This window comes from Lampris incognitus, chromosome 16 (genome assembly GCF_029633865.1).
Source record: "Lampris incognitus isolate fLamInc1 chromosome 16, fLamInc1.hap2, whole genome shotgun sequence".
Classification (NCBI taxonomy): Eukaryota; Metazoa; Chordata; class Actinopteri; order Lampriformes; family Lampridae; genus Lampris; species Lampris incognitus.
In genome coordinates, this window is record NC_079226.1 from 23,914,376 (window position 1) to 24,047,139 (window position 132,764).

At 43.2% G+C, this 132,764-nt stretch overlaps 5 protein-coding genes across 5 annotated transcripts; 3 read left to right on the forward strand and 2 right to left on the reverse strand.

Moving 5' to 3' along the window:
• The first annotated feature begins 19,608 nt into the window (after positions 1-19,608).
• Positions 19,609-20,873, forward strand: cga (glycoprotein hormones, alpha polypeptide). Its single transcript, XM_056295392.1, has 3 exons — positions 19,609-19,708; positions 20,071-20,255; positions 20,799-20,873. The coding sequence occupies exons 1-3, from the start codon at positions 19,618-19,620 to the stop codon at positions 20,871-20,873; spliced, it is 351 nt and encodes a 116-aa protein (XP_056151367.1). The 5' UTR covers positions 19,609-19,617.
• Positions 20,874-21,568: 695 nt separating this feature from the next.
• znf292a (zinc finger protein 292a) lies at positions 21,569-50,581 on the forward strand. The gene is made up of 8 exons (XM_056296068.1): positions 21,569-21,718; positions 24,015-24,169; positions 38,296-38,374; positions 38,822-38,957; positions 39,092-39,294; positions 40,227-40,363; positions 40,596-40,737; positions 43,881-50,581. Exons 1-8 carry the CDS (start codon positions 21,569-21,571, stop codon positions 50,073-50,075), a joined length of 7,197 nt encoding a protein of 2,398 aa, XP_056152043.1. The 3' UTR covers positions 50,076-50,581.
• A 1,232-nt stretch (positions 50,582-51,813) lies between these two features.
• Positions 51,814-77,245, forward strand: orc3 (origin recognition complex, subunit 3). The gene is made up of 20 exons (XM_056296139.1): positions 51,814-51,974; positions 52,136-52,190; positions 52,302-52,399; positions 52,655-52,799; positions 53,210-53,314; positions 61,676-61,836; positions 62,023-62,162; positions 62,284-62,443; positions 64,166-64,279; positions 64,436-64,569; positions 64,831-64,894; positions 65,020-65,136; positions 65,310-65,389; positions 65,626-65,759; positions 67,186-67,274; positions 67,390-67,487; positions 67,606-67,747; positions 67,957-68,073; positions 70,583-70,662; positions 76,999-77,245. Exons 1-20 carry the CDS (start codon positions 51,951-51,953, stop codon positions 77,102-77,104), a joined length of 2,163 nt encoding a protein of 720 aa, XP_056152114.1. The 5' UTR covers positions 51,814-51,950; the 3' UTR covers positions 77,105-77,245.
• Positions 77,246-84,336: 7,091 nt separating this feature from the next.
• On the reverse strand, positions 84,337-86,809 carry LOC130126334 (akirin-2-like). Its single transcript, XM_056295804.1, has 6 exons — positions 86,660-86,809; positions 86,111-86,316; positions 85,776-85,919; positions 85,531-85,680; positions 85,049-85,120; positions 84,337-84,901 (listed from the first exon to the last, which is right to left on the reverse strand). The coding sequence occupies exons 2-6, from the start codon at positions 86,292-86,294 to the stop codon at positions 84,891-84,893; spliced, it is 561 nt and encodes a 186-aa protein (XP_056151779.1). The 5' UTR covers positions 86,295-86,316; positions 86,660-86,809; the 3' UTR covers positions 84,337-84,890.
• Positions 86,810-89,969: 3,160 nt separating this feature from the next.
• On the reverse strand, positions 89,970-91,406 carry LOC130126801 (cannabinoid receptor type 1B-like). The gene has a single exon (XM_056296432.1). It carries the CDS (start codon positions 91,404-91,406, stop codon positions 89,970-89,972), a length of 1,437 nt encoding a protein of 478 aa, XP_056152407.1.
• Between the last annotated feature and the right edge of the window lie 41,358 nt (positions 91,407-132,764).

Below are 132,764 nucleotides of genomic sequence, written 5' to 3' on the forward strand. Positions count from 1 at the left end.
AGCATTACAGTCTGGTTGACTTCTAGGATTTTATTTGTTCTTTCTTCCAACCAGTCCAAGCAACCCATCCAGATGTGCCTTTTGAATGATATAGTGACTGGGATCACAGGGAACGGGGATTTGGAATTCAGTCCACACACGAGACATGGCCTACAGTTACCAGGATCTGCTTTTGGGATGGTTATAATATTGTCGGATTTTTTTTTTTATCATCGAGACAATTTGTCACATGCAGATAGGATTGACTTTACTGTGACTTGAGTTTAACAATCCTAACTCGCTCTCTCAGTGCAACCTACACTGAAATATTAAGAAATAGATAATTGAATATTGATTTTTCCTAATCAAATAAAAATATGAAGAAAGCAGTTATAGTATGAATCTATATGAAATCTATAATCTAGGTTGATCGATAATTATATTATTACATGGATTTGTTATGAATACAATACGGATGAATGCTAAACATGAACTAATTTGAAGAACAAGGAGACTGTTCAAGATTGTAATCCTAATCTGTCCTTTACTTCTATGTAACATTTTAATCCTAATCTATCCTATAGTTATCTCAATTGGTTTCAAGATATAGGGGAGAGGGGGGGGATAAAGTGTTCATTACCCGTTTTGTTTTTTGTTGGCCCCATCCATCCATCCATTATCGGAACTGCTTATCCTGCTCTCAGGGTTGCGGGGATGCTGGAGCCTATCCCAGCAGTCATTGGGCGGCAGGCGGGGAGACACCCGGGACAGGCCGCTAGGCCATCACACAGGGCCGACATACACACACACACCCACCTAGGGACAATTTAGTACAGCCGATTCATCTGACCTACATGTCTTTGGACTGTTGGAGGAAACCGGAACCCCCGGAGGAAACCCACGCAGACATGGGAGAACATGCAAACTCCAAACAGAGGGTGACCCGGGATGACTCCCAAGTTGGACCACCCCAGGGTTCGAACCCAGGACCTTCTTGCTATGAGGCGACCGCGCTAATCACTGCGCCACCCTTGTTGGCCCCATGTGTTAATATAATATTTTGTTTGTGGGTGCTTTTCAGAGCACTCAAGGACACCTTACAGAGCACAGTAAAAAACAAGCAGCACTGTATCAGACAGCATAAAATCAAAACAGCAGGGTAGACAATAAAAAGTTAATACAACAGATAAGTATAAAATCATCATCTGCACAAAACTTAATGAAGTATCAGACTGAATATGCCAGTTTGAAAAGGCCAAGTATGATGAAATTGACTGGGTGACACTTGGCGCCCCATATATTTACAGAGGCTGAAAATATTTTTTCTGGGGTTGCAAAAATAGCTCATCCCCCCTCTCTGCCTCTCCCGTCTAAAGTATCCCCCCTATAGCCCCATCCCATGCTACCTTAACAAAAGTTATGGGTCAAACACACATCGTTAGAGGATAGACGCCAATGGAAAATATGATTGTGGAGCACAGCCAGTCTTAATTAACAACATGCAGCATAGCTATGGGTGTAGTGGATGATTGGGTAGACAGAATATTTTACAGGTAGGGGGTTATAAGAGAGCATAAGAAGGTGAACACCACACAACTAGTGATGCACTAATAGGCCTTTACACCCAGTGTTGTACTAAAATCAGCTGTCCACTCTAAACAAAACAGTTTGCGGTTGCCATTATTTCAGTGAGAATTGGTTTATAATGAATGCTGCAGCTTATTTAGGGCTGTCGCACAATAGCTAGGTGGTGATTTTGACTTCCGCTCTAGCTGCTATTTCTTTGCTCGACCTCACCAGTGGGGATCAGTTTTAGTTTAGTGTGTGGTTACATTTTTTTCTTGCATATTTCACGTTTGAGTTATATCACTGTTTAAAGTAAGAAAAAGTTTAAAAAATATTTTCAAATTCCTTGTCTCTATGCCCAAATTAAAAAAAAAACAGTATTATCTCATTTGAGCATTGGAGAGGAGAGAAAATTGGGGATTTACTGGTATGATGGGAGTTTTTTTTCCTTTCTCTCCATGTTGTTTCTGTAGCTTCAGTATTAGCAGACCAGTTCTGTACCAAATCATACCCAACAACAAAAATATTTTCAAATGGTGACTCCTCGGGCAAAATATCATCATATGAGGAATTGTACACCAATTTGTGTTTATGTAGGAGGCTTTAAAATGAGAACATTTGGTACCCCTGTCAATGTTTGCAAGTATTCAGGTAGGTCCCTCTTTCCACCACACAGTGTCACCCTCCTCATGGACTTGAGGCCACTCTGTTGCAGGAACAGGAGGAGGTTGTGCAGGCGTTAACAGGTGGCACTTGGGAATAGCAAGCGTTTCTCACTTTCATCATCTTTGTACTGCAAATGTCGTTTTATCTTAAATCTCTGCACTGAATCGTGCTTTGATTGCCATCTAATAAATTATTTTGCCTAGATATAGATCTTTGCATAAATTACACTGCCTTTAATAAAAAGGGCTATGTTCCTTTTCCTCTCCGTGGGGTCTTTCAGTCCAAAAGTGAACACATGGGCTTGCATCGTATGACCAACTTTTTTCTTATTTACTTTTTTTTTTAACCATGGTACACTGGTTGTAAAATTGAGGAATGGCTGCAGGGGTGGGCAATCTTATCCAGAAAGGGCCAGTGTGGGTGAAGGTTTTTGTTCCAGCTAATCAGTTACACACCTGGTCCCACTAATCAACCAGTAGAATCTTTGCTGAGGAACTTGATTAGGAGACACAGGTGTGTAGTTGCTTGGTTGGAACAAAACCCTTCACCCACCCTGGCCCTTTCTGGATAAGATTGCCCACCCCTGGTGTCTGTGAATGTTCTCATTCATCCAGGTCATGATTATCCAAAGGAGTTGAATCAAGTGCAACTGGACTTGGTATATATCCGTGAAGACGTTTCGCATCTCATCCAAGAGGCTTCCTCAGTTCGTGCCTTTCTGACTAGACCAAGCTAGTCTGACTGGCTGGTGATGGGACTCAGAATTTATCCTCTAGGAGTCGTTGTCAGAGCTGTTGATATGCGTGGCTCTTTGTGATCCGATGTTTACCAACGCCCATCGCTAACAGAGCCATAGATATGAGTGGCTCTTTTGTGTACCAATGTTTGGCCGCGCCGTCGTTATCAGAGCTATTGATATGCGTGGCTCTCCTGTGCTCCGATGTTCAGCCGCGCCCGTCGCCATCGGGGCTATTAATTTGCATTTGTTTAGCAGCGACGGTCGGTGCGGGTGTTAGTTTCGACTTGATTATTCAGTGGCCATGAGGGTCGTTGGAGCCGTTAGTGACCGACTGTTGTTCTTGGAGACTAGGCTTCTGGAGTCTCCTTGGTGGAGATGAAAGGACGGCATTGTAAGTGGGAGATAGGTGGTGTCGCAGACCTCCTCCTCTGTTGAGGGGTGTTTTTTCCAGTTTCGCATAGATGGCTTCCTTCACCCCTCTTTCAAACCATCTATCTTCTCTTTCCAAAATGTGTACGTTGCTGTCCTCGAAGGAGTGTGGAGGATTACATTGACCTATACATAGGAGAAACCAAACAACCACTACACAAACGGATGGCCCAACACAGAAGCAGTGGCGCCCCCAAGGGGTGGCCACGGCCACCCTGATACTATCCCTGGCCCCCCTGCTGTCCCCCCAGCCACGAGTCACATATGCAGAATATGCTTCTGATTATGCATAATATGCTTCTATCTGATATTTTACATTAGGTGCTGGTCATTTAAATAATGTTTATTTTTCTTAACTCTCATATTGACAGTTTTCAACTAGCCTATACAGTGTACTACAACAGCATCATAGAACTCCCGAAATTCAGTCATGGCTTTTGGTTTTGGAGTGCCACCCCAAGATTTTCAGTGGCCCCATTTGGCCACCCCTATGAAAAATTTCTGGGGGCGCCACTGAACAGAAGGCCAAACTCCTCAGGACAAGACTCAGCAGTCTATCTACACCTAAAGGAGAAGACACACTCAAATTAATAGCTCTGATAACGACGGGCGCGGCCAAACATCGGTACACAAGAGCCACTCATATCTATGGCTCTGTTAGCGACGGGCGTTGGTTAACATCGGATCACAAAGAGCCACGCATATCAACAGCTCTGACAACGACTCCTAGAGGATAAATATCTGAGTTCCATCACCAGCCAGTCAGACTAGCTTGGTCTAGTCAGAAAGGCACGAACTGAGGAAGCCTCTTGGATGAGATGCGAAACGTCTTCACGGATATAAACCAAGTCCAGTTGCACTTGATTCAGCTCCTTTGGATACCCACCCCTGGCCTAATTTTTTTTTCAATTTTCCCCCCTTTTCTCCCCAATTGTGTCTGGCCAATTACCCCGCTCTTTTTGGGCCGTCCCGGTCGCTGCTCCACCCCCTCTCTGCCGATCCGGGGGGCGCCTCAACAAACCAGAGGAGGCGCTAGTGCAGCGACCAGGAGAAATACCCATATCCGACTTCCCACCCGCAGACACGGCCAATTGTGTCTGTAGGGACGCCCGACCAAGCCGGAGGTAACACAGGGATTCCGACCCGGCGATTCCGTGTCGGTAGGCAATGGAATAGGCCGCTATGCTACCCAGACGCCTCCACCCCCTGGTCTAATAGTAGTAATCAGTGACGTGCGATGAGGTCAGTGGCTGGGTAGGTAGTGGGCATTCACAAATCCAAATTACACCCTTTTGTGCTCTCTAATGTTTTATAACAATCAGATCCTTCTTCATTTTTCCAACTGCCACATAATTCTAGAATATTGTGCCCCCTGGCTGAACTACCTTCGGACTCAAAGACTCACTAACCGCTCAAACGGTTAGAGTTTTTTTGTAGGTTACAGTAGTCATCCTCTCCTGGAAGCGCGCCCTCGCGCTTTGTTATTCCCGCGCTCCGAAGAGGCGATGCGGGCATACTACGATGTGCGCCCGAGTCGACCAGCAGCCGCCGGCCGGAGATAGCGTCTGTGATGAAGAACAGCCTGCTGTTCTCGCCAGCGCTCATAGCTGTTACTGAGCGCCGGCTCTGGCGTTTCCCTGGCCGCTGAAGGTACACGGCGGGCGTCACCACTTGGCCTTGGCGTCAAAGCTTTTGTGGAAGTAGCACAGGCCTGTGTCGCATTGTTGGGTCTCGATGTGCCGGAACCACGACCTTGGGCTGTTCTGCCAGAATTCGGGCAAAGTTAGCGCCACAGCGTATATGCTAGCGCCGTGGCCAGCTTTATGCGGGATTTATACTATTACGTCGTGGCAATTTATACCCGAGCGTTCACTCATTACGTCCTTGCGGCCCCCCCTTACGTCCACTTACGTCCACCGCAAGGGCCTGACGTGTGCCTCCCCGAAATCCTAGACCAGCGGTCGGGAACCTATGGCTCGCGAGCCATATATGGCTCTTCCGGTGACGGCATATGGCTCCCAGACAATTTTGAGTTGAAAATTATTTTTTTTCAAAAAAATCAGTTTGGAACTGATTTTAAAATACTTGTGATATTTCTTAATAATACTGTGTCATTTTAAAGTAAACAGAAATTAGTTTTGAAGATAAATTTCACGGGTCACGGGTCACCCGTGGGTCGGGTCGGGAACCAATGGCTCGCGAGCATGTCCGGGTCATTGTAAAGGTGAAGAAATCAATTTTATCAGATAGCCAACTAGTTTATCCGCTTCAACCCTTGTAACGGAAAAGATGGCGAAAAGAAAAAAAGACGATGATTACCGTGCATTCCAGGCTGCGTGGACAGAGGAATTTGCATTTGTGGAGAGAGCAGGATCTGCGGTATGTCTAATATGCAATGATAAAATTGCATCGATGAAACGGTCAAATATAAAGCGGCACTTCGATACGCACCATGCTTCATTTGCATCGAAATATCCAGCGGGGGACAGCAGGAAAAGGGCATGCGAGGAGCTACAGCGGAGAGTGCAGACGAGTCAGCAGCAACTACGTGTGTGGACCAAGCAAGGTGACGGGAATTCCGCTAGCTTTGCGGGGGCTTTGGCAATAGTAAGGAATGGAAAGTCATTCACAGATGGCGAGTATGCCAAAACATTCATGCTTGATGTGGCCAATGAACTGTTTGATGACTTCCCAAATAAAGACAAGATAATCAAACGAATAAAAGACATGCCCCTGTCAGCAAGAACTGTGCACGATCGTAGCATCATGATGGCAAATCAAGTCGAGGAAACACAAATTAAGGACATAAACGCCGGGACATACTTTTCTCTCGCGTTAGATGAGTCAACAGACGTTAGCCATCTATCTCAGTGCAGTATCATTGCCAGGTATGCTGCAGGTGACACACTGCGTGAGGAAAGCTTTGCTGTTTTGCCAATGAAAGGGACAACAAGAGGAGAGGATTTATTCATGTCTTTCATGGAGTTTGCTAAAGAAAAAAAACTACCGATGGATAAACTTATTTCTGTCTGTACTGATGGTGCACCCTGTATGTTGGGGAAGAACAAAGGATTTGTAGCGCTTCTCCGTGAACATGAAAAGAGAGCCATCCTAAGTTTTCATTGCATCCTGCACCAGGAGGCGCTTTGCGCTCAGACGTGTGGCCAGGAGCTTGGCGAGGTGATGTCTCTGGTCATTCGAGTGGTCAACTTTATTGTTGCCCGAGCTTTAAATGATCGCCAGTTTAAAGCTCTGTTAGAAGAAGTTGGGAATCATTATCCCGGTCTGCTTTTACACAGCAACGTGCGTTGGTTGTCAAGGGGGAAGGTGCTCAGCCGTTTTGCAGCTTGCCTGAGTGAAATCCGGACTTTTCTTGAAATGAAAGGCGTCAAGCATCCTGAGCTAGACAACACTGACTGGCTCCTGCAGTTTCACTATCTCGTGGACATAACTGGCCATCTGAACCAGCTCAATGTGAAAATGCAAGATATTGGAAATACAATCTCATCCCTTCAACAAGTAGTGTTTGCATTTGAAAGCAAGCTGGAAGTCTTTCTCAGGGACATTGAAACAGGTCGTCTTCTGCACTTTGAAAGACTGCACCAATTTAGAGATGCATGCTTAGCAAGTGACTCCACTCAACATCTGGATCTCCAGCAGCTAGCTGGCTTTACGTTCAATCTCCTGCAGTCATTCAAAGCACGTTTTGGAGAATTTCGTGCGCGCACTGGTCTTTTCAAGTTCATCACTCATCCACATGAGTGTGCAGTGGACAAAATCGACCTGACATGCATCCCCGGGGTCTCTATCGGAGACTTTGAGCTGGAAGTTGCTGACCTGAAGGCATCAGACATGTGGATGAGTAAGTTCAAGTCACTTAATGGAGAGTTGGAAAGTCTTGCGCGACAGCGAGCAGAGCTGGCGAGGGAACACAAGTGGACAGAAATTAAAAATCTTCAACCTGAAGACCAGCTGATTCTTAAAACTTGGAACGAGCTTCCTGTGACATACCACACAATGCAGCGTGTGAGTATTGCCGTATTGACCATGTTTGGCTCTACATATGCATGTGAACAGTCTTTCTCGCATATGAGGAACATTAAGACCAACCTACGCTCACGTTTAACTGATGGAAGCCTCAACGCCTGCATGAAGCTCAACCTCACCACGTATGAACCAGACTACAAGGCCATCAGCAAAACCATGCAGCACCAGAAGTCGCATTAAAAGTAAGACATATTTAATTTATTATACGTTAAAAATACTATATGGCTCTCAATGAAATATATTTAGAAATATTTGGCTTTTATGGCTCTCCCAGTCAAAAAGGTTCCCGACCCCTGTCCTAGACGCACGTCGAGGCGACGTAGCCCGAGCGCAGCAGCATTGGTTGTGATTGGTCCACTAACCACATCCGCTGGAGGCCGCTTTTCCGGTTTCTGCTCGAGAAACACCGCCATTTTTAAACGTCTTCGAGTCAGCTGGTTGGTTTTGTAGCACATTAGAGTTATCTTCTGCATTTGTAGCTACAAATTCAGCTATCAAGTCGATAGAATCCAGAGTGTAGAATGAACAACTTGGAAGAGCGTCTGGCGGACCATCAGATGTCCACCAACTCGTGGGAGCAGATCTCTCGGAACACCGGGTTGTCGATCGATGAATGCAAGCTGAAGTGGAATTGCATCTCGACACGTAAACCCCACGCAGAACCATCACGGTCTCATGACGGCGTCCAAGCAACGGCGTGGTTCTTACGTGGCCATTACGTGATCACCACGGACGACCATAAAACAAGCTTTAGCCTCTTTGGAAACGGCAGCACTGGTAGCTTCGTCTGCTGACATGTTGGAAATCAGCGTGCAGGGTCACCAATTGTGGCAGGAATGAAGAGACAACGAGACGGTTTCTCTTTTAAGACCCTTTGCCGGGTCGTATTATGCCTATCACAAAAAAAAACAGGACACACAAATGTAGCGTGTTAACCAGCAGTTTTCTCCAAAAAACACACCCCCGTCTAACCTCAACTCTTAAAGGGCCCGCAGAACATTAAGGTGAATGTCTCAAGTTCTTATGCGCAGCCGCCACAAGCAATTTAGCAACTTGATGGCTCTGATTGGCTGTGATGGCCTGGCGGCCTGTCCAGGGTGTCTCTCTGCCTGCCGCCAATGACTGCTGGGATAGGCTCCTGCATCCCTGCGACCCTGAGAGCAGGATAAGCGGTTTGGAAAATGGATCGATGGCTCTGATTGGCTCGCACTCCCGCCATAAGCGGTGCCTTTCCTCGTCCACTGATTTCGCCTTAAGCTAAGCAATACGCATGCGCCAAGTCCGAACCTCACAACTTAAAGGCAATCCTGAAAAAAAGCAGTCTACCCTTCTCATTGAAAAAGTTGGCGAGCTTGTGCCGCTATACGGCGTTTTGCTCTTAGAAGTTTAAGGACTTAAAAAGGACAAGGACATTTTAAAAAAATCATTAAAAATAATGTGGCGAATTCTACTGAAGTGTTCCTGCTCGAAGTCAGGGGGTTCATTTGCATATTACCCACGATGCAACTGAAGAGTGTTAATGTTTTAGTTATGTTGTCGAATATTGAGCATGTTAAAAACGGGCATATCTGATACAGATAGCGGGGATGTGGTGGAAGGTAATGGGGACGTTATGAGAGAAGTTGTATTAGACAGCATGCTATTTCCCACCGTGAGTGTAAAGAGTAGGCAAATAGTTAAGGTCAGTTCTGTGGCCAAGAAAAAAGATAAGCTGAGACCAATACTAACTTGTGTCTGTTATGACTGACTTGTCCTACAGTCATTAAAAGGTTGCTGGTTAACTCTGAAAGGTTGGCTGAGAAGTCCATTATTTGACCATGTCACATTGGTGTCAGAAGTGGCGGCTACTTGGGTGACAGGCCTCTGTACACGTTGGTGGAAGCATCTTTTTGTCTTCTGACACTCCTTTCTTTGACGCCCTGGTTTCCCACAGCCCCAGCACAGAAATGGCTCTGCTCTTCGTGCTGCCAGGACGGATGTGCGTGGCTCCTCCTCACTTTCCTGTAGTGCCCGCACAAATGGTGCAGTGTTGGGGCCGCTCCTTTTTCCGCCATAATGGCCTCCACCTCCATCTGCCCTATGCAGCGCCTCTTCAATGTTGAGTGGTTTGGCAAGCCGCACCTGTTACCTGAGGTGAGGTGGCTGTAGAGCCCGTAGGGAGAAGTCCAGGGCCAGGCATTGGATGGCAGATTGGGGCATATCAGGATACGCACGGCTCACCAGGCGTTGAATGTCAGCCACCAGGGTACCCAACTTCTCCTGGCCGTGTCTCTGTCTTGAATGGAGTTGATCCCGGAGGTTAATCAGTGATTGGGTGTTGCTAAACCGGCGACCCACGGCAGTGGTTAGCGCCCCCAGTCATATCTCTCCAGCCGCCAGGTCTAGGAGTGCCTGCTTTGCTTCTCTCTCCAGGGCTGCTGCTGACTACTTGCAGGTTTTCTGTCCATCTCATCACCCTAGCAATCAGGTTGAACTGAGCAGGGAATCCCTCCCAGCTGGAGCTTCCGTCGTAGCACCCCAGCTTCACCGGTAGAGTCGGTTGAGTTGGTGAGTCTTGTACTGGAACCATATCCAAGGTGTGTTCAACTCTCCAGTAGTGGCAGACGGGGCAGTTAGTAACTTGGGTTGAAGCTCCCTCTCTGTAGATCGTGTCCAGGTTGCTGCTGGTGTTTCCCCCTGGTGGCACACTCTCCAATCGTGCCCAGCTTGCTCCTGATGGCTTCCCCTATGGCTTGAAGGGCTGGCTGTTTTTTGTCGCACGGTCACGGCAGGGGCTCTTCATTGCGCTTGCTCTGAAAGAGAAGAAATTTTCAATTTCCTCTTGACTCCACCCCTCGGACACTACCCAGCACGTCTATTGCACTCAGGGGTGGGCACAGGTCTCCCCCTTCCTGAGGCCGCACTGCACTGCTCCCATCTGGCAGAGAGAGCAGACCTCTAATCTCCTCTTCAAGAGCAACGATTTCCATACGCCTACCGGCCAACTTTCGGTTACGCCCTTCGGCCAACCTTTGCTGTCTAGAGAAGTCCATTCCACTTCTGACACCAATGTAGCGAATTCGGGGGGCAGTCCGGGAGATCGTCGCCACAGCCGGGACGTGAACCCGTGTCTCCCACTCTGCAAGCGACAACGTTAACCAGTCGACCCTTTAGTCGAGCGGTTAGCGATGTCTCCCGTGGTGCGGGCGATACGGATTCGCGTCCCAGCCGCAGCAGTTCCTGTGGTTGCCCCTCGAATTCACTACATTGGTGTCAGAAGTGGGATGGTGAGACCGTAAGGCCATCGGAAGTGCGTGTGCCCAGACGCGTGAGGGAGTTGATATGCTGAAGCGCGGGGACGCGCTTCCCGAAGGAGGGGGGTAGTGTAACGTGCATGGATAAGTAGACACGTTGGTCCTTGACTAACGAGTCGGACCCTTTAGTCGACTGGTTAACGTTGTCGCTTGCGGAGAGGGAGATACGGGTTCCTGTCCCGGCTGTGGCGACGATCTCCTGGACTGCCCCCCGAATTCGCTTCAATACGTTATATAGCTCAGCATACTTTTAACTAGAATGATATTTTTATATGTTTTTATGAATTTGTTGTATGGTTATTTTGATTAAATTATCACATTACCTAATTACAATTAATTACCAAATTACCCTGACCGCACATCATTGGTAATCAATAGCATTCTTTGTATTTGGCTATACCTGACTAAGTCACAAATTCTCAAATAGATCATTATGGACTGTCTTCTTGTCTTTTGATTTCATGGTTGCCATTGATTTCATGATTGCCAATTACAGACATAAATTTGTCATAGCCACTAACCTGGATCATGATGACCAATGTTACTGCTCCCAGGAAGACATATTGTTCTTTTTCCACTATGCTTTGTTGACAAAATGCAACCTACATGGCATTTGAAATTAATCTTTTCTTTACTTTGCCAATTGTCACACAAAAACAAACACATAAAAGGACACACACACCCTGGTTCATGCTCTGATTTGAGGAACCACTGCCATTACTTTGTGTAAAGGCTTTTTCCCCCCAAATTTGCTGAACTTAGGTTGAAAGCCCCCTCTTCAGCGCATTGAATTCTTCACCATCATCAGCGGTCACTCGGGGTCAAGTACGACTGTCCTCCTAGGTCCTTGTGGGTATCCTTGCAGGAGGACGCCGGCGTGTGACAGCTTTTTACGTGGGGTGGCTAATGCGCCTGCAGCCACCACATGGTCCTTGGCAGGGTGGCCCAGAGTCCAATGGCATGGAGAACCAACATGATTGAGGACCACCCTCTGTTGCAGCCTTCATCTGCCTTCACTGGCATTGTCTTCTGCCAGTTCTGCCGTTGAGGTCTTTGTTGGATCATGCTTTGTCTGGAACCTCTCCCTTGACCTATCCGCCTTGGGTGATCCTACCAAGAGCCACGCTCCAAACGGCATAGCTCTTGGGATTATTAGTACATGCAAGCTTCTCAACCACGATATGGTGGCGATCCAGGAGAAAAATTGAAGAATTGAAATCTTCACATGGACAACTATCATTTACTTTTATGATTTGTTGTTAGATCTCAACACAGACATTATTTCATCAAAAGACACAGCTCGTTCTTGCTCACGGGCCTACTAAAACTTGGTGATCCTGTTTTGGTGCAAGTGTTCATGCATTAAAGAAAGAACATTGATGTTCTTTCATTAATGCTCTTTCATTAATGCGCTATCATTAATGCTCAGTGATCGATGGCAACAGGCATGGGCGCAAGTCCATGAATACTGGGATGGCATCCAGCACTTTACCTGTGCCCCCATCCACAGGGTTAGTGGTTGTGTCAGGAAGGGCATCCGATGTAAAATTTTGCCAAATCAGTATGCGAATTGACAAGACCATACCAGATCGGTCAAGGCCTGCATTAACAACAACCAGCATTGGTGCTGTGCCCTCACATGGCCCTGATGGAAACTGTAAAATCTGCTGTGTTGACCCTTGAACAACAGGGGAAAAGTTGAAAGAAGAACAAGAAGAATATAGCAGACAAAGAAATAATAATGAAGGAGCTACTCACTGCAACATCAGACTGGTTGTGAAAACTATATGGTATTGCACAGTTATGCTAGTTATATTATCCTGAATAAACATGCAACATTTTGTCTAATCTTTCAACCATATCATTTGTGATGTCTTAATGTCATTTAATGAAACATTTTTGTCAGCATGCACATCTACACCTGTACTTGCAATTGTTTATGCCCGTTTGTAGTGAGACTGAGAGGTCAGGATGAGAGGTGTCTAACATCAAGAGTCAGAGAGGTCCAGTAGCGTGGGCAGTTTGCAACAGATGGTTTTTTCCATTGACGGGATGATATGTGGTAGTCTTGCCTTCCCGTGAGGTGACTGACCAATACCAGATAGTTATAGAAGAGATGAGGTTAGACTCAATGTCAGCCATATAAAATTGGCAATTACTGTCACATCGTTGTTTGCGGTAGGTTGATTTTCTTTAGCTGCCACAGGAAACACATTTTCTGTGGGGCCTTTTACGGCCACAATTTTCTACCTTCTTAAGATTGTGTTTCCTCAGATTTTGAAAAATATAGTTCAGACTATGAAAGACATCAATTGGGTTGGGGGTCTTCTAAAGTCTGCAACCATCTTTATCCATTTTAGGGCACTGAGATCCAGGATTTGGGGCTGCACTCGGAAGTGAACTGCTTCACCTCTGATTTTCACCTCTGCTCTACCTGCTGATTCATCCTCACTGCATGAGCCCAAACAGCCTTGTGTTCATCAGCAAACTTCAGGGGTGCAAAGGTGGAATTCTTGGAGGGGTAGTTGTTTGTGTTAAGGGAGTAGAGTGCGAAAGAGAGCACGCACCCATATGGAGTGTTCATGTTAAGGGCCAATTTGTTTGATGTATGCTTGCCCAGCTTCACATGCACCTGTCTATCCAAAAGCTTATTTTCCAATGAGAGAAAAGGACTGGAAGGGTAAGATGGGCAAGGTTGGCTTGCAGGAGAACTGAAGTCCATGGACAGCTTCCACACATAAGTTGAAGGCTGTCATGCTGGTCTGGGATAAGGTGTGGCAAATCCTCTATGGACTTGTTGACTGAATGAACTACAGGGGGTCTGGCAATGAGTAGCTTGGTACTATTACACCATTTTTGAGGCAAGCAATAAAGGTAAAGAGGTCCAGTAACTTGTGGAAAGTATCCATAAAAAGTGGAGCCAATTGATCAGCACAGTGCTTCAAGGTGGAGAAACAAAGTCTGAGCCAGGTGCACCCCTAGTTTTTTGTCTGAATTTGTTAAGAAATCAGTAGACTGGGAGAAAAAAAAGGCATACAGTGCGTACTATTGGCCTAGCCAAAATATTTTTCATATTTTCCTGGACCACTCCATTTGTCCTCTGTGGGATGGTAGGATACATTTATGAAACAAATATTATTAAATGGAACATATTTCAGGAATGAATATTGAGGTAGACTGTTGCAGGGAGGCTGTAGTCATATGGGAAACAAAGCAGGGCAGCACATATGTATCTGTGCATTGCAATGCACACTGCACTGATAATTGCAATGGAAGTGAACGTATGACTATTTAAGATTACTGTTGATGAAAATACTACACTGTCTTCAGTATTCAAAAGGGTAAGAGGAAGGTAAAATAAAAGTGAATTAACTCCAATGTGCATTAATTTAGCTAGAGAGGAAGGCAACTCATTCATGGAGGAAAATGCAGAGAAGACACACCTTCATGGCATAATCATTAGCAAATGGTTATGCCATGAAGGTGTATCTTCTCTGCAGCCTTCATATCTCCTAGAAGGAAGCTCTACTAGTTACGGTCCTAATTAGGGAATTTCTTTGTCTTTGACCTGGGGAGTAGATGTGGTTTGCTCCCAGTGAGTCTACTGCTGTTTCTGGTGGGTACAAACCTTAAATGTAGCACACATGCAGCACCTGGACAGATGTTCAGGTGGAAGGAGATGCTGTGGTTTCAAAACTAACAGAGGATAGGCATGATTAATTCTACAACTGCAAGACAACCAATAACAAGAAGAGTAAATGGTGTTCAGAGTTTTCATGTCTTGGTCAGGCTCTACCTGTAACATTTGTGATTAAGTAGCTTTTAGTACAGTGCTCCCATCTTCTTCTTCCTTCGGCTACTCCCGTTAGGAATCGCCACAGCGAATCATCCATATCCATCTCTTCCTGCCCTCTGTATCTTTGTCTGTCACGCCAACCACCTCCATGCCCTCTCTCACTACATACATAAACCTCCTCTTTGGCCTGCCTCTTTTCCTCTCCCCTTGCAGCTCCATCTTCAGCATCCTTCTCCCAATATATTCAGCATCGCTCCTTTGCACATGTCCAAACCATCCCAATCTCGCCTCTCTTGCTTTGTCTCCAAACTGTCCAACCTGAGCTGTCCCTCTAATATACTCATTCCTAATCCTGTCCTTCGTCACTCCCAACGAAAATCTTAGCATCTTGACTCTGCCACCTCCAGCTCTGCGTCCTGTCTTTTCATCAGTGTCACTATGTCCAAACCATACAACATAGCTGGTCTCATTACCATCTTGTAAACCTTCCTTTAACTCTTGTTGGTACCCTTCTGTTGCATATCACTCCTGACACTCTTCTCCTCCCACTCCATCTTCTTCTTCTTCAACTCTCTTCCACACTCCCCTTTACTTTGAACAGTTGACCCCCAGTATTTAATTCGTCCACCTTCATCACCTCTATTCCTTGCATCCTCAGCATTTCACTGTCCTCCCTCTCGTTCACGCATATGTATTTAATCTTTCTCCTACTTTCATTCCTCTTCTGTCCGGTGCATACCTCCACCTCTCCAGGCTGTCCTCAACCTGCTCCCTACTCTTTCTAAAGATCACAATGTCATCTGTGAACATCATAGTCCACGGAGACTCCTGCCTGATCTCGTCCATCAACTTGTCCATCACCATTGCAAACAAGAAAGGGCTCAGAGCCGATCCTTGATGCAATTCCACCTCCACCTTGAACCCATCCATCATTCCTACTGCACACCTCACCACTGAAAATCTCATTCATTGTCCATGGAGTGGCTCAAGCTTTATTTTATGAAAATAGCATTTTTGCATTGATATTATTTTTTTCCTCATAATCCCATGGCCAGAATATATATCAATGTGTATAGGTATTCACCGCATAGTTCCTCAAGCAAACAATACTCTAATATAGCAGCAGTCTTTATTTTGTTTACAAACTCTCATGTACATAAAATCATCCTGAAATTGGTATTTCTGAATGCAGTAAAGTCTTTGCAAAGACATGGAATTTCATTTCTATTCAGAAGTCTCTTTTGAAAGACATTTCTTTACAGCTCAGCTGAGTTAAATATCATGCAAACTGTACAAACTCCTTTCTCTGGTGGAATGCAGATCAAAGACAATGTTGTAAACATCCTCTCATGTTTCATATGGAATCAAAATATCCATAAAGCTCTATATCATATTCCATGTTTGTCTGTAACAGCTCCTCTCCTATGACTCTGGTGACAGGATGCAGTGTTGCAAAACAAACTCTATATCAACTTCTGAGGGTGACTACTAGTAGGTACCAACTCAGTCAGCCTCTGCCATGCCATAAATACATCTACTGAACCCCAGGACTTATCCCTAAATCATAGATCTCTCATGCCACCGTGTGGAGACACTGCTTCCTTGTGCCCATCTATTGCAGGGCAAAAGCTCCAGCACCTGAAAAGCTGTGCATATCTTTTGTCATTCGCTTTCAGCAATCAATTTTATTCATCAAATGTTTTACTCACTGTCTGCTGTCTAAAATAAAAGGGAAAGAAGAATTATTCCTTCAATGATTTACAACTTTCTTAATGTTAAGAAATATATTTCACAGTGATATTGCCATAGATTTATAAGAAATGCCACCAAAATGGCCATATATTTATAATGCCATCTTGGTGGTGTCAGTCAGTGTGATTTACATGCCACAGAGTGGTGGCATCTGTGTCAAATATTTTGAGTATAGACATGAGTCACTTCCTCTGTTTCATTCTGCACATCTGTACCACCAACCTGGTTCAGCACTGGGCCGTCGATGTTGCCTCGATGTAGATGTAGTAAAATAAGTCACAACAGGTGGACAACATGAGCACTGTTACTTTGGATCATCTCAAACCTCATCACTATACCTTCCCTGCTTTTGATGGTGACCATTTATATACTATAGCCACGATAAATGTATCTGGCCAACATTATGTGTGCCCATGTAAGCTACCTAGCCCTCCTTTGGGGCCTTCGACACACCATGACCATAAACAGTTACAGAAGAGACTCTAAGGCACTTTGTAATAACCAAATGCCAGGCGACAGTGTGGAAATTTCATTCCAGGTCAAATTGGAGTTTGAGCTGTGTGCCTCAGCGCTTCAGATTGAATTCGGCAAGCTCTCCTCACCACCGTTTGTGGCTCAGAAGGAGGGTGTAAAACTGGTCAATGAGAGGATCCAGAACTATGCATGCAGAGAGAAAAGCCACATGTGTGCTTCAACCTGTAGGCTTTAACATGCTATGGTCCTATTCCCTGATAGTGGTTCCCTGATACATCCTCATCTAGCTGGGATACACTAACCTTACTTATCAGTTCACTATTTTACACCAGTTTCAGTGAAGATTCAAACAGTCATCTAAAAGATGACCCAGCTGCAGAAGGGACCAGTAGCTAATCATAAGCTGATCTCAGACCCACCCATTAACCTCCTTAGTAAACAAATAAAAGAAAGTTGAATCAATTCGTCTGGATACAATGTTTATTGACACATCATCACTCATCTAAGTGACCCCTTCAGTCAGCAAACAAACAAATAAATAAAATCAAGGAGGTCGGTCAGGGAACGTATAATGTGATCAGATAGAGACACAGCTCCTTAGTGTCTATGACACATTTCAGCAAATCTTGCAAAATCTTTTGATTCTAAATGAATGTTTTATTTCTCAATGAAAATGTCTGCTGAGTCAAAGAAGGTCGAATCAGTTCATCTGGATACAATGTTTATTGATAGATACTTTTCATCGCTCATCTAAGTGACCTCTTCAGTCTAAACTGACTGCAGGTATCCCCACCCTTATAAACAATACAGTGGCATAACGACCGAAACCAATGATCAGTTTCATATGCAAATAGGCGTGACCTTTAACTAGAGTTACAATATCCATGTGTACTATTCACAGAGGATTTGAAAATGTTTGCAATCACAGCATAGTAAGATGGCAACAGATGTACTCTCGGTTCAGGGATGGTAATTTCTTCTTCACATTGATGGCCTCTTTGACTCCCCGTTCTAACCAGCGTTCCTCCCTATCAAGGATGTGCCTATCCTCATCCTTGACAGAGTGGCTACTGGCCTGTAGATGGGTGTAGACTGCGGAGTCCTGGCCTGAAGTGTTAGCTCTCCTGTGTTGTGCCATCCTCTTGGCCAGCGTCTGTTTGGTTTCCCCGATGTACAAGTCATGGCAATCCCCCTGGCTCTTAACAGCATACACTATATTGCTCTGTTTGTGCCATGGGACCCGATCCTTGGGATGTACCAATTTCTGGCACAGCATGTTTTGGGGTTTGAAACCAACTGAGGCACAGTGTTTGGAAAATATGCGTCTCAACTTTTGGGGATACCCGCAATCAGTTTAGACTGAACAGGTCACTTTTTTACCTGGATTGTTGAGCATACATAAAGAAGTCTGCTGAGTCAGTTGTGCTGAACTGACTGTTTTGTGTTTTTAACTTCAGTAGACTAACATTTGCAGTGGGCCCATTAGTGGGTGTCAGTCTCTTCCTGGTTAAAATAACCACTTTTAATTTTGATTTAGGTTGGTATTTCATTTTTTGGATATAGTCAAGTGTGGGAGTGGAATGGTGAAAATGTTATCATATAAGCCAAAAGGACTTGAGATCTCAAGAGTCAGTATTTCAGTCTTATGCTTATTGAGTTACAGTTGTCTTGTGGCAAGGCTTTATTGCCACAACAACCAAGGCCATGAGACATGCATGATTTTGCAATTATGAAACCATGCAGTAGACAGGGATTTCATATTCATCCTTGACATTTAAAATGTTTGTGGTGGACAGATGGATTCACTTGAATAATGAGCGAATATCCATCCAGCTGTGTCAGAGTTTCTAACCATAGATCCATAACTGTTGTCACTTTTAGTTTGGGTTATTTATTTATCTATTTGTTTGTTTGTTTATTTTTTCTTTCTTCCTGAAGCCAATGTGTCATGCAGAGATCCTGGTGCAAGTTTGTGATAAAGCCCAAACCAGCTGGTGATTGAAAGCAACAAGTATTTTGCAAATAAAGCCATTAATGTGATTGCATGGATATATATGCACACTATCTGATCTTGCATTTGTAAATCATTTTCTAACTCCATATTCTTTAAAGAAGTCATTTAATTTTCATACATTATTCATTCTCAGGGGGATTATGGGTTCCCTCGTTCGTTTTAATAAGAAGCAAACATCCGTTTCCTTCAAACACAATACCTCTCACTACTTGAGTGCGTTTTCTCAGTCTGGCCTCATGACATCTTGTCCATCGGAGATGCAGTGAAATCCGAGAGGTGATTTATACTGAAACATAGTACATGTTACTTCATGTGCTTGATGAGATTTGCTGTTCATTTGACTGCATGTACGCAAAATGACCACGAAAATCATAAGCTAATGAGTCACGTTCCCTTGTCATGACATGGTAGTTGATAACTAACCTCAGTTACCTAGTAACAACCAGCCAGGGATTAGAGGCAGCATTCATAGTCAGGATGGAAGGAGGATGGGAGTGTGTATTGACTTTCCACTGTGAGTCCCGGTGCTTTTTTGTGCATTCAAAGGATTATATGAGGCCAATGAGTCAGCGAGATCGCTGATAAGGTTGGAGGGTTTTTTTTATCTAATCCCACCAGAGTATATAAACTGTGTTACGCTGGTATAAAACTGCAAGGATTGAAGCAGTTGGGTCACCATCAAAAAGGCTTCCAAGATCGCACGGAGGCACTGAGGGGTAACTTTGTGTGAAGGTGGCATTATCTTCATCTATGTCTTGTTTCTTTGCACATCTACAGATATTCAATTTTGCTGATAATTTTAGACATTTGTTTTCTTGTCTCTCTCTCTTTCCCTCTCTGTTGTTAGGTAATTGCTCCAAGCATGATGGGATCGGTGAAATCAACTGGACTGCTCGTTCTCTTGTCTTTTTTTTATATCACCAACTCTTACCCAAATAGTGACATGTCTAACAGTAAGATGTCTTTATAGCACTTGCATAATAATTCACCCCTTCAAAACAAAACGTACCGCTTTCTAAGTTAGTTCATGTAATTCTCCCACACTCACTAGTTGTGAAATATAAATGACTCGCAATTATATGTGCTGTAACAACTGTAGGCTATGGCAGGTTATTTATTGGAGCTTTGCACTGACATAGTCCCACTTGACATTTCAACCAACCTGCTCCAAAGTATGCACTGTACTGAGACCGACTGGGCTCCACATTTTTAGTTTAAGGTCTTATGAATAATGTAGTTGGCCACAATGTCACAAAATGCTCCTCGATTGCTATTTCTAAGTTTTGGATCTTTAACCCCTGTTATCATTCCTTAGGGGGCTGCGCTGAATGTACACTGAGAAAGAACAGCCTTTTCTCAATTGATCGGCCAATTTATCAGTGCGTGGGCTGCTGCTTCTCTAGAGCATACCCTACACCTCTAAAATCCAAGAAGGCAATGTCAATCCCAAAGAACATCACTTCAGAGGCATCATGCTGTGTTGCAAAGCACAGCTATGAGGTACAGTCTACAAAACCCAACAGCAGTATTTTTTTTAATCCTGCATTGATAGGGAAAAGGGAGGGTGCAGGGAGAAGGTTTCTAAGTTTGTGCAATACAGTTTAAACAAAAGACTCAAAAATAAAATGCACCAGCTTGCTAGGAGTATGGAGACAAGATGTGCCTACACAGTAGTTTACAGAAATGAAATGTTGCATTAAAATAAAAAATCTGAATGTTGTTAACCTCAGGGGAAAAAAATTGAATAAAGAAAAATGTCTGTCTTTTTCTTTATAATGTCTTGCTATAGTTGCTATTAGTTGGTGCAATATGGAGACAGAGAAGTTAGGACAGCCTCGGGATCCTTGTTTTTATCTAATTATTTTGTTTTATGTATGTATGTATTATGTATGTATGCATAATATATATATGCATATTATGATATATTATATGTATATTGTGTATATTATATGTATGTATGCATATATATATCATACATTTTATGATAGGGGATCTTTTTAACACTCACTGTTGATTCTTCCTCTACATCTATCCATCTTGCAGATGGAGGTTGCAGGCATAAGAGTGAGGAACCATACAGACTGTCACTGCAACACCTGTCACTTTCATTGGCAATAAAAGCTGGAAACTGGAGTTGATCCTGTAGCTCTCATTTGCAATGAATCTTGACAACAATTAGTGTTTGTTTTAATGTGTTAAGCTTGTTTGTCTTTTTGAAATATGTTGTCATTCTTATACACGTATACTCTTATACACATGCCTGAAATGGCTTTTGGTGGGGGTCTTATTTCTGTGTGATCTGTAGCTAACTAAACTTTGTCAATATTATACGCTATATTATAGATCGGAAATCCATTAAAATGTGTTTACAGAGTCTCCTTTTCCATGAAATGTTTTTACATCAAAAGTAAATGTGTCTGTGTGCATCTGGGATAATTGCTTGGATAATTAATTGGAGTAAAACTGGCATGATTTGGGGATCAAAGTTGGTGCTCAAAGCCTTTGTCCTCATTAGTTTGATCTTCAGCCATAATTCTGACACACATCAATCAAGTTACGTCTTTGGCAGGCACTAATTTCTCCATCCATCGTTTTTAAAGAGCTCGGAGTCGACTTCGTCGTGATGAGACCAATGTCCGTTGCCAGTGGAGATTGTGATCTTGTGTCTTAATGTAAGGTCATTGATGCTTTGTTGACATTATGTGAATGTGGAGCACACTCTGTGCTCTCCCCTCCCCCTCCGGCGCGTCCGTGCGTGTGTGCGCGTCTGGCAGCGTAACATCTGTGCGTACGCGGTCGTGATTGTTGTGAAGATGGCGGAGGGGGAGACAGAGAGGGAATATGACATACGAAAAGCTGTGGAGGGGCTCCGAGAACGGTTCCAGGGTTTGACCACCACGCTGAAACAAAGTCCGGAGTCGCCGTCGGAAGCCTCTTTGCATTTCTGCCAGGAGTTTTGCCAGGTGAGCGGGTTTTCCCGGCTGCTCATCCCGCAGCCTGCAAGAGCCCTTCTCGCTTCCTGGCCGATGATGCGCGTGTACGCTCTGCTACAACAATGTAGCTAAACTGCTAGCTAGCTAGCAAGCTGCCTGGCCTTCCGAGATGGAGGCGGTGGGGGTGGAGGGGAGAGGGGGGGAAAAAACAATTCCCCGCGATTTTAGTTATTCTTTTTCATGATCTTTATAAGTGACTCGAGTTTATTAGCAAAGCGCGACAGTTCCCGGAGGACAAGTCATACAAATGTGTGCGCACTGTGTGTGCATTACACGTATTTTCCAGGCCAGATTGCTAAGATTAGATGAATGCTGCTAGCTGGTATGCAGGGTCCCCTGTCCGGTGGTCATGCTGTGCAAAAAAAAAAAGGGATAGCTAGCGAAATTTTAGTGGATGAATGCATTCATATGCATTGCATTATTTGACTTTAGTTTTTTTTAAATGTCGTTCAATCCTCTCAACGAATTGCATATGTGCTCATGTTCAGATTTTAGCTTGCTGGGTAAAATGTGTTACTTTTGTTCAACTGCCTCATTGTACGGAAAGATAAATGCTTTTTTACAAGGTGCTAGCCACCAGGCCTCATGGACCAATTAATCAATGTAAGCATATATTCGGAAATACACTTGTTAGCTAGGTAGCAAGCAAAAAATTGTATATCTCCATAAAATCCCCGATCCCACTGTTTGCAGCTGGCTAAACCAACGATTTGAAAGGGAAAGTGTGTCATTGGTCACTGACTCCATTACACATTCCCTTCATCAATTTGCTTTGACCACGTAGCTATATATCATGCGTTGTCCATATTGCACACATTTGCTACCGTTGTTAATATAAGGCAAGACCCTATTTGAATAACACAAAGTGCTTTATTACTATATTGACTGCAGTATTTGAAAGCCTTAATTGTTCATCCGATTTAATTTTGACAAAGGAGGGCACGGTGATTTTACATTCGCCTGGGTGCCATGGCAAGTTCTGTCCAGTTCTGCTGTGATGTGATGGAGAGTTATGTTATAAGAAGGCAATTCAGTTATTACAAGATCTTTCAGCAAGAATAGATGTTTGTAAAGTGTGTGCGTGTGCGTGCGTGAGAGAGAGAGAGATGGGGTATTGAATGGAGGTGAGATCCAGCATTAAGACATTAGAAAGGGAAGGGTAAAGAGGAAATATGAGCAGGAGGTTTATTTCTCAAAAGACTTCACATGAACTGTAATACATGAACTGCTATACTTTAAACTCAGCAGCAGTTCGAAAATGATGTTTTTGTCTTAACTTTTTTTGTGTAGATTACAGGACAGTTCATCTTGTGAACTGTGAATGTAGAAAGCTTAGTATGTGGTAGTTGTATTTTCTTTAGCACCCATAGATGCTATTTGACCCCCCCCCCCAAAAAAAAGAATAGGACCATGAGCAATTGAATCTCAACAGACTTCCCTCTTAAATTGAGTTTGACATTTCTGTCAGGTTTTGATGCCTTAAAATAATGGTAAATTGAAAAGTGATGTGATACCAGTTGACATTGGAAATTGGGGTTGTTACGTAGTGATACGATTTTACTGTATTTGTTCTCATTAGTTTTGATATTTGCTATCATGGACAAAGGGCTAAGTGTCTGCTGGCCAAGCTTTTGTGAATCAATATTTTTTTAGGGGCGTTACCAACCAAAGTGTTATTATTGTAACCAATGTATTAACATTATTTAACAGTTATGTCACAGTAAGTCATAAAAGAGATCTTAATCTACAGAACTTTTAATTTCAAGTATTATCTATCTATCTATCTATCTATCTATCTATCTATCTATCTATCTATCTATCTATCTATCTATCTATCTATCTATCTATCTATCTATCTATCTATCTATCATTCTTAATCTACAAACCTTTTAATTTCAAATATTATCTATCTATCTATCTGGCTATCAATCATTGCGACATCCTTGCAACAAAAACGTTTGGTGTTGCATGATTTTAACATAGTTTATGTCTTACTGTTTGGAGCTTCTTGTGTCCGTATCATTTCAGCAATCAGTTATATCGATAACTCCCTCTTATAAAACTCGGAAAGATGCGAAATCAGCAAATGGAAAATGCTGTAGATTTAGGCTATTTTTTCTGTTATTGTGCATAAACACTAATTCTGGATTAAAAAAGAACAAACAAAATAAAACAATTGGAGTTAGCTGTCTTTTCGTTGTGACCAATTGAAATAAACAGGCATTGATGGACTAACAGCAGTATTTTAATTTAACATTTTTTTCAGGTCCTTGTGGAACATGTGGGACGTTGGAAAACTGATGAGTACCCACTGCCTTTGCTGGAGGTGTACACTGTGGCCATACTGAGTTTTGCTGAGGCCACCTCCTGTCTCTCCTCCGAATGTGAAAACGTGCCACTCCTACTTGAAAAGTTAGCACTGTGAGTAATGTCTGTTAGATGGTTTGTTTGAGGCTATATTTAAGAAGTTCCCTCAATGTCTGTTGTAGCATGGAATTTGAACATGTACCAGTGCAGGATGGATATGTCCAATGTTCACGGGCAGAATGTTTTTAACTTCATTTGAGCCTCTGTGACATCAATCCCTTTTGTTTCCATATAAGTCAGATAGAGCATTAGCAAGAAATTGTTTTTATGGTGACGAACGCTCACTTGTCTAGTATTAACACCTCATTTATACCTGGTGGAAACATGCATCCAGATAAGTTGTTTGGATAAATGATGAAAAATGCATATTAATGAAGGATGTAAATGAACATAGCACACGTTGCAATCGTAACAGAGTCATATCTGCCAGACCACCTCTGAAGATAGTCTGACTCATATTTTGATCTCAGTAAGAATCAACTAGTTGTAAACATAGTACACAATGCTGGTGATAGTACTGCCCAAGGTGTAGAAATGTCATCTAGGGGGTGCAACGACACAGTCAACTCACGATTTGGTTCAATAGACAATTCAGGGCTGGCGGTTCGATACACTCACAGTATATTCAACAAAGTAAGACTGAAAACAAACGTAAGATCTCACCGTTTTTATTTATCCCTTCTTAAGCATGTAACAGCCAATTTCAGCACCTCGGCAATATTTTGGCAAGTGTGTGATTCCAACTTCGTGCGTGTTTGGAGAACAAAACTCACCATTTCCCACTGGCGGTTGATGATATTGGCTGTGATGGTTATGTAGCTTGGGTAGCACGAAAGGCTTCTTTTACCTTTATCTTCACATCCTCATACATGGCATGAACTACATTTGCTGATATGTATAGGGGAAGGAATGTGATATTTGGGCTCCGGTGTGTTGACAAGTTTTTGAAGTCCTCAACAGCTGAAAAATGTCTTTGGCAATAAAAATGCCGATGCTTTGTGTTATCTCTTTCACCCCCTGACTTGATGCCAGAAGTGGTGCAGCAAATGACTCCTTAAGAGTTGTTTTGCCTTTTGCTAATTTAATCAGCGGCGACTGTAGCTTGTGCTTATGATGCCATTGTAGATGGCGGAGCATGTTAGTCTACGTTGAGACTGCAGGCAAAAGTGACCCAAATCTGATTTTATTTTTTTGCCCACATGTGACACCGATTAGATTTTTCCTAAGCAGTGTGAACACACAATCCTGGCCCAAATCTGATCTTTTTGAATCCGATTTGGTCCACTCTCATATGTGGTCCTAAATCTGATACAGGTCTGATTTCTTTCTCTCTCTTTTTTTTTTTTGCAATACGACCTCACTCTGACCAGCCATATCAGAGTTCGTGTGACTTTTGTGTCACTCTAGATCGACATTCGTCACAATTCCTTGCTGGTGGGAGTCACGTGATTACAAACATGGAAGACAGCTGCAGTTGAGGTAGTCAGTAGAGGGACAGTGAGGTGTTAGACCTCATAAGTATTTGGGAACAATTATTAAGCAAACAATTATGAAAAGAAATGCCAATCAATGACTAATCTTTAAAGAGATATTGCACTGTGATACAACATATAAGTAACTTTGTAGGCCAACCATAGAAAGTTGAATCTGTTCATCTGGACACAACGTTTAATGAGAGAGAAAAGTTTCATCACTCATCTAAGTGACCTCTTCAGTCTCAACTGACTATGGTCTCTTTGACTCCCCGTTCAAACCAGGGCTGCTCCCCATCAAGGATGTGCACATCTTCATCCTTGAAAGAGTGGTCCCTGGCTTGTAGATGGGTGTAGACTGTGGAGTCCTGGCTTGACGTGTCAGCTTTTCTGTGTTGTGCCATCCTCTTGGCCAGTGTCTGTTTGGTTTCCCCAATGTACAAGTCACGGCAATCCTGCCGGCACTTAACAGCGTACACTATAATGCTCTGTTTGTACTGGGGGACCCAATACTTGGGGTGCACCAATTTCTGGTGCAGCGTATTTTGGGGTTTAAAAGCAACTGAGACGCGGTGTTTCGAAAATATGCGTCTCAACTTTTGGGGAAACTCCCGCCACATACGCAATCACCACTGGTTTACGCTTAGGCAGCTGTTGTCTTCCTCCCTTCGATTGGCTGATGCACTGTTTGGGCATCTTACTGACTTTGACAAACGCCCAGTTAGGATAACCACACTTAACCAGGGCCTGTTTAATGTGGGATTTCTCCCCTTTCTCGGCCGCTCTGTCAATGGGGATGTTGTCAGCCTAGTGGTAGAGCGTCCTGATGACTCCTAGTTTGTGCTCCAGCGGATGATGAGAGTCAACCCTTAAGTGCTGATCAGTATGTGTAGGTTTATGATAAATATCAACATTCAAATGTCCCCCTTCACCACAGTACAGATGGCCGTTGTAACTCTAGTTAATCCTCGTGGCAATTTGCATATTAAATCGATCGTTTTTGGTCATTATGCCACTGTATTTTTTTATAAGGGTGGCGATACCTGCTGTCAGTTGAGACTGAAGACGTCACTTAGATGAGTGATGAAACATTTCTCTCAATAAACATTGTGTCCGGATGAACCCATTCAACATTCTGTGGTTTTCTTACAGGATTATTGAGCATGCATCAAGACATCTGTAGGCCAACTTTTCAATTATCAATGAGGAAAGTGTAATAAAGCAAAATTGGCTGCTATTAACAATTCTGATGATCTACATCCTGATGAAACTGATGATCTACAACCTCCTGTAGAAGAACTGAATGCCATCCTCTGCGACTGAAGTAGTCAACGTGATTATCTTCAGAGGCAATGACGGGAATCGCTCTGGTGCACTGTGGGAAACCCCACTTCGTTCGGAAGCCTTGTGGGCACTTCCGGAGGTTATCTCCTTGAGGTAACTTAATGTAGTCAGGCATGAGGACATGGCACACCGCCTTGCAAATCTCGTGGACAATCAAGCAAATGGAGGACTTTGCAATGCCAAAACAGGTTAGACAACGTGCGATAACCCACTCCTGTTGCCAGCCAATACGACCCAACTGCTACATGCTTTCTCAGGGAGATGGGTCGTGAGAGTCTTGTGGAGAGGCGCTGACAGATGTTAAAAGTAGGCCTTGCCATCCTGAAATTTTGGCTGAAATATGTTAACAGTGAAGCTATTTACATCATGATCCTACCACTCCTGGCTCTGACTCCGCATCCACACATACCTCTGTACCGAACTAGCAGCCATTGCTCGGCAAAAAGCCATTAGAAATTTGGCTTTCATCCTCTTCTTCGTTATCATCTGCTTCACAAATTCGCTGGCTTCCACTGTACATCAACTTATAAATGAAACCGTAGACGCTGACTTTGGTGGCCTCCATGTTTACTTGCGTACCACAGCGTGATGCATGTGATGTCTGTTATTGTTCTTTTGCTGAGGGCGATGAACTGAGGGTCACTTCAGGACCATGACCAATTCACACTGGAAACTGATATTGGCCACATTTTAAAAAATAATGTGAACAGCCAAAAAAAAAAAAAAAAAAAAATCAGATCTGAGCAATAAATCTGAATTGAGCACTAAGGCTTGCAGCGTGAACGTAGCCTTAGTGGTGTTAGTCATAGCGCACTGGCAGAGCTTGCAAACAGTCTTTGTTCAGCCCACACTTGTCCACACATTTTCTTGCCTCCGTGCTGGAATACCAAAATTATGCCATACAACTGACTTAAAAGTTTGACGGAGCATCCTCTCTTTCCACCCCCTCCTCAATTTTCTCGCCAACATATGATCACAACAGCCAGTGACCATCACGTTCAAAGACAGGTCAGTCAAGCAAAACTGAGATTATGCCTACTGCACCCTCTTGCATTAACATTGATAAATGATAGACATCCTCTGGGAGTCACAATTTAATTGACTTGATATTGTGATCAATTTTTCAACTTCACAATGTCTATCGTCATTTTTGAATCACGAAATATCATGCCATGGTTCATTGTTACACTCCTAATGTGATCCCTGCAGCCAGTAGTAAAAGGTGCCATTTACTCACACTCGCCAAATTCTGGCACAGCAGTTGTAAATACAATTGTAACAAAAAGACTCCTGTTAGCTCCTCGACATAAAAAAAAAACCCTTCACAAAAAAATTCACTTGTTTTATTTGAATATTGTTTTTGATGGCAATAGACAGACTTAACATCTTTCCAACAATTCACCTTTGTGTGCACGAAAAATAAAATGCAATTGCACAGATACCAAGTGTAAATGTAAAGATCATAATCGGATTGTTCATTTTCCAGATTAGGTATTTAGATACAGATGGCATGTAAGTACCAGGTGGAATTAACATTTGCATTTAGATGGAATCTAATTGGTAGATTAGGCAATCTTCTGGTGCATGAACACTGGAGTTTTCTTTTACAAGCTGTTTGATACAATTTTTTTGCCTTAGATGAACCCTTAAAACTGTAGTCCTGAAGAGCATCACTTTTGTTTAACTTTCTGACACCCATGGTGATAGTTTGAATTATGCTGCACTTCCTGGAGATCCAGACAAAAAGGGTTGCCAATGCTGTGTGTCAACACCTACCCCGCTACTGAAGAAGTAAACTTGGCTGAACCTGAGTTTGAGCTATTTGATGTTGTCGTATCGGTTGGTAATCAGAATCAGAAACACTTGGTCATTCATGCACATGAAATGAAACAAAACATAATTTCCCCCAGCCCACAGCAGTGCAACACAAAGACAAAAACACATATCTAAAAACTGCAAGACCTACACGAACACATATATCCAAACTAACACATACAGTGCATCCGGAAAGTATTCACACCCCTTCACTTTCCCCACATTTTGTTAGGTTACAGCCTTATTCCAAAATGGATTAAATTCCTTTTTTTTCTCATCAATCTACATACAATACCCCATAATGACAAAGCGAAAAAGGTTTTGTAGAAATTTTTGCAAATTTATTAAAAATAAAAAACTGAAATATTGCATGTACATAAGTATTCAGACCCTTTACTCAGTACTTGGTTGAGGCACCCTTGGCAGCGATTACAACCTCAAGTCTTCTTGGGTATGAAGCTACAAGCTTGGCACACCTATATTTGGGGTATTTCTCCCATCCTTCTCTGCAGATCTGCTCGAGCTCTGTAAGGTTAGATGGGGAGCGTCTCTGCACAGCTATTTTCAGGTCTTTCCAGAGATGTTCAATGGGGTTCAAGTCTGGGCTCTGGCTGGGCCACTCAAGGACATTCACAGACTTGTCCCGAAGCCACTCCTTTGTTGTCTTGGCTGTGTGCTTAGGGTCGTTGTCGTGTGGAAAGGTAAACCTTCGCCCCAGTCTGAGGTCCTGAGCGCTCTGGAGCAGGTTTTCATCAAGGATCTCTCTGTACTTTGCTCCATTCATCTTTCCCTCGATCCTGACTAATCTCCCAGTTCCTGCCTCTGAAAAACATCCCCACAGCATGATGCTACCTCCACCATGCGTCACTGTAGGGATGGTATTAGCAAGGTGATGAGAGGTGCCTGGTTTCCTCCAGACGTGATGTTTGGCATTCAGGCCAAAGAGTTCAATCTTGGTTTCATCAGACCAGAGAATCTTGTTTCTCATGGTCTGAGAGTCCTTTAGGTGCTTTCTGGCAAACTCCAAGCGGGCTGTCATGTGCCTTTTACTGAGCAGAGGCTTCTGTCTGGCCACTCTACCATAAAGGCCTGATTGGTGGAGTGCTGCAGAGATGGTTGTCCTTCTGGAAGGTTCTCCCACCTCCACAGAGGAACGCTGGAGCTCTGTCAGAGTGACCATTGGGTTCTTGGTCACCTCCCTGACCAAGGCCCTTCTCCCCCGATTGCTCGGTTTGGCTGGGCGGCCAGCTCTAGGAAGAGTCCTGGTGGATCCAAACTTCTTCCGTTTACGAATGATGGAGACCACTGTGCTCTTCGGGACCTTCAAAGCTGTAAAAAAAATGTTGTACCCTTCCCCAGATCTGTGCCTCGATACAATCCTGTCTCGGAGATCCACAGACAATTCCTTTGACTTCATGGCTTGGTTTCTGCTCTGACATGTACTGTCAACAGTGGGACCTTATATAGACAGGTGTGTGCCTTTCCAAATCATGTCCAATCAATTGAATTTACTAGAGGTGGACTCCAATCAAGATGTAGAAACATCTCAAGGATGATCGGTGGAAACAGGATGAACCTGAGCTCAATTTTGAGTGTCATAGCAAAGGGTGTGAATACTTATGTACATGCAATATTTCAGTTTTTTATTTTTAATAAATTTGCAAAAATTTCTACAAAACCTTTTTCACTTTGTCATTATGAGGTACTGTATGTAGATTGATGAGAAAAAAAAGGAATTTAATCAATTTTGGAATAAGGCTGTAACATAAAATGTGGGGAAAGTGAAGGGGTGTGAATACTTTCCGGATGCACTGTATATCTAAACAAAAACAAAAACAAAAAAATCACTGTCCAGGAGAACAAACACCAGCCAGGATGACTGTCCTGAAAAAGTCCTCTAACAGTCTGCCATATCTGCTTATTGGGCACAAAACCTTCACTTTTTCAAAATCGACACTACGTACCTCACTCATCCTTCCACCTTTGGCTAATGTGGGGAAGATGTAAAAGACTACATCAAACATTTTTTACTGGGAAAGTCCTACCTGATCGTAACTATTAAAATGAATAGCTACAAAAGGGTTTGTGATTTGGTTAATCATAGGTAAGCTAATGGGCTCTATTTTCATGAAACTTGGTGTAGGTGCAAGTGGAAACACAAGTGCACATGGGTGTGGCAAATATAATAGTTTGTTGACCCGAGATGCCACTTGGAAACAGTTGGAAAAGAGGTTGGATTATGATATTACATTATAAGCAGGTGGAGTTGTGGTGGGCTTGACATCATATCAGCTCTTTTCATACCCTGTAAATGTACTGTGGCATAGCTTGTTGTCATTTTCGTAATGGAAGGAGAGAGAAGTTTATTAGATCCGCTCTGCATTACTCCTCGATTAACTTGGATCTATGAAATCCCGGGGCAGTAAATTTTTGCCTTGCACTGCCAACATCTTCCAATTATATGCTCCATTCCCACAGATTGTGACAAGACAAAATATACTTTTGAAGCAGTATGCAAGAAGATCATGATTCAACAGCCTGGCTGACACAACTTACAAATTGACTTCAGTGTTCTCATGTTGTGGACAGGCCTACAGAGATTGGCAGTGAACACACAAGTTTAGTCTAGAGTCTGACACAGGGGTGGATTTTCACATCCTGATCCTGTGACTCAATGAAAAAATTATGTCACTTCATCCCGCTCACTGTATTGATAATAGAATTGACTCCCATCCCACTGAGAATTATGTGCGAGTCCCATGACCCATGGGATTCCAGATGTCAGGCTCTAATATAGACAATTTGTACTAGTGAATACATCTGTCTGAACCATAGAGACATTTCCCTTTGTCAAGTTAGGTTGGATTTTCTGTGTCGTGGTGAGCTCATTCTTTGATTCACATCAAATTTTAACAGCCACATATTGATGTTGGCTCATTGCACCTGCGTTTGTGTTTAAACATGGTCTGAGCCAGCATAGGTACAAATGCAAGCCAGAATGGACACCAAGTTTGTACTGCACCAGCAGATCTGTATTTAAACACTCCCAGCTGTGCCAACACACCCATCTTGGTGCAGATCGGTTCCTTTCAAGCTCCAAAATTACATGAAAATTGTTTACTACAACTACTACCACTATTTTCAGCTACTCCCGTCAGGGGTCACCACAGCAGATCATCTGTTTCCATCTCTTCCTGCCCTCTGCATCTTCCTCTGTCAAGCCAACCACCTGCATGTCCTCCCTCACGACATCCATAAACCTCCTCTTTGGCCGTCCTCTTTTCCTCTTGCCTGGCAGCTCCAACTTAAGCATGCTTCTCCTAATATACCCAGCATCTCTCCTCCACACATGTCCAAACTATCTCAATCTTGCCTCTCTTATTCGTCCCCAAACCGCCCAACCTGAGCTGTCCCTCTAATATACTTGTTCCTAATCCTGTCTTCTTCGTCACTCCCACCTGCATGTCCTCCCTCACGACATCCATAAACCTCCTCTTTGGCCATCCTCTTTTCCTCTTGCCTGGCAGCTCCAACTTAAGCATGCTTCTCCTAATATACCCAGCATCTCTCCTCCACACATGTCCAAACTATCTCAATCTTGCCTCTCTTATTCGTCCCCAAACCGCCCAACCTGAGCTGTCCCTCTAATATACTTGTTCCTAATCCTGTCTTCTTCGTCACTCCCAACGAAAGTCTTAGCATCTTCAACTCTGCCACGTCCAGCTCTGCCTGGTCTCACTACCATCTTGGATACCTTCCCTTTAACTCTTGCCGGTACCCTTCTATTGCAAATCACTCCTGACACTCTTGTCCACCCACTCCACCCTGCCTGCACTCCTCTTCACCTCTCTTCCGCACTCCGTTACTTTGAACAGTTGACCCCAAGTATTTAAATTCATCTACCTTCATCACCTCTATTCCTTGCATCCTCAACTTTCCGCTGTCTTCTGTCTCGTTCATGCATATGTATTCCATCTTGCTCCTACTAACTTTCATTACTCATCTCTCTAGTGCATACCTCCACCTCTCCAGGCTCTCCCCAACCTGCTTCCTACTCTCACTACAGATCACAATGTCATCCGCAAACATCATAGTCCACAGAGACTCCTGCCTGATCTCGTCCGTCAAACTGTCCATCACCATTGCAAACAAGAAAGGGCTCAGAGCCAATTCTTGGTGTAATCCCACCTCTAACTTGGACCCATCCATCATTCCTACCGCACACCTCACCGCTATCACACTGCCCTCATACATATCCTGCACCACTCTTACATACCTCTCTGCCACTCCCGGCTTCCTCATACAATATCACACCTCCTCTCTCGGCACTCTGTCATATGCTTTCATTCAATCCACAGACACAATGTAACCCCTACTGACCTTTACCTAATGACCTGAAAATTGTATATCTAAAGATTTGCATTTCACCGGTAAAGGCTGAACGGTTCTGCACACAGGGGAAGAAAAAAAACAACTTTCCAACAGCATTTCCATTAGTGCACAATTTGGCATGGAATGGTTCCAGATTCTGCTCATTTCTTGATATTTGGCATCATTTGATAACTGCTGAACTCGGCCAGATTGAGCCAGTGGGAGGGCTTAAAGGGAAAATTTTCCTCTCATAATGTGCACTTCCAGGCAGTACTGATGGGTCTATATTGTCTATTACAACTTGAACTGCTGTGGTGTAATTCATGGTTAGAGAAAACGGTCCATGTTCAGAGCACCTGTCCTGATACAACATGTGCCAGCAAGCATTGCACGAGGACACAACACTACACACACCGGCACAGCCATATTGCTTCTAATACGGCCACACTCTTGAAAAACAAAGTAGTGTACAACTTGAAGGGACAAAATATTGCTTACCCACGGCTCACTCCTGTTTGATGCTATGGTTTATTTGTTCCAACAGAGAAACTCAAGAAAGCCCAGGGATACAGTTTCTGTTGGCATTATTGGACAGTTTATATACCGACACCACCAGTCACTGAAGGTTCTCAGCGGCTCCGGCAGCTGACTAACTACTCGCTTAACTCTGGCTCGCTGTAGCTGTCTGTACAGCCACCACATTGGCAGCCCCCACCTCTCTTTGTTGGATTTCCTCCATGCTGTAAATGCTAGATTCTTCCAAAACATCATCAGTGTCATCAAAAAGGGTTTTCAGTAGAGATCATTTTTCTGTCCAAACAATTTTAGGTGCAACAGCTGAGTGTATTGCTGTAAATATGGCTGCTGTGCCTCTTCAGGAGACACTGAGAATCAAAATCAAAACTTAATTCTTCATCCATTTCTAAGCATTAGTTTTTCTGCCACAGTGACATCTGCTAAACATTGTTGGACATCAGAATAAGCAAGCTTTCTACAGCTGGCTATAGAAATAAAGAAACCTTTGGAAAGTCTGGACGTTGCGGGTATGGAAACCCTATGACTAATAAGTACAGATATGGTTGAAAATTGATGTAGGTTTCCTTTTAATGACATCAGTATTCAATGATTTGTTTTATATTTACATCATATCCAGTGATGCCACATCTGATATAGTATTTATATTCTACACTGCCATTGTTACATCTCACACTGATCCTACAGTGTGAAATGATATCACAACAAGAAGGCGTTTGCCTTTTTCAATCAGAAAACCCCCCCCCACTTGAATCCATGTTGTGGACAGTGGAGGAGATGCTGGTGCCAGTGTTGCATGTGCATTGCATAGACGGAGGCTGTTGGGTGGTGTCAATTGTTGTGGTCATTGTAGTTTTCCTGTGGGACTTGCAAGACCTGATTTCAGCTCCATCGCTGATGAAAACAGAAATGAAAATCATGCACATGACTTCTTGCCAGCAGGGCGCATGGTCAGCATGAGAATGGGCGGGGGGGGGGGTATATGTCAGTGATAAATCAAAAAAGATATTTGTTGAAATGTCAGGATTGTGGCTTTGATGAAATAAAGTATTGTGTAGAAGTACTGGTTGTAAACTTTACACCTTAGTTGTAAGATGAAGAGGTATTGTCATGTAGTAAATCAATTGGGATGACTAAAACGAATACTGATAAAAATAATTTTGTCATTTTAATCTTTCTTCTCTGAACTTCATCTGTATTGTGAAGAGAACAAAGGTATTGTAGCGAATTCGAGGGGGCCACGCAACCACAGAGACTGCCGTGGCCGGGAGGCGAACCCGTATCGCCCACACCGCATGAGACATCACTAACCGCTCGACCAAAGGGTCAGACCTGCCAGCCAGCGGCCAGCGCGTCTACTTATCTATGCACGTTACATTAACCTTCTCCTTCGGGACGCGCTTTAAGCATATCAGCTTCTTCACGCCTCTGGGCGCATACGCTTCCCGATGGCCTTTACGGTCTCGCCATCCGACCGCTGCCACCAGTGTAGCGAATTCGAGGGGGCCACGCAACCACAGAAACTGCCGCGGCCGGGAAGCGAACCCGTATCGCCTGCACCGCAGGAGACATCGCTAACCGCTCGACTAAAGGGTCAGGCTCGCCAGCCAGCGGCCAGCGTGTCTACTTATCTATGCACGTTACAGTATTTTTATTTTTGCCAAAGCATCATGCTGTTTTGCTCTCACAAAGGCACCTTCATTAAGTATTTCCCTTCATGTTTTATATGGCAAAAAATGGTTAAAGGTTTTGGATGTATCTCTAACATATAAAAAACCTGAAATAAGGGGCGTCCAGGTGGCGTGGCGGTCTATTCCATTGCCTACAAACACGGGGATTGTCAGTTCGAATCCCTGTGTTACCTCCAGCTTGGTCGGGTGTCCCTACAGACACAATTGGCTGTGTCTGCGGGTGTGAAGCCGGATGTGGGTATGTCTCCTGGTCACTACACTAGTACCTCCTCAGGTCGGTCGGTCGGGGTGCCTGTTCAGGGAGGGGGAACTGGGGTGAATAGCGTGATCCTCTTACGCGCCGCGTCCCCCTGGCAAAACTCCTCACTGTCAGGTGAGAAGAAGCGGCTGGCAACGCCACATGTATTGGAGGAGCCATGTGGTAGTTTGCAGCCCTCCCTGGACCGGCAGAGGGGGTGGAGCAGAGACCGGGACAGTTCGGAGGAGTGGAGTAATTGGCTGGATACAACTGGGGAGAAAAAGGGGGGAAACCCCCCCCCCCAAAAAAAACACCCTGAAATAAAATGTGGATGAATACCATGATTTTTCTTAAATCTTGTGTGCCAATGTGTTTTTTACTATGATCAGATCTCTCTGCACCTTATACTAAGACATCTACTATTCTTTTATAATGCGCACAGAAAAGAATGTATTCACACAATAAAATAGGACAATTACAACATGTGTACAGAATCATAAGCAAATGAAAACCAAAGAAAACTTTGACATACAGAGTTAAAAAGCACCGTGAAGAGTCTACAGTAACTGTGCAGCAGTTCACATTGTGTGCCACTGAAGGCTTTCTGAAGACCTTCAGGCTGTGACAAAATAAAAATTTAGGCTGCCTCTTGGGGGAGCCTAGACATAGTTGGGAATGTTCAGCTACACAGCACACTTTACACAAGGAATTACAGAAGTTGAGCCTAATCAAGTCCATCAAAGCGTTGCACATTTTTATTTCATAATTTCAGGGGAATATTGTATGTGAATTTCCTTAGCATTTCAAAGAGCTGGTGAGGCCATTATGACCCTGTCGTTTATTGCCATTGCCATGTCATTCAGTAATTTTAACCATTTTGAAGTACTCCTATACCTGCACCATATTCTTACAACTTACAGTGGTGCTTGAAACCTTAAGAATTTTCTACATCTCTGCATAAATATGACCTAAACATCATAAGATTTTCACACAAGTCCTAAAAGTAGATAGAGAGAGAACCCAATTGAACAAATGAGACAAAAATATTATACTTGGTTATTTATTTATTGAGGAAAATGATCCAATCTATGATTAGCAGTAAATTTGAAGGTGAAATTAGAGTCAGGTATTTTCAGTCAATGGGATGACAATCAAATGTGAGTGAGTGCCCTGTTTTATTTAAAGAACAGGGATCTATCAAAGTCTGATCTTTACAACACATGTTTGTGGAAGTGTATCATGGCAAGAACAAAGGAGATTTCTGAGGACCTTTGAAAAAGCATTGTTGATGCTAATCAGGCTGCAAAGGGTTACAAAACCATCTCTAAAGAGTTTGGACTCCACCAATCCACAGTCAGACAGATTGTGTACAAATGGAGGAAATGCAAGACCATTGTTACTTTCCCCAGGAGTGGTCGACCATCAAAGATCACTCCCAAGAGCAAGGTGTGTAATAGTTGGCCAGGTCACAAAGGAACCCATGGTAACTTCTAAGCAACTAATGGCCTCTCTCACATTGGCTAATGTTAATGTTCATGAGTCCACCATCAAGAGAATACTGAACAACAATGGTGTCCATGGCAGGGTTGCAAGGACAAAGCCACTGGTCTCCAAAAAGAACATTGCTGCCCGTCTGCAGTTTGCTAAAGATCACGTGGGCAAGCCAGAGGGCTACTGAAAAAATGTTTTGTGGACAGATGAGACCAAAATAGAACTTTTTGGTTTAAATGAGAAGCGTTATGTTTGGAGAAAGGAAAACACTGCATTCCAGCATAAGAACCTTATCCCATCTGTGAAACGTGGTGGTAGTATCATGGTTTGGGCCTGTTTTGCTGCATCTGGGCCAGGACAGCTTGCCATCATTGATGGAACAATGAATTCTGAATTATATCAGCGAATTCTTAAGGAAAATGTCAGGACATCTGTCCGTGAACTGAATCTCAAGAGAACTTGGGTCATGCAGCAAGACAACAACCCTAAGCACACAAGTCGTTCTACCAAAAAATGATTAAAGAAGAATAACGTTAATGTTTTGGAAAGGTCAAGTCAAAGGCCTGACCTTAATCCAATCGAAATGTTGTGGAAGGACCTGAAGCGAGCAGTTCATGTGAGGAAACCCACCAACATCCCAGAGTTGAAGCTGTTTTGTTCGGAGGAATGGGCTAAAATTCCTCCAAGCCGATGTGATGTGCAGGACTGATCAACAGTTACCATAAACGTTTAGTTGCAGTTATTGCTGCACAAGGGGGGGGGGTCACACCAGCTACTGAAAGCAAAGGTTCACATACTTTTGCCACTCACAGATAAATAATATTGGATCATTTCCCTCAATAAATAAATGACTAAGTATAATATTTTTGTCTCATTGTTTAATTGGGTTCTCTTTATCTGCTTTTAGGACTTGTGTGAAAATCTGATCATGTTTTAGGTCATATTTATGCAGAAATGTAGAAAATTCTAAAGGGTTCACAGATTTAAAGCATCACTGTAGTAGTGAAAAGCCTTGAAAGGGGTAAAATATCCTAAATTGTACTGATTTAGGATCTTGCTCTTTATGACTGTTATCGCCATTATATTCTAAAGGGGAAAAAAGACCTTGCATCAGCATACTTTGTAAATTTTAAATTACTACACTCTTGTGTAGTGTATGTGTGCACTGTGCACACATCCTTGACCTAAATCTAGCTTTGACAAGTGATTGTATTTGATTCACAGGAGCTGTGTGGAGCTGTTGCTCTTACTGCCCCAGCATGTCCCTGGTGCCTTATGGGAGGAGTTCCAGTCCTCCATGAAGGTCAGTGTTTTCAGAGCTGTTAGTGCGCTAGATTATTTTGGGTTTCTTTTTGCAATGTTAAAAAGTCTTCATTGAACGGAGTGTTTTTTGTTTAGCATTGCATAGAAAAGCTAAGAAATTCAAAATGTGATTTGCGTTTACATTTGTATGTGATGAAAATGTACGTTGTGTTCTTGATCATTGTCAAGCTTGTTTACTGTAATGTCTCATCACCTTATCTCAAGAGCATAGAGTTCTCTCACTCTACCATCACCTTTTTAAGAATCATTCATTATGCCTTTGAATAAATCTTGAATTGTTCACATTCAAATATCAGCAACAATGCTGTAATAAGTATTTCAGACTTAATGTTGAGCCTAGGATGTATGTGATGTATTTCTAAGTTTTGGCAGATTAAGCATTAAGTTAAGCATTTTCATGACAAATGGTTATTTATCTTCTTTACAGTTGGCACACAGCCTTTTGCAAGAGAGTGGGAACACACAGCTTCGTATGCTCTCAGTTTTGGCGCAACAGGATGGCGCGTGGTCCAACCCCATTCTGAGCAGCATCCTATCCAATGAAATGCCTCAAGCTGAGAGAAGTTTGTGTCTTTTTGCTTTCATGTCTTGCTTTGATCAATCTAATTTATTATTATTGTTCCTTAAATGTATTTTTTTCTGTTATAACATTGATGTATTTTTTTTTCCTTCCCTATACCACTGTTCTGCCTGATAGTTAATGAATTTTTGGAATTGGAAGGTCCCACACTCCTAAACATGCGAGTAAAGCACCTCATTAAAATGGACAGTATCGAAAAAGCCGCTGTCCTTGCCAAGGTGTGCTCAGAGTATCAAGGATATGAAGGAAAAGGGAACTTCAAACAAACCTACTTTGTTTGCATCTGTATGACAAAAACTCAAGAGCAGCTGATGGAAGAGGTGAGTAGTGTCACACAGATGCAGTTTCTTAATACATGTGGCCCATGCAGCAACAGCTTTTTAAATCAAATTGAAATTCAATGGTGCACCGGGGAACGTAGCGGTCTATTCCATTGCCTACCAATACAGGGATCCCAGTTCGAATCCCCGTGTTGCCTCCGTCTTGGTCGGGCGTCCCTACAGACACAATTGGCCGTGTCTGTGGGTGGGAAACCGGATGTGGGTATGTGTCCTGGTCACTGCACTAGCGCCTCCTCTGGTCGGTTGGGGCGCCTGCTCGGGGGGGGACGGGGGAACTGGGGGGAATAGCATGATCCTCCCACGCGCTACGTCATCCTGGCAAAACTCCTCACTGTCAGGTGAGAAGAAACAGCTGGTTACTCCACGTGTATCGGAGGAGACGTGGTAGTCTGCAGCCTTCCCCGGATCGGCAGAGGGGGTGGAGCAGAGACCGGGACAGCTCGGAAGAGTGGGGTGATTACACGGTACAATTGGGGAGAAAAGGGGGGGGGGGTTTCCAAACATTTATGAAGAGCTATGCAATTAAAACCACTAATGATAAACTCCCTCGTTTTAGATTGTGAACCTACACAACAGAAAACTTGCCTGGGGGGCACTTGCCTGGGGGGCACTTGTCAGGTGCATTCGAAATGTATAGTTATTGAGGAAGAAGGATTTTAAATCTGACCAATTAATGTACATTTGAAAATGATGGACATCTGACATCTGTCTTGATAATGTGTGATAACAAAGAGAAAATTACTGCAAAGCTTTTAAAAATGAGGGAAATCAAGTGTATTCTAAAAGCATGTCTCATTAACCCAAACACCAATACCTCATCTCGGAAAGGAAAACCAACCAAGATGTGAAGAAGAGGAAATTTGACTGTCTCTGAACATTTGTCTGAGTATGTCTCTCTTTGTCTGTAATAGATTACATCAGTAGACTGTAAAGATGCCCTCGAGATGATCTGTAACCTGGAATCGGAGGGAGATGAGAAAGGAGCCCTGTGTTTATGCTCTGCTTTCCTCAAACGACAGATTCTCCAAGGAGATGTTTATTGTGCCTGGTGAGGATAGCAGTCCACTACTGTTTTGATGCTACACTAATTAACGATTGTGGATGAACGATTTCAAATTAATGGTTCAGTTCATTCTAACCCAGTCTGAAGCTATTTCTGCAATAATAAAACGGTACCATCCTAGTCATAACTATGCAATAACATTCACTGGTTTTGAATTTTCTGTGAACTTTACTTTTTCAGAAACTTTCAATGGTTCTGTTCATATCTTCTTGTCTAGGGAGCTCACACTGTTTTGGAGTAAGCTGCTGATGCGTCTGGAGTCATCTGCTGATGCATTTCTCAGCCAGAGCAAAAAAATGGCTCTTCTTTGCAGCAGTGTCTGTCACATTCTCTTCCTTATCAAAGTAATCCAAAATGAGGTAAACAACAATAACCTGATTTCCCAACACTCACTTAAATTAGGTTGTCACATCTTTGTTTTAAATAAGGGATGGACTGATCTTTTCAGCCAATGATCGGAATCATGTGATAAAACTGAAGATCTGTACAATCTTCCATTGACCAATTGTTTAAAAATAACTCCAATTACATCCTGTCAATCAAAAGGGAAAAAAGACATAGCTAGTTAGACTCCTAAGTTATGCATCTCATGTAAATATGGAAAAAGAAATAGACTGAGCTGTGAAAAAGGGAGGTACTTTTGTAAAACCTACCTCATATACTAACAAAGTAGGTTATGATCAATGATGAGTTAACTGTGAACCTTATTGTGTACGGAATACAGTAATCAGTTTAAGTGAAAATGTTCATACCAGCTACTTTCTGTTTTAGTCTTTATTTATAACTGAGAACAGTTATTCTAAATTTAAGGGTTAGTAAAGAATATGTACCATATTTCCAGGACTATAAGTCACGCCAGAGTATAAGTCGCACTCAGCAAAAAACACATTGTTGTGAGGAAAAAAGCATATATAAGTCGCATTTATATGGTGGTATAGTATAGAGTCCTGTATGGGACTGTTTTCTTAATCCCGCTCCCACTGGATTTCTGACCGTTACCGCTCACTCCCGCAATGCGCGTGTTCAGTCCCATCTGCACTCGTAAACATTCTGATCATTCACGCCTGCACAATGAAATTCCATAGATTTTGGTTTCTCCCTTCCTGCAGTGAAAACACGTTAGTTTACTGTGTAGTATCGATAAAGTGATTCATACCTGTCAGTAATGCGTTCTAGTGCATAACTGCATTCATACTATTGCAATGATTAGTTATTCTAGTGCAATAAGTACACCTATTCTAGGGCAAAATTACATGGTACTTATTTATTTTACTTATTACTTTAGAACGTGTTGTTGGCTACGGTCGTTTGTTTTGCTGAGGTTGTTTTATTTTGTTTCGTTTCCCTGTCTTTTAATGCGCTGATCAGCGTTGTATTCTGTATGATGACAATAAAGGCTTGTTATTCTATTCTATTCTATGTCAACAAAGCCTTTTCCGGCGATGAAGTCATACAGCTGAATGTCTCTACAGCAAAGCGCAACACATTTCTCGGTAGTATCTTCTTTAATATGTGCAGGAAGAAGTCTTTTATCTTTGAAGGAGAGCTAACTTTGACGGGGGAGAATGGAGCAGGTATGTCACCTCAACCCGGAGGTGCCAGATTTGTGCTCGCTGCAGATCAATACTTCTGCAAATTTGTCGCAATTAATAAAGTCCAGTTCATTTCCATCTTTGTCAGTAATTGAGAAAATTTTCCAAATGTCAGACTTGCCTTGCTTTCCTTTTTTATTTAAATTACCAGCTTTGATCTTCTTTTCAACTTAATTTCTTGACTCCATCCTTCTGGTTAGTGCTAGCTAAGTCGCGGCACCCGCAGTATAATTTTTGACCGCCTGCTCCAACCCACAGCAAAGTTAAAACCATCCGCTTCCGCGAGATTTACCCAATCCAGTCCTTTAGTACAGTATTTTCAATTGAGTCACAAAATTAAAGTGCTACCTTAGTTGAATATTCATCTGACAAAAATTACATTGTTTAGGTCGCTTTGAAATGTAAGTCACAGGACCAGCCAGACAAGTAAAATAATGGCAACGTATAGTCTGAGAAATATGGTAACTGATGATTCTCATTTGAGTCTTGGTTTTTTTCTTTTTTTCTTGTTTTTATTATCCAACAGTTGGTTTTCATGTGCCTGTCAAATACAAAATAACTGCACTTTATTTTCCACATTTCATGAAAACATATTCAGCTGGAGTAATGCACTTCAAACCTGCATTAAGTTGGGCGTCTAGGTAGTGTAGCGGTCTATTCCGTTAACTACCAACGCTGGGCTCGCTGGTTCGAGTCCCCGTGTTACCTCTGGCTTGGTCAGGCGTCCCTGCAGACACAATTGGCTGTGTCTGCGGTTGGGAAGCCAGATGTGGGTATGTGTCCTGGTCGCTGTACTAGTGCCTCCTCTGGTTGGTTGGGGTGCCTGTTCAAGGGGGAGGAGGAAATGGGGGGGAATAGCGTGATCCTCCCACATGCTACGTCCCCCTGGCGAAACTCCTCACTGTCAGGTGGAAAGAAGTAGCTGGTGATTCCACATGTATCGGAGGAAACGTGGTAGTCTGCAGCCCTCCCTGGATCGGCAGAGGGGGTGGAGCAGCTACCGGGTTGGCTCGGAAAATAGGGTAATTGGCCAAGTATAATTGGGGAGAAAAAGAAGGGGAAAAAGCCACCAAAAAAAAAAACCCCCACATTAAGCAATATTTTTGATATTAATGAATCAAATGACTCTGTAATGTGAAAGGATTGCTAGTACTGCTGATCCCACGGAGAATCAACACCACCATCTAGTTTTCCTTTTACTTTCAGCACATTGTTTGGTTTTGGCTTTCTGGCAACGTGCACCTAACTTTTTCTCTGGCCAAGCCCCCTGCCATTACAGTGGATAAGTCCCTCGCAACTGCCAGGTTTAGCGTGCAATCTAGGATGCAACTCACAGAGAAGAGAGGAAGCAAGCGTGATAACAGAAATATGTGTGACGTTAGCAGGTTCTTAGGCTAACATGTTAGCAAACAACAGCATATTTACACATCCTTAAAAAATAGAGCAACTCTGTATTCAGTCCTTGTTATCTAGCTAAAAACATGGTTTGCAAGCACACTTGCACTTCGGCCATAGTAGACAGGAAGGGAGGGGTGGGAAGAGACTTAGCTGAGAGGGTCTTTCGGAATCCCTGTAGCACCACCATCTGACCTCTAGCAGTCATAAATCACTTAATGCAGCGTTAATTTGGATGAATATAAAGAAATGTCTTAAAAATAATGATCATTAATAGAAAAGTGATTTTTTTTTGCAAGATCAGTGTGTGGGTATCTCTTTTTCAAAACTACTAATTTCTGTCTGTTGCACCTGCTCAGGATAGCTTCGGAGGTCCAAAATTATTTTCTCTAAACAGTTGAACATAAAATTTATGGACGCAGAGTCACCAATTGGTATCAGCGTTGGCTGATGTTTTTCTAATCAGTTTTTTTCTTTTAATTTCTATTGTTCTATTTGCTTGTTTCCCCCTGTAGGTTGGAGAGGTGGGGCTTCCAGTTTGTGTTGAGATGTGCATTCAGGCACTGAAAATGACCTCCAATGACCATAAGGACACCAAGTCAACCATCTGCAAAACTATTTACTGCCTCTTACCATCTGATCTTGAGGTTAAGCGTGCATGTCACCTGACTGAATTCCTCCTTCAGCCCACTGTTGACTCTTACTATGCTGTAGAGTCACTTTACAATGAACCCGACCAAAAGCCTGAGGAAGAAGGGAGTCTCCCAGTGCCCAATTCTTTACGGTGCGAGTTACTGCTGGCCTTGAAGACACAGTGGCCTTTTGATCCTGAGTTCTGGGACTGGAGAACGCTGAAGCGCAACTGCTTGGCATTAATGGGCGAGGAGGCAGCCATAGTGTCATCTATTGACACTCTCAATGACACAGATGAACAGGAGGAGGAAAGCTCTGTTGGCAAGGCTCCTGAGTACCGGGACCTCGAGGACTTTCTGTTAAACACAACGAATGAGCTGAATGAAATCACAGATGAAAGGGAGAAAAACAGAGAGGCCAAAAAACTGAGAGAGCAAGGGTTTGTGTCTGCTCGATTCAGAAACTGGCGAGCTTACATGCAGTATTGTGTTTTGTGTGACAAAGAGTTTTTAGGTCACAGAATTGTTCGCCACGCCCAGAAGCATTTTAAAGATGGGATGTATTTATGTCCAATTTGTGCCGATAGTTTTGAAAGTAGGGAAATTTTAGAGCCACATGTAGCATCCCATGTAAAGCAATCGTGCAAAGAGAGACTAGCTGCAATGAAGGCTGCTAGGAAGGTGAGCAAACCACTTCAGTCCCCTAAAAGTCCATCTAAAAATGTAAAGGTTGTTTCCAAGACAAACATCAGTCCAGTAAAAATTGATTCCTCAATTGGCAACCATACCAGTTCTGATACACCAGTAAGTACTAATCCTCTTAAGCAAGCTTCAACTGAGACACAGATAAGCCAAGATTGTTTCTGTCCAGTTCAAAATTGTTCAAAAGCGTTCAAGTTTTTCCGTAATCTCATGGCTCATGTCAGATGCCATAAGGATGATGAAGAGGCAACACGTTTTCTGGAGATACAAAAGCAAAAAGTAGTGTGCCAGTACTGCAGACGGCAGTTTGTGAATGTCAAACATCTGAATGATCATTTGCAAATGCACTGTGGCACCAAACCTTACATCTGCATACAACTAGATTGCAAGGCCAATTTTAACTCAAATTCAGAACTCCTCATGCACCGAAAAACACATTCAGAATTCAAAGCACAGTGCATGTTCCCCAATTGTGGCAAAGTTTTCAGTGAGGCTTACCTGTTATATGATCATGAAGCTCAGCATTATCTCACATACACCTGCCAAATGGATAACTGTGGAAAGATTTTTTACTCACAGTCTGAATATATGTCTCACCAGGAGAATCATGGTGCAAATGACATCGTCAGCAATGTCCCCCCAACAAATGAGAACCCTCTGGATCCCTCAAAATTTGAGTCCTTAACCCAGAGTAGCCCTAAAAAAGAAGATAAATGTTCAGCTTTTGTTCGCCTTGAACGAATTGATACAGAGGCATATATGAAAGATGGCTCGAAGGAAAGCACATCACCATCCATGTCACCATCAGTTACAAAGGATCCTGGTCCTGTAAGAGTGAAACACTCAGTTGAAAGCATGCTGAATTTAGCTGCATATTCTGGAACAAAACCAGATGAATGCTATACTCCACTAACAAATGCACCTCCAGTACCAGAAGTTATGAAACTAGCACTTGATGTCCCACAGCAGCACCACAACATTTCTCCACAAGGTGAGAATCTTCCTATGTACTTGATACCTTGTGCAGAAAGTCCTGTGGCTGATCAGCTGACAGAGGGACCTAATAATGGAGATGCTCAAGTGTCCCAGAAAGCGGTACCAGAAATTATTTCACCAGCTCAGATAAAGACGGAAAACCCTTGTTCATTTCAAGGGTATCCTCAAACCACACCCACTGTAACTGGCAATGAGGAGAACATGCATTGCTGCCCATTCAAGGACTGTTCACGTGCATACAGCACAAACAAAAGTCTCTCCAGGCATGTAAAGAAGCAACATCCAGAAATATTTGAAGACTGGAAACTGGCCAAAAAATTCAACAAAGTGACTAAAATTACAGCAAAGAAAATGTCAACTATGGGGAAAGCTTTGCCTAGTGAGACACAGAACCAAAGGGACAGGCCAACAAATCAGCTCTCACCGCTATGCAACAAAACTGGGATGGAGCAGATGGATTACCCAGTTGGATGCTCAAGCTCACCTGCCCCATGTTATCCTGGCCCTATGGATCCAGTGCCTATCACTCCAATGGTGAATCCCACCCTATATCCATCATGGGGAAGCCCAGCCAATTCTGCCGGACTAATGCAGTCGGATATGTCCCAGTCTTGGTCTTCACCCCCCGCGAATAACTGCTATACAAATGCCTTCAACATAAATGACTACCCATCCAGGAGCTATGCTCCATGGCAGGCAGACCCTTATCAAACCACAACCTCTCTTGGTTCTGAAAAAGACCCTTCACTGGCAGCTATTCATGGTGGCACAATGTCACATGTTACTTCAGATTCAAGTTTGATGTCTCAATATGTATCTAGTTCTCTAATGCTTGACAATGGGGGGCAAATGCACAATGGAGGGCACCAGTATGGGCTTATGCATCCGGAGGTCAGTGGAGACAGTGTTGATGTGAGGAAAAACGATCCCAGTATAACAGACCAGCTGAGTAATAACAACAGTAGCTCAACAGTTGATAGCCTTCCTGGTGGAAGTTACCACACTCCATATGCTCAGAATGCAAATTCTAGTTTTACTCCAAGGTCATCATTGGACATGTTTATGAAGTATCTGAGCCCAGAGGCCCAAGTTGCACTAAAAGCTACAACTGAAATCACTAAAACGGAGAACATGACAACCCCTGGTTATGATCAGATTGACAATTCTGTGGATGGTATGCTTAGTCCACACACAGCCATTCACACTGATTTCCCTTATGAAGAGGACTCTAACAATGTTGAAAATGAAGTTAACCTTTCAGATGAGAAGTTTGGTGAGTTGGAGGTGCCGAAAGGAAAACGAAACAGGCTAAGCAAGAGAACTAAATGGCCAGCTATCATAAAGGATGGCAAAGTCATTTGCAGAAGATGCTTTAGAGAGTTTACAAGCACCAAGTCTCTTGGAGGCCATTTATCAAAACGATCACAATGTAAGCCCTTAGATGAAGTTGACCTGACAGCTGACCTGCCCACGTCATTTCTTGATTTTCTCAATGACCCTCATGTCCCTGATACAAATGGAACAATATACAACATGTCAAATGGAGATTTCTCACAGGAAAGCTGTTGCCTGACCACTCTGACATCCCAAGTGGAAATGAAACAGGAACCCCAAAGTACAATTACATTGGACTCCTATGCATCAAACACTTTTTCCTCTGTTTGCACTGAAAACCAGCCCAGTCAAACAAAATGTGATCAAGCAGAGAAGGGTATAGAATTGGCTAATCAAGCCCTCCCTGCAACTTACCAAGAGGATCACTTAATGGAAATTTCAAAGGCTTTTCAACGGTTGGATTTGATTGAGGCTGCACAAGAGAAAATGCGGGAAAACATTGCCTTACAGCAAAATGTTAGTTATAGTGATCCAATCTCTGATGTTGAAAAAAATAAGGCGTTGAAATCAAAAGAGAAAAAGGATGACAAACAACGTGAAAAGCTTCTCAAGCCCTTCAAGTGTGATCAAGAGGATTGTGAGTATTCCTTCATGACAAAAGAGGCATTATTCAAACACCTGAGTAAGATGCATGATTTTTCCCATGAGATGATAGAGGAACTGAAAAGAACCCCACTCAAACTATCGCCATATCATTGTCAAATCTGCTCCAAAACATTTACCAGAACTACAGGTTTGAGAATCCACTATGAAAAAGTCCATCGCTTATCAAAATCCGAGATGCAGAGGCTAAAGATTAGTGCTCGTAATAGGCGTTCATTCAGACTTTCCAAAAATGAGGCATATAGCACCCGTGTAACCACTGAAGTTAATACTAGTCGAATGACAAAATCTTTATGTTCAGTACCTGCCATAAAACAGGAGCCACTTGACTGTGCAATTGAACCACAAAAAGACAATGAGAACATTTCCAGGCTTTCTGAAACCACCATTGCAGGAGATGCTGCAGAAGAGAGCCTCACACTTGAAGTATCAACTGTTACACAACTGCCATCACCTCAAAATTATTTGAGTGACAGGCCATTGTGTGAGATGACAATACCATCAATGCCTGAGCAAGCCCCAGAGGAGCCTAAAGAATCAGAAGTGAACCAAACACCTGAGTTGAAAGAGAAACTCAAGTGTGAGGTTGGCACAGTATCAACGCAGCAAGGAAAAACGGATACATCATCTTCAAGTAATGTCAAAGAACCAGCCTCCAGACAGCCTGTTTTATCATCCCCAGAGAAACCAAGCAGTTCTAAAAACACACCAACAAAGGATGAGCCTCAGAGGAGGGAGAGACCACAGAAGAAGTTGGGACTCAAAATGTGTGATGCAGACAATACCTTCAGTCCATATAGACCATATCGCTGTGTCCATGAAGGATGCACTGCCGCTTTCACCATTCAGCAAAATCTGATCCTCCATTATAGGGCTATGCATCAGGCTTCCCTGCCTGCAAGCAAACCAGAAATTGATATTGAAAAGGTTGTTATAAGTGAAGAAGAGAGCATAAGCAAAGATAAGGAGGTCAGGTGTCATGTGAAAGATTGTTCAAGAGTGTTCATGGGAGTCACCAGGTTAGTGCAGCATTACCTTTTACTTCACAAATTTACCCGTGATAAAGCCACTGCTATGATGGCCAACATGAACGTAGGGACATTCAATTGTGACCGATCAGAGTGCTCTCTCCCCTTTGACTCTGTGGACAAGTATATAGAGCACATCAAGAATTATCACAAAGAAATTGCCATTTCTGAGAGTGGTACCGTGGATACAACTTTCAAGTGTGAGTATGAGGGATGTGACCGTGTCTACACTACAAAATCAAACCTCCTTCGCCATCTAATAAAAAAACATGATTACGTGTATGATCCTAAAAGCAGTGATGGTAGAAGGTCCAGATCAGTGGGACTGTTCTGTGGGATCAACAATGGGAAAGAGAATGTGGAAAGCAAATTCAAGGTAAAGAAGAAAAATGCCAAGAAAAAAGATGCCAAGTCCATGGAGCATTGGACAAACTTTGGAAAGCCCACACTGAAATCCCATGAAGAGGCATCAGCCATGTGCACCAAGAAATCCTCCTTGCAGTACCCTTGCATGATCATAGGCTGTGATGCAGTGGAACGGGCTGAAAGGAACATATTTAAACATTACGCCACTCATGGCCTCACAGAGAGATACATTGAAGACCAGAGAAGTCAGTTCATATTCTGCAAAAAGTATTCTCGGTCAAGGTTTAAAGATGCAAACAAATCAGAAGGCATGTCATCAAGCTCCTCTGAGGAGACAGAACTGGAAGAGAGTGAAACAGAAAGTGCAATGACCATTGGTCAGAAGACAGAGGAGACAATGGATAGAATCATTCAAGATGACAACAAGTTGTCTAATGATGAAAGTTCAGAATCTCAAGCTTCCACAGGGACAGAGGGGGGAAATAAGAAGGGCCGTCCCAGAAAACCTGCACATCCAACACCAGCTTGTTCGGAAAGGATGCAGACTCTAAGGAATCGTTCGACTGTTAACAGTTCAAGAGAAAACTCAAATCCTGGTACACCTGCAGCTCAAGAACAGTGTGATGAGGGAGTAATGCCAGGGTCATTCAAGCCTTTAGGACTCGAGGATTCATTCCTTAAGTTTTTGGAAACCTCGGAGTCGACTCACTCTTCCAAGCGAAAATTAAGTGATAGATCTAGTCTTGAGTTGCCGTCCAAAAGGCAATATACTCTTAAACAAAAATCTATTAAGAGTAAACTTTGTGACGAATTAAGTGACTGTGAAAATCTCGTAGACTTCAGAAACCCCCTCAATCTCAAGTCAGTGAGCAATGTTAAGATTGTTATGGATAAAACTTTTTCAGATGGTGCTGACCTTTTGCTAAAGCAGCTACAAGATATGAGGCCGATAGTTATAATAAAAAAGTGGCTTTATAGTGGATCATAGCCTGATGTTATATTTTCAACTTATTCTCACTCAGGATTTGAGAAAGTAACATGCTGCAGAATGGTTTGTTGTTAGTGCATCAGATTTCCAGCTATTCACAGTTGTGGTCACGGCTAAAGATGAAATGGCCTATTTTGTACTTATAAAATATACGTCTTGGATGATTTTAAGTATGTATGTTAGTTATAATAACCAGGTAATCTATAGGGCATAGATTTTAGAAACATGTTTGTATTTATGATGCTTAGTATTGAAGATGTTTTTTTTTCTTTTGCTAAATTGAGACTTTTAAAGAAAATCTATGTTTTTATATATCCCTATGGGATTTCAAGTTTTGTTTGTATTTATTTCATCCTTTTTAAACACTAGTAGGCCTATCTGTAATATTTACATGTCTTCCACAAAGTGTTCAATAAAATGTAACTGGTCCTTTTCTAAAATTCAGTCTGCAGATCTTTTGTATTGCATGTATCCTTAGTTATTTATCACCAATCTTTTTTTTTTGTCATTGCATACGTTAACATTTTATAGGTTTTGAAGCCCTATGCATTGTTTCTACTTGGACAGACACGTTCTAGGACTAGTTGGGCTAATTGTGCCAGATACTATTAAATGATGCTTGTAAAAATTGAAGACGAGTCAGTCATATCTATAAAAGAAATATGCAGTATATAATATCTAGCACAGGGTAATAGTTGACTTCAAGGCAATCATACAGTAATTTCATAGGATACTGCTCTCTACAGTGTGCATGTAAATATTTAAAGGATGGCAGATAACCTGTTACAGGAAGATCCGCCGGTTCTAATCCCAGGACTCACAGGGTTACTCAGGTTTGGCCCAGGCCGACAACCAGAGTTGCCTGTATTATATGAGCCCAGATAGCCAGTGTCTTTTGGCCCATTGCAGGGCAGTCCATTCCAACTGACTGCAGCGGTACTGATCTGTGATCCTCTGGGCAACGTAGACATCCAAATGACAAATTTCCATTTGTATGAATAAAATGTAATTTAATACCAGCTGAACACCCGTTGTGTTTTTTGCGTGGGTAAATCTGGAAATACTAAATTCATAGATGAATTTAGTATTTCCAGAATGCTAAAATGTCCCCTCTAACTTGAGACAACGTTAAATGGTGAGTGCCTATTGGCCTTGCTAATGTGGTTACTATAATTGAAATAGCAGTGCTGAGGGGCAAAAATATATCCAAAGACATGGGGAAGAAAATGTTTTTGGGTCGATTTACTTGATTGCTGCCGAAAGGTAACAGTTTGAAACCTGTTACCGCCACAAACAAATGGATACCAATGTTGATTTTTTTTTAAGACGATCGTTGTTCTGGGTAAAAATTTTCAGGATTTATTTATTTATTTATTTTTTAAATGGCGACCCTCCGCTTTCTCTGCCACGGAGCAATGGGCTGGCAGCACGACTTAGGGGCTATTCAAGATCAGCAACGTTCACAAAACAAAACAAAAAAAAACGCCATGCGCTGGAGAGAGAAAGGGCGGACCTTAATTATGTTTGCGTGTTTTTTTTTTTTTAAGAGTTCACATTTTCAAATAACACTCAATAAGGCCAACTAATGACCTACTTATCATGAGCCGCAACTGAGCCTTCTTAACCAGCTGGGTCTTGGTGGCCAGTGAACGCAGCTTCTCCGGTAAACGCAAAACTGGCGCGAAATAAGTCACAGGAAGTTCCTTCTGAGACAGCTGGAGCCCACTCACTCGCGTAACGTTTTGTAATATCCTGCCACATTGGGCGATAACGCAACGATTTAATTGCAACGAGCCGATCAGTGATTTTGTTTTGCACGTAGCATTTTGTAATTAATCTAACAGAGAAAAGAAACCGGTTCCGATTGACGCTGACATGTCGACTTCATCCATGTCGAAGGTAATGTAACATCAGGGTGTTGTGTATCTGCTCCATAAGTAAGATAGGGTATAACCTGACAGCAGTGTTTCCAATCATGACAACGTATAAACACGCATTTAGCTTTTCTTTTTTTTATTGCTTGCTAACATTATTTAACTTCATTGGCTGTTGTCTTTCAGGGCTGCTTTGTATTCAAACCCAGTGCCAAGAAGAAAAAGAGGACTCTGGGTGTTGGTGAATAATTTTTGTGTTGTCTTTGTTAATGTTACGAAATGGTCCCGTTTCAGTTTACGATAATGGAAAAGTAGTTGATCAAGCCTTCATTTTTTCCCCTTGTCTTGACAGAGGATTATTTCATTCGTAGTTGTGAGAACAATGCGATGAGTGATCTACGGTTCAAACTCTGTCAGAGTCTGTGGGATCAAATGAAATCTGACACAGAGGTAAGCACAAATCCTCACAGGTTGTCGCTTCACATACAGACAAGACCAATACCGAAAGATCTGACAGTGTAGTATAGTACCATCTTCCATCGAGAATGATTCTGAATCTGAATCTTGTCTCCAAACTGAATTATATCCTTAACTGCTGTTTTTTATCGCCACTATTCCAACATATATATGTATATGACATGGGCTGGCCTGTCATGGGGCACGTGTGGTATGCATTTTCTGTCTTACACTTTACTTGCCTCCAAGAATTTGCAGGATGAACTCAACAGGAAAATCCTGGACAATCTGTTGGAGTTCATTAGAAAGTGCTCCTCCACGTTCCAGCGCAGCACTGATGACTGGGCATCTCGTATGAGGGCCAGCGAGATTCCCACAGCTGCTCTTGTGCTTGGTATGCTTGAGATGAGGCAATGGCAGTTGACATTTGCATTTGTTCTAGATTTAGAATTATAAAAACAAAACATAAAGATTCAACCCTCTTCTTAATCTCTCTATCTGTGGCGTGCTGTACATTTTAAGTACTATCAAATTGAAATGGCATTCCAATTTTCCTTTTCTCATTTGGCAAATACTTTTATCCAAAGCAACTTACAAGAGAGTCAGTAATTAGCAGATATATACAGGGCACTAAACACTAATCATATAGCCAAGGGTGCATGTCTTACCAAATGCAATTAGTTACAGTGTGTAACGGGTAGATCGCCAATAGGCGATCACAAGCTATGCTTTTAAACATAGAATCTGATTATACAGATTAATTTTTTTCTTTTTTCATCATTTTTTATTTGATATTTTCCGAAGGTGTAAATGTTCCAGATCATGCCATGACCTTCCAGAGCCTATCTGACCAACTTCAGCAGTCTGTGACTCCCTATGTGGCCTCTGTGCAAGCTAAAGAGTGTGGAGGTAAGTGTTAAGACATGGAAAGTTTTTTACATGCACTTTGGTTTTGAAGACTGATAAGTAGTCTCTCTCTCTGTGGCAGAGGGACACGGTTTGCAGGCTCTTTTTTTGTGGCTTTCTTAGCCTATCTTTGCCCCCTTTTTGGGGGGAGGGGGGCTCTTTTGGGTGGTGTTTATTTTAATTTATCGTGGTGGTGGGTGTTAAGTGTTTTTGGTGGTGAAAGTGGCAGAAAGTTTTTGTTTGGCCGAGGAGTGAGCCTGGTAGCCCCGGGGCTATGATGGCCACTGTGGCTGGAGGATTAGGAGTTGGAGGAGCAGAGAAGTTGACACTACACCACAGGATCAGGTGTGTGCTGGGTAACAACGATATGGTGGATGATGTGGCTCTTGCTGTTGGTGAACAGGTAGACTGATAATATTGGCTATGCTTCTCGGATGAACAAAGCAGTGGTGGTGTTCTTGAAGAAGGAGCGTTTGGTGGTAGTTTGATTGGCGAGTGGAATTTATGTCAAAGGGGTATTGATAGCTGTCTCGCAGTTGTCGGCACTGACAACGAGAGTGGTTATTTCAAATGTGCTGCCTTTCACTGTGGATGAGGCTTTGAGTCAGAAATTGTCCAGGTTTGGAAGATTTGTCAGCGGTTTGAAGCTCATCTCTTTTGGACGTAAAAGTCGGGGAGTCAAGCGTGTCAAGTCTTTGCACAGGCAAATGTTTATGTACTTTAAGAATCCCGAACAGAGTTTAAATGTAAACCTTAGTGTTCAAGACGGGGAGGGTTCATACACTGTGTATAGGACGTCGGAAAGCTTGCAGTGTTTTGAGTGATGGTGAGTTGGGACAAAGGTTTGTTGGTGTCTACACAGAGGCAGGGGTGGCTGAAAATGGTGCAGGTGTGGGGAGTTCCGGTGTCATGGCGGAGTAAAGACGCGAACTCAGGTGCTTCTCACGTATTGCTAATTTAATAACTTATCTCGTCAAATTATTTTAACCTAACACTCACGTTTTGTTGATGAATTTGATGCAAAATTTGGCTAACTTACGACCGCACGATGAGTTGTAAGCCCAGTACGAGAGCAACAAACCCGAGAAAACACGCGGCCTCGGCTAACGATAACCATACCACACGGCTAGCCACAGACAAAGCTATAGAAGCTAACGCTAGCTTGAAAGCTACCGAAGCTAATGCTAGCCCCGAAGCCGCAGCGGCTAACCCTCGTTAACTTACCCGTGGCGATTTGAAGGGAATGCTGGACACTATGAGGGATGAAATCATTTCGGAGCTCTGAAGCAGTCGCCACATTGCAATCAACAGTCTCCTGCCGTGTAGTGAAAATCCAAGAGGTGGGACACGGTTTGAACAACGTAGATAGCAGAGTTGCTACACTGGAGCGCTCCTATGTGGACCTGAAGGCTGAACACGAGAAGCTTTACGCTCGTCTGGGTGATCAGGAAAACAGATCACGGAGGCAGAATATTAGAGTTGGTTTCCCATAAAAAAAATTGAAAGCAGCCATCCCCCTTCCTTTATGGAATCCTTCCTGGTCGACTTATTCAGCACGGACAGCTTCCCTCATAAACCGGAAGTTGACCGTGCTCATCGCGCCCTCAGCCCACCGCAGCCAAACGGGCCTCTCGAGTTATTATTGTACGCCTGCATCACTATCGAGCTAAGGAACAAATTCTGCGCCTACTTATCAATCGATCAATCAAGTTGCATTTTATATAACACTTTTCTAGCTGCAACTGCCACTCAAAGCGCTTTACATTTCTGGTCAAATCTGAATTTCAGACACCTGTTACAATAAATAGAACACACGCTGTTTTCTGTATAATCGCTACCTATTTCGTATGCGTAAGGCCACCGAAATGTGATTTACAACGATTAACTTATTCACACATGTATTATTAAAAGATTTGACATGGGCCGTTTGAGACTATTGACATTAAGCAGACCAGTGACAGACCTTAGTTGGTATGCAGATAATGGATTGCGATCTAACATGGGATTTAGGACACAATTAAGTCTCCAACAATAATTTAAAAAATGGTTGTCCACATCAGGTAGAACTGACAAAAAAAGAAAGAATAAAAGCATCGTCGCCCCAGCTAGGTGCATATACACTCACCGGCCACTTTATTAGGCACACCTGTCCAACTGCTCGTTAATGCAAATTTCTAATCGGCAGCAACTCAATGCATTTAGGCATGTAGACATGGTCAAGACGATCTGCTGCAGTTCAGACCGAGCATCAGAATGGGGAAGAAAGATGATTTAAGTGACTTTGAACGTGGCCTGGTTGTTGGTGCCAGACGGGCTGGTCTGAGTATTTCAGAAACTGCTGATCTACTGGAATTTTCATGCACAACCATCTCTAGGGTTTACAGAGAATGGTCCGAAAAAGAGAAAATATCCGGTGAGCGGCAGTTCTGTGGGCGAAAATGCCTTGTTGATGCCAGAGGTCAGAGGAGAATGGCCAGATTGGTTCGAGCTGATAGAAAGGCAACAGTAACTCAAATAACCACTCATTCCAACCGAGGTATGCAGAAGAGCATCTCTGAACACACAACACGTCGAACCTTGAGGCAGATGGGCTACAGCAGCAGAAGACCACACCGGGTGCCACTCCTGTCAGCTAAGAACAGGAAACTGAGGCTACAATTCGCACAGGCTCACCAAAATTGGACAATAGAAGATTGGAAAAACGTTGCCTGGTCTGATGAGTCTCGATTTCTGCTGCAACATTCGGATGGTAGGGTCAGAATTTGGCGTCAACAACATGAAAGCATGGATCCATCCTGCCTTGTATCAGCGGTTCAGGCTGGTGGTGGTGGTGTAATGGTGTGGGGGATATTTTCTTGGCACACTTTGTGCCCCTTAGTACCAATTGAGCATCGTGTCAACGCCACAGCCTACCTGAGTATTGTTGCTGACCATGTCCATCCCTTTATGACCACAGTGTTCCCATCTTCTGATGGCTACTTCCAGCAGGATAACGTGCCATGTCATAAAGCTCGAATCATCTCAGACTGGTTTCTTGAACATGACAATGAGTTCACTGTACTCAAATGGCCTCCACAGTCACCAGATCTCAATCCAATAGAGCACCTTTGGGATGTGGTGGACCGGGAGATTCGTGTCATGGATGTGCAGCCGACAAATCTGCAGCAACTGCGTGATGCTATCATGTCAATATGGACCAAACTCTCTGAGGAATGTTTCCAGTACCTTGTTGAATCTATGCCACGAAGGATTAAGGCAGTTCTGAAGGCAAAAGGGGGTCCAACCCGGTACTAGGAAGGTGTACCTAATAAAGTGGCCAGTGAGTGTATGTTTGCTAGGATTATGGCTTTGTTTAAAAGTTTGCCAGTAACTATCACATATCTACCATTCGGGTCAGCTACAACTTTTTCAGTTTCAAATGAAATATATTTGTGTACAATTGTAGCAATTCCCCTGGCCCTTGAATTAAATTTCGAATGAAAAACCTTCCCTACCCAACTTTTTTTGGATTTTGTTGACATCAGGATTACGAAAGTGTTTCTTGAAGAGATGATTATACTCACGTTTAACAGAGAGGTGAGCTAGTACTCCTGTTTCTTTTCACTTGGTTGTTTAGGCCCTTCACACACAGATTAAGCTTTCTATTCCTAACCTTATTCATTAATGAAAGTAGTGGAATCATATAGATTAGTTAAATCCAGGGAAGGAAAAGCCTTTTGCTCAACAAGAGATTGATGTAGGTGAATATGGTTGAAGTTGTAATGGTGAAGTTAACAAAATATGGAGCAAAAAACTGAAAAGAAAATCAAAATTCAGACAAAAGGATACCCCCCCCCCATAGCACTTACTCAAACTAAGCACTAAACCTCCACATAGTACACAACTGCTAAAGATGCCGTAAACCTAACACTCTTGCATCTTGGCACTCTTCACTAATTACCAGAAATGGAGGTGTAAACTTATATCGTCGAGAGAAGAAAAAGAAAGAAAGAACAAAACACCCAGCCTTAGTGGCAGCCTCCAAACAGCCTTGAAACAAGTGAGAAAAACTTATATCTAAGACTGGATCATGTCATTGGCAACAGTCTGGCATGGATAATAAGCACAAATTACAATTGTGAACTGAAAAAGGCTGTAAAGACTCAAACAAATCTTACAGATCTATTATTGACAACAGTCTGACATAGCGAATAGGCACAATTTACAAATTATTGTCTAGATCAGGGGTGGCCAACCAATCCAGCATAAAGAGCCAAAAAAAAACCAAAACATGTCAATGCAAAGAACCACACAACAAACGAATGCCCACACAAATACAGTAACAGTGACTTATTGGCCTAATGACATAGGCCTAACTGTTATTTCATAACACATAGCCTAACAATTTTCATAGGTCTTTTCTTACCTCGGTTTACTCAGTGGGACACCTGGCAGTCTTTGTGTTCTACAAAATTTCTCAGGTCTGGCTTGTACTCAGTTGTGGCTACTCTGCACAACTCTTTCACATGTGTGTTCATAAGAACAGAGCGATGTTTTGACTTCACTTGCTTTAGAGTAGAAAAAACTGAATCACAGACATAAGTTATCTGTTTCTCGACTTATACCCGTCACTGACCACATTAAGTATACAGTATTGTAATTTCTGATCATGCCCCCCCCTTTCTTTTGAATTTTCTTTCCCTGAACAACCCATGCCATGCAGAGCATAGTGCCTGAACTCTTCTACTTTCAGACTCTAAATTTGTCAGGTACTTGAGCACCCAGATTAAGTTTTTTATTGAAACAAATGCTACACCAGATATCTCCCATGAAACTCTCTGGGAAACTCTGAAAGCCTACCTGCGTGGCCAAATTATTAATTTCACCTCACATAAAAAAAAAAAACCAAACTAGAGGACCTCAGCGATAACCTAGCCCAATTGGAAGCACAATATGCCACTTCACCTACCCCAGAACTTTACCAAAAGAAGAGCCATCTTCAGACAGAATTTGACTTGGCTTCAACAGCTAAGGCTGAACATCTTCTTTCAAGGGCTAAATACACTACCTGTAAGAGCCATTCTGGTGGTTCTGTATGTGGTATCTTAGTTCACCACTAGGTGGTAGTATTGTGTGGGTGTGGCTTCCTGGGGTGATTGCACTCCTCACTACAAAAGCATAGGTGTGTTTGTTACCTGGTGGTTGGGTGACGGGGAGCTGACACGGTTTTTTACCGCTAAGCTGGGACACAGCACTTCTTCACACTTTTTGGTTACAGTCATGGCTTAGTTTTTTGTTCAACAATAACCTGGATTCCTGCATCGCTACAACAAACCCATCATCTTTCAACTTGGAACAATAATCTGGACAACAGCAGCGCGTCATAACCCAAGGTATCTCCCGCACCCACCCGAGCTCCTAATGTTTGTTTGAATTCGGAGCTACACTACCTATGAATTTGGGGACAAAACAGGCAGAGTCTTGGCTCACCCGGCACGTCAGGTGTATGTGTTTTATCAAATTACACAAATACCACTTCAGGTTCCACAGTTACCGACCATAAACAAATTAATGATAAATTTGCTGAGTATTATGGTAACCTATATACATCCGAGTGTAATAACAGTTCTGAAGAGGCGGATTCCTTTTTTTTAGGATTGACTTTACCTACACTTAGAGATGCAGAGAAGTCCGACCTCAATAGCAGTTTGACGGTGGAAGAGGTCCGGGGAGCCATCAAGTGTATGCAGTTGGGGAAAACACCAGGGCCAGACGAGTTCCCAGTGGAATTTTTTAATAAGTTCTCAAATTAACTCTCCCCATTACTCCTGAAAATGTACAATCAATCCCTCTTGGATTGTCAGTTACCACAAACACTGAGGCAAGCCTTAATATGTCTCATCCCCAAAAAGATAAAGATTCTCTGCACTATGATCCCATCGTCCAGTCAGTCTCCTTAATGCACATTTTAAAATTCTTGCGAAATGGTTAGCCAAGCATCTTGAAGGGGGTCTCCCAGCCCTTATTTCACCGGATCAATGAGTATTTATTCAGGGTAGGCACTCCTTCGATAATAGTCCTAGGCTTTGTAATATAATATACCCCTAGTCGAAATCTGCTTCACCTGAAGTTGTCGTTGCCTTGGACGCCTTGGAATGGGGTTTTCGATTCAGCTTTGGACCCATCTTTATTTCTTGGGTTAAATTATTATATAACGACCCCTTAGCATTGGTTCGAACTAACGAGGTACACTCAAGATATTTCCCTCTATATAGGGGAACAGGATAGGGTTGTCCGCTCTCCCCATCGCTTTTTGATTTAGTGATCGAGCCACTTGTGGCTTCCTTACGACAGTGTGGCTCCTTTGAAGGGATAATCCGAGGTGGTAGGGTACACAAGGTGTCATATGATGATGACCTTCTCTTATATGTCATTAACCTTGCACTGTCTCTTCCCTCTATCATATCTAACCCCGAACAATTTGGGAATCTCTCCGGATACAAGTTAGACCTGCAAAAAAGCCAAGTTTTCCCGTTGAGCCCTTGGTATCCCTGCCTCTAACTTCCCCTTCAGGACAGTGACCTCAAATTTCAAATATTTGGGGATTACGGTTCCTCGATCCTTTCAGCTTTTACACAAACTAAACTTCTCCCCTTTAATTGACAAATGCAAGCAAGATATGGAGCGCTGGCGCGCATTACCATTATCAATGGTTGGGCACATTAGCTTGCTTAAAATGAATATTGTCCCTAAGTTCCTGTATTTTTTTCAGAACATTCCTATATTCATTTAAAAAAAAAAACAGTTTAGCTTTCTTTTGTTTTCTTTCTTTTTCTTTGGATCTTTCCCCCTTTTTCTCCCCAAATGTACCCGGCCAATTACCCCACGCTTCCGAGCCGTCCCGGTCGCTGCTCCACTCCCTCTGCCGAGCCGGGGAGGGTTGCAGACTACTACATGCCTCCTCCGATACATATGGAGTCGCCAGCTGCTTCTTTTCACAGGACAGTGAAGAGTTTCGCCAAGGGGGAAATAGCATGTGGGAGGATCATACTGTTCCCCCTTCCCCCCAAACAGGCGCCCTGGCTGACCAGAGGAGGCGCCAATCCAGCGATCAGGACACATACCCACATCCGAATTCCCACCCTCAGACGTGGCCATTTGTGTCTGTAGGGACTCCCAACCAAGCCGGAGGTACACAGGGATTCGAACCGGTGATCCCCATGTTGATAGGCAATGGAACAGACCGCTACGCTACCCGGATCCCCCCCAGTTTAGCTTTCTTGACAGGATGTTCTCTAACTTTATCTGGGATGGCAGACAGCCCGGGATACGTAAAGACTTCCGACAACATCCCAAAGCACTGGGAGGGATGGCTATGCCCAATCTTCTTTACTATTATTGGGCTAGTAATATCCAGAAGGTTGTCATGCATGTTCATTGCAGCTCTCTTGGGCACACACCTGAGTGGGTGAAGATAGAATCACATGACCTTCCTATTCATTCCTTAGTCACTTCCCCACTACCAATAGTAAATGACACACCACACAAAAATGCAGTTACAGCTTATACATTCAGAATATAGACTCAAGCTAGGAAAACATTTGGTCTGCAAAAAGCCTCCTTAATGACACCCATTATATCAAACCACCTTTTTACCCCTGCCAAGTTAGATATGGCTTTTTGAGCATGGCATGGGAATGGAATTCGATTTAATAAGGATTTATACTTTGATGGGATATTTGCTTCATGCAATCAATTGGTAGAAAAATTTAACCTACTCCATTCCCGCTTCTACCGTTATTTACAGATTTCCAACTCAAGGCAGTACAGAGGCTGCTGTATAAGAACGATGTGTGCTGGGGGGCATGCATCAGCTTGTGCAGTGCTTCAGAGGACTGGTGTTTATGGTGTTGACCACCAACTATTCATAATGAATCAAGCTAAGCTGGACACTACAGGGATCTCAAGCTTCTATATGTTAGTACTGAAGGCCTGGAGTGTGCTAGAAATTTCATGAGCTGAGGATATAGAGCCGGGGCCATGGGTGTGGGAGGAGCCTCTCCTCCACAACCCTCTACTCCCATTACACACAGCTGACTACAGGCTTGGCACAACACCTCAAGATGTTTGTAATGGTTGCGATCTATATATATGTAATCATATGTAAAACTGAACAGTGTGGGGATGGTGGCAAGGTTCTGATGGCGCTGGTTGGTATTTGTGTGCATGTGTGTTTGTGTGTGGGTGTGAGTAAGAGTGGGTGTGGCGGTTTGTGAGGTGTAGGTTGTATGTTGGGTTTTTAAGTGTGTAAATAGTTTGTGTTGTTTTATGAGGTCATTCTGTTCATGAAAGAACATCATCTCTCGCTTCCTCTCGCTTAATCAGCACTGAAGCATCTGATGCAGAGTGTTCTGGAGAGGTTGTTGTGCACTGTTGTGTCTGTGGATGATGATGAGGAGGCTGAGCCAGGCAGTACCCATCTTCACCAAAAGACAGTGAACTGCTCCCTCAGTACTCTGTGTCACTGGTACATGACCAAAACAAAGGTAGGAGGACATATCTAGTGCACTTGCTTTTGTGTTTGATATTTTATGGCACCTCTTAACAGAAAGAAAAATCTGTAATAGGAAAGTGAATATATTCCTGTCACATAGGAAAAGAGCTGAAGACACTTAAAACCTGCTCCTTAATCCAAAGGTAGTTTAGATATGTTGTTTGTTTTTTTATTTCAGAAATCCAGCAGAGGTACTCCTGGTAAAAAGCGTAGTTCAGATGTCAGAGATGAGCACCAGCAGCCCCCCATCATCATTATCTTCAAAGACTTAGAGGCATTTAACCCAAGAGTTCTCCAGGATTTTATCCTTGTCTGCAGGTACCCATCAAATCTGCTTTGAGCATAGTTCTTTTTTTTTGTTTTTAATTTTTCCCATCCATTGGTCTCTACATTTGTATTCTCTTTACAATACAATAACTAATTTTCATCCCCCCAACAGTCGATATGTTGAACAGCTTCCCCTGATGTTCATCTTTGGCATTGCTACATCACCCAGCACCATCCAACACATGTTGCCCCATTCCGTGTCGTCCCTGCTTTGCATAGAACTTTTCCAGTCCTTGTCTTGCACCCAACACCTGGCCACAGTTATAGACAAGGTGAGTCACACTCTGATATATGGAAGACATGTGTTTGTATTTCACTGGGGAATTGCGATAAGCGATCACACACACAGTTGGGGAAGTAAAGACCTGAGCTGGGGACACTTATGAGAGAATGCCCTGGTGTCAATAATGTGGGAACTTTATGATGGTCTACCAAGCACAAATTCTGCAGCAGATATTGACTTTACTACAGTGCCCATGTTATATGAAGTTCCTCAATAACTCACTTAGTAGTTGTTATTTTCTCTGTTTATGAATTGGTGTTTTGGTTGTTTGCTTGTTTGTTTTTTTTTTTTAAATTTGATATGCTAGGTGCAAAAGCTACACTGTTGCGGCTACTCTATTATGGGATATTCTATTAATGAATCCAAATTTATCTGCGTCAAGTAGCCACATTTTCAAAAACTAGTAGGAGCATTTTTCAACTGCTCTCTACTTGTTGGCAGTGATTAGTTAATGTTGTGTTCTACTACCTGTGTGAACGAGCAGGTGAGTAGTGCTCAAACAATCGTTTGGCGATTAGTCAATTGACAGAAAGTTAATCGATTACAATTTTGGTAGTCAATTAATCGTTTGACTTATTCATCAAGTAAAAATACCCAAAACGTTTGTTGGTTGCAGTTTCTTAAATGCTAAGAATTGCTTGCATTCCTCTGATTTATATCATTATGACATGAATATTTGAGGGTGTTTTTGGCTGTTGGTCAGATTAAGTAAACAGATGTAAGAATCGCTTTTGAGTCTGGAAACTTAAGATAGGCATTTATCAGTATTTTTTACTTTAAACAGACTAATTTATTAATTAATTGGAAAAATATTCGATAGACTAATCGATTGTGAAAATAATCATTAGTTGCAGCCCTACAGGTGAGTGAATGGGGCCATGAGCAAAACCTGCAACATTAAGACGTAGCAAATATAAATATTGCCTTAAAGTGCTGGGCTGATATACCAGATTCCTATATTTCCTACATAAGGAGTGCGCTGCTCCTCATTTGTTTTATCCTGCGTATTTATCATTCTGTATATTGTATCAGAGGTGGCTAGTGGGGACATCAGTGAAGGTCTTACTTGTCACTCTCCAAGGGTCTCACTGTTTGTCCACCTACTTTTCTTTTGATAAGTAGCGCTGAAATTGCACACCAGGAATTAACTGCATGGGTCGTAGCATGAATCTTATTGATATTAAGCTTAATTTTGTCTAGTTAATAGTAGCAGCACAGTGGCCCAGTGGTTAGCACTGTTTCACAGCAAGAAGGTCCTGGGTTCAAACCCCAGTTGTCCCTGGTCCTTTCTTTGTAGAATTTGCATGCTCTCTCTGTGTCTGCATAGGTTTCCGCTGGGTGCTCAGGTTTCCTCTCACCATCAAAGACCTGTGTGTTAGGGTTAATACTCCTGTCCGCCCCTGACCGAGGCATGGCAAAAAGAATTGGAGTTGGTCCCCGGCTGCTTCTAGCTACACAGCTAGGATGGGTTAAATGCGGAGGATGATTTTCCCGGTGGGGATTAATTATGCATATCTTCTTCTTCATATAGTATGCTGTAGGAGCAGTAGGACCCAAACCATGAGAAAGGTCATATCGGTCACCTCAAAAAGTCATATAGATGCAACAAAGATTTGAATACATTTGTCTAGTCTGAGTTTATTTCATCTGATGTTGTGAAAATGACATCCTAGTAAGTTAAATGTAATTTCTTCCTTTTTTGTGACTCCAGTTTATCTTGACGGATCAATTCCCTTTCAAGCCAAGCAGCAAGGTGTTGCAGGTGCTGGTCAGCATCTTCCTCTACCACGATTTCTCAGTGAGAAACTTCATCAAGGGTCTGCAGGTACGGCGCAAATAGCATTTCCATCTGTTCTTCCTGCCTTGTGTTTGTGTCTGCTCTATGCCCTGTTTCCCTGTCTGCAGATCTTTTGATGAGTGCTTGTGTGTGTGAGAGATCAAATTGTTTACATGGTACATTTTGTGCTCTCTTCGTCCACAGCTGGCACTGCTGGAGCACTTCTACTCTCAGCCTTTGAGTGTAATGTGCTGTATAAAGAAGGAGGCCCTGGTCAATGCAACACAGCTCAGTCACAAGGACTGTGAGAGGGTCAGGAAGCTTCCCTCCTTCAGGAGGTACACACAGCTTTGTTTTGTGGCTTACTTTCACCTATCACAAGTCTTAATGTAATTAGATGCAACTTTGTGTAATATCCAAGTTGGTTTATAATAGAGTAACATGGCTAGGATCATAATATCCTATACTTTCCCCATGATGTTACATGATTTTAGAAATTGTATGGTTTGCGGTTTAATCCTTTATTTTTTACACCCTCTACAATTAAACAGACTTTTTAATTGCAGTCTTCAGTATTTAACCTTTGTATTTATTCCCAGTTACGTAGAGACACAAGAGCCTCAAGAACAGGTGAAACTGTTGACCAGTGACACTCACGTGAAGGTATATCCTTTGTTAAAACACAGCTGCTTATCCCCATACTCAAGGCACAAATGACCAATTGGTGCACACTCTTGAAATGTAAGGTTTATATTCACAAGGCTTATCTGTGTTTTCATACATTTAAGGAGGTGTGTCAGAAGCTGCTGAAGAGCCTTCATAAGTATCACAAGAACTATTACCCAATCCTAAGGTGTCTCCACACTCTCACCTCTTCATTACCCAGGTGCCCCCTTGGGAAGCAGGCAAGGACGCTTTTCTCTGTGTCAACATAGCATGATCTCAAATCAGTTTTAGGGTTTCTGTCTACCCTTTGTCATTCAATTAGCATTTTTGTTTTTTCCCTCAAGTGATGACTTGACCTTATGTTGCGATACAGCCGTCATGAAGTCATATGGGACTTTCTCTTTTTTTATAGATCAGGGAGCTCCACATATTGTGCCTGGAGAGGAACGTATGGGAAGAGGAAGAGTATAAGTCAGCAATGGAGCTCCTTGGGTATGATTGAATAGGTGACATATCTTGACCAGAGGAGCAAAACAAATCCACGATAAACACCAGTTAACCACGAATAAATCCAAATGACTGGAACGTACTGCTCACTTTGATAAGTTGCTAAAGCACAAGTATAGGTTTAATCAGAGGTGCGCGAATTCATTTCCCAAAAGTGTTAAGATGTGTTGGATGTCACGGTTTTGTTTTCTCTCAGATGTGAACTTTGTGTTTCTCTCTAGAATGATGGCTAAAGAGGACCTGGTCAGCTCGCTCCAGAGGTGTGCCGAGATCCTCAAATCAGTCACGTCAAAGAAGATGAGGAGTACACTTGTTGAACTAGAAGATCTACTCAAGGAATTTAAGCTGTTGAACAGTAAGTAACAGGAATGAAAATACAGATGGTAATGATATTTGTTTTAATTTCACGCAGTACTGCTTTGCTCTTCGGGTCCAAAGAACTGTCTTCTACCCTTTGCTATTGTCACACAGGGGCTCATGCAACAATTGTTTGTAAGTACATATCGGTTCGTAAAGTGTGCCTAGCAGTTACTAAAAAATATTGGGGCGTTCGGGTTGCATAGTGGTCTATTCGTTGCCTACCAACATGGGGGTCGCCGGTTCGAATCCCCATGTTACCTCCGGCTTGGTCGGGCGTCCCTACAGTCACAATTGGCCGTGTCTGCGGGTGGGAAGCCGGATGTGGGTATGTGTCCTGATTGCTGCACTAGCGCCTTCTCTGGTTGGTCAGGGCGCCTATTTAGGGGGGAGGGGGAACTGGGGGGGAATAGCGTGATCCTCCCACGTGCTACGTCCCCCTGGCGAAACTCCTCACTGTCAGGTGAAAAGAAGTGGCTGGGGACTCCACATGTATCGGAGGAGGCATTTGGTAGTCAGTAGCCCTCCCCGAATTGGCAGAGACGGGATGGCTCAGAAAATAGGGTAATTGGGGAGAAAAAGAGGGGGAAAAGCCCAAAAAAAAAATTCCTGTGGCAGGGGTGCCGCTGTAGCCAAATGGTTACAGCGCATGCGCATAAATGGTTACAGCGCATACTACATAGTCACACCTGTCACCAGTTCGGTTCCAGCCAGCGAGCTTTGTTACATGCCATACCCCTCTCTTGCTCCCATTTCCTGTCTGTCTTTCACTGTTGCTGTCTAAAAAACAGAACGCGAAAAAAAATCATGTGGCAGTTTTTCATTTTCTCACTATAGTTCACTGGTAGGATCAAGATTTAAGAGCAGTGCAGACCTGCCATACACAAATACGCACAACAGTCTTGTTGCTCAACTGTACCTTTTAGAAAACAAAAGTTTATCAATTATTTTCTTAACATGTGGAGATTAGTTTTTATATTGAAAAACATGAAAAAAATATATTAAGGCCTAGGCATATGAGAGGGAAAGAGGGATTCTCATCAATGTGAAGGTAGCACAAGATGAACTGTTCTGTTTCCACCAAATCATTTTGGGGTTTTTTCGTCAATGACATAAATTCAGCTCTTGACTTTTAGACAGCGCTAATTTAAGGTTCGTCAGTTTATTGAACAGGTGGCGTTCAACATTCGGGCCATGTCTGGAAGAAAAAAATTGGGTAGTTAAGGAAGTTTTGTGACATTTACGTTAACTACTCTTTCGCACTTTTGTTTAGAGCAAAATTTTAACTATAAGAAACTTCTGAGAATGTTGTTGCACGAGGCCCATTGTCTTTCCTTGGACAATGCGTGTAAACATTGGAATTGTAAAACGTATCTCCTTACCAACTTGTGTGTTCCTGTCTCTCAAATACTTTTTAATAAAAGCTGCAAGTGAAATGGCTGCCCATGAAGAGGATATCTCATCTCCTGGGAAAAGTCTCCAGAAGAAAACGGATCTATTCCAACTGCAGAAGGTATCATCATATATCAGCTTGAGTGTATTACCTTTTTGTTGTTTTAGGGTTTGTTTGTTTTTTCAGTCTCAATTTTCTTGTGCAATAACTGATTGAATCTTCCTGTGCCTGCAAGACTCTTCTGGAGATGAGAGAATCTCGGAGAGCCAAGAAACTGAGTCGGTATGAGGTTCTTCGAAACAAGTCCCTAGAGTTTATTGATGGCTTAGTAAGGTGAGAACATTTATATCCTGTGTTTCTCAGCTTGTGACACAGTAATGTGACCAAACAGTTTGATACGGCAAACAAATGGAAATGCTTAGCAAACCAAAAGACATCTATCCTTTTCCAGGACATACCTGTTGCCCCCAGAGACACACCCATTGAATGAGGTGTGCTACTATAGTTCCTCTCCCATTCTGAGGCGCCACCTCAATGCCACACCTCGAACATCCATTCAGACCGCACTCAGCAATCCCTACCACTACCTTCAGGTAATTCCCAGCAACTCTCTGGTGTTATGTAAAAGCAACTGACAAAGCATGAGGAAGGAACAAAAGTTATAAAAATGTGCACATTGTATTGTTCAACTGATGAGGATAATGTCTACAGGATGATTTGGAATGCTCTTGTGGAAATATGAAATGTTGTTTTTATATCAAAATGTCAGCTATACTCCTTATCAGCAATTGTTTTTTAATAGAATAGTAGCCTGAGGACTGAAGATGGGACCGTGTCTAACGCCGCCCCTGATATCTGCATAGTGTATAAGCTCCATCTGGAGTGTGGCAGGCTGATTAACCTCTATGACTGGCTAGAGGTGAGATTCTATTAATTCAATATATTTTAATTACGCGTACCACTTCTGGAAAGGCAATAGTATTCTCTTTTACTCAAACTCACAACTCATAACTGTGGTTGAATCATATAATTCTATTAAGTGTAACTGTGATTTGATTGGGTTGGGTATAAAACTATGGTGTTTGAACATTGGTAGCCTGCCTGTTTCAAATTTGATTTGAAAGTTTTTTTTTTTCTCTCTCCCTTGGTTGGTTTGAAGATATAATTCTGAAGACCGGTAGTTTTAATTTGCTCTGACACCTTTAGTGATACAATATAACTGGATTGGGTCAACCACAGATCCATTGGAGGCTGTGGTGACTGCAGTTCTCTTTTGTCACCACCTTCACCATCACTAAACAAAAAAGCAGAGTGTAACCTGAGTGTTAGTTGTTGATGTTATTGTATCTGTTGGCAAAGGTTTTTTACAAGCTCAGTCTGCCACATCTGGTCGTTAGCCTCGATGACTTTTGCTTCTTTAAACTCACTGCTACCGGCCTTTTCCTTCTCCATTTGGCTGCTATGATAGATAAGTTAAAGGCTATGTGCCAGTTCATTAGGGCTGCCCCCTAATAGTTGACCAAACGTTAGTCAATGAGAAGAGTAACCCTGTATGAAACGCTGAAAATTTTTTATATGAAACATATCCATCCATTTTCCGAACCGCTTATCCTGCTCTCAGGGTCGCGGGGATGCTGGAGCCTATCCCAGCAGTCATTGGGCGGCAGGCAAGGAGACACCCCGGACAGGCCTCCAGACTGTCACACAGGGCCGACATACACACACACACACACATTCATACCTAGGGACAATTTAGTATGGACGATTCACCTGACCTATACATGTCTTTGGACTGTGGGAGGAAACCGGAGCTCCCGGAGGAAACCCACGCAGACACGGGGAGAACATGCAAACTCCACACAGGATGACCCGGAACGACCCCCCAAGGTTGGACTACCCCGGGGCTCGAATCCAGGACCTTCTTACTGTGAGGCGATCGCGCTAACCACTGCGCCACCATGCCGCCCTATGAAACATATGAGGGCTTTTAAATTTTATTTTATTTTTATTTATCCCCCCCCCCTTTTTTTTTCTCCCCAATCGTACTTGGCTAATTACCCCTCTCTTCCGAGTCATTCCGGTCACTGCTCCACCCCCTCTGCTGATCTGGGGAGGGCTGCACACTACCACATGCCTCTTCTGATACATGTGGAGTCATCAGCCGCTTCTTTTCACCTGACAGTGCAGAGTTTCGCTAGGGGGATGTAGCGCGTGGGAGGATCATGCTATTCCCCCCCAGTTCCCCCTCCCCCCAGGCGCCTGACCAGAGGAGGCGCTAGTGCAGCAACCAGGACACATACCCACATCCGGCTTCCCACCTGCAGACACGGCCAATTGTGTCTGTAGGGACGCCCGACCAAGCCGGAGGTAACATGGGGATTCGAACCCGTGATCCCCATGTTGGTAGGCAATGGAATAGACCGCTACGCCACCCGGACACCCCTGAGGGCTTTTAATTTGACTGTATGACTGAGTGTTGCCACTTTATGTATCTGTCGTTTCAGATAGGGACAGACATTCACGTCATGTACATGGCTGGTCCCTGTGGTTAAACTATGTCAGGCAGAAAATGCAAAGTGTGGGATTGTTTTGAGTGGGTAAAGGACAGCCCCCAGAAGGTTATATATCCCTTCAGAATCATTATTCATTACCTCTTTTACAGGTGTCAGTAACAGGCAGCTCACTTAGTGCGTGCACTTGTAAAATTTATATTTTAAAGGCTCATAAGTTATTGTGTTGGTGTTAGAAGTTCATAAGTTGTGTGATGTTATACTATGTTGAAAATTAAAGTTTTCAATTCTGACACTTTCAGAATCATTACTGCTTTTGCTGGTGTCATTAACAGGCAGCTCACTTAGTGTGTCCGCTTGTCATATTTTTATTTTAAAGGCTCATTATTACGGTTTTGTATTTCTCTGTAGTGTTGCACAGTGTTAACGTTACTTACAACATTTTTTCTCAACCCTGGAACTCAAACCATTGATGCCACAAAAAATATATATATTTAAATGATTAAATTAATTAAACATGCAAAGACTAGTTGACAAATGGCCTAAAGAATGACCACAAGTCAACTGGGAAAATCTTTGGTCGGGGGCAGCCCACCCTGCAATTCATTTTACCCTGCAAAGTCCTACCAGACAGTGACTATTAAAATAAGCAAGTGCAGAAGTTTTTACGATATGGATATTCTTAGATTAGCTATGTCTTAGATACACAAGCGAAAGAGTATATCCAAAAAGGCATTTTATTTGCGAGTAAATTTTCAGGATTGTAGCTTTAAGGCATGTAAAATGATAACTTGGTAATCACCTAGATGACAGTGCAACCTTCAGTGTTAAATTTTCAATGTTGAAGGTTGTAAGTTTTCTGGAGAAAAAACATTTCCCAGTATGACTCAAGTAACAAGTGTTTTATGGGTTTTCCAGGCCTTTGCTACCGTAGTCTCTGCTGCTGAAGGTAAGGATCCTAACTCTGAGGATTACGGAAAAGTGGATGAACTCAAACAGTATCCTTCTGCACCTGCTCTGTACACAATTTTATAAATGTAATTTGAACAGATAGGTAAATTAGTATTGCAAACATAATGACAGTGGGATGAATGAGGGCGCTGAGTATCGGGATCATAGCAAAGACCAGACTACAGAAACCATGAGCCTCCAGAACAGCTTCAATTCAGCTTGTCATAGATTCTTCAAGTTTCTGAACTCTACTAGATGGATGGAACATACACCATTCTTCCAAAAGGTATTCCCTCATTTGGTGTTTTGGTGATAGTTGTAGAAAGCGCTGTGTAACACGTCAGTCCAAAATCTCCCATAGGTGTTCAATTGGGTTGTGATCTGGTGACTGCAAAGGCCATAGCATATGATTTACATCATTTTAATTTTCATCAAACGATTCAGTGACCCCTCATGCCTCATGCCACCAACTTACCACACCGCCTCGGTGTGGGAAGGTGGCAGCGTGAATTCACGTTCGCAGCGGCCTCACCCAGTACCAGTGTGGGAAGATGGTGGTGCAAATTCACATTTGCGGTGACCTCACCCAACAGTGTCTTTGTCCACGTCTGCATCTTAAGTTTTTATCTTCGTTTTTTGGCTGGGAGACCTGGTGCTGGATCGGCTGCGAGAGCTTGGTCTGCTGCACTGTGGGCCCAGGGACCGCAGCCTTGCCCGGAGCTGCACCTGAGGAGGTAACACCAAGGGCGGTCTGACAGGACGCAGAAGCGGGGCAGGCTAAGCTAACTGCTAGCCCATGCAGACCGGCAGTTCCGACAGTAATCCTGGCTTGCGTTTGTTCCCTTGGACAGTGATTTTTTTTTATTTATTTTTTTTAGCTTGGATGTTCGTTTATTTTGTGTGTTCTTGTAGTTCTTGAGTGTGTTTTTGTCTGTACGTTGCAAGTGGGCTGGGGGAAATGGCATTTCATTTCATTTCATGTACGCAAGTATATGAAATGAAATGACAAAGTGCTCCTGATTTCTAATGCCCTGTGGATGGTATTGTCATCCTGGAAGAGATCACTCCCATCAGGATAGAAGTGTTCCATCATAGGATAAAGGTGATCACTCAGAATAACTTTGTATTGATTTGCAGTGACCCTTTCCTCTAACGGGACAAGTGGACCCAAACCATGCCAGGAAAATGACCCCCATAGCGTAACAGCCCAAAACCCCCTCACTGTATGGATCAAGCATTCAGGTTTTTCACTTTAGTTTGTCACCCGTGTGTGTGTGCGTGTGTGCATATATATCTATATCTTCTTCTTTTGGTTGCTCCCGTTAGGGGTCGAGGGTCGTTACAGCGGCTCATCAGTTTCTATCTCTTCCTGCCCTCTGCATCTTCCTCTGTCACACCAGCCACCTGCATGTCCTCCCTCACCATATCCAATAAACCTCCTCTTTGAACCTCCTCTTTTCCTCTTGCCTGGCAGCTCCATATTCAGCATCCTTATCCCAATATACCCAGCATCTCTCCTCTGCACATGTCCAAACCATCTCAATCTTGCCTCTCTTGCTTTGTCTCCAAACTTTCTAACCTGAGCTGTCCCTCTAATATACTCATTCCTAATCCTGTCCATCTTCGACACTCCCAACAAGAATCTTTGCATCTTCAACTCTGCCACCTCCAGATCCACCTCCTGTCTGTTCATCAACGCCACCGTCTCCAAACCATACAACATAGCTGGTCTCACTACCATCTTGTAAACCTTCTCTTTCACTCTTGTTGGTACCTTTCTGTCACAAATAACTCCTGACACTCTTCTCCACCCACTCCACCCTGCCTGCACTCTCTTCTTCACCTCTCTTCTGTACTCCCCGTTACTTTGAACAGTTGACCTCAAATATTAAAACTCATCCACCTTCATCACCTCTACTCCTTGCATCCTCACCATTCCGCTGTCTTCCCTCTCATGCATGCCGTATGTATTTCGTCTTGCTCCTACTGAATTACTTTCATTCTTTTCTCCAGTGCATACCTCCACCTCACCAGGTTCTCCTCAACCTGCTCCCTATTCTCACTACAGATCACAATGTCAACCGCGAACATCATAGTCCACAGAGACTCCTGCCTGATCTCGTCCGTCAACCTGTCTGTCACCATTGCAAACAAGAAAGGGCTCAGAGCCAGTCCTTGATGTAATCCCACTTCCACCTTGAACCCACCTGTCACTCATACCACACAACTCACCACTGTCACACTGCCCCCATACATATCCTGCACTACTCCTACATACGCCTCTGCCACTCCCGACTTCCTTATACAATACCATACCTCTCTCGGCACCCTGTCATATGCTTTCTCTACAGCCATAAAGACACAATGTAACTCCTTCTGACCTTCTCTATACTTCCCCATCAACACTTTCAAAGCAAACATTGCATCTGTGGTGCTTTCCTGGCATGAAATCAAACTGCTGCTCGCTAATCATCACCTCTCTTCTTAACCTAGTTTCCACCACTGTTTGCCATATCTTCATGCTGTGACTGATCACCTTTTTTCCTCTTTAGTTACTATAGCTCTGCACATCACCCTTATTCTTGAAAATCGGCACTTTTATACTTCTTCTCCACTCCTCAGGCATCCTCTCACTTTAATACAATGTAGTTAAAATCTCCACTGTCATCTCCTAAACACCTCCATGGCTCCACAGGTATGTCATCTGGGCCAACTGCCTTTCCACCCTTCATCCTCTTCATAGCTGCCCTCACTTCGTCCTTGCTAATACACTACATTTCCTGATTCACTGTCCCTGCATCGTCCAACCTTCTCTCTTTCATTTTCTTCATTCATCAGCCCCTGTAAGTACTCTTTCCACCTTTTCAACACACACTCCTCGATTGTCAGCACCTGTCCATCTCTATTCTTCATCACCCTAACCTGCTGCACATCCTTCCCAGCTCGATCCCTCTGTCTAGCCAATCGGTACAAGTCCTTTTCTCCTTCATTAGTGTCCAACCTCATACAACTCACTATACTCCTTTTCCTTTGCCTTTGCCAACACTCTCTTCACTTTACACCACATATCCTTGTACTCCAGTCTACTTTCTTCATCTCAACGACTATCCCACTTCTTCGCCAACCTCTTCCTCCGTATACTTTCCTGTACTTCCTCATTCCACCACCAGTTCTCCTTGTCCTCCTTCCTCTGTCCTGATGACATACCAAGTACCTTCCTAGCTGTCTCCCTCACCATTGCTGCAGTAGTTGCCCAGTCATCTGGCAATTCTTCACTACCACCCAGTGCTTGTCTTAGCTGCTCGCTCTCTTCTCGCGCGAAACAGGCCTGTACTGCTATGTATTAAAATCTTTTTTCCTGTATCCGTGTTGATATTCCGCTCCTCATTAGTTGAGCACTCACAACACCATAGACAGTTTCGGGAAAAAACGCTATATATGTATATATATATATATATATATATATATATATATATATATATATATATATATATACACACACACACAAACACACAGAGGAGCCAAAACATTATGACCGCCTAATATGCTGTTGGTCCTCCAAGGCATAAGACCCCTGAAGGTGTCCTGTGGTATCCGGCACCAAAACATTAAAAGCAGATCCTTCACGTCCTGTAAGTTGTGAGGTGAAGCCACTGTGGATCAGACTTGTCGGTCCAACACATCCTGTAGATGCTCAATCGGATTAAGTTCTGGAGAATTTGGGGGCCAGGGCAACACCTGGAACACTTAATCATGGTCCTCATACCATTTCCAAACAATGTGTGGCAGGGCGCATCATCCTGTTGAAAGAGGCCACTGCCATCAGGGAATACCATTGCCATGAAGGTTTGTACCTGTACTGCAATGATGTTTAGATAGGTGGCACATGTCAAATTGACATCCACATGAATGGCCAGACCAAGAGTTACCCAGCAGAACATTGTCCAGAGCATCGCGTTCCCTCCACTAGCTTGTCGTCTTCCCACAGTGCATCCTGGTGCCATCACTCCCCAGGTAAACGGCACATATGTACATGGCCATCCACGTTATCTAAAAGACAACGGGACTCATTGGACAAGGTGACCTTCTTCCACTGATCCAAGGTTCAGTTCCGCTGCGCGCGTGCCCATTGTAGGTGCTATCGACGGTGGACAGGGGTCATCGTGGGCACTGTGACCGGTCTGCAGCTATGCAGCAGGGTGCGATGCACTGTTGTGTTATGACACATTCCTCCCATAGCCATCATTAAAATGTTCTGTGACTTGTGCCACAGTAGACCTTCTGTCAGTTCGGACAAGAGGGGATAGCCTTCATTGCCTTCGTGCATCAATGAGCCTTGAGCGCTGTACACCCTGTCACCGATTTTTGGTTTCTCTCTCCTCAGACCACTGTTGGTAGGCACTCGCCACTGCTGACCGGGAGCACCCCACAAGCCTTGCCATTTCCAAGATGCTCTGACCCAATCATTTGGCCATAACAATTTGGCCCTTGTCAAAGTTGCTCAGATCTTTATTCCTGCATCAAACATGTTGACTATGAGAACTGATTGTTCCTTACCATCTGATTTACCCAGAATTTGACATGTGCCCTTGTTTGGAGACGATCAACATTATTCAGCTCACCTGGGAGTGGTCATAATATTTTGGCTTGTGTGTGTGTGTGTGTGTGTGTGTGAATATATAAATAAAAATAAAGATAAATATAAATAAAAAAATTACTATAAAAACTTGACAGCAGTGGCCTCTTTCAGCAGGAAATTGTGCTCTGCCACACTACAAAAAAAAAATTCCAAGATTTTTTTGACATTTTCCGCCTTCATTTTATAGTGATAGTAGAGAGACAGTAAAGGCAGGGGAGAGAGAGGGGATGACATGCAGCAAAGGGCCCAGTCCAGATTCAAACCCAGGCTGCTGCGGTAAGAACTCAGCCTTATGTGGTACATGCTCTACCAGGTGAGCCTGCCCCCTGCAAAAATTGTTCAGGAATGGTTTGGGGAACATGACAAACAGTTCAGGGTGTTGCCCTGCCCTTCAAATTCCCCAGATGTCAGTCCGATCCAGCATCTGTGGGATGTGCTGAAAAACAAGTTTGATCCATGGAGGCCCCACCTTGCAACTTACTGGACTTAAAGGATCTGCTGCTAACGTCTTGGTGCCAGATACCAGCGATCAGCCAAAACATTAAAACCACCTGCCTAATGTGTAGGTCCCCCTTATGCTGCCAAAACAACTCTGACCTGTCGAGGCATGGACTTCACAAGACCTGAAGGTGTCCTGTTGTACCTGGCACCAAGATGTTAGCAGCAGATCCTTTAAGTCCTGTAACTTGCTTGGGTCCTCTGTGGATTGGACTTGTTTTTTCAGCACATCCCATAGATGTTCGATTGGATTGAGATCTGGGGAATTTGGAGGCCAAGGCAACATCTTGAACTCTGTTATGTTCCTCAAACTATTCCTGAACAGTTTTTTACAGTGTGGCAGGGCACATTATCCTGCTGAAAGAGGCCACTGCCATCAGGGAATAACATTTCCATGAAGGGGTGTACTTGGTCTGCAGCAATCCACATGAATGCCAGGATCCAATTTTTCCCAGCAGAAAATTGTCTAGAGCATCACACTGTCTCCCCCAGCTTGCCTTCTTCCTATAGTGCATCCTGGTGCCATCTCTTCCCTTGGTAAACAATGCACACGCACCCGGCCATCCCCATGATGTGAAAGGAAACATGATTCATCAGACCAGGCCACCGTATTCATTGCTCAATGGTCCAGTCCTGATGCTCATGTGCCCATTGTAGGTGCTTTTAGTGGTAGACAGGGGTCATCATGGGCACTCTGACTGGTCTGCGGCTACACAGTCCCATACGCAGCAAGCTGTGAGGCACTATGTCTTCTGACACCTGTCTATCATAGCAAGCATTAACTTTTTCAGCAATTTGAGCAACAGTAGCTTTTCTGAGGGATCAGACCAGACAAGCTAGCCTTCACTCCCCACGAGCATCAGTGAGCCTTGGGTGCCCATGACCCTGTCACTGGTTCACCTGTTGTCCTTCCTTGGACCATTTTTGGTAGGTACTGACCACTTCATACCGGGAACACCCCACAAAACCTGCCGTTTTAGAGATGCTTTGACCCAGTTGTCTAGCCATCACAATTTGGCCCTTTTCAAAGTCGCTCAGATCCTTATGCTTGCCCAATTTTCCTGCTTCCAACACATCTACTTCAAGAACTGACTAGTCACTTGCTGCCTGATATATCCCATCTGTTGCCAGGTGCCATTGTAATGAGATAATCAATGTTATTCACTTAGCTGTTAGTGGTTTTAATATTTTTGGCTGATGGGTGTGTAATGCATGTTTCCCCCTGGTTCCTTAACCATCCTCTCAGTGCTCGTTTCATCCAGGCTGTGACAGAGCTTGAATTTCTGGGATTCATCAAGTCAACCAAGCGGAAGACTGATCATGTGGCTCGACTGACCTGGGGAGGTTGCTGATCAAGTCATCTCCTAATGTGTTAGAAATCTTGAGTGTCATTTGCCATTCTACAGTAATGCAAGTCAAGTGTGTTACTAGTGAAACTTACTGTTTTGAATTGTTTATCTAATAAAAACTTATCTGGTTGCTCTGTTTATATTATGCATAGTAACACACAATATACTCATTTTTGTGTATTCATGATTACTGTCATGTCAAGTATCAGCGGCTGTTTCGACATTGACCACCTCGCTATCTTTGTGGCATTATTTAAACTCAGTACCCTTAACCCCTACCATTACTTGAGCACGCCAGCGTCATTGCCAGAATTAAAATGCATAGGATTGCATGTAAAGATAAGAGAAGAATCCACTATTCATGCTCAGATTTGTGTCTGGGGAGGGGGGAAATGTTAGAGCTAGACTGTCCTTTATAGTTGTGGTATGCCGGGTTTAGTCATTTTGGCTAATTTCCTTTCAGCTAAGTGGGACAATATTTTTTAAAAGGTGTATGTTTTTCCTTGACTTATTAACATTTTTTTAAGTCAACGAGGACTAATAGCCTACTTGGGTAATTGTGCTCACTTGAAAAATGATCTATATGTCTGACTTTCTGTCAGTTGGAGGAATCCGACGATGACTTTATAATTCAGTGCCTTTATTTAAATGGTGACGGTTACAATCATGCAGTAGCTAGCTCCACAGTAGTGACTCGTCTGAGTGCTAAACATAGACTGACGATTATGTGGTTCCCCTGCGTCCTCATGCGTCAGATGGACCAATCAGCTTGCAGCTAACTTAACTGCCAATAGGAGTGCTTGTATCACATCCTTATAGCCAAACGGGCTATTATATTCTAGAGAATATTACATCCCCCTTAAGAAATTGAAATCAAACATTAGACTCCCAACATTAGTAGCACATGTCCTATATCAAACATATGAACAATCCGGATGAAAGAAAACACATTTTATAGTAATCGCTGATAGAGTCAATACTCTTAATAAAACAGGTAATATCATTCATTCAATATTACTGTATGCATATTAAACTACGGTAAGTAATCAAACACTTAAGAGGTAATACAAATCACAAGAACATTTTACAATAATTTTTTTTAGATAAGGGCAGCGATCCGCCTACACCCTTGTACATTACAGGTCCAGAACCTCTCTGGGCTTCACTGCTCGTCCATACCTTGTCTGGTAGGGGACAGTCTCTGAGGCTGTCTCAGCCGCTGCATGTGAGATGTGTTGTGAATTGTGAGTTGACCATATTTCTCGTCAGTGCCTTTGTTGGTGTGAGTGTCAGTGTGTGTTTCTTTTGTGTCCAGGAGGTGACATCTGTTTCGTCTGTACTCCTGTCCTTCAGCTGTGCGGACGTGGTAGGATCTGTTGGTATCTGCTGGCTGGATGACAACTGCTGGTTTCAACAGCCATGCTCCTGGAGTCTGATGTGTTGTCCTTCGTGCAGCTGTGACATCGGCTTCGCTGACCTGTCGTAGTACCTTTTCTGCTGCAGCTGACGTTGGACTCTCCTGGCGTGCGTGTCTGTGACTGACGACCTTGGGCTGAAGCTGCTGGGGTGTGGGGTAGAATTGAGCGTAGACGACGACTCATGAGCAGCTGGGCTGGTGATCTGAAGCTGCCGACAGGTGTGTTCCGATACTCAAACAGACTCAGGTAGGGGTCTCTCTGGTCAGCCTTGGCCTTTTCCATCAGCAACTTGGCGATCTGTACTGCTTTTTCGGCGAGGCCGTTGCTTTGGGGATGATGCGGACTGGTAGTCGTGTGGGTGAACTCCCAAGTCTTCGCGAAGGTCTCAAACTCCATACTTGAGTACTGAAGTCCATTATCCGAAATAACAGTCTCAGGTACGCCGTGTCTGGCGAAGGTTGCCTTCAGCTTGCGTATCACAGCTGAGGATGTTGTGCTGTGTAGCTTGTTGAGTTCAAAGTATCTGCTGTAATAGTCCACTGTGACGATGTAATTGTCATGATTCCAGGTGAACAAGTCAGTAGCGACTACTTGCCATGGCCTGTCCGGGATCTTGTGGCTGATCATGGGCTCTTTAGTGTTTGAAGGTCTGTAGGTGAGACAGGTGGGGCACTGTCCAACCATCTCCGCGATCTGCTTGTTCATACCAGGCCAGAACACTATGTCACGGGCTCTCTGCTTGCATTTCTCCATGCCCGTGTCCTGTGTGTATCCGGGATAACATCTCTGCGCGGAGCGAGGTAGGTATGATGATTTTCTCGCCTTTAAACAAAATGTTATTCATCTCTGACAGTTCATCTCGGTGGTTCCAGTATTCTGCAACTCTCTGAGGGCATCTTCTCCTCTCCTCAGGCCATCTTTCTCTGATTGTCTCTCTCAGCATTGTGAGCTGTGTGTCTGCGGCAGTCGCAGCTCTGATCTCTGTCTGTTTCGTGTCACTGACCGGCAGGCCACTGTACACTGTATGTACCTGCATGTCCATGCCTTCTCTGAGGCTGTCATCTTGGTCTGTGAGCGACCTGCGGGACAGTGCGTCTGCCACGTGGATCTCCTTGCCTGGTCTGTGCACGATGGTGAAATCATACCACTGTAGCTGGAGGATCATCCGCTGTAGTCTCGGAGGCGCTGCTGCGAGTGGTTTTCTCATAATGGACTCAAGCGGTTTGTGGTCACTCTCCACGATGACATGACGACCATAGATGTATTGGTGAAAACGCTTGCATCCGAACAGAATAGCATATAGCTCTTTCTCTATTTGTGCGTAATTGACTTCACTGTCATTTAGCGATTTGGATGCATATCCGATGGGCTTTTCTTCCTGTAGCAGGACTGCACCTAGTCCGTACTTCGATGCGTCGACTTGTAGTCTGAGCTCTTTACCAGGGTCATAGTAGGCTAAGACTGGTCCTGGTTCACGTGTGATCACTTCTTTCATCTTCCTGAAAGCTTCGTCATGCTGCGCATCCCATCTGAATTCACTTGACTCCTTCAGCAGGTGACGCATGGGTGCGTTGATGTCTGAGAGCATCGGGGCAAACTTGGACAGATAGTTAACCATACCGAGGATTGTCTCCAACTCATCCTTGTCCTTGGGTGGCTCCATGTCTCTCACAGCTGCAATCTTGGCTGGGTCAGGCTTGACCCCATCCTTTGTGATGCAATGCCCGAAATAGCGGACCTCGGTGGCACAGATCGTGCTCTTCTCCGGGTTGAGTTTCACTCCTCGCTCTCTGGAGCGCTGCAACATGGCTCGGAGGTTGCTGTCGTGCTCCTCTTTGCTCTTTCCATATACGAGGACATCATCCACTATGGCTGTGACTCCATGTAGACCTTCATAGGTCTGATCAACCTTCCGTTGAAACTCGTCCTGGGCGGAGATCAACCCAAAAGGTAGACGAAGGAAACGGTATCTTCAGAACACCGTGTTGAATGTTGTCAACTTGGACGACTCTTCTGCGAGTTTTATCGCCCAGTACCCTGAGTGAGCATCCATGACACTGAAATAGCAGGCCCCTGCCAGTTTGGAGGTGATGTCGTCGAGGGTAGGTAGAGGATAATGAGGTCGTTTCACAGCCTTGTTCAGGTCCTTCGGGTCGAGGCACACTCTAAGCTTTCCTGTGCGTGGCTTTTCTGCTGCCACCATTGAGTTGACCCATTCAGTCGGTTCGGTGACTTTCACAATAATCTGTTGCTTCTCCATGTTCTGTAGCTCCTCTTTGAGACGGTCGCGTAAGGCTACTGGAACGCGCCTCGGTGGGTGGACCACAGGTGTTACATTTGGGTCAACGTGGATTATGCATTCACCAGGAAACAGTCCTATTCCTTTGAAAACATCTGAGTACTCCTCAATGAGTGATACCTCTGGTGTGTCGGATACAGACAGTATGAGCTTGATCAGTCCAAAGTCTAGGCATGCTTTTAATCCTAGCACTGGTGGTGCCTGTGTGTCAACAACATAGAACTTCAACATTGACTGGGTGCCTTTGTACTGGCATTTCAGGTCACATTTACCTTGAATGACGAGCCGCTCACCACCATAGCCATATAGTGGGCGAGTGGAGGGCTGCAATGCACTCTGTATTCCCAGTCTTCTGAAAGCTTGTGTGGGAATGACATTAGCTGAGGACCCAGTGTCTACTTTAAAACTGAGTGTGTTTTTGTTTGGACCTACTTGCATATCCGCGAAAACTTGATCCATATGTTTATTGTCTTTACCTTGTGTCAATGCGTCGATGAACAGCTCTTCATTGTCTGAGCATCTGTCATACTCATTTTCCTCCACAGTGTGTACGCCTTTTCCTGGTCTGGAGAGACACACTTTAGCGAAATGGTTCCATTTGCTGCAGCTGTTGCATTGCTTGCCTTTTGCTGGGCAGGTTTCGTTTCCACTGTGAGTCTTGTTCCCACAGTATTTGCATCCTTTACTGCGGTTGTTGTCTCTCGCTCTCCATGAGGCATTGTCTGACGCTGCGCGCCATTTTGTGTCGTCCTCGCGCCTTTTCCAATGCTTCTTCTTTGTTGCATTCCGACCGATTGCATGCACAGCCTGTTCGCGCGTGCCCGTGCTGGTGCTAGCAATGATTTTGAGCTGTGCTTGTGATAGTTCATGAGACCTAGCAACGTCTGTTGCTTTTTCCAATGTTAGCTCGGAACCGATGTTCAGTAGTTTTTCGCTCACTCTCAGTGAATGAACTCCGAAAACGATACGGTCTCTGATCTCCTCTTCACTCTCTCTATAATTACAGTCCTTCACAAGCAGTCTCAAATCTGTTCGAAAGGCTCGCTAGGTGCCTGTGCCCTTCCATGGAACTTATAGCGCGCGAAGATCACATTTGCTTTGGGTTTTACATACCGTTCAAAACGACCGTAGTATGTTTCCAACAACTTTCCTTCCGCTTCTGAGAGCGTCCATGTATTGTAAATGTCCCGTCCATTTTCTCCTACCCAAATCAGTAGGTAGCTGCATTTTTCTTCCTCCGATTTCCTCTTTAAAGGTCCAGAAAACATCAACTCGACGTGCAGTTTAAAATTGCGCCATGCTTCGGGCAGATTGCTAGCTTCCCAGTCCATGCGGGGTGCAGGAACTCCAGCGACGTCCATTCTGACTTTTCTGTTTCTTCTTTCTTTCTCCTTTTCACGCTTTTACTCTGACACCGTGTCTGACTTTCTGTCAGTTGGAGGAATCCGACGACGACTTTATAATTCAGTGTCTTTATTTAAATGGTGACGGTTACAATCATGCAGTAGCTAGCTCCACAGTAGTGACTCGTCTGAGTGCTAAACATAGACTGACGATTATGTGACTCCCCTGCGTCCTCATGCGTCAGATGGACCAATCAGCTTGCAGCTAACTTAACAGCCAATAGGAGTGCTCGTATCACATCCTTATAGCCAAACGGGCTATTATATTCTAGAGAATATTACACTATAGAACTAAGTATACGACAAAGCTGAAAAAAATCAAATGGGTCGTAGTGCCGTAGTTACAATGTTACAATTTCATTTAGCTGACGCTTTTATCCAAAGTGACGTACATCTGAGAGTTAACAAGCAAGGATCTAGTCTGTAGGCGACAACGCAAGTAAGTGCCAAAAAACTAGGTTCAAGTCCGATAGGACATCGGCGTTAACAGGCAGTGCACAATGGCAATGCATAGTCCATATGGTGTACAGAAGCCCCCCCCCCATTAGTTGTATGATAAACAGGGTGTATGATATCGCCGTGTTGGTGTTGCGTTAACGACATAATGTCTAGAACCATCCCCCAGGACCATCATTGCAACGGACCAATCCGTTGTGCTGTCGTACCTTTGCGACTCGGAAAAGGACGGTTGTGGGTTAGCTGTCGGTTAGGGTAAGGTAATGTTAGGTTGAGGTTACGTTAGGCTGGCTTCGGTATTTTTCCGGTCTTTTTCCTCGTGTCGCGAAGACACGACATCACAACGACGTGATTGGTCCGTTGCAATGAGTAACATTTGTGATGTCGTGGGAACAATATCAACACAGCGATACCAGATCATGCTGATAAACACCCAAGTGGAAAAGAGGGCTTCTGATGTCCTATACCAGGGACACCACCTAGCCATTGGTTTAGATTTGTGGGCGACACCTGGGTTAAAATTAAATCTCAGGACGTACCACATTTCACCAACCACATTAACTCTGGACAGCTACGTCAAGTTCACCAGGGAGGACGTAAAAAAAGGACAGGTTAGCCTTAGACTGAAATTGCAATTGGTGATGGGGGGACATTTGATTGTTGTTTACTGTAAACCTACACATACTGATCAGTACTTAAGGTTTGACTCTCATCATCCACTGGAGCACAAACTAGGAGTCATCAGGACGCTGTACCACCGGGCTGACAAAGTCCCCACCGACACAGCGGCCGGGGAAGGGGAGAAATCCCACATTAAACAGGCCCTGGCTAAGTGTGGTTATCCTAACTGGGGTCAAAGCCAGGAAGACGCCCAATCAGTGCACCAGCCAATCGAAGAGAGAAGGACAACAGCTGTCTGTCCAAGTGTAAACCAGTGGTGATTCTGTATGGGGGCGGGAGTGTCGGAAAAGTTGAGGCGCTTATTTTCCAAACATCGTCTCAGTTGCTATCAAACCCTCAAACACACTCCGCCAGAAGCTGGTCCACCCCAATGATCGGGTCCCCGACATAAACAGAGCAATATAGTGTACGCTGTTAAGTTCAGGGAGGATTGCTGTGACTTGTACATTGGGGAAACACGCTGGCCAACAGAATGGCACAAAACAGGAGAGGTAACGCGTCAGGCCAAGAGTCCACAGTCTACCCCCATCTGCAGGCCAGTGGCCACTCTTTCAAGGATGAGGATGTGCACACCCTTGATAAGGAGGAACGCTGGTTTGAACGGGGAGTCAGAGGCCATCTATGTGAAGAGCGAACGACCTTCCCTGAACGGGGGGGGGGGGGGGGGTAAGAGTACGTCTGTCACCATCTTACAATGCTGTGATTGCAAACATTCCCAAATCCTGTAAACAGTACACATGGCCATTGTAACTCTTATGGCTATGCCTATATTTGCATATGAAACTGGTCGTTGGTTTCAGTCGTAATGCAACTGTATTGTTTATAAGGGTGGGGGTACCCGCAGTCAATTTAGACTGAAGAGGTCACTTTGATGAGTGATGAAGCATATCTGCCAATAAACGCATCCAGATGAACTGATTCAGCCTTCTTTGAAACCATTACCCAGCATTTAAGAAGACAGGTCGAAGCAACTCTTTTTAAACACTTTATTGTTTTCCACAAAGTACATTGGCTTGAAAGTAATACATGTAAATGTCAAAATAAATAAAACCATGATTAGGAGGAAAAAAAATTTATGCTCTGGTCTAAAACATGACCTGGGGTGGCAAACCGCAAATTGATATACCAATGTGTGTTTTCCACTTGCTCACAGATTGACCAGCAAACCTTACGTACAATTTTACATTGCTTTATCATATATACATGTAACAAAGAAATCAAACAATGAAGTTTGGAATGCTGGGCATTTTTATAAAAGTAATAACTGTAGATACACATACAGCAGGAGAAACAGGCCACTGGTAGATGGGGTCCATAAATTTACATTGGGAAGCACCTAGTTGCTTACAACAGAGTGGTAACCACTGACTGGCTTCATATAAACCTTTGCCCAAAGACAGAAATATGGCACAGTAAGAAAATTTTAATTTTTACAAGCTAAACCGAATCTCTTGCATTGATGGGCTTCTTTCTTTAGACATCACTCAATAGCTTGCAGCAAGAAAATGTCTGGAAGAGATTCTGTGACACACTCAGGAAACATCTGGAAAAGAAATGAAATAAGTACAAATTAACCCAATAAAATTCAATCTCTAATTCACAGATGGAACTAGAAAAGGAATTCCACAAATTTCTTTAATGCACTGAAGTAATGGGAATGTGGAAGTAATTCAACAAAAAAAAAACTCACAGCTTGCAGGTTGTTCTCCAAATCTTCGCATCAATTGGTCATGTGTGAACTTCACAAAGGTGTCATATTGCTCTAAAGAATGAAAGTCATTCAAAATGAAATGACAAACATCTGGAATTTGCTAAATTTTCAAATAGCATTTATACAGATTATTACATTACCATACATATTGATTTCTATTCATTAACTTGAAATATGACTTCAAGAATCAGCCATTTCAGATAAGGAAATCTGACTTCATGAAGCAGAAGATGCAAGCCAATAACATCTGATTACTAAGTATTGTATGGAAGTTATTATATAGGTTACCACATATAGTCTCGTTTATTTACACAATATTAGAATAGCAGTTCTGTGGGGAAAAAAAGCCAAGATCAAATGTGTGAATCAATATCCAGTTGGTATAAACCAGCTTGCTTAAAATGTTTGTTTTGGTTGAAAAGCATGCCAATTACAGTATCCCTAGTTTATATTGTACCCACCAGCCAATTTTGAAGTCATTGTCTCCTCATATTCTTCCCGCACCTTCTCTTCCCTTTCTTTCAGCAGGCGTTCACAGATCATTCCAACTTGTCTGAGAGTGAATAAAGGTTGTTCTTTCCTTGTTGGAGAAACACCCCCAGATGATGTCCCTGTGGACGCATTTAGGTTAAAACCTGTTCTGCAAATACATATTCTTACTCTAAAACTGTGGACCCCTCTCATACATAGCTCATATGTAACAAACCTTGCATGCTGGGACCACTCATAATAGACGACTGACATGGGGAATCAGGTGAATAGCAGCCCTCCGTGTGTTGATAGACTCCGTCTAGATGTCTCCTCTTCTGAATGCGTTTATACTCTTGTTTAATGTTGTTCAGGATTTGTTCTGGAATGGCAGAGGGGAAGACAGGGTGAGTTGGTGGTCAGAGACAACAGATGTCCCGTTCGATGAGGCCTCTAAACTTACTCTGCAGTCGCTGCTTTTAGAAAAACGTAATCCGACGGCAACAATAAATCTGAAACTGCTTGGTTGTTTGACCATTTCAAAATGCAGGCCAACCTGACCGACGTGGATACCTGCGGTTAGTCTTGAAGAGGATTCTCCAAATGGTGAGGGCTCCATGCGGAGGTACTTCCTGGGAGATGAAGATGTGGAGGAGGAGGATGGGGACACGGGGACGCACCTCCGCCTTTTCGGGGACGTCGGACTCATCAGAGGATCGAAATCCATGGTCCTCTTCAGGGTGGCTCCACACGCCATGACTGGTGTCTTAAAGGAGGGTCTGAAATATGAGGACGACGGAATTACTACGCGTTGACGTTAGCTTATTTTAGCCGGCGCTGGCTATTGTTTGTTACCAGTCAATTTCAGACTGTGTTAACCTGTTAAACTCATTTAGCTTTGCTGACAACCAAACGCTAGACAATCCCCATAACTAACATTAGCGTTCCGGCAATAAACACTTACGCTAGCTCGAAAGGTTTGCTAGCGTTGCTTGTGGCTAACGTTACCGTGGCTATCTGGGTTAGTTATCAATCCAAAAGAAAACAAAGCTAACGTTAGCTATCGTTACCATCGATAGGGTGATTTATTGAAGTATTTAGTAGATGAACAATGAATCTTACCTTTTTTGGGAGAAAAAAGTTGCCCTCTCTTATTGCCGTAGGCAACTTGTGCTGCTCAAAAGTTGCTTTTTAGAAGTTGTGAAGATGGGCCAGCTAAGGGTCAACTATCTAACGTCAGTCTGTCTCCTCAGTGGCTAGCGCTATGTTGCTAGCTAACGTAACTTGTTTTTGATCCCAGACGGTTGGCTTCTCCTGTTCGTGGCGTCATTACGCTTATGGTTTTCCTGCGTACATATGCACGATGGGATTTGTAGTAGATCTAGAAATCATGGCCACAAATTTATAGTTAATTAGCCTACAAAAGGCTACAAAACATGCTGGATTTATTTGGGTCAGCATTGTCTTCGCCAGATTCTTGTGTTTTGGATAAATGTAGCCAAAAATGTTAGCTGCCTACTGTGTATGTGAAATAAGTGAATGAGTGAATTTTAATTGCCTATGCATCCATTTCAAAGTCTCTAAGGGGCCTATTTAGGCAGGTGTCCACACGAGGGCAGTATCTTATAGCAATACAAAGAATGGAAGGCATGACAGTGGTGTTCGCGAACCATTTTAGCGAACGTGCACACACACACACACACACACACACACTATATATATATATATATATATATATATATATGTATGTATATGTGTATATATATATGTGTGTGTGTATATATATGTGTATATATGTGTATATATACATACATATACATACATATACGTATATATATATACATACATATATACACACACACACACACACACACACACACATATATATATATATATATATATATATATATATATATATATATATATATATATATATATATATATATATATATGATTGCCTGTGGCATGAAACAGGCTTGTACTGTCTCATAAAGAATTTACTTGTCTCAAAGAATTTACTTGACTCACTGGATTATATAGATATATATAGATATATAGATATATAGTTTTGTTTTTGTTTTTTCGGAAACCGTCAATGGTGTTGATAAAAGTACTCAACAAGTGAGGAGCGGAATATTGAGATAGATGTGGGGGAAAAAAACTTTAATTCATAGCAGTACAAGCCTGTTTCGTGCGTCACGCACCACGACGTGGTTGTATAGCCAACTTGGCAGCTGACGAGTGCGTGACGCACGAAACAGGCTTGTACTGCTATGAATTAAAGTTTTTTTCCTACATCTATCTTAATATATATGCCTAACAAAGTTTTATATATATATATAAAATCAAGTGAGTCAAATAAATTCGTTATGAGACAGTACTATATATATATATATATATATATATATATATATAGCATTTTTTCCCGAAACCGTCAATTGTGTTGTTATAAGTGCTCAACTAATGAGGAGCAGAATAGCAATACAGATACATGGGGGGAAAAAACTTATTAAAAAAGTATTAAAACTTTTTTTCCTGTATCTGTGTGTGTGTGTGTGTGTGTGTGTATATATATATATATATATATTTATATACACCATTTTTTTCGAAACCGTCAATTGTTATAAGTGCTCAACTAATGAGGAGCGGAATATCAATACAGATACAGGGGAGAAAAAAAATTAATACATTGCAGTACAGGCCTGTTTCGTGCATCGCACACTCATCAGCTGCTAATGTGGTTTTATATATATATATATATATATGTGTGTGTGTGTGTGTGTGTGTGTGTGTGTGTGTGTGTGTGTGTGTGTGTATATATGTGTATATATGTATATATATATAGATATCATGATCCATGTTTCTTGTCCATGTAGGATTGCACATACATGAAATTTGACTCCGGTTTCGTGGCTCTCTCAGTGTACTGAACATAGAACAACAACAACAATCTTCAGCTATATCCACAAGGATTGACTTATGCAGGCGAAATAAGAGGTGATAAACTGCAATATATATAAATGTAAATAAATACATAAATGTAAATATATATATCATAAACCATGTTTCTTGTCCATGTAGGATTGCACATACATGGAATTTGACTCCGGTTTCGTGGCTCTCAGTGTACTGAACATAGAACAACAACAACAATCTTCAGCTTTATCCACAAGGATTGACTTATGCAGGCGAAATAAGAGGCGATAAACTGCAATATATATAAATATAAATAAATATATATATATATAATATATATATTATATATATATACACACACACACACACACACATCAACACGGTACAGGAAAAAAGATTTAATATATATAAAAACAGAATATATATATATATCTGTGTGTGTGTGTATACATACATACATACATACATACATACATACATATGCATATACACACAAATATATATATATACACACACACAAATATATATATACACACACACAAATATATATATACACACACACAAATATATATATATATATATATATATACCAATCCAGCCTACTAGGAAAGCACAAATAGTTAACATAGTTTGTCCAGTAAGCCACCTATAATGAGGAAATTGTTGCTCTTTCTACTGATACTTGAAGGACTAAATAACACTAAGAAGAACAAGAAAAAGATTGTTTTTTATTGACTTGTTGAAAAAAAAACCAGGTTATGAATTGTGACAAAACGGAGATAAAAACAGTTCTAATTTCTTCATGTCCTCTGATGATACATACATTTCATTGGGTGATAGTGTCTGTTGGCTCCTCAAATGAAAATGGCATTATAGCTCCAAAAAGTGCCACAACTTTTGTATAGTAAATGTGTAATCATTTGTAATGCAATATTCCAAAGTCATTTTTCAGGCTATTATGCTTTTTATTTCACTTAACTAAAATGAGCATTCAATGTGAAATCTATTATACACTATGAGTCTACGTGAAAAGAACAATGAAACTTGAAGACACTAGTTAAAAAAAAAACTGAAAAAACACCAAACCACGCAACATCCTGCAACATCTTGTCTGATTGAGCCTTGGAATTAAATATTTCTTGGCTGTGATGAAAACATTTGAATTGAATTCAACTCAAATGGTTTTACATTACATGTCTTAATGTCAAGATTTAGAAAATCGTCAGTTATTTGCGGTCACATCACAGGAGATTAGCATTGTGTTGAACAGTTTCACCTTCCATGACTGTCACAATGTTGATATATTTATAATAAATGAAGACAGAATTATAACAGGCAAAGCCACATGTTAATAACTTCAAGCAATTTACATTCTTTTTTCTTTTTTTTAGCTCTGTGACTAACTTGATTTTTTGGTACAATTCATAGTGACAGAGCAGTGCATTGTTAGGGTAGGGTCTATTCTACAATATTCTCCCCTCACATATACAGTAAACTGGAGCACAATAACTTGCATTCAGACCAGCTCGGCAGTAGACGTATCAGTGGCTCCAGACAGAGTAACTTGTGCAACCTTTGCTCTATTGGTCTTTGTGCTGCTGGTCCCATCTTTTCCTGCCGTACCGATTGAGCCTCTTACACTCCTACTGTTGTAGTCACTTTCACCGCTGTTGTCCAGAGGCTGTGCTGGACGCCAGCATACTTGGCAGATGTTGAGAAAAGCCCTGCGCAGGTCCTTACTCCTCATGGCATAGATCACAGGGTTTATAGTGGAGTTGAGCAGGCACAGCATGCAGCAAAAGGCAAACACAGTCTTGATGAAATCATTCACTTTCCAGAAGAGGTCGTATGCCATGATTGTTAGAACAGGGCCCCAGCAAATGATGAGCGCTACCAGGATTAAGACCAGGGTTTTGGCCAGACGGAGGTCCATACGGGCCTGCTCAGGCCTTATCATCTGAACCTTGGTCCCATCAGCCGTGTAGACTATAACACTCCTTTGAGAGCTGCGGCTCAGCATGCGAATGGCATGATGATGAGCTTTCCACATGATGAAAATATAGGCATAGATGATGAACAGGACCAAGATGCTCGTCATCCCAATCCAGAACATCAGGTACCTTCGGTCAATCAGCGGGAAAATGTCTGAGCAGACTGAGTTGAGTTGCTTACAGTTCCAACCCAGCAGAGGGAGCAGTGATATGACGATGGAGATGCACCACATCACGCTGAAGGCAATGATTCCCTTGGTCTTCGTGACAATACGCTTGTACGCCATAGGCCTCTGGATGGAGATGTAGCGGTCAATCGCAGTGAGGAACAAACTGCCCACAGAAGCTGTGAAGGAGGCAATCACCCCTGCTAACTTGAAGAGAAAAACACCGGGGCTATCCTTTCTGTGGAGGACATGGAAGTCCAGAAAGCTGTAGACAAATATGATGCTGCCTATTAGATCTGCCACGGCCAGGCTACCTATGAAGTGATAGGAAGGGCGCGAGCGCAGGGTCTGCGAGTGCAGGATTACACACAACACCATGAGGTTCTCCAGCACGGTAAATGTGCCCAAGGTGAGCGCCAAGATAGCAACCGCTAGCTGCTGACTAGGAGTCAGGATCATGAAGCACTCCATGTTGTCTACAAAGTTCTCGCCACATTGTGTCATGCCTTCACTTTCCATAGATGTCCCATTGCCCAGGAGAAAGTCCGATATGTTGGTTGGGTAAATAGTGGGGAGGAGGCCGTTGTAAGTGACGTCCGTGTCTCCAGGAACAAGTCTGGGGAAGGAGTTGCTTATTGAGGCCGAGAGAGGCTTCTGAAAGTGGAGTTCATTCTTCATAAGGCTTGAGTCAATAGAAGAGTCATCATAGCTGGCATCATTGGAGCCAAGATAATGCAGACCTGTGGTGATTGTACTCAAGGTGGTGCCTACTATCTGGTGCAGAGCTGACTTCATGGTTATTTAGTCAAGACGTGTATGATGTCGCAAGAAATGATACAAGAGGTTATCTATTAAGGGAAAAAAAGCAAAATTTAATCAATATATAATTTAGTTTCATTTTGAAAAAGATAATAATTTTCATTTGGATACATTTTGACAAAGGAAACGTCCACTGAATGAGAAATATGGGACAGAATGAATGAAACAAAACTATACTGATGCTGACCAGCAGGAACCTCTGCAGACGTAATTTGTTGATAATTTCTATATCAGCCAGCTGACTCCATAGCAGATGCACCCTAGACAATAGTGGGAAACCGAACAGTTGATGATGGACCATTACTGCCTCGGGGGGATATTACTACATTGGGCATGTAGGCCACCCCGCTTTCTACTTAATTAAAAGAGATCATTAGCATTAAGGGATTTTTTTGAATAATCATTGAATTAATTGGGTATCAAGGGAGAAGCACGCTAGACTGCACCTAAACGCCCAACCAATTAGATTTTCTCTCGGATTTGCTCATTTCATTCATGCCTACGCATCTAATGAGTAAATCGGTCAGGAAAAGTGTGAAGAATAATTAACATTGTGTAATGCATGAGGAGATACACTTGGTTTACGTAGAGTGATAAACAACTTACATAAAGTCAAGCCTCCGTTACCTGTGAAGTTGCAGAAACCAAGTGGGATCCACACTTGTAAGGAAAAGTTAGAGAAACACTGTTAGCGCAGACCTAAGGACCGAACTGAAACAGGTCTTACCTTTATTTTTCCAGCTCCGAGAACTTGCGTCGACGCAACATAATTCAGTTAAGACGGGCGTTGCCTAATAGAAATGTCTCTACTCCGCCTCAACAGGGAAAGTGTGTCTTCTTTAGTGCAATGCGCTTTAGCGTTACAGCTGTTATCTATGGTGACTTGGCTGTGACGCGCCTGTAAATCCCTGTTAGGCACCCAGCACCAGAGACGGACGGAGGGCGCTTATAAAGCGTCGCTTACGTCCCTGGTCACGTGGTCCGCAGGGCTTCATCTTCATCGCCCAGTTCCGAGGCAAGCCCCGCAGCCTCCCGCGTCTTCATCTGTTCGTACAACGAGACGTCTTTCAAAACAAGACCTGTGTGTGTGTGTGTGTGTGTGTGTGTGTGTGTGTGTGTGTGTGTGTGTGTGTGTGTGTGTGTGTGTGTGTGTGTGTGTGTGTGTGTAGAAATTAATTTCCCTTATTATAAACGATGACACAATGCCGAGATGAAAGGGGGCCACGTTGCTCGGGGCCAAATGCACACGCTCAAATAGCACAGCTGCGGAGTTATTTCCCCCCTACATTCCAGCTCCGACTCTGTCCCCAATGGGCTATGTCTAATTGGTATACATAGTGTTTGGTATCATTAAAAGATGCAAGCCCTCGCAGGGTTATGGCGATACCAACATTACACAACGAACAAAATAATCTTGTTTTACTAACAAGCATTTTATTGTTCATCATTTTTGTGACTAATGATTCGCGGAAAGGCCATTGTGACTTGAAACCGTCCAACGGCAGTTCGACGTTGTCAATTTATTACCAAGTGATGCAAATATGCAATGTCTGTCCTATGAATGATGTTTTCTCCTCTAATCACTCTGATGGTGTCATTTTGACGAGGATGACTGAAATGGAGATTTTAATTCGAGTGCGATCAGAAAGTTGCGTGTGTCATTTGTTCATGAGCAAAGTTTTGCAGTGCATATGTAAATATCATTATCATCTTGGTGATCTTCTTACCGAAGAGAATTCAAAGAAAAAAAAGGCATGTGATGATAATTTACCTTTATTGCAGCGAGAGTGCTAAAATTTTCCCGTAGCTCTTTGCGTCTACTTTCGAGCATTTCAGTGAGACACCAGGGGTTGGTTTAGGATGATAAGGGCCATTATACCATATTGTGAGGTGTATGTTATGAGTGACGGTGATTTATTTAGCAGTGACTGATTTGTTTTGGGCTTGGAAATAAAAATCATTACACAATCAACCAAAGCTCAATTACCAAGTAATTTCGTTTCAAGCAGTTTATATTTTCAGAAATACTTTCAAGCAACAGCAACATCATCGGACCAGTGGTTCTCAACCTGTTCGAGTCGCCCCCCCCCCCCAAATAATCAGGTTGGTGTTCGCGTCGGCCATTTTTAGCGAACGCAATCGCGGAAGAGCTCGTTGCGAAAAAGAATACAAAATCCCCTATCTGGGATTATTTTGGTTTTAACCCGGACAGAACCGGCAAGCCGAAGTACCCAAATGAAATCATTTGCCGTCTTTGCAAATGAGTAGTGCTGGCGATTTATGCTGCCTTGTCGACAAATGCTGCTATTGTGGGAGTGCAGGAGAGTGAGGAGACGGAAGAGATCGAGTCGAGTCAATTGCGCTTACTCGCCACACAAGGCGACACCGATACAGCACAATCTCTCCTGGCAACCAGCTAACTGCTAGGCTGCTGCAAACATGGCTCCGCCCCGGAAACTCCAAGCAGTGGCTACGTCAGCACGCCGAACGTCTGCCTTAAAGGAGCAGCAGCCCCCGGTGAATCTAGCTCGATGGTGTTTTAAGCCCCCAACGTACTCTTCAAGGCAGCGTTGCATGGCAGGCACTCCCCGCCCCCTACAGTTTCAGCCAATCACAGCACTGGTTAGGGTTCGGTTTAGGGTTAGCGCCAGTGGTGTGATTGGCTGAAACTGTAGGGGGCGGGGAGTGCCTTCCATGCAGTGCTGCCTTGAAGAGTACGTTGGGGGCTTAAAACACCACCGAAGGCGAATCTACCATCAGCTGTGTATCACCACACTATAGCGCGAATCGATAGCCGTCTAACCCCAGCCCTAACCCTACCCTAACCCTACCCTAAACCCCTCCCAACCATGCGAAGGACCGCGGAGCACACCTCCATAGGCAGCACATTCCGACAGAACAACGGGGAAAGATTCTATCACCAATTTTCACAAGCATTAATGTGAAAAATCAAATTTTCTCGAAACATTACAGCCAATAGGCTACTCTTCTTCAGTTAAACAAAATAAATCGCCTTGAGATCTTTGCTAAGCAATAAGCTGTAAAGACAGACTATCCAACACGATTTGGAAGGAAAAAAGAAAAGAAAGAAAAAGGACGCCTCCGCTTGCAGCCTCTAAACGAACAAACAGGTGGGACAAGATAACGATGCTATTAAATGCTCATGGTGCATAACTGCACATACATTTTTTGGTCTGGTTCTCGAATATGTTTTATGAATTGACGATGCTTTTCAGCACCAATCGATCGGACAGCAACCACTAAAGACGGCTTAACTGTCATTTAGTCAGTGCAGTAAATGCCCTGTTTTGTAAAAGACTCGCCGGAAATCAGTGCAACAAAAACATGCATTTGACCCAGCTCCAACTGCCAGTTGAAGATAGACAGCATCCCGGTTAAGGTGCTCAAGCTCTGCGCCGTGGCGATCACCCCCATCATCTACTCCATCTTCTGGGAATCCTATAGGACAGCATCAATTCCCACCCTCTGGAAAACATCCACCATTATACCGGTGCCCAACAAACCCCGCCCCTCTGAACCCACTGAACCACTACCAACTGGTCTCACTCACCCCAATAGCCATGAAATACCTGGAAAATTTGATCCTGCGCACCATCGTACCAGCTGTCAGTCCACAGCTTGACCCATATCAGTTCGCCTAGAGGGCCACACGGAGAACAGAGGATGCTGTGGCATGTCTCCTCCATTCCATCCTCCAACATCTGGACTCACTTGGCAACTTTGCTTCAATTCTCTTCACCAACTTTAGATCTGCCTTCAATACAATTCAGCGTCACTAGATGATCAAGAAACTCCACCACCTCAACATCCCTCCACTCCTCCTCCACTGGGTCGACAACTTCCTTAGCAGCAGACAATAGGCAGTAAGAATAGGCACAGTAACATCATCAACCATCATCACCAACACCGGAGCCCCTCAGGGCTGTGTCCTCAGTCCCTTTTTCTACACTGACTGCATCAGTCCTTCACCCATCACAACTTACTGAAAATACTCTGATGATACTGCCATACTGGGACTACTTAATGACAATAACTCCATCACAGCCTATCAATACTCAATTTCTCATTTTACACAATTGTGCGAGGACAACTATACCTCCAACTGAACACGGACAAGACAAAAGAACTGGTCATTAACACACCAAACACGCCGCTCACTGAACTGAACCCCGTCTCCATCCACAAAACGACTGCAGAACAGATTAACAACTTTAAATATATTGGACTCACTTTAGACAGTAAACTCAGCTTTGATCAACACATCACTGACATCCATAAAAGATCCCAACAGAGACTCCACTTCATTCACAAGCTCAGAGCACTTTCTGTTGCTCCCCACCTTCTGTTGTTAATTTACAAAAGCATAATCTAAATCAACCTGCTGTACTGTTCCACCTGTTTCTATACCATGCTGAACATCTCCAACAAAAACAAATTTACCAGGATCAAACATGCTGCCACCAATATCATCCACTCCTCTACACCCAACCTCTGAGACATGAACGATAGAGTCATCACGCACCTTGTACTCACAACAGTGAACGACACCATTCACCCCCTCAACTCATATTTCACATTACTGCCATCATACAGGACTCTGTAATGGAAAAGCGCTTACTTTGGCAGAAGTTTTGTCCCTTCTGCCATAGCAAAACTAAACAAACCGCCTCGCTGACCTAGCATAGATCCAGATTTATCTGAGTGTGAATGAATGTTATGTGTTTATGAATATTATGGGTTTATATAACTGTATGTATATCTGTACGTTGCGGTGCAGTTATCCGTATGTTTCTGTGCATGTACTGGCTGTGAAAACAAACTTCCTGCGGGACATAAAGACTATATCTAACCCAGCCACTGGGGATGCACAAGCCAGTGCATTCTTAGTGCCGGTCCCAAGCCCGGATAAATGGGGAGGGTTGCGTCAGGAAGGGCATCCGGCGTAAATCTTTGCCAAATCAAATATGCGGATCATAAATCAGATTTCCATACCGGATCGGCTGAGGCCGGGGTTGCCAACGACCGCCATCGGTACTGTTGGCCAGCAGGGTGCCGGTGGAAACAATGCTACTGTTGGGCGAAGGAGAAGGAGAGGCAGGGGAGGCATGTCCAGAGGCAGCGGGAGAGGAGGAAGGGTAGGAGTGTGGAAATGAGAGTCGGAATTTTGAATGTTGGCACTATGACCGGTAAAGGGAGAGAGCTGGCTGATATGATGGAGAGAAGGAAGGTAGATATACTGTGTGTGCAAGAGACCAGGTGGAAGGGGAGTAAGGCCAGGAGCATCGGAGGAGGGTTGAAACTCTTTTACCATGGTGCGAATGGGAGGAGAAATGGGATTGGGGTAATTCTGAAGGAAGAGTATGTCAAGAGTGTGTTGGAGGTGAAGAGAGTGTCAGATGGAGTGATGAGTATGAAGCTGGAAATCGAAGGTGTATTGATGAATGTTATCAGCGTATATGCCCAGCAGGTTGGGTGTGAGATGGAAGAGAAAGAAGAATTCTGGAGTGAGTTGGATGAAGTGGTGGAGAGGGTACCCAAGGGGGAGAGAGTGGTGATTGGAGCGGAATTCATCGTGCATGTTGGTGAAGGGAACAGAGGTGATGAGGAGGTGATGGATAGGTATAGTGTCAAGGAGAGAAATGTGGAAGGACAGATGGTGGGTTTTTCAAAAAGGATGGAAATGGCTGTGGTGAATACATATTTCAAGAAGAGGGAGGAACACAGGGTGACATATAAGAGTGGAGGAAAGTGCATACAGGTGGACTATATCTTATGTAGGAGGCGTGATCTGAAAGGGATTGGAGACTGCAAGGTGGCGACAGGGAAGAATGTAGCTTGCTTGGCAGCATCGGATGGTGGTCTGTAGGATGACTTTGAAGACCAAGAAGCAGAAGAGAGTGAAGGCAGAGCCAAGGATCAAATGGTGGAAGTTGAAGAAGGAAGACTGTTGTGTGGAGTTCAGGGAGGAGTTAAGACAGGTACTGAGTGGTAATGAAGAGTTGGCAGATGGCTGGGCAAGCACTGCAGAAATAGTGAGGGAGACAGCTAGGAAGGTACTTGGTGTGTCATCAGGACAGAGGAAGGAAGACAAAGAGACGTGGTGGTGGTGGAATGAGAAAGTACAGCAAAGTTTTTTTCCCGGTTTTTTTGACACGTTTTTTATTGACATGTTTAAAATCTACATACAACACATAAAACAAAAGAAAGAGGGGGAAATAAAAGTAAAGAAAATGAAGAAAATTAAATGACTAAAATTAAGTACATAAATGAAAGGGAGGGGAGTCCTAGGGGTTCTCTGCAAGCTCAAGTTCTGCTATGAGTTAAGAGAGTTCCATAGCATTCTTCTTCTCCGTTAACCTCAGTGATGAGAAATAATGACACAGTTCCCTATGAAATATGAAGAAGTTTGGCTGCGTTTTTTAAGGAATCTGTTCTTATGTAAAAAGGACTTTCCAAGAATAATAATTTCGTTAGTTGTCAAATCACGTGTCCCATCTTTCACAAGCATACCAAAAATCACATCCTTTTTTAGTTCAGAGAAATTATCAAATTTAGGAAACAACCGGTAACACAGATCTTCCCAAAAGGCACCAGCAAACTGACATTCATAAAGCACATGTTCTGTTGTTTCAATGTGTTCATTGCAAAATGAGCAGTTGTTACAGTCTAAACTAAATCGATGTCCTAAAAATTCTCCAGAAGGATATATTCCATTAAGAAATTTGAAGTGCACTTCCTTTGCTTTTGGTGCAACTGGAAACTTAAAGAATTTTGTTCTCAGTTTTTGAGCTTCCTCTTTGGAGAAATATTGTAAAATTGAGTTTCTGTTTGATGAAAATTGATATAATTATTTGACAAAGACTCTCCAGATTGTGGTGTTGGGCAATTATAGACCGATGAGATCATGTCCATTCACCAAGTTTAGGAAGGTGCGGATCTACACTACTTTGATACAAGTTATAGCACATCACTATTATAGAGTACGGGATTGCTTTGATAACAGTATCATGCTGTTTTCAGTCAATTAAATTACATTTTGAACAAAAAAATTCTCATAAGATATAACATAATTCTCATAAGTTATATGTAATAAGATATAACAGCAAAGTATACAGGGGAAGAGGTCGGCAAAGAAGAAGTGCGATAGTCAAAGAGATGAAGAACGTAAACAGGAGTTCAATGAGATGCAGCATAAAGTGAAGATAGAGGTGGCAAAGGAAAAGGAAAGGCATATGGTGAGTTATATGAGGTTGGACACGAAGGAAGGAGAAACGGACTTGTACTGATTGGCTAACAGGGGGACTGAGCTGGGAAGAATGTGCAGCAGGTTAGGGTGACGAAAGATAGAGAAGGAAACGCGTTGGCAAGTGAGGAGAGTATGTTGAGAAGGTGGAAGGAGTGCTTTGAAGCTGATGAATGAAGAAAATGAGAGAGAGAGAGAGAGAGAGAGAGAGAGAGAGAGAGAGAGAGAGAGAGAGAGAGAGAGAGAGAGAGAGAGAGAGAGAGAGAGAGAGAGAGAGAGAGAGAGAGAGAGAGAGAGAGAGAGAAGGTTGGATGATGTGAGGATAGTGAATCAGGAAGTGCGGTGGATTAGCAAGGAGGACGTGAGGGCAGCTATGAAGAGAATGAAGAGTGGAAAGGCAGCTGGTCCAGATGACATACCTGTGGAGGCATGGAGGTGTTTAGGAGAGATGGCAGTGGAGTTTCTTAACTAGATTGTTTAACACAATCTTGGAAAGTGAGAGGATGCCTGAGGAGTGGAGAAGAAGTGTACTGGTACCGATTTTAAAGAATAAAGGCGATGTGCAGAACTGTAACAGCTACAGAGGTATATAGTTGATCAGCCACAGCATGAAGATATGAGAAAGAGTAAGAGGAGAGGTGATGATTAGCGAGTAGCAGTATGGTTTCATGCCGTGAAAGAGCACCACAGATGCAATGTCTCTCATCTGTCATCATCAGCCGCTTCTCCTGGGTCGGGTTGCGGTGGCAGTAAACTAAGTGGGGCACTCCAGACGCCCCTCACCCTGGCAACGCCCTCCAGCTCCTCCTGGGGGATCCCAAGGCGTTCCCAGGCCAAATTGGACATGTAGTCCCTTTAGTGAGTTCTGGGTCTACCCTGGGGTCTCCTCCCAGTTGGCCCTGCCCGGAAAACCTCCAAAAGGAAGGCGCGCAGGAGGCATCCTAATCAGGTGCCCGAACCACCTCAACTGGCTCCTTTCGATGTAAAGGGGCAGCGGCTCTACTCCGAGCACCCTCCGGATGTCCAAGCTCCTCACTCTATCTCTAAAGCTTAGGCCAGACACCCTACGAAGAAAACTAATTTCAGCTGCTTGTATCCGCGATCTCACCCCTTCGGTCGCTGCCCAAAGCTCATGACCATAGGTGAGGGTTGGAACGAAGATTGACTGGTAAATTGAGAGCTTTGCCTTCCGGCTCAACTCCTTCTTCCCCACAACGGTCCAGTACAACGTCCGCATTACTGCTGATGCTGCACCAATCCACCGGTCAATCACCCGCTCCATCCTACCCTCACTCGTGAATAAGACCCCGAGATACTTGAACTCCTTCGCTTGAGGCAACAACTCATCTCCAACCCGAAGGAGCAATCCGCCATTTTTCCGGTAGAGAACCTTATAGCCTCAGACTTGGAGGTGCTGACTCTCATCCTGGCCACTTCACACTCTGCTGCTAACCGCCCCAGTGCGCGCTGGAGGTCGCGTTCTGATGAAGCCAACAAAACCACATCATCTGCGAAGAGCAGAGATGCAATTCTGAGGTTCCCAAAACGGTCACACTCCTCACCTTGGCTGCGCCTTGAGATCCTGTCCACGAATATCACAAACAGAATCGGAGACAATGGGCAACCTTGGCATAGTCCAACACCCACTGAAAACGTGTTTAATTTTGTGCCGAGGATGCGGACACAGCTCTCACTTTGGTTATACAAGGACCGGATGGCTTGTAGCAACTCCCCCAGGTACCCCATACTCCCGCAGTGCCCCCCACAGAGTGCCCCTTGGTACACGGTCATAAGCCTTCTTCAAGTCCACAAAACACACGTAGACTGGCTGGCCAAACTCCCATGTCTCCCTCAGCACTTCCGCAATGGTAAAGAGTTGGTTCGTTGTTCCACGGCTAGGACGGAATCCGCATTGTTACTCCTGGATCCGAGGTTCGACAATCGGTCGGAGCCTCCTTTCCAGCACCTTAGAGTAGACTTTCCCAGGGAGGCTGAGTAATGTGATGCCCTGATAATTGGAGCACACCCTTCGGTCCCGGTCAGATGCAATGTTTGCTTTGCGAATGTTGACTAAGAAGTATAGAGAAGGCCAGAAGGAGTTACATTGTGTCTTTGTGAATTTAGAGAAAGCATATGACAGGGTGCCATGAGAGGAGGCGTGGTATTGTATGAGGAAGTCGGGAGTGGCAGAGAAGTATGCAGGAGTAGTGCAGGATATGTATGAGGGCAGTGTGACAGTGGTGAGGTGTGCGGTTGGATTGACAGATGGGTTTAAGGTGGATGTGGGGTTACATCAAGGATTGGCTCTGAGCCCTTTCTTGTTTGGAATGGTGATGGACAGATCAAGACAGACAAGATCAGGCAGGAGTCTCCGTGGACTATGACGGTCGTGGATGACATTGTGATTTGTAGCGAGAGTAGGGTGCAGTTTGAGGAGAGCCTGGAGAGGTGGATGTATGCACTGGAGAGAAGAGGAATGAAAGTCAGTTACAGTGAGACATGCGTGAACGAGAGGGAGGACAGCGGAATGGTGAGGATGCAAGGAGTAGAGGTGACCAAGGCATATGAGTTTCGATACTTGGGGTCAACTATTCAAAGTAACGGGAAGTGCAGAAGAGAGGTGAAGAAGAGAGTGCAGGCAGGATGACGTGGGTGGAGATGTTTCAGGAGTGATTTGCGACAGAAGGGTACCAGCAAGAGTTAAAGGGAAGGTTTGCAAGATGGTTGTGAGACCAGCTATGTTATATGGTTTGGAGACAGTGGCACTGACGAAAAGACAGGAGGCGGAGCAGGAGGTGGCAGAACTGAAGATGCTAAGGTTTTCATTGGGAGTGACAAAGAAGGACAGGATTAGGAACGATTATATTGGAGGGACAGCTCAGGTTGGACGGTTTGGAGCCACAGGAAGAAAAGCAAGATTGAGATGGAGATGGATGATCCGCTTTGGCGACCCCTAACGGGAACAGCCAAAAATGGTAGTGGACATAAAGACTATATCTACCTAGCTATCAGTTCCTTTTCGTGCACACTTTGGATCACGTGTTACAGGTTTATTATTTATCGAGTTGAATTCTCGAGTAAGCAGACCATTAAATTAGCAAAATAAAAGGACAAAAATCGCACCAAAAATAAATAAATAAAAATCACCGCCCCCCCCCCCCAAAAACAACTACCGCCGATTGGACTCAGCCAATCGCCGATTGCCAATATATTCATCCAATTGCCCAAGCCTAGTCTGGATGGTTTCGTGCTTGTTTTCTTCACACCATCTGGCGACTCTTATCTCACGACCTCCAGGAGTTGACAACCAGTGTACTAGACTAGACTGTTTTGGGTTTTTTTTATAGTGCAACAGCAAATAATGAACAGATTTGTACAGGATTAGACACGTGTATAATATTCAACTGAATTTGTTAATGATTTCCTTAAACTTGAAAATAATATTCAAAGGATGAACTGCAGTAAAGATATTTGATGCACTCAGCTGAACCCCCCCCCCCTCAAATGTATTGAAGGTTTTGAGAGAACAAAGAAAGCATGAGTCCCAAAGGCAGGAGACAATTAGACTCAGGAGAAGGCTGGCTCTAATATGTCTGAGACAAAAGGGATAAAATAGGGATGAAGGACAGGGGAATGTGGCGAAGGAGGGAGGGTTGGGAGGAAAACATGGATTAACAGAGCTGGAGAGGAGCGTGTGGATGAATCCTGCCACTTCATAATCCTGTTTATTCTTCTGTACCCTGCTCACTAGAGCGATCACAATTTCCCCTTTTCACAGTGCAATCACTAGCCAGGGCTCAGGCGTATCAACACCTTTTGTCTTATGCTCAGGTCCTGAATTACAGAGACACAGCCAGTGAAGCACAATAGAGTTCAGTTTTGTCAGGTTTAGTTCAGGTCACATCAATTTAGCTTAATCTTAATGTCATTATCTCATGTCATGTCGGCCTTTTGCCGTTATACATCTAGATATATGATGCCTGAAAAAGACATGGATACACACCAACATCCATTATTAACCATCCTATCCTGTTCATTATCTGCTGCCTGGGACAATCGTATATCTTCCACCTCAGTTAAAAGGCAGAAATAAAGTGAAGGACGATGTAGAGTTTACCCATCGAGCATGACTCCTGCATACGATTTTCCAGCCAATGCTTCATTAGGGAGGAACAACAGCACAGCAGTAAAAACAGTTTGTGGCATCTGTTTGCAGGTGTGGGTGTCTTTTGACTTAATTTCCTTTTTCTTTTCACTGCAGAAAATAGAAGGCATCTGATGAAAACGTCTGTTTTATTCCTTTGCAATTTGAACTTTCTGAGGGAAATCTTGATCGTAATAGTTATGAGGGCAAGAGTAATACTACTACTACTAGTGCTGCTGGTACTACTACTGCAACTATTTCTACTGAAACGTCCAACAGTACTACTAATAATTACATTGATAACCACATTTTTTATTTAATGACACATTGCTAATTAGAAGGCTCTATGAGCGGAGCTGAGCTGAGATAAAATGAAATAAGATGAGACGAGAGGCCTTAAGTATCTCTCATCAATGACAAATGACAATGATAAATCAAATCTTAAAGGATTAAATGATAGAAGACTGTCACAACTACTTGAAATGCTTTTATTTACAGTTTATGCACGTTGCATGTTACCAAAAGAGAAATGGAGGATTTGCTTACTGCCAAACAGTTTGCTCAGCTGAGCTGTTAGTGATTTCTGCTGTCATGGTTGGTGGGTTGATTCTCCTTCATGCCCCATTGGGTCATATAAACACCATTTTTATCGCAGTAGAACACAGTAGTAATCACATAGATTTACCAGGAGGCTCAGTGGCTGCTCACTTGGCTAAACCCAATGCAAAAAAAAAAAAATGCTACTGGCACAGCTTAGAAAGAGGAGAAGGAAAGCATGAGGGAACAGGAAATGGATAGGGATGCAAAAGAAAAAGGGAAAATGAGAGTGACGAAGGGCAAATTGGGCTCTGAGTGGAAAAGTGAGGAGCAACTGATTGCACATGCTTCTTCATTTGGTACTGTCCCACTGGTCGCTTGTGTTCTTACAGTGTTTTGTTGTCACCAAGTGTAAGTCTTTCAGCGCTATCTTTAAGTGTCTTATTCCTAAATCTGTTACCGTGTTGTTTACCTTGCCCACTCGGCACCAATTGCACACCCGTCCGTCCTGGATGGACAAATCCCTCCCCCAGTGAGATTCTTTGAGCTTCAATGAGCTACAATGAGATTCCAATTCTTGAGGTTTCTTCCATTCTTCTCCTGAAAACTGTGGCGTTTTTCCTCATCCACATTATTGAGGGTCAAAGGAAAGGGGGTGTGCAGGGTGCCCCAATAGCTCACCTGATCGAGCGCATACCACACAAGCCTGGGTCCTCTACAGCAGTGGCCTGGGTTTGAATCCGGCCCGGGCTCTTTGCTACATGTCAACCCCTCTCTTTCCTGCCTTTCTCTCTCTACTGTCGCTGTCAAATAAAGGTGGAAAATGCGAAAAGGAAAGAGGTTGTCTTCTCATGTCATTTACTGAATAAATCTGTTTCCCACTGAGTGATTATAAAGCCCTCTGAGACGACAACTGTGGTTTAGGGCTATGCAAATAGATTTGATTTGAAATCAGACATTGGCTGTTTAATGGGCTGAGGCTGAGAGTAGATGAGAAGGTTTAAATGAACATAATAAGATAGCATCACTTGGCAGCAACACAGGATTTGCATTGCAAATTGTTTGCCGTGTAATATTTACCTGGCATTTTCAGCAAAAGGGAACTAGGACTCCGCGAAGTAGCCCTTGGGCCACAGATTTGAAAGTGATCTCTTTGCCCCACCTGGTTGGTTGGCTGTAGATATACACATAAAATGGTGACACTCATGGCCTACACATCCAGAGAGGGTGTGCATATTCTAACCTCTAATCCATGCCTTGAAGCACTACGGACTGATTCGTGGCCAGAGAATAATTCATTAGCCCCAAACCCAGCTGCAGGGCTTCAGAGACTGACAAAAAAGCCAAATGGATCTGACTGCCATGACACTAACAGTCGCTTTACCTACAGTCACCTGCCCTATCTCCGTCAGGAAGTGGAAGCCTTGTCCGTTTATTTTTGGTCATACACCCCACTCTTTCCTGATTGAGATTTTCTACAGAGTACACATTGTTACTATTTTCTTTTTCTCTCTTCTTTTTTTGGATTTTTAGATTGTACTTGGCCAATTACCCCACTCTTCCGAGCCATCCCGGTCGCTGCTCCACCCCTTCTGCCGATTTGGGTAGGGCTGCAGACTACCCTATGCCTCCTCTGATACGTGTGGAGTCGCCAGCCGCTACTTTTCACCTGACAGTGAGGAGTTTCGCCAGGGGGACGCAGCGCATGGGAGGATCACACTATTCCCCCCAGTTCCCCCTCACGCCCGAAGAGTCACGTCGACTGACCAGAGGAGGCGCTGGTGCAGCGACCAGGACACATACCCACATCCGGCTTCCCACCCGCAGCGCAGCCAATTGTGTCTGTAGGGAGGCCCGACAAAGGCAGAGGCAACACAGGAATTCGAACCGGCAATCCCTGTGTTGGTAGGCAACGGAATAGACCGCTACGCCACCCGGACGCCCTAACGTTATGTTCAATTGTGTATTTTCCTTGAGATTGAATCCTACCCAGCAGTTTACTCCGAGGGGCTCCTTACCAACTTATCTATTTTCATTCTGCTCACATCCCATGTATCTGCATACCTGTTACTGCCTCCTGCTTATGGAAATTGAAGTCGCAGCATGACCAAAAGTGTACACCAAGGAAGTCATCTTTCATCTCAGGGATAATTTATGTCCCATCTTTCATCTCGGGGATAATTTATGTCCCATCTTTCATCTCGGGGATACTTTATGGTCCAGCCTTTTGCTTAATCATGAGATGATGAGACTCGATCAACAATTTAGGATGAACGAACAGTGTTCTCGGAACTGACATGGAAAAAAAAAAGGTTTTGAATTTTATTTTCCTTTGTGTTCCTTGATTATTGATGGTGTTTGGATGAAAACACATTAGCTGCAGGTTCACCATCCACCATTATAGACGCTGATGAGGTTTGAACTGCAGATTCAACATAAACATTGGAAGCAGTGACATAGAATTTGCATGCGTTTAAATTGTTGTAAATATCTGAAAGCCTGAATGGTTGAGAAAATGTTTTCGCAGGCTGATGGTGTAAAATAATGGAAATAAACAACGTTGTGGTACAGTGAAGAGATTTAATGGACCTGTACTTTTCGGGATGTTACTTATAACTTATAACCAGAATATGTTGTAGGCAACAGTAAAGAATAGTTTGCTTCGGTTGGTCTTTACTGTTGAGAGTTGAGGACAAACTTTTGATGGACAATCCAACTGTAGATAGGATGTTTGTGTGATGAATAAATAAAACTAAATGACTAGAGATTGCCGAGAAAAATCTCTTTACTATCCCCAAGTTTAGTTTTACCGCATGCAACTCCTCAAATCAGTTCAAGCTAAAATCAATCAATCAATCAATCAATCAATCAATCAATCAATCAATCAATCAATCAATCAATCAATCAATCAATCAATCAGACTATAGCACTTTTCATACAAACAAATGTAACACCGTGCTTCATGCAATAAAACAATAAAATCTCCCCCCTCACAAAAAAAAAACAACGGTCAAGTCAAGTCAATTGAAAAAAAAAAGACAAATTTTATGTTTATGTTTAAAACTGAGTTAGTAAAACAAATAAAAGTGCCATAAAAACTGATTAATTAAAAGTAACAACAATCGGAGCTGAATATATAAAAATAGCAAAACATACAAAACAAACGTACACGCGCACGCGTGCACACACACACACACACTCACACACACACACACTCACACACACACACACACACACACACACACACACACACACACACACACACACACACACACACACACACACACACACACACACACACACACACACCAAGAACTTAGCCATAGGCTGTTTTGAAAGGTAAGATTTTTAACCTGCTTTTAAAAGTGTCCAGTGTGGGGGCCTCTCTCAGGTCCTCAGGCAGGGCGTTCCGTCTTGGGGCATAAATACAAAATGCAGCTTCCCCTGCTCTAGACTTAGCACGAGGGGTGGTTATAAGACCACTGCCACCGGACCTGCGAGTTCTTGCTGGTTTGTTAGTAATTAGCATGTCTTCTATATAGTGTGGTGCAAGGCCATTTAGTGGTAACAGAATTTTAAAATCGATTCTAGTTTTGACAGGGAGCCAATGCAGAGATCTAAGAACAGGTGTAATGTGTTCATAGCTTTTAGTTCCGGTGAGAACACGTGCTGTCGCATTTTGAATTAACTGTAGTTGGCGCACAACTGATTTTGGAAGGCCGGTGAATAGTCCATTGCAGTAGTCTAGTGTACTTGTTATAATTGCATGGATTAATTTCTCACAGTCTGATTTTGATAGAAAGCCCCTTAGTTTTGAAAATGTTTTAAGATGGTAGAAGGCTGATCTTGTGAGATGGTTGATATGGCTCTTAAAATTTAGATCACTGTCTATGATTACACCAAGATTTCTAGCTTCACCTTTAAACTCCAGAGACAGAGAGCTGAGATGAGCTGCAATTCTCTGTCTCTGAGTCTTTGCACCAAAAATAAGTATTTCTGTCTCGTCTTCGTTCAATTGTAAAAAGTTATCTGATATCCATAGATTAATATCGTCAATACACTGGGTTAGGGAATGTATGGGAGCTAGGTCATCAGGCGATAGGGATATGTACAGTTGTGACTCATCTGCATAACTATGGTAATTTATTTTGTTTTTCTGTAAAACAGGTGCGAGTGGGAGTATATAGAGATTGAATAGTAGTGGTCCAAGAATCGAACCTTGGGGTACCCCACACATTATGCCCACTTTGTCCAAAGAAAAGTCTCCAATAGACACTAAGAACTGCCTGTCCTGTCGGTATTTTCAAAACCCATTGAGAACCGGGCCAGAGAAGCTGACCAATGTTTCTAATATCTCTAGCAAAATATCATGATCATCAGCCAGCGGTGAAGGTTGAGAGTGAGACGTGACAGGCACAGAATGCTATACCAACACACTAGATGCTTCACAACAACCCCACTTCTTACAGAAGAATGTCAGACACATTGTTTATAATTGTTTATCTTGAGGTTTTGACACAACTAGCATTTTTATGAGTAAGGCAGTTGCTCATGGAAACAAGGCTGCTAGTTATTTGGTTTAACAGGCTGTGCATCATTATTTCTATGAATTACATGAGGAAGTAGTAGCATATAGATGAAAAACAAAATAGGACTCAAAATGGAGTCTTGAGGGACTCCACAACATAAAAGTGCTTATGAGCATTTACATTTCCTAAAATGACAGAGCAGTCCATCTGTGAGATATGATACAAACCAGCTGAGAACAATTTCTGTAATCTCTGTATTATCTTCAACATGAAAAATTAAGATATCATGATTGGCGATGTGTCAAAGGCAGTGCTAAATGAAGTAGAACCAAAACTGAACATTTACCAGAATTTGCAGCTAGAGGAAGATCATGTGTGACTGTGCAAAGCTTTATCTGTGCTATGTTTTAAATGGAAGCCAGATTTTTTGGAATGGGTCAATTCTGCTTGTATGATCAGTTAATCAGTTAAAAACATTTGCTAAGACTTAAGGCTGAAATGGGGGCTTAAAGAAGGGACTGCTTAGAGACCATCTGCATTCCGTAGATGGTCTCTAAGCATTATTGTTATACTGATTTGTTAAATTATCCAGCTAATTTGTAATTTAAATCCCCTACTACTCACATTAGTAATGGTGATCTACCCTTTGCACACTTTTACTGATTGCACTTGGCAAAACAGGCTCTCCCCACCATGATATGATTAGTGCTTTAAATATGCCTGTAGGTTGACACAAGATATCTGCTAATTGCAGACTCTCTTGTACATTGCATCTGCTTAATGAAAAAACGTAAACGTTAAATAATTACCAAGAATGGAATAGTCCCCATCTAGGCAATGTTGCGTATGTGAATGCTATTAAATGGGACGGCATATATTCAATGGCCATGATAACTTAAAAGTTAGGGAAGTTAGGACACACAGCACTAATAACTTCATTCAGTGAGCTGATAGGCAATGTATCAAGAGGACATGATGATGATTTTATATTAAAAACAATCTCATATATGAGAAAAAAATCAAGTGTTCTTGTAGTGTCTGTAGTTTCAAAAGATCCAAATGACGCATTCTCTTTGTACGAGACAATGCAACCAAAGTCAGAAGGAGGAATCTGATTCATTAAACTCCCTAATAGGTATATTATGCCATCTAGTCACTGAGATGGCACTTGCAATGTTAGCAAGTCAATCAAGTCAGTTTTATTGGCTATATATCATTAAGTGTGATTACATACAAGAAATTTGGCTTGGTATGTTGCCCTTGGTTGTACAGAACATATTCCATGCTTGGTGTATATCTAATTTGATAATCTGGTTGACAAATATTAACTGTTTTTCCTTTACTTCTGAGTTCATTATTTGGGGTACTGTTTTCTAGTGCCCAAACACTATGTTATTTTCCTAGTATGAATGCTACGGAATACTACTCTTTCTCCTGTCCTTTTGCATCTTTTTTATAGTCAAGTCAAGTCTCTTTTTTTTTTTTGTATAGCCCAGTATCACAAAATAAAAATTTGCCTCAAGGGGCTTTACAGCAACACAGCATCCTGTCCTTAGACCCTCGTATTGGATAAGGAACATCTCCCTCAAAAACCCTTTAACAGGGAGAAAAAATAGGAAGAAACCTCAGGGAGAGCAACAGAGGAGGGCTCTCTCTCCCAAGACGGACAGACATGCAATGGACGCTGTGTTTACACAATTTACAGAATACATTGAAAGTGGATAACAAAATTATATGCCTTTATAAGATATATAAAAAGAAAATGTGATGAGAGGATACCAAGCGGTGTCCAGCTGGCGACCACCATCACCATAGAGACCTACACTCACTGGCCACTTTATTAGGTACACCTTGCTAGTACCGGGTTGGACCCCCTTTTGCCTTCAGAACTGCCTTAATCCTTCGTGGCATAGATTCAACAAGGTACTGGAAACATTCCTCAGAGAGTTTGGTCCATATTGACATGATAGCATCACGCAGTTGCTGCAGATTTGTCGGCTGCACATCCATGATGCGAATCTCCCGGTCCACCACATCCCAAAGGTGCTCTATTGGATTGAGATCTGGTGACTGTGGAGGCCATTTGAGTACAGTGAACTCATTGTCATGTTCAAGAAACCAGTCTGAGATGATTCGAGCTTTATGACATGGCGCATTATCCTGCTGGAAGTAGCCAACAGAAAATGGGAACACTGTGGTCATAAAGGGATGGACATGGTCAGCAACAATACTCAGGTAGGCTGTGGCATTGACACGATGCTCAATTGGTACTAAGGGGCCCAAAGTGTGCAAAGAAAATATCCCCCACACCATTACACCACCACCAGCAGCCTGAACCGTTGATACAAGGCAGGATGGATCCATGCTTTCATGTTGTTGACGCCAAATTCTGACCCTACCATCCGAATGTCGCAGCAGAAATCGAGACTCATCAGACCAGGCAACGTTTTTCCAATCTTCTATTGTCCAATTTTGGTGAGCCTGTGCGAATTGTAGCCTCAGTTTCCTGTTCTTAGCTGACAGGAGTGGCACCCGGTGTGGTCTTCTGCTGCTGTAGCCCATCTGCCTCAAGGTTCGACGTGTTGTGCGTTCAGAGATGCTCTTCTGCATACCTCGGTTGTAATGTGTGGTTATTTGAGGTACTGTTGCCTTTCTGTCAGCTCGAAACAGTCTGGCCATTCTCCTCTGACCTCTGGCATCAGCAAGGCATTTTCGCCCACAGAACTGCCGCTCACTGGATATTTTCTCTTTTTCGGACCATTCTCTGTAAACCCTAGAGATGGTTGTGCGTGAAAATCCCAGTAGATCAGCAGTTTCTGAAATACTCAGACCAGCCCGTCTGGCACCAACAACCATGCCACGTTCAAAGTCACTTAAATCACCTTTCTTCCCCATTCTGATGCTCGGTTTGAACTGCAGCAGATCGTCTTGACCATGTCAACATGCCTAAATGCATTGAGTTGCTGCCATGTGATTGGCTGATTAGAAATTTGCGTTAACGAGCAGTTGGACGGGTGTGCCTAATAAAGTGGCCGGTGAGTGTATATATTATGTTATATGTTTTTATTTGTTGTTTCAGGCCCAGCAAAAGAACCATGCAGAAGGTTATTCTGTTGTGACTACAAGAAAGCAATATTTAATCTTATGTATGAGTTGCAGGCTGGGAGGATTCTAAGGGCTGCATGGTTTCTCTGTCAACATTTCAGGTACATCACCATGGAAACTGATTCACCACTTCAACAACACAAGGTCACTTTAGACCCGGTTTGCACAAATGATTTTTTCTTTTTGCATGTTTTTGTGTGTGTGTGTGTGTGTGTGTGTGTGTGTGTGTGTGTGTGTGTGTGTGCGTGCGTGCGAGTGTGTGTTTGTGTGTGTTTGTGTGTGTGTGTGTGTGTATGTGTGTATGTGTTTAAGTTTACCGAGAAACTGAGAAGTCATATAAGAAGTAAATCCACGGTTGGCTTGATCACGTTCTCTGCCCAGAGATAGGGAGTTAACTGCATTAACTCTGGTGCTGTATGTGCTGTAAGCATCGATTTGCGTTAGATGCGAGATCATTTTACTTTCTTGCTGTCAAAATAAGCAATGAAAATAACCCAATAAGAGGGCTAGCTGCTCTCTGTTGTAAAAAAAAGAAAAGATAATTTTGTGCTCGAAAAGGATGGATGATTGGCATAAATTGATGTCTCTAATCTTTATCTGCAATTATGCTCCTGTTTGTCTTTATCAATCCTTTCATAGTTATTGTTTGCCTTACGTACTTTAGTTTGAATTTATTCAGATTAAAATAGTATTTGGTAATTATGTCTGACTTTCATGAGGGGGTTAACTTCTTTTTTTACTGGGTGGACTGACACAACTGCCCATCCCAATGAATACTGAGCTGGTACGCAAGCAATTTCAAGGCATGTATATTTATATATTTTTTTCTGTATTTTTAAATGACAGTTCAACACTTGCACAAAGCTCATTTTGTGCGTGCACTGGTGTTGTTTTTAAATCAGTGGGTTTGGCTATTTAGTTGAAGCGTCATTCAAGTTTAAAGCTCATCAGTCTCATTCAAACACATGTCCATGAGTGGGGTCAAAGGTGGTATCTGTGTAGCTAAGAGTTCATTGTTCATTTTTGATTGATTAATGGACCCGTCAAACAAGAACACCTGTTCCCACAATGAAATCAGCGAATTACCATTTTCTTATTAAGCTTAAATTCAAATTCAGTGGTGTTTTATTTGCTAAATGTGTGGCCTTGTATGTGTGTGTGAGAGAGAGAGAGAGAGAGAGAGAGAGAGAGAGAGAGAGAGAGAGAGAGAGAGAGAGAGAGAGAGAGAGAGAGAGAGAGAGAGAGAGAGAGAGAGAGAGAGAGAGAAAGAGAGAGAGAGAGACTATTGTTATTTATTGTTTGAGGTGTTTGTGGTATCACGAAGGGCATCTCAAGTGTTTCTTTGATGTATTGGCTTTGGGAGCATGGGGCAGACGGTCTAATAAAATATTATTGAACCAGACAGACAGGTCTAAGCTATAACCATTAGAAAAACAGAATTTACACCCAGTGTTATCGCACGCTGACAATGTTGTGCAGAGTTTGTTTTCCATCTTTTCTAAAGGGTTTAATTCCTTTCAAAGCTACTATTCTTACGATGGTTTACAATCTCAAAACTAGAAGAGTGCACTCAGTATAATGCAGATCCCTGCCAGGTGTATCGCCCCTTCTCTGGTGCTCAGAATTGGGTGAAAAACCAGCTGAGGAGTTATGAATGAATGAATGAATGAATGAATGAATGAATGAATGAATGACGATTTATTTTGAAGATGTAAATAAGCAGGATATAACATACAGATAAGCCATTGCCAATAATCTGAAGTGATCAACAAATCCACACATCAAACTCAGTGAACAGATCTCCGTATGCGTCAGACTATTTGTTACATGTTGGAAAAGGAGTAGGAGGAATTATACACTTATTTTTTCCTGCCCCTTTTCACCTACTCTTAATTTAATTCAGCTACTATACATTTCAAACTCAATCCCCACTACACTGTGTTGTTCAAATTCAATGCAAGCTGTGCTGCACAATACAAACTCAACTACTGTGAACAATAAGAGAAAAAAAACATCAAAACACGAGAAAGAAAAAAGAAAAAAAGAAAAGAAAAACACATCCTAATGTTATGTACCAAGAATAAACAGATCTTAATGCTACGTACAACCCAAATATCCACTCAGTCATAGAAAGAAGAAAAAAACGTAATAAGAAATGTTTAGAGATAAATAAAACTTAAGACAGTTAACACAACTCTTGGTCATCCCTATATCGATTGATAATCAGTCCTATGTACTTCTTCTTGAACTGCGTAATGTTTGTACTTTGAGTTCCATGCTCAGACTGCTCCACAATTTTACCCCACAGATTGAAATGCCCATGCTCTTCAAAGTTGTAAGAACACATCATTTCTTGAAGTTTAACTTCCCTCTCAAATTATATTCCCCTTCTCTATCTGAGAATATTTTTTGTATATCACTCAGTAGTAGATTGTTTCTTGCTTTGAACATTTATTTGTGCTGTATTAAATTTTACTATGTATGTTACCCCATACCTCCACACAACAGATCAGATATGGGAAAATAAATGAACAATACAGGGTGTACAATGATTTATGATCCAGAATGTGTCTTGCTTTTCTCATGACTGTAGCGCTCCTTGCCAGCTTTGCTCGCACATACGTTATGTGAGGTTTCCAGCAGATTTTGTGGTTCAGTATCACACCTAGGAATTTATTTTCATACAGTCTTTCTAGTTGGATATTATCAATCACTACTTTTACTTTGGTGTTTATTTTATAATTTCCAAACAACATAAACTTTGAGGTTTTTATTTATTTATTAAATCTTCTAATTGATTTTTTAACCAGTGTTGCATACATGTGGCATGGTGGCGCAGTGGTTAGCGCAGTCGCCTCACAGCAAGAAGGTCCTGGGTTCGAGCCGTGGGGTAGTCCAACCTTGGGGGTTGTCCCAGGTCATCCTCTGTGTGGAGTTTGCATGTTCTCCCCATGTCTGTGTGGGTTTCCTCCGGGTGCTCCGGTTTCCTCCCACAGGCCAAAGACATGTAGGTCAGGTGAGTCGGCCGTACTAAATTGTCCCTAGGTGTGAATGTGTGTTGTGATGGCCTAATGGCCTGTCCAGGGTGTCTGCCCGCCTGCTACCCAGTGACTGCTGGGATAGGCTCCAGCATTCTCGTGACACTGAGAGCAGGATAAGCGGTTTGGATAATGGATAAATTCTACTTAATCCCTGAACTTGAACGCGCTTGACTTTTTAAAAATAGCTTGTGGTGTGTTCAGGATATCCTACATTATTAGCTATCCTTATGGCTCATTTCTGTAGTATACACTCACCGGCCACTTTATTAGGCACACCTGTCCAACTGCTCGTTAATGCAAATTTCTTATCAGCCAATCACATGGCAGCAACTCAATGCATTTAGGCATGTAGACATGGTCAAGACGATCTGCTGCAGTTCAAACCGAGCATCAGAATGGGGAAGAAAGTTGATTTAAGTGACTTTGAACGTGGCATGGTTGTTGGTGCCAGACGGGCTGGTCTGAGTATTTCAGAAACTGCTGATCTACTGGGATTTTCACGCACAACCATCTCTAGGGTTTACAGAGAATGGTCCGAAAAAGAGAAAATATCCAGTGAGCGGCACTTCTGTGGGCGAAAATGCCTTGTTGATGCCAGAGGTCAGAGGAGAATGGCCAGACTGGTTCGAGCTGATAGAAAGGCAACAGTAACTCAAATAACCACTCATTACAACCGAGGTATGCAGAAGAGCATCTCTGAACGCACAACACGTCGAACCTTGAGGCAGATGGGCTACAGCAGCAGAAGACCACACCGGGTGCCACTCCTGTCAGCTAAGAACAGGAAACTGAGGCTACAATTCGCACAGGCTCACCAAAATTGGACAATAGAAGATTGGAAAAACGTTGCCTGGTCTGATGAGTCTCGATTTCTGCTGCGACATTCGGATGGTAGGGTCAGAATTTGGCGTCAACAACATGAAAGCATGGATCCATCCTGCCTTGTATCAACGGTTCAGGCTGCTGGTGGTGGTGTAATGGTGTGGGGGATATTTTCTTTGCACACTTTGGGCCCCTTAGTACCAATTGAGCATCGTGTCAACGCCACAGCCTACCTGAGTATTGTTGCTGACCATGTCCATCCCTTTATGACCACAGTGTTCCCATTTTCTGTTGGCTACTTCCAGCAGGATAATGCGCCATGTCATAAAGCTCGAATCATCTCAGACTGGTTTCTTGAACATGACAATGAGTTCACTGTACTCAAATGGCCTCCACAGTCACCAGATCTCAATCCAATAGAGCACCTTTGGGATGTGGTGGACCGGGAGATTCGCATCATGGATGTGCAGCCGACAAATCTGCAGCAACTGCGTGATGCTATCATGTCAATATGGACCAAACTCTCTGAGGAATGTTTCCAGTACCTTGTTGAATCTATGCCACGAAGGATTAAGGCAGTTCTGAAGGCAAAAGGGGGTCCAACCCGGTACTAGCAAGGTGTACCTAATAAAGTGGCCAGTGAGTGTATATAATGGTTGTAGGCTGGTTTTGCAGGTGTTACCCTATACCTCCCTCCACACAGTAGATCAGATATGATAAAATAAATGAACAATACAGAGTTTACAATGATTTATGATCCAGAATGTCTTACTTTTCTCATGACTGCAGTGTTCCTTGCCAGCTTTGCTCGCACATATGTTATGTGAGGTTTCCAGCAGATTTTGTGGTTTAGTATCACACCTAGGAATTTATTTCTATACACTCTTTCTAGTTGGACATTGTCAATTAATTACTTTTACTTTAGTGTTTATTTTATAATTTCCAAACAACGTAAACTTTGAGGTTTTTTTTAAATTAAAAAAAATATATTTTTATTGATTTTTGAACCAGTGTTGCATACAAAACATTGTTATATATACAAAAGGTCCAATTGAAATGGTTTCATACATATATAAACAGAACCTATTATAGTGAGATATACAAACAGTAGAAAAATAGCAGCAACAAGAAAAATAATCAATCCTTATTCCAGTAATAATCAATCCCAATTCTTACCCAACCTTCATATACCCATTAGCCCAATAACTCCTCCCACCCAATCCCTCCCACCTGTTACAAGAGAAAAACACCAAGTGAAAGACAAATTCGTACACTCATTATGCCTCTTAACCCAACAACAATTCCCACCCAAATTCTTCCCAGGGACTATTAAAAAAATAATAATAGGGAGAAAATAAATTCATTTCACACACACAGACATACACACACACACACCCACACCCACACACACACAAAAAACCCCCAACTTTGTTATTCAGATAATTTTTGTTCGTCTGTTGGAGGTGACCACAGTATAAAAATTATTATGGTGGATATTACTTTTTCCATTTCTACTGTGGAGATCTCCAACAGCTGCTGTAAATTCTCACCAGAACAAAATACATTTGCAAATAGAACAAATTTCAATATTTTTGACTTCTTGCATATATCATTTGAGTACAGAATGCACAGTTTTGGACCTAAAACCAACCCCTGGGGTACACCAAAAGTAATATCAATGCATAACAATTTATCTTCGCCTATCTTTACAAACTGCCGCCTGTTACTTAAATAGCTTCTCAGCCAATTCTGCACCACCCCTCTGATACCATACCTTTCCAATTTGTCTATTAATTTATTGTGGTCAATAGTGTCAAAAGCTTTTTTTTAGATTCCCACAGCAAACCTCTTTTGGTCTATACAATTAGTTATTTCTTCAATTATTTCAACGAGTGCCAGAGATGTCGATCTGTTTGGTTGAAACCCGTACTGGCTATTGGTCAACAGATTGTGCTTTTCAATGAATTTGTCTAGTCTAGCAGCAAATAATTTTTCCAATATTTTGGAGAATCGTGACAATAATGAAATCAGTCTGTAGTTTGTAAATAGGTGTCTATCTCCAGTTCTAAAAAGGGTATGACTTTTGCGATTTTCCTTTTGCTTGGAACTTTACCAGATTGAAAGGATATGTTGTAGATGTGGGTTAGTGGTTTTGCAATACCTTCAATTACGTTTTTAACTAGTGTCATATCAATATCATTCCAGTCAGTAGATTTTTTTGTTCTCGCATTTGTTTACAATGTCCACAACTTCTTTCTCTTCTACCACTCTAAGAAAAAATTAACTAGGATTTCTGTCCCCATAATCACTATCATTCCCCTCTGTGATTGTTTGTGTGTCATTGATTTCTTCCTCCAGTTTTGGACCTACATCTACAAAAGAATCTGTTGAAGCCATTGACCACGTCTTCCATGTTATCGATAGTCTTATCATTATCTGTAAATTATTGAGGGCAGCTTGGGCTTCTAGATCCATTTCTGATAATACTATTCAACACATTCCACATACCTTTGGTGTTGTTTTTGTTGGTCTCTAATTATTTATTACAGTATTCCTTCTTGCATATCCTTATAATGTTAGTTTGCTTGTTTTTATATGTTTTGTATTTCATTTCCGCTTCAATGGTTCTGCATTTTATGAATTCTTTATAGATGTGTTTTTTTACGAAGAGCATTACATAGCCCCTTTGTTATCCATGGACTTGCTTTATATTTCTGTTTACTGTTGAACTATTTGATTGGGCTATTTTTGTCATATAAGGATTGAAATATGTTTAGGAATGAATCTTGAGCTTTATCAGTGTCTTTTTCTTTGTATGCTATATTCCAATTATGTGTCATTAATTCATTTTTGAAAGCATTCATGGATTCCTCTTTTCTTACTCTTATACATTTAATGTTGTTTGGAGCTTTGTTCTACCTAAAATTATAGTCATAGACTATAAAAACTGGTAGATGGTCACTGATGCCATTTATTAAAAGCCCACTCTCAGCGTGGCCTTCTATAATGTTTGTGAATATATTGTCTATTAAGGTGGCACAGTGTGGTGTGATTCTGCTAGGTCCAGTGATTTTAGGATAGAACCCCAAACTATACATTATATTAATGAATTCTTCTTGAATATGGAGCTGCCAGGGAAGAGATAAAGAGGAAGGTCAAAGAGAAGGTTTATGGATGTGGTGAGGGAGGACATGCAGGTGGCTGGTGTGACAGAGGAATATGCAGAGGACATGAAGAAATGGAAACGGATGATCCGCTGTGGCGACCCCTAACGGGAGCAGCCGAAGGTAGTAGTAGTAGTAGTAGTAATGAACTCTTCTGTCTTATCGTGCTTATTTGGATTTAACAGGTCTCTATTGAAACCCCCACATATAAACATATTCTTTTGTGTTGATTTTGAACATGTTTCTTCTATCCAGCCACCCATTATCTTGACCGCTTATCCTGCTCTCAGGGTCGCGGGGATGCTGGAGCCTATTCCAGCAGTCATTGGGCGGCAGGCAGGGAGACACCCTGGACAGGCCGCCAGGCCATCACAGGGCCGACACACACACCCATTCATTCTTAGGGACAATTTTTTTAGTACGGCCAATTCACCTGACTTCCATGTCTTTGGACTGTGGGAGGAAACCGGAGCCCCCGGAGTAAACCCATGCAGACACGGGGAGAACATGCAAACTTCACACACAGGACGACCCGGGATGACCCACCAAGGTTGGACTACCCCGGGGCTCGAATCCAGGACTTTCTTGTTGTGAGGTGACTGTGCTAACCATTGCGCCACCGTGCCACCATGTTTCTTCTGTCCAGTTCTTAAATATTTAAATATTTATACCCAATTTCCCCTCGGGGATGAATAAAGTATTCTAATTCTGATTCTGGTATCTGATTCCGGTAATCTGTATACACAGTTTACGATTACATTCTTCTTCTTTTTTTCCATACAGATTTCAATTGTGATGCATTCCAGCACATCATCAACAGCTGTTGACATAACTTCTACCACATTGTAATTGAGGCTGTTGCTCACATACAAAACAACCCCCCCTCCATTTTTTTCCTCCTGTTCTTATAAGACAATTCGTATCCGGCTAACTCAAAGTTAACATCTTTCTCAGGGCTAATCCCCACCACTACTTTCGGCTGCTCCCATTAGGGGTCACAGCGGATCATCCGTTTCCATTTCTTCCTGTCCTTTGCATCTTACTCTGTCACATCAGCCTGTCCTCTCTCACCACATCCATAAACCTCCTCATTGGCCTCCTCATGGCCTCATTTCTCAGGGCTAATCCATGTTTCAGATATAGCTATGATGTTGAATGGATTCTTGAAGTGACTTAGATATTCTTTGATGTTTTGGAAGTTGGCATGTAGGCTTCTGCTGTTAATGTGGATAATTGAAATTGTATGATCTGAGTTGACCATCATGTTAAACTGATCATCGGTGTGGTATAAATGGTTGTTGTTGAAATTATTTTTTGGGTTGATATCATTTTCCATATCCTGTGATTTGTGTTCGGAATATCTAAACGTCACACACCGCCGCGTCACACCATATTGGCCACAAGCACATGGTGAGGTTGAAAGACAGAACAAGACACTCTGTAAGGCCATATGTGCAGCTTACGCTGGAGGTAAAGACTGGCGAGCTGAGCTCAACGTTTTTCTCATGGCCTACCACAGCACCCCTCACTAGGGTTGCCAACCATTCCTTAAAATAAGGAATCGTTCCTTATTATATATATATATATATATATGTGTGTGTGTGTGTGTGTGTGTGTGTGTGTGTGTGTGTGTGTGTGTGTGTGTATAGTGTAAGGCACATTATATTTGTTATGCCCGTGGCGCCCTGACCATCCAACCCCCATCCCTGTCCCCTGTTCCTCATTTCCATTGCAAGGAGTTGGCAACTCTGCCCCTCACTGTCACTGGACGCAGTCCTTCATAGCTGCTGTTTAATCGCCAGATCAGAATGAAACTGTGGCAGTTGCTGTTTGCCAAACCGATGCGGCGAGAAAGGACATATGTATGCAGACAAATCGAGAGGAGCAAAAGACAGTGCAGTACAACAGGGTGACTAAGTCCTTCTCCATCAACACAAACAGAACAAACTCTCAACTCCGTTTGAGCGAGACCCATACACTGTTGTGAACCGAAAAGGAAATTCAGTCATTTATGAGAAGGATGGCAGGAAGATAATGCGTCATGTGTGTCATTCGTGAAGTTGTGGGTTCAGCCTTACAAAGAGACAGTACCGATAAGTATTGCTGGAGAGAGTTCAACCAACCTGCTGAAATGCAAGCACCAGAGGAAATTCCTCAGCAGGAAAGTCAGGCCAGGCCTGCCCATCTGACAGACTATATCACTACTTGCCATGACCAAGCATAATAATCTCCAGCATTGTCTTAATGGCCCTGGCCATTCAAATCATTGTTTATGTGGGGGAAAAAAAGAAAAAGAAAATGTTTTGTGTGAATTGAAAGGAAACGTTTTCGTTAAATTGCTGTTGTTGTCAAATTTATGTTTAAGCCTGAATTCTTGTTGACTATGCAGTTGCAGTAAACACTTGTATTTGTTAAGTATTGGTTTCAGTGAGTACTTGAAAAAGGTCTGTTGTATTGAAAGCTAAATATGTTATCAACAACAGTATTTGTGAGCAGAAGTTTCACAGCGTTACATGTTTGTTATTGAAATATTATGATGGAGGTTAACATCTAAGAAGGGGAGGGATGTAGTGTACGTCACCTCCAGGAGGTAAAGGATTAACAGGTTAAGAGGTCACGTGTGGTTGTTCACGGAAGTTACGTACGTTATGTGGAGTAGGAAGTATGTTCATGGAGTACGGAATAAAGCAGCATGCTAGCAGCTTGAGCGGTGTAATGTTTTTAGTGTTACTTGGAATAAGAACACTACAGCTGGGTAAATCGTTTACACTCACGCATGCGCGACTCACATCTACGGTTGACTCGGATCGGGCAGCGAACAAGAATATGCAGCACTTCCCGTTTTGATTGCAACCTAGGGGAAGTCGTTCCTTTATAACTTTCGCATTTTTCGGATTATCAAAATTATTTTAATAACTTTTGATCATGTCACTGCCCGATCCGAGTCAACCGTAGACGTGAGTCGCGCATGCGTGCGCACGATTGATCTAGATCGGACAGTGACAGAGAGCGGCGTTGGCCGAGCGAGCTAGAGAGTGAATGTGGAGAGGGAGCGGCGGTAGAGAGAACAAACCTTTCTCGAAGGTTTTGAATCATCGCGACCACGAGAGGCTCTTCATCATACATTCGTACTGCGTGCACAAGAAAAAAAAAGAAGAAGCTGATTGGTCCAAGAAGTTTGCGAGATTAGCCGCATACACACACACACACACACACACACACACACACACACACACACACACACACACACACACACACACACGCACGACCAAACAAAAAGAAAAATTTCTCATTCAGACTCAAGGCCGTTAGACTCTCACCTTGCATAGCAGCTGAACAAAAACATTTCCTCCGTGAAAGTGGCTGAGATACTGGGAAAAATAAATATGAATACATGCAGAGCTTATATTTCAACATTACACGTATTAAAAATAGGACGAACTACCCCATGTGTTATGCCATGGGATTAGTATCTACCAAAGCATAGAGAAGTAATCGGCAATACCTAAAGAAAATCTAGTCATTTGAAATGTCCAGTGGGATGATCTGAGAAGAACTATAACAAAACAAAAAAAGAAAGGAAAAGATTTCTCGCCCTAGCATTAATAACTGACTCTTTCTCCCTTCCACTTAAATGAAAGCGTTTGGTACTTGCCCTCCATCTTGTACAATTAACACGAGCCAATCACCCACTTCATTAACCTGCAATAGTTAGGCTGCCATGTTTGTTAATTGCTGGGTAGCAGGGTGGTGTGGTGAGTAGAGAGACCAGTCTTCAACCACAGCTAATGGTTGGAGCCCCTGTGTCTGAAAGCATTCACACTGCTGCAGTTCCCTTGAGCAAGGACAGTGTCCTGTGAGCTGACCTTGCTCTCTGATCCTCCTGTTGTGAATGAATAGAAAAGTTCCTTATGGGGGATCAGTCAAGCATCAAGATATTACAATTAACCTGCTGTAGCAGCCTCTTGCAAATGATCTGATTGAAGGGGATTTGTATGCTGTTATTTTGATCCATAATAGCATCAACAATACTATTCTGTGAAGTTACCCTTCCTCATCAACTGAAATATATTTCATTTGTCTGTAGTAACAAAATCCTACTCGTGAAAACTGACACAGACCACTAAACATTACAATTATGGATTTATTGGTGGAAAAATAGAAACAAAGGAGATTATTTCATCGCATCCTGTGTATTTAAATTGCACAATTATATGCTGTTCTTCTCAGTAACCGCTGATTGCCTTTTTTGGGGGGAGGGGTCCCCCCATTTTCTCCTCAATTGTATTTGGCCAATTACCCCACTCTTCCGAGCCTTCCTGGTCGCTGCTCCACCCTCTCTGCCAATCCGGGGAGTGCTGCAGACTACCACATGCTTCCTCCGATACACGTGGAGTCGCCAGCCGCCGCTTTTCACCTGACAGTGAGGAGTTTCGCCAGGGGTACGTAGCGCGTGGGAGGATCACGCTATTCCCCCCAGTTCCCCCTCCCCCGAACAGGCACCTCGATCGACCAGAGGAGGTGTTAGTGCAGGACACACCCAGGACACACTCACATCCGGCTTCCCACCCGCAGACACGGCCAATTGTGTCTGTAGGGACGCCCGACCAAGCCGGAGGTAACACGGGGATTCGAACTGCCGATCCATGTGTTGGAAGGCAACGGAATAGACCGCTACGCTACTCGGACGCCCCGCTGATTGCATTTGAATCAGGTTGTGAACAGAAGCCTGTGGTGAAGATGGTAGTCTTCATGTCATGGGTGTGTGTGTGTGTAATCTGGCTCATCGGGGCTCGCCCGTCCCCATCCCCTGATTGGTGTTTCAGTTCACCTGCGCCCGTGTGCCTGATTGCCCGGCTTCACTCACCTGCTCCCTTCTCCGATTGGCTGTGCGGTTCCTGTGCGCCTGCGCCCAATCGCCCTCCCCTTTCACCGATTGGCTGTACGGGTCCTGCGCTCCTGCTCCCGGACTCCCTGATTGGTCCCCCCCTGGGTATATATTTCCCTTGGTTGCTCGGGCTCCTGGTCGGTTTGTCTCACACACTCCTAGAGACACAGAGACTCTTGGTCGCCAGATCGCCACGTCATTTTGTTAGCTTTCCTGCCGTCTGTTCCCGCAGTTGTGTTGTTAAAGCTTTGTTCAAACCCAGCCTGCCCTTGCTGTCTGCATTTGGGTCCTCTGCTGCTCCCGCCGTGACATTTCAGTCTGTAAAATCATTTTGGTACAGGTCTTATCACAGTAATCCCGTCTGTGTTGTGTAAATAGAGCAAGTTGTGACTACATATTCATTCTCCATGTTTCTTAGAAAGTTACTTCAAAGTGGAATGTGTTACAAATGGCAGATTACCTTCTGAAATTTAGGATCAGTAAAATAATCAGCTAGTTTACAACTACTAAGTAAAGCGATCTGATTATTCTCAATCAATATTGCAAGATTTTCTCCAGCAATTTATGTTCAATTTGAATAAAATTTTTTGGTTATTTACAACTGTGATTTATCGTGTAATCATTTTTTTTGCCCATTTAAGAGCACCTGTGAGTATCACTTTTTGCTGATTTTAAGCACAAATGTAGCTGATTACACCTATGCTTCATTTCCAATTGTAATGTCATTACATGTAATCCATTACTCTGCATCCCTATATTTAGACAAAACAAGCAATGATAGACCAAGCAAATGATAATAAAGACCCAATTTCTCAGCCTGCATAGAGACGCAAAAATAAATAAATAATAAAATGGGTAACAAGTACATAATCAACATTGTTTCTCAAAATAATCCTTTATCCAGCCAGAAATACAAATAGACATCCCCTAATTGGCATATGTGATTTATTTTTTGGTATACAATCAAAATCAATGCCTACTATTGTGTGCATGCTAATATAAGTTTGATTAATAATTCTATTGATTTGAAGTCACTGGCATAAATGAGAGTGGAATAATAAGATGGTTGCTTTGATGTTTCATTCTACTGGGAAGCTATTTTGTTTGCGTTGAAAAGAAGGCACGATGTCTAATGCATCATGTTGTGCTTCAAAAAATAAATGTAAAAACGCAAACTCTTGATCCATCTGTTGCACTGGCAGACTCTAAGCAGTACTGCAGAGGACCAGAGAAATATACGAGTTGGCAAAACGGCTGTTTATTAATACAACCCAAGAATACAAGCCACCCGAGTATAAAGTTCTCCTCCAGAGATCCCTTTCCAGTCTTCAGGGTCTCAAGTTGTTTTCACACCTGATGCAAACCGTACCCGAGTACACATGAACCGTACTCGAGACCACCGGGTACACAGAGTTCATACTTATCAAACAAGCTGGACTTTGGGGCGATGTGTACCCGGGTCTGGGCCTGGGCCCCTAGTGTGAAAGTACCCTCAGTTTCGCTGCTTGCAGCTGCAGCCACTGGCCTACAATTAACCCCTCAGTCTGCACCCGTCTTCTTAACCACACCCCACCTTCACAGACGATGTGTTCAGAAATACCTAATTTGACATAAATAATCTCATGCATACACAATTTCCCCACCTAATGTGCTAAACTCTCCCTAAAATTGTGCAGTGTTTATATCGTTCATGCATGCTGAGACTCCAGCTCAGCGTCTCAATTCCAAACCCTTGAGGTGGAAAGAAAGCAAATTTTACAAATCAAGCTAAATCAAAAGCAAACTCTTTATCTAAGACATCTTTATTCTTTTTGTTGATGCTATTCAATCCTCGTTATATTAATCCCTCCACAAATCACAACAGTGAGCCCAGCTGGAGAGGTCAAGGCACCAACGTCATGGAAGTCATTCATGCTAGAAAGGTCTGCAACGTCCCTTTCGGGGTGATTATCTCTCAAACACATGTGTCCTTCGCCGTTCAGCATCATACCTAGATTCCCTGCTACTTCCCGAGCTAGCTGTAATGTGAGACATAACAATTTCACCATGATAATGTGGTGAGGGGGGGATCCCATTATAATGGCGAGAGCATGTAGTGAAATGTTTTGCAAAACCCTGCAACGACTCAGCCATGGGAATGTTCTGCTGTTGTGTAACAACAATACATCCCGATGGGCTGCTCGGAGTTTCATTTGTACGCTGTCGTATTTTGCAACGCTCAACAGGTCGCCCGAGGCTCTTGTTTAAGAGAAGAATATTAAGTATGTCCATTATTCAGGAGTGCCTATGAATCCGAGAGAGCCGTGGCAATCACATTAGCTGATAAACACAGAGGACAAGGATGACGCCCACGAGTTCCCATGGGAGAGACTCCAATTAACACTCCAGCTCTCCGCCCGACATGTATACTGGTTAGAGAGTATGATGAAAGACAGAAAACAGCGAGGGGGGGGGGCTACAAAGAGAGGGAGCAGCAGAGAGACGCACAGAGGGGGAGAGAGCAACAGAGAGAGAGACAGACAGAGTAGTATTTTTCTTGGAATCATTACTTGAGCTCCCTCTCTGATTCTCATCATTATAGAGCAGCTCTAAAGTTGATAATAATAACAACGAAAACAATAATTGAGAAATATTTTGCACTATGGGCCACGTGAAGAGAAATAACATGCTCTTGAGACTCCATTGTCTGTGTTTCTGGATGACCTCCCCTTGGCCGGTTCACCAAATCTGTCAAACCTGACATGGGTCCATCCTGAAGCAGCTGCTACTGTTTTGCTCACTTGAATTTTGCAGGCTGACACCGTTTTTTCATGCTGGCCACATCAGTATTCACTGAGAGAGAAGCTATGCTACCTGACCCCCCCCCCCCCCGGGTCCAACAGCATCAGCACCCTGTGCTGTGAGAGCTGAGGGAGGTGGGTCTGTCTTCCTGGCTGAATTCTCATTTTTGGAGTAAAGATAACATTAAAATACCGGTGGATTTTTCGGGGAAAAATCTTTAATATTTCTGGTTTCTTTGTGTGCTATTGGCTTAATTGTTTAAAGACCCGAGATGATGATAGCAGGGGAAAAAATATTGAGGTGTGCAAAAAAAAAAGAACAGGGGTCTTCCTAACGATATTTAAAAAAAAAAGGATCAGCTTGTTTAGATTTAATTTCTTTTTACCCCACCGTCATCAGATAATGATCTACCTGCTGTTTTGGTCGTATTAGAGGATAACTACACCGAACAAACGGGGTAACGGTACATCTCAGCGAGACGATCATCTCAGATCGGCCCGAATTCAAAATAGGCTCACTCTCCAGCCCCCCCCCCCCCCCCATGACGCTGGCTTTTCCTCCTGTGGTGTAAGGGACACACAGCTCCCAGTGCCCCTGCTCAGCCGACTGTCGACAAAGGCTGATGTTACTGGGGCAGACTGCAGCCTTTCCAGGGCCGTCAAACAAAGAGAAGACGGTAAAATCTGGAGTGTATCTGTGGATGAAGGAGTTATGGAGGGAAGAAAGACGAGTGGAGGAGAAGGAAAAAAAAAGAGAGTCAAACATAATAGAATGGAAACGCACGTCGCCTGGGAACGTGCCTCCAAAATATATAGTAATAAAATGTTTTGATGCTTTGCTCGTGTGTGAAGAGAAGCCAATGGACTTCAATCATATTTTCCATTATGCCAAACCCAACAGTAGTAGAGCAACCCCCTCCCTGCTTTTTATTTCCCTCCAGACGGAGATGCAGAGACACACACACTAATCTGAGGTGCTAATATATTCCAGAGAAGACGGTGACACTCTTTGTGCACTCATGTGACGTAGTGACAGGAAAGGGCTGTCAAGTTTAACACGCTCTCTCTCTCTCTCTCTCTCTCTCTCTCTCTCTCTCTCTCTCTCTCTCTCTCTCTCTCTCTCTCTCTCTCTCTCTCTCTCTCTCTCTCTCTCTCTCTCTCTCTCTCTCTCGCTCACACATTTGAGTGGCCCTATAGGCCTATTGTGGGATATCGGGCCCTGAGGGCTGGGTTTCTAGGAGTCTGTGAGTGGGTCCTCTTTGTGTAACAGTGACGCTGGCACGACAAGTCAGACACGAGTGACACGTTGTCAGTTCCACTCAGCCAACTGGAAACCTCATGTTTATAATCAAGCTCATCTCCAGTGTTTCGGTTTGCGAGTGTCCGCCGGAGATGGTATGATCTGAATGACTTCAGATTAAGGCGCAAATCCACAGCATGCACATACAGCACACTGATGGGTGGACCACACGCACGAATATTTGCAGACTCGCGGAGTCTGTTGTCTGTACCATCATTCATCCCAGAGAGACGCCGCCACAAGGAGAATGTTCATTCCTTGTAGCTGTCAAGTTGCTATTCCTGAGGGCTCTGCTCTTGTTGTGATGCCTGCATGTGAATGTGAATACATCATAGCCCTCTCATCTTTCTTGCTTGCTTGCTATCACACTGATGGATCACTCCAGCGAGAGATTGAGTTTTCATATCTAGGGGCAACGCAAAGTGTTGAACTTGTGTTAACATGTGCGTAGTGTGATGAGAAAATGGAATTGGACAGAAGTGATTTGTTCATAATGCCAGGTTGGCGTTACCTCCAGTGAAATCATCGTGGCTAGTCAGCAGCACCCCATTTCAAAACAATGCTTTCCGTTTGTGGCATGGTATGGGGTAGAAAGACTGTATACGTTCTCAGTTTTTGAAAGCACTGCCTGACACATAAATTTGGAAACAGAGTGGAGCATGTGAAATCAAACACATGGCCACATAGGATACGACTGAATAAGACAATGGCTGACACACGGGTGACTTCCTTCAATGTCATTTAATTGACACACACACACACACACACACACACACACACACACACACACACTCACACACACACACAGACACAGCGGAGAGTGGCACCAGTGGGGCGTAAAGTAAGCTGACAGACAGGATCTGTCAGAGGCGGTCTAGGTGTCAGCTTGCTCTGCGCTGTTCAACAGCTCCCCCTCCTGTGACTGACAACGACCCCCAATTAACCTAAAACACGCGCGCACACACACACACACACACACACACACACACACACACACACACACACAAATAAGCTGGGTGAGTGACAGCTGCGAAGCCTTGTCTCTTCATTTGTCATTAATTGAGATTGTTTCACTGGGTCAGATCTCGGCTCTTGTAAGAGGGTATTTTGTCGATTTACGAGTCATTTTATTGACTGGTGGAAGATATATTGCTGAGGCTTTTTTGTTGTTTTGTTTTTTAGAATGAACATTATGCGCAGCAGAACCGACATTTAAAATGATTGAATTTTCATGCACTAAAGGAGTCATTTAAACATGCCACTCTGGGTCCCTCTAGTGCTACAAAAGAGTCACATGGAATGGAAATTTGCATCTACCCCCACTCACTCGTCCTCTCCAAACAACCATTCAAATCACTGTAAGAGCTTACACTATGATCCACTGGTACTATTGCGGCTTGTTCTTTGTCTGGTAAGATCATTTAGTGCCGTTTAGGACTCCACGATTTTCATAGTATTTGTGAGTGAGATTTTGATATGCACTTACGTGCGTTTTTTTAAATTCTTTTAACGCAATGGAATTGTCTTTTATTGCCCAAAAACGATATGAATTTGACAGAAATGCATTTTATTTCAGTGTATTTGGTGTCAAGCAACGTAATGGGGAGTGCAGAAGAGAGGTGAAGAAGAGAGTGCAGGCAGGGTGGAGTGGATGGAGAAGAGTGTCAGGAGTGATTTGTGACAGGAGGGTACCAGCAAGAGTTAAAGGGACAGTTTACAAGATGGTTGTGAGACCAGCTATGTTATATGGTTTGGAGATGGTGGCACTGACGAAAAGACAGGAGGCAGAGCTGGAGGTGGCAGAGTTGAAGATGCTAAGATTTTCATTCAGAGAAGGACAGGGTTAGGAACGAGTATATTAGAGGGAAAGCTCAGGTTGGACGGTTTGGAGACAAAGCAAGAGAGGCAAGACTATATTGGGAGAAGGATGCTGAATATGGAGCTGCCAGGGAAGAGTTAAAGAGGAAGACCAAAGAGGAGGTTTATGGATGTGGTGAGGGAGGACATGCAGGTGGCTGGTGTGACAGAGGAAGATGCAGAAGACAGGAGGAGATCGAAACGGATGATCCGCTGTGGCGACCCCTAACGGGAGCAGCCGAAAGTAGTAGTAGTAGTAGTAATAGTAGTAGTAGTAGTAGGATTCGGTGTCAAGCAGAGCATTGACACTGATCGTTCACTCACTGCGCCACCTAAACAATAGAGGGCGCTCTGTCCCCGTATTTGTTATTGAGTTACAAAATGAATCCCAGAAAGTTGAATCAGGTCATCTGGACACAAAGTTTAGTGGGAGAAACGTTTCATCACTCATCTTACACTATATTGCCTTGGTTGTGCCGGGGGACCCGATCCTTGGGGTGGACCAATTTCTGGCGCTGTGTGTTTTGGGGTTTGAAAGCAACAGACGGCACAGGTGCTCATCCAGGCTCTGGTCGTCTCCCGGCTGGACTACGGCAACTCCCTCCATTGCTGGCACTCCGGCGTCGGTCATCAGACCACTGGAGCTTGTTCAGAAAGCTGCAGCTCGTCTGGTGTTCAACCGCCATAAGTTCTCCCACACAGCTCCCCTTCTCATGTCCCTACACTGGCTCCCAGTAGCTGCTCGCATCCAGTTTAAGACTCTGGTGCTAGCCTACAGGGCAGTGAAAGGAACAGCTCCTTCTTATCTCCATGCCATGGTCAAGCCCTACACCCCCGCCCGACCACTTCGCTCTGCTGCCTCGGGACGCCTGGTTGCCCCATCGCTCAGAGGCCCCTGCTGCCGATCGCCCCGGTATACGGCTTTTTTCTGTCCTGGCCCCACAGTGGTGGAATGAACTCCCCACTGACGTCAGGATAGCGGAGTCGCTGCCCATCTTTCGGCGCAGGTTGAAAACTACCCTGTTTCTTGCTCTTAGCACTTATTGTATTCGCTCATTAAAAAAAAAAACTTTCTTGCGCTTTTACTTTAGCACTGGTTTTGCTCTTAGATGCTTGTTTAGAGAGAAGATACACTTATGACCTCTGATGACTAGCAGTTCTCCTGATTTCCTACGTTAAATATATGTAAATGTAATGTAATGTAGCAAAACAGAGCAATGTGCTGTTAAGTGCCGAGAGGACCGCAGTGAATTTTACATCGGGGAAACCAAACAGATTCAGATTCGGATTCAGAAAAGTTTATTTATCCCAGAAGGGCAATTCAGTTTTACAATCTACCCAGACTATACACAAACTCACAGACAAGTGGCAATCTTCAGTATGTCAGAGACAATAGACAGATCAGTACATGGACAAGAGATGCACACTGTCATCCTCCCAGCAAACATGCCCATGCAGGCCCACTGTGGGTAGGTGTGGGTTTACTGTGGGGCAATGTGGGCAGGGGCAAACCCGCACTAATCCCACATGGACCCCATTTGGTTAGCCCATGCGGGGCCCACAGTAGTTTTGCCCTTTGAGGCCCCTATGTGGGCTTATTGTTGGCAAGCCCAATTGTGCTCTTGCCCACAGTAAGCCCACATTGGCCCCCTGTGGGTCAGCCCATGCGGGGCCCACAGCAGTTTTGCCCTTTGAGGCATCTATGTGGGCTTACTGTGGGCAAGCCCAACTGCGGTCTTGCCCACAGTAAGCCCACATGGGCCCTCTGTGGGTTAGCCCATGCGGGGCCCACAGCAGTTTTGACCTTTGAGGTCAACCCCCTGTTGACAGTACAGTTAAAATGTTTTAAGATTACAACTGCTTTAGGGTAAGCGGTACTCAAACTTTTTATTTACCGCCCATGCCCAATGCTGTATATAGTCAGACCTCTGCAAAAACGACAGTAAAATGTAAACAAGTTGTCCAAGGTATAACCGGTCCATCCCATACTTAACTAAAACTGCCCATCCAACAAGACAAGTACTGTCTCAACTTTTTGGTTTGTCGCAGCTGTTTCATATTATAGTTAAGAGAAAGAACACTAGTTTTTTTGTTCATTTTTTGTCCCTTAAATGTTCCTATAGAGCAGCTCATGCTGTTTTTTTAACCAACTTAATTACAGATTAACTATTACTCATAAATTTACAATTTTAATAATTTTGAACCATCAGAAATTTAGCGAACATACACACAGAGCAGCTTATTGTAGTCTCATATAGCCTGCAATACATCTGACATGTTGTGCATGTGTTCAGTAATAAACTTGACACACTCCATCACTCTATCAGTACACAAGTAAATATAGCCTATAGCCCTGGTTCAGTGTGGGTTTGGTCACGAGGTGATGCCAATCCTCATTACTTTAGATACTCCAAGAAGTTGGATTTGGGTAGTTTAATTTGAATTTTGCCCCTCCTGAGTCCACGGAACAATCAAAGTGTCAGTTTACCTAAATAAAAAAACACGGTCACATACAGATAATGTTTTTTTTTTTTTAGATTTAATGTTCTTATTGTGTTCAAATGTGGTTCCATTTTTGTTGTTCTGTTTTATAAAAGCATTTAATTTGGTATATAGCTTTGTTTTTCAATTCCAATTGTTTCCAATTTTCAATAAATTCTTTCTTCGTATAATTTATATTTTCTTCATTTTTTTGTTTGAGCTGGCTGTCAATAAATGTCACTAGCATACCAGGTACACATGGGGCACTATGGGCCCGTGTGGGACCACTGCTCCCAGCACAAAGTGTGGGTATACTATGGGCATGCTGCGGGCCCACAATGGGTCCCACTGAGGGCCCACTCTGCTTAGTGTGGGCAGCCCACACTCAGCCCACACTCTGGGCTGGGTGTGGGCTGCCCACTGGGGCCCCACCAGGGGCCTTTAGTGTGGGGCCCACATGTGCCCTGCATTTCATGCCGGTAACGGGGCCCACAATGGGCTGCCCACAGTGGGCCCCAAAGAGGCATGTTTGCTGGGCTCGTGTGGCCTTGCATGCAGACTCACACGAGGACCAGGCAAAGGGTAAAAATCCATATAAGTTAAAAGAATAGCATAAATAAATAAACAAACCAACAAATAAATAAAGCATTATAAAATGCATTGCACGTTACATTCCCCCCACTACAGTCAGTGAACGTACAGGCCCACAAGGCATGCGAAAAACAAACAAGGTATAAACCAACTGTTGTGGTTTAAAACAATATAAAGCATTTATTTAAAATGACCACACTCGGCATTTAACAGCCTGATAGCAGAAGGAATGAAGGACCTAGAATAGCGGTTCGTTTTCCTAGGGGGCGCTTTATAGCGCCGGCCTGAGAGCATTACAATGAATTCACCGGACAGGACGTGGTCAGACTGGCTAATAATTCCTTTTGCTTTCTGGGCCACACGTTTAGGGGCCACACAGACTGGCGAAGAAGATGGCACAACACAGGAGAGCTAAAGCGTCGGGCCAGGACTCCACACCTATCTACTGGCCAGTGGCCACTCTTTCAAGGATGAACATGTGCACATCCTTGATAGGGAGGAACGCTGGTTTGAACGGGGTCAAAGAGGCCATCTATGTGAAGAGGGAATGACCATCCCTGAACTGGGGAGGGGGGGAGCTAAGAGTACATTTGTTACCACGTTACAATCCTGTGATTGCAACGATTCAACAGTACACGTGGCCAACTCTAATTAATGGTCACGGCAATTTGCATATGAAACCGATCGCTGGTTTCGGTTGAGACGCAACTGTGACGGTTTCGGTCGTGCTGTTTATAAGGTGTAGGATACCTGCAGTCAGCTGAGACTGACGAAGTCACTGTTGATGATATGATGATTGGTGAAACGTTTTTCTGCCACTAAACTTTGTGT

What these genes read in the sequence shown, in the direction of transcription:
- cga (XM_056295392.1), top strand. Translation starts at nt 19,618, where the DNA reads ATGATGGGATCGGTGAAATCAACTGGACTGCTCGTTCTCTTGTCTTTT. An exon ending in AAATAGTGACATGTCTAACA is followed by an intron (nt 19,709 to 20,070) that starts GTAAGATGTCTT and finishes ATCATTCCTTAG; the next exon opens with GGGGCTGCGCTGAATGTACA. An exon ending in TTGCAAAGCACAGCTATGAG is followed by an intron (nt 20,256 to 20,798) that starts GTACAGTCTACA and finishes TCCATCTTGCAG; the next exon opens with ATGGAGGTTGCAGGCATAAG.
- znf292a (XM_056296068.1), top strand. Translation starts at nt 21,569, where the DNA reads ATGGCGGAGGGGGAGACAGAGAGGGAATATGACATACGAAAAGCTGTG. An exon ending in AATGCCTCAAGCTGAGAGAA is followed by an intron (nt 38,958 to 39,091) that starts GTTTGTGTCTTT and finishes TCTGCCTGATAG; the next exon opens with TTAATGAATTTTTGGAATTG. An exon ending in AAGAGCAGCTGATGGAAGAG is followed by an intron (nt 39,295 to 40,226) that starts GTGAGTAGTGTC and finishes TGTCTGTAATAG; the next exon opens with ATTACATCAGTAGACTGTAA.
- orc3 (XM_056296139.1), top strand. Translation starts at nt 51,951, where the DNA reads ATGTCGACTTCATCCATGTCGAAG. An exon ending in CACAGCTGCTCTTGTGCTTG is followed by an intron (nt 52,800 to 53,209) that starts GTATGCTTGAGA and finishes TATTTTCCGAAG; the next exon opens with GTGTAAATGTTCCAGATCAT. An exon ending in ATCTATTCCAACTGCAGAAG is followed by an intron (nt 67,275 to 67,389) that starts GTATCATCATAT and finishes TGTGCCTGCAAG; the next exon opens with ACTCTTCTGGAGATGAGAGA.
- LOC130126334 (XM_056295804.1), bottom strand. Translation starts at nt 86,294, where the DNA reads ATGGCGTGTGGAGCCACCCTGAAGAGGACCATGGATTTCGATCCTCTG. An exon ending in GAGTGGTCCCAGCATGCAAG is followed by an intron (nt 85,681 to 85,775) that starts GTTTGTTACATA and finishes ATGCGTCCACAG; the next exon opens with GGACATCATCTGGGGGTGTT. An exon ending in AATGACTTCAAAATTGGCTG is followed by an intron (nt 85,121 to 85,530) that starts GTGGGTACAATA and finishes TTCATTCTTTAG; the next exon opens with AGCAATATGACACCTTTGTG.
- LOC130126801 (XM_056296432.1), bottom strand. Translation starts at nt 91,406, where the DNA reads ATGAAGTCAGCTCTGCACCAGATAGTAGGCACCACCTTGAGTACAATC.